This window comes from Salvelinus fontinalis, chromosome 6 (assembly GCF_029448725.1).
Source record: "Salvelinus fontinalis isolate EN_2023a chromosome 6, ASM2944872v1, whole genome shotgun sequence".
Taxonomy (NCBI): Eukaryota; Metazoa; Chordata; class Actinopteri; order Salmoniformes; family Salmonidae; genus Salvelinus; species Salvelinus fontinalis.
In genome coordinates, this window is record NC_074670.1 from 27,312,506 (window position 1) to 27,456,684 (window position 144,179).

General features: G+C 42.3%; 4 protein-coding genes and 1 pseudogene across 11 annotated transcripts; 2 read left to right on the forward strand and 3 right to left on the reverse strand.

Moving 5' to 3' along the window:
- Nucleotides 1-1,842: 1,842 nt before the first annotated feature.
- On the forward strand, nt 1,843-5,674 carry LOC129857527 (G patch domain-containing protein 4-like; annotated as a pseudogene).
- Nucleotides 5,675-6,411: 737 nt separating this feature from the next.
- On the reverse strand, nt 6,412-9,224 carry LOC129858586 (CD209 antigen-like protein B). Its single transcript, XM_055927914.1, has 4 exons — nt 9,169-9,224; nt 8,118-8,677; nt 7,666-7,838; nt 6,412-6,543 (listed from the first exon to the last, which is right to left on the reverse strand). Exons 1-4 carry the CDS (start codon nt 9,222-9,224, stop codon nt 6,412-6,414), a joined length of 921 nt encoding a protein of 306 aa, XP_055783889.1.
- A 2,406-nt stretch (nt 9,225-11,630) lies between these two features.
- Nucleotides 11,631-14,542, reverse strand: LOC129858587 (CD209 antigen-like protein C). Its single transcript, XM_055927915.1, has 7 exons — nt 14,539-14,542; nt 14,161-14,241; nt 13,705-13,821; nt 13,316-13,618; nt 12,796-12,956; nt 12,353-12,474; nt 11,631-12,248 (listed from the first exon to the last, which is right to left on the reverse strand). Exons 1-7 carry the CDS (start codon nt 14,540-14,542, stop codon nt 12,110-12,112), a joined length of 927 nt encoding a protein of 308 aa, XP_055783890.1. The 3' UTR covers nt 11,631-12,109.
- A 6,474-nt stretch (nt 14,543-21,016) lies between these two features.
- On the forward strand, nt 21,017-33,198 carry LOC129857524 (nestin-like). Its single transcript, XM_055925851.1, has 4 exons — nt 21,017-22,071; nt 22,966-23,090; nt 26,364-26,437; nt 27,093-33,198. Exons 1-4 carry the CDS (start codon nt 21,256-21,258, stop codon nt 31,784-31,786), a joined length of 5,709 nt encoding a protein of 1,902 aa, XP_055781826.1. The 5' UTR covers nt 21,017-21,255; the 3' UTR covers nt 31,787-33,198.
- A 2,627-nt stretch (nt 33,199-35,825) lies between these two features.
- Nucleotides 35,826-106,623, reverse strand: LOC129857525 (myocyte-specific enhancer factor 2D homolog). Of its 8 annotated transcripts, none has more exons than XM_055925854.1 (13): nt 106,324-106,623; nt 74,892-75,266; nt 72,814-73,017; nt 60,810-60,947; nt 56,716-56,920; nt 53,084-53,140; nt 50,110-50,288; nt 49,438-49,458; nt 47,593-47,704; nt 46,535-46,733; nt 45,277-45,345; nt 42,936-42,986; nt 35,826-40,025 (listed from the first exon to the last, which is right to left on the reverse strand). In XM_055925854.1, exons 2-13 carry the CDS (start codon nt 74,943-74,945, stop codon nt 39,602-39,604), a joined length of 1,713 nt encoding a protein of 570 aa, XP_055781829.1. In that variant the 5' UTR covers nt 74,946-75,266; nt 106,324-106,623; the 3' UTR covers nt 35,826-39,601. The 8 variants fall into 8 exon arrangements, with proteins under 8 accessions (XP_055781829.1, XP_055781827.1, XP_055781828.1 ...); XM_055925852.1 differs by having other exon boundaries at nt 36,343-40,025; nt 49,429-49,458; nt 106,324-106,622; XM_055925853.1 differs by lacking the exon at nt 60,810-60,947 and adding an exon at nt 61,034-61,168 and having other exon boundaries at nt 36,343-40,025; nt 49,429-49,458; nt 106,324-106,617.
- Nucleotides 106,624-144,179: the final 37,556 nt, after the last annotated feature.

Genomic DNA, 144,179 nt, shown 5'->3' on the forward strand with positions numbered 1-144,179 from the left:
AATTAACAGGTGTGCCTTGTTAAAAGCGAATTTGTGGAATTTCTTTCCTCCTTTAATAATGCGTTTGAGCCAATCAGTTGTGTTGTGACAAGAAAGGAGTGGTATACAGTAGATAGCCCCATTTGGTAAAAGACCAAGTCCATATTATGGCAAGAACAGCTCAAACAAGCAAAGAGAAACAACAGCCCATCATTACTTTAAGACATGAGGGTCAGTCAATACAGAAAATGTCAAGAACTTTGAACGTTTCTTCAAGTGCAGTCGCAAAAACTATGTAGAAACTGTGAAGAAACTGGCTCACATGAGGACCGCCAGAGGGAAGGAAGACCCAGAGTTACCTCTGCTGCAGAGGACAAGTTCATTAGCATTCCCAGCCTCAGAAATCGGTAATTAACTGCACCTCAGATTGCAGCCAAAATAAATGTTTCACAGAGTTCAAGTAACAGGCACATCTCAACATCAACTGTTCAGATGAGAATGCGTGAATCAGGCCTTCATGGTCAAATTTCTGCAAAGAAACCACTTCTAAAGGACACCAATCAGAAGAAGAGACTTACTTGGGCCAAGAAACACAAGCAATGGACATTAGACCGGTGGAAATCTGTCCTTTGGTCTGATGAGTCCAAATTTGTGATTTTTGGTTCCAACCGCCATGTCTTTGTGAGATGCAGAGTAGGTGAACGGATGATCTCTGCATGTGTGGTTCCCACCGTGAAGCATGGACGAGGAGGTGTGATGGTGTGGGAGTGCTTTTCTGGTGACACTGTCTGTGATTTATTCAGAATTCAAGCCACACTTAAACAGCTTGGCTACCACAGTATTCTGCAGCAATACACCATCCCATCTGGTTTGCGCTTAGTCCCACTATCATTTGTTTTTCAACAGGAAAACACCTCCAGGCTGTGTAAGAGCTATTCGACCACAAAGAAGGAGAGTGATTGAGTGCTGCATCAGATGACCTGGCCTCCACAATCTCCCGACCTCAACCCAATTGAGATGGTTTGGGATGGACCTCAGAGTGAAGGAAAAGCAGTCAACAAGTGCTCAATATATGTGGGAACTCCTTCAAGACTGTTGGAAAAGCATTCCAGGTGAAGCTGGTTAAGATAAAATATATTTAGATTTGTTTCACACTTTTTTGGTTACTACATGATTCCACTTGTGTTCATAGCTTTGATGTTTTTATTTTACTTTTATTTAACTAGGCAAGTCAGTTTTAAGAACATATTCTTATTTTCAATGACAGCCTAGGAACAGTGGGTTAACTGCCTTTGTGCAGGGGCAGAATGACATATTTTTACCTTGTCAGCTCAGCGATTTGATCTTGCAACCTTTCGGTTACTAGTCCAACACTCTAACCACTAGGTTACCTGACGCCATTATTCTATAATGTAGAAAATAGTCAAAATAAAAGCCCTTGCATGAGTAGGTGTGTTCAAACTTTCTGGTACTCTATGCTTCATTAAGATTGGATTTTTTTGCATTTATAGCAATGGTTTTCAACTGTACTGCAGGGATGGAATGTAAGTTGCAGAAAATTAAAATTGTGGTGGATGCTACAGAGAGGTATTTGGGTGTACGAGACTTAACGTCAGAAGAGTTACAGGGTGTATTAAGTGGTGGTGACCTGTCCTTTCAGGCTGTTGGCCTGAGGTAGGCCTAGATAGATTTAAATAGTGGAGTAGGGTGGTGAGTGTAGGGTTAGATGGTAGGGTATTTGGTGATTTGTTTTTATTTTGTATTTACAAGCAAAGTATAAGGGAGTCATACTCCAGTCTAGTAGGTGGCGGTAATGCAACATTTATTAGATGCCAACTGCCGTTAAACCTCGTCGAAGAAGAACAAGAAGTTTAGCCTTTTCCGGGGTCGTGCGGAATTTACCTCATGGTTCAATAGAACTGTGAAAACGTTTTTATTTATCCCGTTTGAACAACGATGTGAGTATAGATAACCAGACGAGGAAAAATAATTAGTTCCATTACTCCGGTCGTTGTTTATGATTTCATTTACAGGCCTTATTAGCACAGTAACGTTAATAACTTGCATTCAAGTGTAAATGTTCTCTTAAAACTACCTAACTTAGCTGCGATATCTTGTTAGATTTCGTTAGCTTAACCCAAGCTGAAACTTTGACAGAGCAGTATTTTTTGCAGACTTCCAAACGGAATGTGTATATTATATTTGAGAAAATAGTGTATTATTTTGTGCATTACTGTTCAACTATCTAATACTTAAATGTTGACACCTGAGACTGAAGACCTGCCAAATGCAGTGTAATATAGCTAGCTGGCTAGCTAACATGTTCATTTCTTTGGAAGTAAATGGCAGAAACTGCTCAGGAAAAGAGCCGTGGACTGAAGTTTGCAGGGCAATAGCTACTGCGTCATGGCTGGGAACAAGGTAAAGTTAATGTTAGATTTTCAGAAATGTATTTAGTAATAGTATAGTCAATTAATGATGGACATTCTGTTAGCTAATGAACATCGATTACAGCCAGCAGTTTCTCAAATCAAAGTTTATTTGTGACGTGCACCGAATACAACAGTAGACCTTACAGTGAAATGCTTACTTACAGGCTCTAACCAACAGTGCAATTTCTAAGTTAAAAAAAGGTATTGGGTGAACAATAGGTAAGTAAAGAAATAAAAACAACAGTGAAAAATAACAGTAACAAGGCTACTATATCAAGTGTAACGTTATACATATGACAGCTTGAACTTGCTTGTAAAGTACATTAGTAGGCAGGGCAAACCCGTTTTCCAGATTTCTGGAATATCATCAAAATAAATCCATCACAGCACGTTTTTTGGACTCATTCAGCAGTTGTTACCAGATTTTAAGTACAATACCATTGGAATTGAATGTTGAAAGTTCAATTTATATTCCTAAAACTTGTGTTAAATGGTGCTGGCTAAATTGGATAAATAGCCCAATGTCAAAACAGTTTTAAAGTGTCATAATAAATACCCAATATGCAGAAACAGTTTGATATCTTGAAAACCTAAACATAAAATGTACTATCATATATGTGCAACAATTTACTTGTATTTCATATTACTTGATATTTTTACATCACTGGTTAGAGAACATCCTGTAGAAGACAGTGGGCTACATTGGGGTGATGCATTTTGATATGGGGGTTGCCAAAACAGAAAAAGAAACCCAACACTTATTTGTCAATCACTCCTATCGAAAACCACATGGAATAATGTGTACATCACTGGTTAGAGGACAATTTGTAGAAGACTGCTAGCTACATTAGAGGACGTTTCTTTTTTTGCTGAGTTTATTATGGGTTGAAAATGCAAGCTTGTAAGGTAGTAACAAAATGGCAACATTAGGGAAATTAGTGCAATATTCAATATGGCAAAATAATTAAACATGTCAATTTAAGATGATTGTGTATGTTGCCCACTCAAACTATTGCAACAATGACATCTATTTTTCACTAATTTAATGATTTAGTGTAAAAAAAAAAAATGCTCTCAAACACAATTTAACCGTGCGTTCTAGACTAGAGCCTCTTTGTCTGTGCAGTAGCCTGAATGTTTGATGTCACTACTAGTAGTAGTTGCCAGTTGTATCTAATTCTGTGTTATGAATGGTAACTAGATCTAATGTTCTTAGTCTACCACTAATAGAAGACCCCTCACTGTTCACAGGTAAAGGTCTTGGTCGGCAGGAGAATGGTATATGTGAGGCTGTCATAGTGAATGTGGCAAGGGAGGGATGGGACATTGTCAAGGGGAGCAGTTCACCTTCCATTGGTGGGACCATGTCTTCAACAAAGCATCTTCTAGCCTGGAAGTGGAATCTGGTGAGTTACGTCCTCAGAAGGGGTGTGTGAAATGAGAGTATTTAACCACGCATACACACATTCACCCACTTGCATTGGGCATAGGCTACATCTCCACCTTTCTGTTCCAGAATGGTGTGCAGGTGAAGAAGTTGGTTGAGGAGGAAGGAATGATCTCCAACAAGCAGCCAACAAAAGCTGGGAAGAGAAACTTTATGGATGCTTTGTGAAGGTACAGATAAACAAATCCAACTGGAACACACTTCCATATCTGTGCCAATGTGCTCTCTTGATAGTACAGAAAGATACTGCACTTAGGTTAATGATATGGACTGGAACGGTTGTATTTCTCTTCCTCCTAGTCTGCCACCCTCCTGGCAGGACTGGCGCAGCCAGAGTAGAAGTCGTCCAGTACAGATGACAGCAGCAGCTCTGACGATGAGGACCAGAGACTGGAACTCTCCAGCACCACCAAGTAAGAACCTCACTGCCCAATACCATCCACCACCATACAGGGATTGATATCAGTTTGTGAAGGTTATTTGTTTATGTCAATGTGAAGATTAACAACAGTGGTTTTATGTACTCACAGGTTTAAATAATACATGCTATTTCCCTCTCCCTTTGACGCTGACCTGGTGAAGGCTTGTGGAGGAGGCACCGCTCACAAGTAAGTATTTTGCTTGTCACCAATAAGTTTGTAATAAACATAAACAAATCCCATGAATGTGTGTTCTATCTTGGTGCATGCTGTTGGTGGAGGGCTTGAACCTGGTCTTGCATGTCTTAATAAGGAAGCTGAACATTGTTTGTCCCTATTCCTGTTCGCCACAGAGGAGCCAGACACGGCCTTACCATGAGTGCCAAGCTAGCCAGACTGGAGCAGCAGGAGCAAGAGTTCATGGCAAAGTATGGCAAGAAAAACCAACTAGCGGCTGCAACACCAGATAGCGTCACCACCATTACCCGGCCAGCTGCCCAGATCCCTGAGGGTGAACTGACGGATGAGACCCAGGGGGGAAAAAAGAGGAAGAATCACTGAGGATACCCGTGAGAATGTGGCTGAAGAGAATGCCGATTCTGCTGTCGTCTCCAGAAGTACCAACATGGAAATAAAGGTGAAAAAGAAGGATAGTTCAAAGGAGTGGGGAGGTGGCGGCGGTTCCTGTAGAGGAAGAACTAACGTCTGTGGAAGATAATACAGCAGACAATGCTCAGCCAACCCAGAGGAAGGTGTTGGAAGAGGGCGAGAACTGTCATCTAAATGGAGGTGTGTGAAACTGCTGTCATTTCTATAGAGAGTGAAGCCGGAGGAGGCGGTGAAGAGGCTTCAGAGGGAGAAGGTGCCACTCAGCAACAGACTGACTCACACTACTACCAAGAAGAAGTCCTCCAAGAACAGAGGTGGCTGAGGAGATGAAACACTGATAGAGAAACCAACCACTCGGAAACTGTGGCAGATTCCCCTCCAAAAGAAAAAGAAACGGGATGGAGCAATAGAGGAAGTGAGAACGGTGGAGGAGGAACCTAAAATAAAAGGTAAAAAGAAAAAAATGCAGAGGACAAGCAGACAGTAGAGGACAGGTTGCATGATGTATCGTCCTCCATACCTCTAAAAAATAGAAGACCGCTAAACAACAGGAACCAGATTGATGAGGACTAGTTGGAGAGGAAACAGGTCAGGGATTTGGGTCGGCGCTCTAATACGTCTCATAGACACATGAAACCATCTAATGAAATGAAGTCTATTTTTAATTAACGCTCAATGGCCATTATTGCAACACCATGCAAAAAGGATGTTTTGTTTCTTGTCAACATTTTTATTTGTATGGAAAGATTCAGCTACAGACTCTAAGAAAATATATATTTCAGCGTCAACTGGTGTTTTTGTACTTGTCTGGTGGTCTTGTATTGATAATATTCTTAACATGGCTGTTTTAAACAATGTGATATCAACATCAGATATGAGGTTGCTACATATGAGCACAGTAATGCATTTTATTTGCTCAATTAACTTTCCTTACTACTCTCTGATGAGGTACATTTACATGAAGTGACAAAGCTGCTAATTTAGAAGTATTGCATCGTTTATAAAACAATTATTAAAATGAAAAACGGAACCTATGAAAGCCCTACACAAGTGTTCTATTTAAATGTTTTATACACTGCTATACAATAGATATTTTGACTGTGAACATGGCTCAATTTACCCTGACCATATTAATGCTTTACTCTCACAGATCCATCGGTTTCTCTGGCCACACGATGCAGCATTCCAATTAGCCAAAGGTGCATTGTTTGGGTTAGTTAAAGCACAATCGCGACCCCATACAGGTTGAATCTTCCAAAACCTGTGAAAAGTAATCCTACAATGAATGAAAAAACATAACCCCCAAAAATAATGACTTAAGGCTGGATTCAATGTATCGCGGAAGAGCCACGTTAAGATTTAAAGGTAATGATTTCCAATTGGGCCGGCATGCAGCGTTTACCGTGAATGCAGTCTGCGAACGTGGGAACATTGATTTAAAATTTTGCGAATCTTTTTTGCGAACCGATTGAATCCAACCCTTAGTGAAGAATTGTTTTAGGCAACATGCTTCTTTGGAATGTTCTTACCCATCAGTCAGATTCTGATTACGTCCATCAACCCAAAGCCATTGACCGTCTTCTGCAATGTCAGTCAGGCCGATCCAGTACCCATGATCTTCATCATAGTAGGCTTGAGTGTTGTTGAGAATGAATTCCTGAATGAGAAATTAAGGAAACCAAAAGTAGATCAAAATAAATATAGGATACATTTAACAGTAATCCACAGTTTTGTGACGCAGTGTGACAGTGTCTAAACGTTATGGATAAATGCATCTTATCGGGTCCAAATGAAAGAGAATACTGTATGAAAGTACTTCCTGTTGTCAGTCCCCTATTTCTTTTGAATGGGCTTCAAGCTTATAGAATCAAATTCGTGAAAAGGCGGTCATACACTGAGTGTACACAACATTAGAAACACGTGCTCTTTCCATGACAGACTGACCAGGTGAAAGCTATGATCCCTTATTGATGTCACTTGTTAAATACACTTTAATCATTGTAGATCAAGATGAGGAGAGACAGGTTAAAGAAGGATTTTAAGCCTAGAGACATTTGAGACATGGACTGTGTGCCATTCAGAGGGTGAATGGGCAAGATCTTTTGAAGTGCCTTTGAATGGGGTATGGTAGTAGGTGCCAGGTGTACCAGTTTGTGTTTCAAGAACTCTGCTGTTTTTTTTAATACTCAACAGTTTCCTGTGTTTATCAAGAATATTCCACCACCCAAAGGACATCTAGCCAAACTGACAACTGTGGGAAGCATTGTCCACATGGGGCCAGCATCCCTGTTGAACGCTTTCACCTTGTAGAGTCCACTTTCTGACAAATTGAGGCTGTTCTGAGGGCAAAATGGGGTGCCAATTAATATTTGGAAGGTGTTCCTAATGTTTTGTACACTTAGTGTATTAGATATATATTAAATATATATACACAATTCTATTCATGTATTGATTAGCTCAAACCCGATTCCTTTTATCAAAATATTTGATGCTCAAGAAGTACGACACATTGCCAAAAGTGAGAAAAGTCTTATTTGAAGCACATTCTTAGCCTACAAAATGAGACAACAGGAAGTACCACTTTCATACCATATAACAAGGAGCACAGTTGTAGCAGTGTTAATGAACTTCATGTTATGAGGGTGTTTCCATGAACATACAGGAGCTATATATCACATTTTAATATGGTTCCTACTTTTTGTACATTTGTATTGCTTGAGTAACCCTTTAAAGGCTGTGTGAATCTCCCTTAAAGCATTTACCTATAGCAGTGTCCTACCTGTTCCTCTTGACTGCCTATGTCAACCAAATCGGCATTGTTGTTTTTGCAGTGCTGTCTGCTTCCTTGCCAGGTCCTCCAAAGGTGACCAAAGGGGACTTTAATGTGCAGAAACAGGTAACAACTGGATTGGAACAGCACCCAGCCAACTTGACAAGGTTTGCACTCTCTATCTGTGCAACATGAAACATGCAAAGTAATATAACAATATTAATATATACCATTTAGCAGATGCTTTTGTCCAAAGCGACTTAGTCATGCGTGCATACATTTGTTCTACGAGTGGTCCTGGGAATCAAACCCACTATCCTGGCATTGCAAGTCCCATGCTCTATCAACTGGGCAACAGAGGACCACTACGACCAGCTACATAGTGTTTTTGACATTTAAAGTAACAAAGTATCACTGTGACATACATTCTAGACCATCAGCATATGAAACAATTCAAATGAATGAGGAGATATTAACAAGGATGGAAACTTTACCTTTGGTGTTGGCATCTTCATGTGGGCAGTAGTTATCAACTGGGAAATTCTTCAACTGAAATATGACCCCAAGAGTCCAGTTGAGCCCATCCCTGTCTCTTGACAAGTTCATCCTCTCTGCCTTCAATTGCTGGTTTTCAGTAGAAACATTGATGTAATCGCTCTGCAAAATGTGATTGGCTACACTCAGCTTGCAGTAGAGATTCATTAGGTCCTGATTGGCTGCCAGTAGGGATATATGCTCATCTGTTAGCTGCTCCAGTTCCCTCACCAAATTTGTGTTGTGCTCTGAGAGGGCAGTGCTGACTGTGGAGAGAAGGACATGCTTACTCAACCTGCACCTCTCCAAATTCCATATTATTGTGTCTTTATGATCCACATACTCACAGTAGACACAGAAAGGTAAAATGGCTGACACCAACAGGACACAAAGAACCCCCAAACACACTGCCACTCCTCCAAAGCTTTGAGAGTGGGGAGCAGGGCCCTCCTCCACTAGGAATAGCAAAAATAGGAGTGCATTATAGCTACATTTTAATATGCTTCATTAGTGAATTTGACAGTATGCTATTATTCGAAGGAGTCAAATAATTGAACAATAAATGGTGGATATTGAGCTCTTATGCTGTGGCAGGACCAGGTTGACTGGGTGCACTCCACCTAGCCTTTACTTCAACATATGTCATATGTTCTTCCTTTTCCTCTTTTTTTTCGTGGGAGAGGGAGATTATTCATTCGTTTTTACACAGAGGTACTTGATTAAACCTTAATTTACAATTCATTTGGTATCAATGTTCTCCAACACAGAATTGGTAAAACATTCAAATAATCTGGAATAAATAGCTGCCATAACTGGCTTGCTTGCTTTAAGCATCCATCAACTTGAACATTTAAAAACATGGCGATTTAAATAAAACCGTTTTAGGACTAGGTCTGGCAGTGAGAATGAGCTGAATTGGTAGAAATGCACTATAAGAGAGTAAGATAGATGAAGAGAGAAAGAAATGCTCTGACTCACCTTTTGGTGAAGACATGTTTTAAAACCACTGTAGAGTAATGCAGCTCTTCTGGCATCCTTCGGATACAAATAAACCCATAATCAACGGTGTCTGAAATACATGTGCGACTACTGTTAAAAAGCATTCCTTACTCCAGGACTTTTCAACAGGAAAATAAAGAAAAATAGTTCTCTATCTGCATTGATCTGTTTCGTTTAAAGCAAACAGGCTTATGTTTCGTCATTGGATGCCTTCATAAGCGCCTTTTCTTTATTTTTCAGTTTATTTAAAGGTAGTTATTTACCTGTTGAAGTGTCCTGGGGTGAGGAAGGCTTTTTGGGACTTTCAAGTCCCTCAGTCGAGCACCTGATTCCCTTTTTTGTTCAAGCTGGTCTGAAGCGTGTTTGGGTACGCTTTATTTTTACAAGTGTGACTACTGTTGTTATTATCTTCAATAGGATCTGTATAAGTACTTCTGGTTGACTCTGGTCTGCATGAATTACTCACAGATAATCTCCACCCAGCCGGCTCTCTCTCACTGTAGCAATTGAGCCTGGGGATGAGGTTACTTCACAAACAGACATTTCACTGTACAGATTCACACATCTGACTCAAATGTATGTTTACGTGTCATGATGGTAACGTTGCTGTGTGGTACTCAATATGGAAAGCTCTATAGCTGTGGGAAACAGAAATACGATTGTCTTTCATTCCTCTCTTGTTTTAGGGTGAGCATATCTCTGAAGACTTGCCATACCCTCCTTATACCCTCCAGTCACTGATTGATTCTTAAAAAAATAAGTAGACCGAGCCACATTGACTGGTTACAAGTTCAAGGAAATTCCCTGACTTGCTAAGATGTCAGAAAACAGTTTTCCAATTTGTCTGTAATAGATATTAAGTTATTTCCCATATGAATGCAGTAGATCTTCAGTACACTATTGAGCCAACCCTAGGAGGTTGAATGGAAGCGGGGTTGCCACTGTACAATATGGACGTGGGGCTGTTGCAATGTTGAATACTGTCACCAGAGGGTAGTATTGAGGTCAAAATGGATCTGAGAAAATAGCTATGCCATTTGTTTTTTAAAAATAAACATGGACACTACTATGCTCATATCTAGCAACCTTTTATCTGATGTAACATTGTTTAAAACATCCATGTTGAGAATATTAACAATACAGGACCCCCGTACAAGAAGCAGTATATAATCACCAGTTGATGCACACAAAATTATTTCTAATATCCATTCCACTAAAAAGTATATTGTTGAAAGTCTGTTGACAGGAAACAAAACATGGTTTTGCAATGTCAGATTCAAATATACTGTGTTTCATATGTCTATGAGATGAAGTGAACATTGGAGCTCTGACCACAAGCTCCTAAATGCCTGATCTCTTTGCCTCTCCAAGAATCTTAGGCAAGTCCTCATCAATCTTGCTCCATATTATTTATTTTTTAGAGGTATGGACTCATTGTGTTACCTGTCCTCTGTCTGCTTGTCCTCTTTGCATGTTTAGTTTTTACCTTTTATTTTAGGTTCTCCCTTCATCTCGCTCTCCTCTATTGCTGCATCCAATTTCTTTTTCTTTTTTGGAGGGGAGTCCACCGCAGTTTCTGATTGGTTGCTTTCTCTACGTTAGTGTGTTCTATTTCCGCTGAATCCTCTTTGTTCTTGGACGACTTCTTATTTTTGATATTAGTGTCTGAGTCAGTCACTTAGAGAAATTCATGATTTAATTGACATTACTGTTTTGTAGAAGACTGTCTCTGCATATACATTTGCAATTATTTAATTAAATATGTACACAATGGTTTTAGTTTATCTGATAAAGATTTTGAGACTTTTGTGTAAAACATTAACTAATCTTATCAAATTCATCTTATTGGATAATTGATGGCCTGAATAAAGGATTGGACCCCATCTTTTGCTCAATGAGCTTTCCTTACTACTCTCTGTGATGTGACACATTTGCATGATGCTTAAAGAGGAATCAATTTTGGACTTAAATGAATATGTACCCATTGATTCTTAAAGAATATAACTTATAAATGCCTCATGAGCTTCGTTCAACTGTGATTCTTCATCAGAACCAAAATTATAAGCTTGTTTTCCTCCAATGTTTGTAATCAAAATACATGTAAACAAACACTATATAGCCCCATAACATGGTTAAAACTATAATTTTGATATCATGGATGGTCAGTCATTGCATCCATGGCTCTTTCTATGAATTTGACAGTGGTTACATTTCTCCAGAACAGGGGCGGGGATGTACTTTGTTATTGTTTCAACTCCTGATTGCTGCTTTAAATAAAGATTTAATCAAGTGCCTAAAGCTGCTGATTTAGAAGTATTGTATGGTTTATAAAACAGTGATTTCATTAACTTCCATTCCATGTATTAAACTTGTACTTCATATGCTAAGTAAGATCTTTCAAAATCGAAAGAAGACAATCTTGGAAGACAAGTCCTGCTTTGCTTTGTAAACTGAATATGATATGATTTCTGATCTATGAAAGGCCAAAACAAATGTTATTCTAAAACACTACAAACATAATACAATAAGACAATAGAAGAACATACATTTATTGTCAAAGTGAAATTATTGACATTAAAGAAAATATGCCTGATTTATATGAAAGGTCAAAACGGAACATTATTTTTTAAACTTCTCTATAGCTGCATTACAACAGATCCTTGATTGTTGACATATCAAAAACATACAAACAGAACCGGATTGGGGTCAATTCAAATTGAAGTCAGCTAATGAAGGTTTTCCATTGTAAACGTTTAATTAAAATCACTTCCTGAATTGAGTGAATTCGAATTGACCCCAACAGACAGATGCAGGGGTCCTTAAGTTAGAAGAATAAAACTCAATGTAATTCTCAAGTGGAGATGCAATAATATATGAGTTCAGTATGTGAGAATACCTCTTGAAACAGTGTCCCTGCATTTTAATTTGACCATATTAAGGCTCTACTCTCACAGATCCAACGGTTCTCCATGCTACACGATTCAGCATTCCAATTAGCCAAAGATGCCTTATTTGGGACAGTTAACACACAATTACCCCCAGTTTGTTTATTCCAAAACCTGTGAAAAGAGAACACCACCATGAATGAAAAGAAATGACTTGAGTCAAATAATGATTTAACAATGCTTCTTTGTTGTGTTTACATTGAGTGAAACGTCCTTACCCATCAGTCTGTTGACTTCCATTAACCCAGAGCCATTGGCTGACATGAGCTATGTCAGTCAAACCGATCCAGTATCCATGATGCATATCAAAGTAGAATTGAGTGTGGTTATGAATGAATTCCTGAATGTGAAATGAATGAAACCACAAGTAGTTAAAAAAATGTTTTTATATGGTAATCCACAGTTTCAGGAGAGAGTGTCTAAATGTTTTGAATAAATGTATCTAATCAGGTCCAAGTGAGCGAGAATAACAAACGGCACAACAGGTAGCAGCAGTATAATGACCTTTGTGCTTTTGTCTTTCAGCAACAACTGGTTTACCTTGAGCTCATATCTATATAATCACACATTATAATATAGATCCCATTTCACTTTTTGGAGATCCACTTTAAATGTGAAATTAATCTGTCCCTCAAAACTCTAGTCTGTAGCATTGTCCCACCTGTTCCTTTTGACTTCCTATGACAAGCAAATCCGAATTATTTTGTTTGCAATTCTCTCTGCTTTGTTGCCAGGTCTTCCAGGGACTGGAAGGGTATAAAATCTGGTAACAACTAGATTGGAACAACAGCCACCCACTTCGACAAGGGTTACACTTTCTCTCTGCAACAATGAAGAATTACAGGTAATAATTATTAGTTGGTAATTATTAGGTAATTATACTACATACGTATTATCAATATTACAGAGTAAGATAGAAAGTGTAAAGTTTGTATTTAGTGTACACTAAGGGTGTCAAACTCATTCCGTGGAGGGCCGAGTGTCTGCAGGTTTTTAGTTTTGTCCTTCAATTAAGACCTAGACAACCAGGTGAGGGGAGTTCCTTACTAATTAGTGACCTTAAATCATCAATCAAGTTCAAGGGTGGAGCGAAAACCCACAAACACTTGGCCCTCCGTGGGATGAGTTTGACACGTGGTGTACACTATAATGAAAACAAGGCCAACAGGAAGGGGTCTTACCTCCTACGGCATCTTTTGGTGAACAATATTGATTGACTGGAAAATCTTCAAACTGATATATGAAACTAAGATTCCATTTCAGTCTATCCCTCTCTCTTGACAATGCTTCTTTCTCAGCCGCTAAATGTTGGTTTGCAGTGCTTACATTGCTATAATCACTTCGCAAAATGTGAATGGCTGTACTCAGATTGCTGTTGAGGTTCGTAAGGTCCTGATTGGCCGCCAGTAGGAATGCATGCGCATCTGTTAGTTGCTCCAGTTCCCTCACTAATTTTGTGTTGTGCTCTGACAGAGCAGTGCTGACTATGGAGAGAGAAGAACATGTTTACTCTATGATGTCATCCTGCACCCCTCCACAATCCATATTATGTTATGATCCACATACTCACAGTACACATAGAGGCCTATAATGGCTGAAACCAAGAGGACACAAAGAACACCCAAACACACTGCCACTCCTCGAAGGGGCTGAGAGTGGAGAGCAGGCCTCTCATCCACTAGGAATAGCAAAAATAAGATTCATGTTATTATAGCCATATTGTTAGCATAAGTGTATACATTTAATGGTAAGCGTTATTCCATAATTTAATGAAATCTAATAATTGAACAATAAATGGTGGATAATTTGAGGAAATGTATCTACATTTTGCTATTTACTATTTCTTATTTTATTCAAGCGGATAAGGTACTCGCATAGGCAGTGACGTAATTCCTCTATGCCAAATTGCCGTTCAGACGGTGTTAAAGCGATAAAACATGTAATTGTTGGAGGCAACCCGGATATCTAGAGAGACTAATTGCACAATAACGCAGATCTTCCGCAAATCTGTATCTCTGAAATGTACCTGCTGTGGCAGGATTCCGTTGAGTGACTGCACTTCCCTTAACCTTTACTTCAGCATATACTGTTTCTTCCTCTTTTTTCTCTGTGGGGAAGAGAAAGGGGACACGTACATATTCAATATTATTTACCCATTTGTTCCTACATTTTTCCCAGACATGCCAATATGCAAATCTTATGCCATTAGTAAACCTAACATGTAATCCGTATTGCTTTTTTACATTTTTATAAAGATTTAAAAGTATGTAAAAAACGTATGTTATATTCTCTGGCAATTGTGACCAATGTGAACATACAGTGCTCTGCCTATAATACAATTAACAAACATTTACCCCCATCCCCCATCCCTCAGCCCAATATCTTTATACCTCAGTCTACTTACCCATACACTTAAACCCGAATAACCCAAACAACCCAGCCCTGTTACCCCATACCCTAATCCTAACACCCACATGCCAATACCCTAATATTGAAACAATCAAGTACTGATACATCCATATCCTACCCTTAAATGTCTTATTTGTTACTCATAGACCCCCGTTTCTTTGTCAAAACTCCTCGTCCCTGTTGCTTTCCTATTCTTCAAAGTAGCCACCCTATGCCTTGATGACAGTTTTGCACACTCTTGGCATTCTCTCAACCAGCTTCATGAGGTAGTCACCTGGGTCCGGATTCACAAAATCTTAAGAAAAAATGTATTATTAACTTAAAGAAAGTTAAGCAAAGTTGCTATTCCTCAAAAAGATTATTGGAAAGGTTATTGCACTATTTCTTATGTTTGTCCTTAAGCAAAAAGTTTACAAGAAATTAGATTCTTTAAAATATTGGATTTGTTCTTAATTCCAATATAGCTAAACCCTTGTCTTAAACTCTGGGCAGTGAGAGAATAAGCAATTGAACATGTTTAATCTACTCAAACGTCAAATGAACGTTTCAGTATAGATTATTTTAAACCAAAGTACATATTTTAGAACAGTAATCTCAGTAGGAAATATGCTAACATGATTGTCATTGCTAGCTAGATAGCTAGCTCAATTGGTTGCCTAGCAACAGACAACAGAACAAACATAAGAAGATTCGTAAGAAGATATATGAGGAGTTCGTAAGAAAATCATTAAAGGGGAATGGAAACACTATGATTAAGAATGCCATCGAACTGTAATTGTAAATCGCCATATTGGCATTGTTGCATCACTGGCAGGAGAGAGCATTTTGGAATTCCCCAAAATGTCTGAATTTACAGAGTAGCTCCAAGTCTGAGAATGAGTTTATTACAGAGAATGACATAATTGTTAGTTAGGGAGCCAATAAACCTACTGAAGCCGTTCATGTTTGAGCCGATCGTTGCCCCAGATCAAAGAGTTTGTTCTCGTAGCAGTAACAACACAGATATGCCGCCTGAAACACCTCAGCTAGAGGGCAAACACAAACTGGTGTGAGTGGGGATGCTGCCAGGTAATGGCTAGAGTAGGAGTGTGTGGTAGCGATACAGCACAATAACCCAGCGGATGGTGGCTGTATTATGCAGTCAGAAGTTCCTGTCAGTCTGTCTGGATGGCAATGTATTTATTGAACGTGTTACTAATCCATATGAAGGACTTCCTGGCAGAAGAGGTTACTCGACCAGTCAGCAGCTGATATGCCAGTTAAATAATTGGTAAAATGTTGCTTGATTATAAATTGCTTAAGGCAATATCAGTAGTGGGTAGGTGTTCAGTATTTTATAATGATGTTTATCATCAGCTCTGTTTGCCAAGTTGGTAACACATTTACCTTTAGATTAGACGACAGGAGTTCGAATCGCAGACAGCATCATGATTCATGAAATGTCATTCTAACCAATAATGGGGCGTGCTCATTGTAAATACATTGTGATTTAGTTTCAGTATCAGACTAACATTTCTTATAATTTTGTTTACAGAGCATACAGGCTGGCTTATCTCCAGTTCACCCTATCGGCACAAGGGAGAATTGGACGAGGTGTATGGCGTCTCATCCCTGCGTGTGCCGTTTCCTCCAAAACACCATGCCCAAACCGGACACGCACATGCACAAATTGATTTGGTCCCGCACACCAAACGCGATCACAACACACAGGTTGAAATATCAAAACAAACTCTGAACCAATTATGTTAATTTGGGGGCAGGTTGAAAAGCATTAAACATTTATGGCAATTTAGCTAGCTAGCTTGTAGTTCCTAGCTAATTTGTCCTATTAAGCTAGCTTGCTGTTGCTAGTTGTGTTGTGACAAGGTAGGGGGGGTATACAGAAGATAGCCCAATTTGGTAAAAGACCAAGTCCATATTATGGCAAGAATAGCTCAAATAGGCAAAGAGAAACGACAGTCCATCAAGAGCCAGAGTTCATTAGAGTTACCAGCCTCAGAAATCGGCATTTAACTGCACCTCAGATTGCATCCCAAATAAATGCTTCACAGAGTTCAAGTAACAGACACATCTCAACATCAACTGTTCAGAGGAGAATGCGTGAATCAGGCCTTCATGGTCGAATTGCTGCAAAGAAACCACTTCTAAAGGACACCAATATTAAGAAGAGACTTGCTTGAGCCAAAAAACACGAGCAACGGACATTAGACAGGTGGAAATCTGTCCTTTGGACTGATTGGTCAAAATTTGAGATTTTTGGTTCCAACCGCCATAGCTTTGTGAGAGACAGAGTAGGTGAACAGATGATCTCCGCATGTGTGGTTCCCATCGTGAAGCATGGAAGAGGAGATGTGATGGTGTGGGGGTGCTTTGCTGGTGACACTGTCTGTGACTTATTTAGAATTCAAGGCACAATTAACCAGCATGGCTATCACAGCATTCTGCAGCGTACGCCATCCCATCTGGTTTGCGCTTAGTGGGACAATAATACATTTTTCAAAAGGACAATGACCCAAAACACACCTCCAGGCTGTGTAAGGACTATTTCACCAAGGAGAGTGAAGGAGTGCTGCATCAGATGACCTGGCCTCCACAATCCCCCGATCTCAACCCAATTGAGATGGTTTGGGGACCTCAGAGTGAAGGAAAAGCAGCCAACAAGTGCTCAGCATATGTGGGAACTCCTTCAAGACTGTTGGAAAAGCATTCCTCATGAATCTGGTTAAGATAATGCCAAGAGTGTGCAAAGCTGTCATCAAGGTGAAGGGTGGCTACTTTGAAGAATATTAAATATAAAATATATTTGGATTTGTTTAACACTTTTTTGGTTACTTTACTACATGATTCCATATGTGTTATTTCATAGTTTCACTACTTCACTATTACGCTGCAATGTAGAAAATAGTAAAAAAAAAAAATTATGAGTATGTGTGTCCAAACTTTTGACCGGGACTGTACTGTACTGTTTATAAATTAGAGACACTGTATTAATTAATTAACCTCAAGTATCATGGATTCAATGTATTGAAAATTAAGGCACATGTGCTACATGACAAAAAGTGTATGGACACAACTCATTCCAAAGTCATGGGCATTAATATGGAGTTGCTCCCCCTTTTGCTGTAATAACAGCCTCCACTCTTCTGGGAAGGCTTTAATCTAGATGTTGGAACATTGCTGCGGGGACTTACTTCCATTCAGCCACAAGAGCATTAGTGAGGCTGGGCACTGATGTTGGGCGATTAGGCCTGGCTCTCAGTCGGCGTCCCAATTCATTCCAAAGGTGTTCGATGAGTTGAGTTGAGGTCAGGGCTCTGTGCAGGCCAGTCAAGTTCTTCCACACCGATCTCGACAAACCATTTCTGTATGGACTTGCTTTGTGCATGGGGGCATTGTCATGCAAAAACAGGAAAGGACCTTCCCTAAAAGGTTGCCACAAAGTTGGAAGCACAGAATCGTCTAAAATGTCATTGTATGCCCTAGTGTTAAGATTTCCCTTCACTGGAACTAAGGGGCCTAATCCGAACCATGAAAAACGTCCCCAGACCATTATTCCTCCTCCACCAAACTTTACAGTTGGCATTGGTGCAGGTAGCGTTCTCCTGGCATCCGCCAAACCCAGAATCGTCCATCGGACCGCCAGATGGTGAAGCGTGATTCATCACTCCAGAGAACGAGTTTCCACTGCTCAAGAGTCCAATAGCACCAAGCTTTACTCCACTGCAGCCTACGCTTGGCATTGCACATGGTGATCTTAGGCTTGTGTGCGCTGCTCGGCCATGGAAACCCATTTCATGAAGCTCCCGACGAACAGTTCTTGTGCTGACGTTGCTTCCAGAGGTAATTTGGAACTCGGTAGTGAGTGTTGCAACCGAGAACAGGCGATATTTACGTGTTATGCACTTCATCACTAGGTGGTTCCGTTCTGTGAGCTTGTGTGGCCTACCACTTCGCGGCTGAGCTGTTGTTGCTCCTCATTGTTTCCACTTCACAAAAACAGGACTTAATTGACCGGGGCAGCTCTAGCAGGACAGAAATTTGACAAACTGACTTGTTGGTAAGGTGGCATCCTATGACGGTGCCATGTTGAAAGTCACTGAGCTCTTCAGTAACTACATTCTACTGCCAATGTTTGTTTGTGGAGATTGCATAACTGTGTGCTCAATTTTATACACCTGTCAGCAACGGGTGTGGCTGAAATAGCCGAATTGTCACGCCCTGACCTTGGAGATCCTTTTTATGTCTATTTTGGTTTGGTCAGGGCGTGAGTTGGGGTGGACATTCTATGTCTTGCATTCTATGTAAATTTTTCTATGCTTTCTATTTCTTTGTGTTTGGCCGTGTGTTGTTCTCAATCAGAGGCAGCTGTCTATCGTTGTCTCTGATTGAGAACCATACTTAGGTAGCCTTTTTCCACCTGTGTGTTGTGGGTAGTTGTTTTCTGTTTTGTGTTGTTTCACCTGACAGGACTGTTTCGTTTCTTACATTCTCTTTTTTATTTTTGTTTCGTGTTCTGTTATAATAAATTAACATTGACACTTACCACGCTGCGTTTTTGTCCGATTTTTCCTGTTCATCAGACGAAGAAGATCGTTACACAAATCCACTAATTTGAAAGAGTGTCCACATACTTTGGTATATATAGTGTTTGTAAACTAGACCGTTTAAACAATATATTTACAGAGAAATGTTTTATTTATTTCAACAACGTATTTGTTTTTAAAGGTGTTGAATACAGACTTCTGGTGCCAAGTTTGTCTGTAAAAGTACATCTTGGAGAAATATGCTTGTGGCCTTGTGACCATTTCTGAGAAATCAAATGAAACTTCTCTAAATAATATGAAAATGTATAATATTGAAACACTGATTATAAATCCAAACTTTAACTTCTCCAGAGCCTGTAAAGTACAAAAAATATATTCTTGCTATTGTGACCCATGAGATGAAATGGGTTAAGAATGTAATTTGTACTTGATTAAAACATAATGACAGAGTAGATTTGCCATCACAAAGACAAAAGAAACATGAACATGATTCAGCGTACTGTAGCAGCCATATCTGGCTCACTTGATTTAAGGACCCTTTAATTGTAATATTCACAAACAACTGTGATTGTTATAGTCTTCAGTCTGGAATTGACATTTTTGAAACTGATAGAAATGAAATAAAAGTGAGTGACATTGATGAAGAGATGAGAAAGAAAGGCCAAGACTCACCTTTCAGCAAAGAAATGATGGGATTCTTGAAAACCACTGTAGAATATTGCAGCTCTTCTGCCATCCTTTAGTTATCAACAGTGTGTTTCTTAGAGAGATACAAGTACAGAGAAACCTTACCCAGTATTGATCTATATGAGTGGTGATGGCTCCAATTAGGACCTGTATTAGGACTTCTGCTTAGACTCGGGTTTTCATTACTCATGTCAGACAACAATTTCACTGAGAAGAGGAAGTCATGTTGACGTGCCATTGTCATACACCTGTTCTCAATATGAAAAACTGTATGGAAACAATAGGCATACAACTGTGAATGGAAAACAGAAATAGTTTTGTACATAGTGTATCTCATTCTATGCTCACTTGTTTTAGTATGATGACACCTCTGAAGACATGCCATACCCTCCTGTCAGTGGTTGCTTGAGAAGTTTTTTGAGAAGTTGGCCAATTCACATTGTGGTTGACTGGTTTACAAGTTAAAGGGAATACCCTGACTTGCTAAGACTTCAGAACATGTAGTAATGTGTTTCTCATTTGTCTGTAATTAATTTCCCATATGTCTGCAATAGATCTTCAGGACACTATTGAGCCAGAGGGGTTGGGTTAAATGCGGAAGACACATTTCAGTTGAAGGCATTCAGATGTACAACTGATTAAGTACCTCCCTTTCCCAACCATAGGATCAAGGTTGAATGGAAGTGGACTTGATACTGGATGGACGTGGGGCTGCTGCAATGTTGAAATACTATCACCAGAGGGTAGTAGTGAGGTCAAAATGGATCTGAGAAGTAGATACACCACTATTTTTTAATCAAAAAACTATCCAATTAGATTGATTTAGCCTATCATTTCTAAACATGTGTGACAATCAGAGTTGTCTTAGTCCAAATACAAATGTTTCCTCTAGGCTTCCTGTCAAGTCTCTTCATTTACAGTGCCGTATTAGAGTATTGTATTCGTGCTATGGCATTTAGCCTTACATATTACTACATTCAGTAGTCTAACAATTACACACAATTTGTTTTTTTATCAACAAAAAAACTGGTGTAAAGAAATACATTATTTCATAAATAATATCTGAATATGTACTTGTAGAGAGATAACAGAAATCATTCAATCAAAATGTGAATTTCTCCCAGTGAATAAGAAAAAGACACCCAGCAGTGCTAGAGTTAACCCCCAAATGACATCACCGCTCACTCCCACCTCCCTCTCTTCCCTCCTCTCCATCCCTCCTCCCCTTTCTTCCCCTCTGCCCTCCCCCTGCATTAATTCCAGTATGAAAGGAGAGTATCTCACCAGCGGTCACACTCCAGGATGCAAGCAGCCTCACAGCACATTCTGACCATCACACACAGGCTTGGAGAGAGAGAGAGAGAGACCAAATCAGCACCTCACACACATTGCCAGAACCTGCTCGCTCCAGGGTAGGGAATACTTACTTTAAAAAATTTGAATTACTCAACCAGCATTACTATCTGTCCTCTCTCTCTGACATGGAGCTCCACCGCCTCCAACACCACCACAGCCACCGGACCGACGACAAGCTCCAGATGCTGAACCTCAACCAACGCCTGGAGACCTACCTAGGCCGAGTGAGGCTGCTGGAGGAGGAGAACAAGCTACTATGCCAGGAGATCCAGGCCCTGAGGGGCAGCGGCCAGGGGGGGCGGATGGGCCTGGAGGACAAGCTGAGCCTGGCCAGGCAAGAGGTAGAGGAAGCCTGGAGGGAGAAGGATCAGGTGGAGCTGGAGCTAGGGAGCCTGGGTGAAGAGCTCCAAGTCCTGGGGCTGCAGAGACAGTGGGAGGCGGACGCCCATGGGGAGGTGAAGAAGAAGCTGGCAGACAGCAGGAAGCAGATGGAGGAGGAGAGGAGGGCTCAGATCTGGTTAAGAGAGAAGGTGAGCCAGCTAGAGAAACAAATCCAGTTCCAGATACAAACCCACCAGGAAGATGTTGCCGGCTTCCAGGCTACACTAATCCATGTCAGACCTGCACTGCCACCCCCTCCACACCAAACGGGAACCCAGCTGCCCAGCCTCCAGGAGCTGGGTGAGGAGTACTCCCAGATGGCTGTCAGGGCGTGGCATGAGGCAGCCATGGTGTTTCAGGGCCAGGTGGACAGCCTGGACGAGTCTCTAAACCAGGCCAGAACCCGGTTGGCTCAGGTGGGCCAGGAGAAGATTGAGAGCCAGCTGAAACTTCAGGCCCTGGAGAATGAGCTGCAATCAGCCCAGGATAGAAGGCAGTGTCTGGAGAGGAGTGTGGGCAAACAAAGAGACAGGCAGAGGCAAGAGATACAAAACCTGCAGGTAAGAACAGTTAAAGTAGCCGACCCTGGTCTTTGGTGTGGGCGTATTTATGGGTGTGGGTTTATTCATGTCAATATCTCATAGGTAACTTTGTTAACAGTGTCATTTGACAATTCAATCATAAAACAGTATCAATTATATTATTTAGAACTTCTGTTCACCTGAACTGAGACTGAAGCCATTAAAAGTGAGATTCCTAACCATACTATTAAATTCCATATCGAGTGAGGCTTTAATAATCATGCATTGTTTAAAACGTCTTGAGGGTGTTGTCTGAATGTGACTGCTGTCTGGGATTTAGGACCTTCTAATGATTTCAGTCCAAAGACAAATTACAATGTGCTTGTTGTGTATCTTGCCAGTTAATCAAGACAGCTAAAGCTGCTTACAGTTGAGCAAACCAGAGCAAAACAAAACGTTTCAAATGTCAGTCATAGCAGAATGTTTTTCAAATAAACATGGCCGAAAATAAAAACAGGAACAATATGGTAATTTTATTATAACAAGGTGTTTTTGTCCAAATGAGTCTGATATCTATGACGTAGAAACATACCAGCACAGTATCTCTGAGAAGACTTATATTGTGCTCCCTTTCATTTGAAATGCTAATGAAATGTTTGGACAGAAACAGCATGTTGGACTCAGCATAGGCTGGGGCTCTGGGAATTAGTTCCAGGTCATCATTTATCCAGAAAGGTCAAAAATCCACACTGGGGCCCAACCATAAGATGCAGGGAACACAACATTGAACATTCTATGTTCTATGCTGGGCATAAGCTCTTGCCATGTGACCAGGAACCATAATTCAGTGCCTTCAATACCTGTTCATGTGCTATGGTTGGATAACATCAATGCCATTTCCAATCAATTCTCTTCCCTTTTCCTGTTCCACAGGCCCATCTGGACGTGTTGGAGATGGAGAAGGGGGCGCTGGGAAATCAGATTGACACTCTCCTGACAGAAAGTAGGGGTCTGCTGCAGCTGAAGATGTCTCTAGGCATGGAGGTGGCCACATACAGGTACGGTACATGTCACAGTACATACAGACGTATGGAAAAGTTTGGGCACCTCTCTGAGGCTGCAAAATAATTTCCTCTGTCGTCACAGAAAATGATCACAGTGGCATGCCATTCATTTTCTAATAAAAGCTGAGTACTGGGGTATTGTCCAGACAAAGATTTTTAGTGTAGCAATATTAAGTTGTATGAAATTAAATCAGATGTGAAAAATAGGCTATGCAAAAATGTGGGCACCCTTGTCATTCTGTTGATTTGAATACCTGTAACTACTTAGCACTGATTAATTGGAACACACAATTGGTTTGGTGAGCTCATTAAACCTTGAACTTCATAGACAAGTGCATCCAATCATGAGAAAAGGTATTTAAGGTGGCCAATTGCAAGTTGTTGTTCTCTTTGACACTCCTCTGAAGAGTGGCAACATCGGGGCCTCAAAACAACTCTCAAATGACCTGAAAACAAAGATTGTTCAACATTATGGTTTAGAGGAAGGCTACAAAAAGTTATCGCAGAGATTTAAGCTGTCAGTGTCCACTGTGAGGAACATAGTGAGGAAATGGAAGACCACAGGCACAGTTCTTGTTTTGGCCAGAAGTGGCAGGCCAAGTAAAATATCGGCGAGGCAAAGGCGAAGGATGGTGAGAACGGTCAAAAACAGCCCACAGACCACCTCCAAAGACCTACAACATCATCTTGCTGCAGATGGTGTCACTGTGCATCGTTCAACAATTCAGCGCACTTTGCACATGGAGAAGCTGTATGGGAGAGTGATGCGGAAGAAGCCTTTTCTGCACACAAGCCACAAACAGAGTCGCTTGAGGTATGCAAACGCACATTTGGACAAGCCAGCTTCATTTTGGAATAAGGTGCTGTGGACTGATGAAACAAAGATTGAGTTATTTGGTCATAACAAGGGACGTTATGCATGGCGGCAAAAGAACACAGCGTTCCAAGAAAAACACTTGTTACCCACAGTAAAATTTGGTGGGGGTTCCATCATGCTGTGGGTCTGTGTGGCCAGTGCCGGTACTGGGAATCTTGTTAAAGTTGAGGGTCGCATGGATTCCACTCAATATCAGCAGATTCTTGGGAAGAATGTTGAAGAATCAGTCACAAAGTTGAAGTTACGCCGGCGCTGGATATTTCAACAAGACAACGACCCCCAACACTGCTCAAAATCTACCCGGGCATTTATGCAGAGGAACAAGTACAATGTTCTGGACTGGCCATCCCAGTCCCCAGACCTGAATATCATTGAGAATCTGTGGGATGATTTGAAGCGGGCTGTCCATGCTCGGCAACCATCAAACCTAACTGAACTGGAGATGTTTTGTAAGGAGGAATGGTCCAAAATACCTTAATCCAGAATCCAGACACTCATTAGAGGCTATGGGAAGCGTCTAGAGGCTGTTATTTTAGCAAAAGTAGGCTCTACTAAATATTGATGTGATTTTTCTATTGGGGTGCCCAAATTTATGCACCTGTCTAATTTTGTTTTGATGCATATTGCACATTTTCTGTTAATCCAATAAACCTAATTTCACTACTGAAATATTACTGTGTCCATCAGTTATTTGATAGATCAAAATGAAATTGCTGATCCAAACACCCAATTATTTATAAATGGAAATCATGGAAATTGTCAGGGGTGCCCAAACTTTTTCATACGACTGTATATCAGAAGCTACAGTACCTCTCTCATCATATCTTTAGCACGAAACTATAGACATTTTGGGCCAAATGCTAAAGGGTAACTAGTAAATCATGCATTGATGTCAATTGGAGCTTTGCTTGAAAACATTACTTGTATACAAGGATCTCAAGTTGGACGTCAGTCTTAACTAACTTGTTTTCCTTGTATGTTTATCTTCACAACCACTGATCGGATAGACCATGACAGATGAAAGTATGTTGATGGCCATCCATCCAGTTATTTTACTTATCAACTGTAGAGGGAAAGGAGACAAGGCGAGGAAGCCATGAAAGACTATTGGCACACAGCCAAAGGTGATGAGGTAGTGTCATTTTTTTATGTAAGCGAGGCGTGGGAAGGTTCAAATAAAGGTGTCACCTCAAGTTGGTTTGAACATGCTCTGATGAAGGCGGCAACAGCTGAAAAAGCGACACCAAGCCCACGTATGTTTGATGTCTGCAAAAAAGCCTGTCGATCAGAATATGCAAATTAAGGCAAATGTCGCAATCATCCCATCTTCACTACTATCTTCCTCTTTTCAATAGTTCTTTTCCAAACATGTTCTTTTTAAAAAAAACTTTTCTACCGATTTGTGAGAAAGCCATCATTATTAGCCCCATGTTATTAGCCCCATTTATCACATTCAAAGATGGCTTTTCAACTGGAAGTTCAGACTGAGCCCCATCACCCCTCCCCCTGTGAGAATGTGGAACAATATGTAGATGTCCAAGGCCTGTTGTCCAATAGGGTTCAGCCATCTGGCCCAAAAGTCATCCCCTTGAAAAGGCCCGTCTCAGCTGTCTTGAGCAGGGTAACTTTATATGGGTTTTTCTCTTTCCCTTGATCTCTTCCCCCTCCATAGTGACCCCAAGGGATCAGCAGGGAATGACCAACGTATGAGCTATGGGAGTCTAGAGGAACAGGAACAAGAAGCAGGGGGAGAAGCAGAGAGCAAGTCTCAGAGATTTGTTAAATGCATCAAATTCATATTATCGGCACCTATACAGTACATCCCCAACGTGCAATAGAACACATTGAGAAAAACTTGGAATGTAATTCTGGGATCATATTGGGATATTCATGTGCACCAGTTTATTTTTGCATTTCTAAGTATTGTTTCATTAGAGATGCTGGTTTGAATGTGTGTTGGAATGGGCATGGTCCACATCTGTGAATACAAATGGTATTAGTTCTGCTTGGGCTAATCAGAATGTCAGGGCGTGCATGCCTGTATTTTAGGCTGTGAGTATGTGAGAGGGGGAATTGATGGCAGTGGTATACACAGCAGATGGTTTGTCAATGACAATGTCGTCCCCACATTTCCATAACAACAGATCTCATGTTGGCAACAAAAGCCCTCCCACTTCGCTCCTCTCACCCCAGCCTATGACACATCATTTCAGAATACCCCCTAGTGTGGCCAAAGTAAAAATTATTTTGGTTATTCGTCACATTAGTATTCAAGCTGCTTCTAACCAGGACATAAGATTTTCTAGATAGTGTTGCAAAAAAATATATTACATCACTTTCCCTTTTATGAATCCTTCTCTCGTTTGTCTGTGTCTGCTCTTTTCCTTCAGAGCTTTACTGGACAATGAAAGTCTGAAGGGGGATTTCTCTTCAACAAATCAGCTAAGGAGTACCTACATCTCTGGTAAAGGATCACTTCATACAGGAATCAACCAGCTAGATCAGTGACTGTGTTGTAGTACAACATGATATTGATAGGTGTCAAAGCCAACACGACATGTACTCCTGTTACTGTATAATTTTACTGTAAACCAAAAGGCATCTTCCTCATACTTAAGGCGGGCAAGTCCTGACTCTGTATTCTACTGTGTATATATTCACATTAGACCAAAACAAGTGGGGGATGGTGTGGGTTAGTTAGGGGGCTGAGCTAGGCGCTTTGTGCTCTGTAACGCAAGCTACCTAGAGTCCCCAAAGGTCATTGAGCCATATGGCTTAGCTTTCCGGTAATTCAGACTGGAGGGGAAGGAAGTCATGATCAATATCTCTCCATTACTGTCTAACCTCTGTTCAGGAGAACATGTATCCTAATATTGCCTTTGAGATAGGTTGACAGAGATCTCAAAACCCTAAGATAAAACTGAAGACATTTTGGAATAGACAGAGATTGTAAGACAAAAAGCAATCAAAGCATTGGTGAATGTTTCCTGGTATTGTTAAGATTGTCAGTGTCATTTCAACCTTAATGATGTCTATCTACGATAGTCCCTGGCCTGTGGCCTACCCAGTACCATTATGTATGGTGTACCTATTCAATAATCTTCCTATGTCATTCACAGATGGAGTGCCCAGCTCTCGAGGGGTTAAACAAAGCTTCCAGACACAGCTGGCTACCAGTCACATGATCAGGCCCATCTCTACCATCCATAGAGCAAGCCCACAATCCAATGTAACAGTGATGTCCGCATCACCAATCTGGACTCAGAATCGGGTAACCCTGAACAAAACACCTGAGAGTTGTCGAAAGACAGAAGAAGAGCATATTGACTTTGGCGTAGGGTCCAACCACCAGGTAAGTTGTTCAACGCCTTACCCCAAAGTACCACAGGACGGAATTTCAGTCGACCACTTCAGACCCCAAGATATCCATAAAGAAGTCAACTATGCTGAGCCTCTCTCACCTCCCACTGAAGAGGCAGGAGCTGATGTTATATCTTTGCTTGGATCTGACCATAAGGAACAATCCATGTGGGACATGGAAAAGGAGGAAGAGGACCAGAACATAGTCAGAACCTGGGTTGCTGAAGACAAACCCGTTCTGGAATCTGCCATGAGTCACCAGGTTGAGACCTGCTTCAGTATGCCAACTGTGTTCAGCACTGATGCTCAAGAGCTCTACAGCCCTTCAGTGAGCTATGAGAGAGCAGGTTCGGTGACAGGGGCACATTCTGCTTTCTCAGCGAATGATGATAATGATGTACCTTTAGAAACGTCTTTTGAAAAAGAGGAACCTCTACTAGATATGCCTTACGGTCCCATGAATGCATCGGAGGAAAGAGACCTTAAAACAGAAAAGAAAGATGCTGAATGGGCAGGAAATGAAGGCTTGGAATCTGAAACTAAATCAGTGCTAGAACAAGCATTTGAGTATGGGGCGGGGAAAAGTTACAACAAGCCAATAGAGTTCAACCAAGAGGACAATATGTCATATGAATCTACTCAAGCCTCCCACGGTTTAGAAGAGGCATTTTGCCATGTTAAAAGACTGGAGGAAGATGTTATTAATCTCCCAAACGAGGATGAAAATGATATGTCTAACAAACATGAGGAGCAATTGGAAGATGAATGGCTGCCCTATGGGTATGGTAAGGATGATTGTGAAAGATCGGGAGGATTCAATAAGGAAAATGATATGACAGAAAGAATCGGCGAGTTCAACCAAGAGAGTATTATTAATCTCACAAAAGAGGATGAGGAAAATGATACGTCTAACAAAGATGAAGATCAATTGGAAGATGAATTGCACCCCTATGGGTATGGTAAGGATGATTGTGAAAGATCGGGAGGATTCAATAAGGAAAATGACATGACAGAAAGAATCGATAAGTTCAACCAAGAGGAGATTATCTCACATGAATCTGCTCAAGCTTCTCACTGGTCAGAAGAGGTATTTCACCATGTTGAAAGAGTGGAGGAAGGTGACATAAATTTCACAAAAGGGGATGATGAAAATGATATGTCTAACAGACGTGAGGAACAACATGCACTGAACCCCAATGGGGATGTAAAGGATGAATGGGATAGAGTGGGAGGTTACGATGAAGAGAATAGAATTGGAGAAAGAATGGATGATTGGAAAGAAGGAAAGGATCATGTGAAAGAGGAAGAGACGTGGAATAACAGAGAAACCCAACCCAATCGGTCTGATCAAGAGTATATACCTTCAAATGTAGAGAAACTGCATCAATTTGAGCAAGAGCAAATACCTTCAGGCAGAGAGAAACTGAATATATCCGACAATGACAAAGAGGATCACGATGAGGCAAACTACTGTCAAAATAATTCTGTTTCATGGAGGGCTGAGCTAGAAGGCGACAGCTATGCTCAGGAGAACACACTAGCCGACACACACCCCCTGATCCGTTACAAGAGTGACGAGACGGATGTCAACACTCAGGCTTCACACATGGGCGAAAGTGACTCCAGTGATGGTGAGGAGGACAGGGAGGTTTGCCAGACAGGAACAGACACCTGTGGCGAAGGCAAGTCCAAACAGTTTGACACCATGGAGTATCTGTATGAAGAGTCAGAAGGAGACGTCATAGATCAGGAAAGTAACATGGGCTCCACTCACCAAGAGGACACGGATGCTAGCCAAACAAAGGAGCATGCTACACAGGAGAACGATGAGGAGAATGCTGTAGATCAGTTGATTCAGGAGGCAGAAGAGGAGCAATCTTATGAGGAACTTACAGAACCTGGAGAGTACTCCATGGTGTGTTCTGATGAGGACTATAATGAAGAAAGAATTGATAGATTGGTGGAGCAAGAGCTAGAGAATTTATCTATATCCAGTTACAGTGAACACTTTACTGGGCAGATGATTGAGAGCGAGTCAGTACTGAGTCTTCAAATTGAGTCTCACACTGAACTTGCCCAAACACAAGACATATTATACAGTGAGGAGGTAGAGCAGATACACTCAGAGAGACTGAATCAATCTGAGCAAGAGCATATACCCTCAGGCGGAGAGAAACTGAATCTATATGTGCAAGAACACATACCTTCAGATGGAGAGAAAATGAATCAAACCGATTCAGAGCATATGCCTTCAAACAGAGAGAAACTGAATGTATATGTGCAAGAACACATTCCATCAGACGGAGAGAAACTGAATCAATCTGAACAAGAGAATATACCTTCAGAAGGAGAGAAACTGAATCAGTCCGAGGCAGAGGATATAACTTCAGCCGGAGAGACACTGGATATATGTGAGCAAGAACATATACCCTCAGACAGAGAAAAAATGTATCAATTCGAGCCAGAGCATATACTTTCAAACGGAGAGAAACTGAATCAATCTGAGCAAGAAAATATACCTTCAGGCGAAGAGAATCTGAATCAATCCAAGCAAGAGAATATACCTTCAGGCGGAGAGAAACTGAATCAATCCGAGCAAGAGAATATACCTTTAGGCGGAGAGACGCTGAATCTATATGCGCAAGAACACATACCCTCAGACGGAGAGAAAATGAATCAATCTGAGCAAGAGAATATACCCTCAGGCGGAGAGAAACTGAATCAATCCGAGACAGAGGATATAACTTCAGGCGGAGAGACACTGGATATATGTGAGCAAGAACATATACCCTCAGACAGAGAAAAAATGTATCAATTCGAGCCAGAGCATATACTTTCAAACGGAGAGAAACTGAATCAATCTGAGCAAGAGAATATACCTTTAGGCGGAGAGAATCTGAATCAATCCAAGCAAGAGAATATACCTTTAGGCGGAGAGAAACTGAATCAATCCGAGCAAGAGAATATACCTTTAGGCGGAGAGAATCTGAATCAATCCGAGCAAGAGAATATACCTTTAGGCAGGGAGAATCTGAATCAATCCGAGCAAGAGAATATACCTTTAGGCAGGGAGAATCTGAATCAATCCGAGCAAGAGAATATACCTTTAGGCGGAGAGAATCTGAATCAATCCGAGCCAGAGTACATAACTTCAGGCGGAGAGAAACTGAATCTCAATGCGCAAGAACACATACCCTCAGACGGAGAGAAAATGAATCCATCCGAGCCCGAGTATACACCTTTAGGCAGCGAGAAACTGAATCAATACGAGCAACAGTATATACCTTCCGGCAGAGAGAAACTGAATCAATCTGAGCCAGAGTATATAACTTCAGGCGAATACAAACTGAATCTATATGAGCAAGAACATATACCCTCAGACAGAGAGAAAATGAATCAATCCGATCCCAAGTATATACCTTCAGGCGGAGAGAAACTGAATCAGTCTGAGCAAGAGAATATACATTCAGGCGGAGAGAAACTGAATCAGTCTGAGCAAGAGTGTATTTCCTCAGAGGTTATGTATTCGGTGCACTCTAGGATTCTATTGACATCTGAACACACATCTCTTAGAGAAGGTTCAGGAGAAATATCCAAAGAAGAATATTTGGCTCAAGGTAAGGTATTCAGTGGGGGACTGGGAACTGAAGCTGTATCAGACAAAATAGAAGGACAGGATGACCAGAACCTTTCTATGCTGACTCATGTAGACTTCACTGAAAGCCATTCTATCTACAGCAGTTTAAACAGCAGGCCTGAGAGTCAAACCAACATGAACAACTTGGATATAGAAGAGTCCAACAGCACAGAGGATGAGTCGCCAAATGCAAGCCAGTATTTGCAACCTGTCACCAAAGCAAATCTAACTGCAGATCAGGAAGACTTGTTAGATGCGGCGGTCTCTCACTATAAGGATTGCAATCCTCTTATTGAACATTCTGCAGAGGAGGTCACTAGCTATCAGGCAAGTAATGAATGTCTTCAGACAGATGAATGGGAAGTCTTAGGAAGTCCAAACAAACACCTAGAATCTGGAGATCCTTTTGCAGGTCACAAGAGAGACTCCGAGAGATCATCCAAAACTGACAGCGAAGGCCGGGACCTCCACAGCTTCCTCAGCTCTGGTGTACACAACAACTTCTGGGGTTCCAATCTGGAGACAGGAGCCCCCTATCAAATGGATAAACCATATGACCATGTGACCGAGCTACCCAATCAGAACCTAGCCTTGGCTAACAACCTAACCTGGGTGGATTTGGAGAATCCACAGGCAACTAATTGGAACACAAAGATGGACAGTGACACACCTAAAGCTTCCACCCTTGAAGAAGAGGACAAACAGATGCCCTCACAGGTGAAGCAGCTGGTTTGTAGAGATGTGGTAGAGGGTGTGAATGTTACTTCTGAAGGTTCTGAAGATGAGGGAGACTCCTGGTCATCTGGGGAAGAATAGGAACATTTCAGCATGGTTTCTATAAGGAGTAAAGTAGAAGTAACAAGTGTTACTGAGAGTGTAAAACTATTTACATTTTACAGGCTTTGAATTTGAGCATTGATTCACATTAATCCTCACAGTGGAAAGTAAATGAAACGCTAATTTCATCCAAACATGAATGTACTATGTCACAGAATGTCATGACAATTCAGTGCTCTCCGGGATCCTTGGGATGTCCCTAACCTAAACCCTAACTATAACCATAATCCTTACCTACACCATTTAAAATGTCAACTTCAATGGGGTAGGGACGTCCCAAGGATGCGAGATAGCACAGACCGTCAAATATTTATGCTGTTTTCAAAAACCAAAGTTGTGCTTTGGTGCCTTGGTGCCACCCTGCTGACACTAACCACCAGTGTACCTACTCCATTTCAAGACATTGAGGGCCATTTCTTGTAAGTTTTACAAATTGATGTTTGAATAGCATTTATTTTATTTTTTTGCCACCCCCCTTTGAAGAACAAAAGTAACTTAATTAAAAACCAAAAAAAGGACATTTGAAAGTCAAAGCATTCTGAACTGCCATTAATTGATAGTTGATTTGATTGCACTGATTGAAGGAAATCAATTCGAGCAGAAGTGAGAACCAAGGTATTTCATTGCACAAGACCTTTTTTTTTCTAGTAGCAACTTTTATCTTAACATCTTAAGTCCATTTGATAAGGACTCCAGTTGATATATACAGTGCCTTCAGAAAGTATTCATACCCCTTGACTTACTCCATTGAATAGTGTTATTTATGATTATAATTTGATATTTCAACTCACACACTACAAGCAGCAAATCAAAATGTATTAGTCACCTGCGCCGAATACAACAGGTGGTAGACCTTACAGTGAAATGCTTACTTAGGAGTCCCTAACCGACAGTGCAGTTAAAAAAAATATGGATAAGAATAAGAGATAAAAGTAACAAGTAATTAAAGAGGAGCAGTAAAAAATATCAATATATACAGGGGGGTGCCGGTACAGAGTCAATGTGCAAGGGCACCGGTTAGTTGAGGTAGTATGTACATGTAGGTAGAGTTAATTAAAGTGACTATGCATAGATGACAACAGAGAGTGGCAGTAGTGTGGAGGGGGGGGGGGCAATGTGAATAGCCATTTTGTTAGTAGCCATTTGTCTGGATGTTCAGCAGTGCATGGTTTGATATCCTAGAAGAACAGTTTGCCTTAATTTTATTAAAGCGTTTCACAATACAGTGTCACAACGTATAACTAACATACAATGAAACAACATGGTACCATATTAGTTATGCTTTGTTCACGATTACAGAAAAATAAACTTGTGTTGTTTTTTGGCTAGTGTTCTCTGTAGAAATGCACAAAAAAAAACATACATGGAAAAATAAAACAAATTGACAAATATGTTTATAATTTTATTTTTGCTTAAGAACTGTGTATGACTTATTTCATGATACATGTTTGATATTACTCTACATTGAAATATTTACAAAAAGCTTTTGAAAATTGAAGGGAGAAAAACAGAAATATAAACAAATAAACACACTACGGTCCACTTTATTGTTTTATTTAACTAGACAAGTCAGTTAAGAAACGATCAGTTATTCTACAATGACGGTCTATTATCCAGCAGTCTCTTCTGATAGAGGAAAGACTAGCGCACAACGGGTTCTGAGAATAATTATCCGGTGTCTGTTGAAATCTGGATGAACCTCAGAGGAAAGTATACCCTTAGACCAGGCCAAGAAAACAGCTGGCTTCTCCCTCAGCATCTATCCGTTTCCTCTGTGTATTACATTAAAGTGAGTGAGACCCAGGGGCGGTGTGGGAGGTGAGATTTGGCACCATCCCAGCTTTACTGACCTCAAAAGCAGGCTAGCTAACAAAGCCGCACTGGGCCCTCCATAACAAACAACCATCCCATGGGAAGACCGAGGGATAAAATAGGCAACAAGGAACAATGGATGACCTCACCTCCTCCTCTTCCCGCCTCCTTTCCCCCTTTTTTGTCATTCATGAGTCAGTTTTCAGAACAATGTTGGCTATTTTAGCTGCCGGTTGCCTGCTCACTGCCCAAATCTGTGCAATGATTGATTGAATAAAGGGGGGAACCACAGCCATTCACAGAGAGAAAAGCAGGGTGCTGGAATGGCATTACGGCAGCTGTCTGGCATGCTCTTATTCTCTAACGTCTATGGCTCCTACTCAGCCTTGTAACTAGCTATGACAATACAACTTTGTATATTCAGTTCGGGGAATAAGAATAAACTAACTAGGTTATATAGGCACAAGATGATCTACAGTATATGAAATAACAATAATTATATAAATAGATGTTGTGGATGGACAAGCTATGTCTATCCCAGGAACACATGCCCAGTGCTATTAATAGAATAATAGTTTCCTGACAAACAGCCAGGATGACCATATCTGATGCAAGAGGCTGAAAGTGCTTGGTCACTATGTCCGGCTGCGACCAGAGGCTCCATTTCAGCTGGGCCATTCTGGCTAACGTGAGGGGAGGGGCTCAGCTGCAGGGCTGGTGTGTGTGTGAATTTGACACAGGAGGGATGTAAAACTATACCAGCTCTCTATAGGGAGTGTGTTTGCACTCCTTCAACAACCATCTGTCATCCATTATTCCCTTTCTGTTGATTTACTCCATGTGATGGAAGACCTGTAAAATCAGACGGAGGAAGGGGTGGCTCCTTAGCTGGTCTTCCTTTTCTCTGTTCTAAATGTTCAACTGGCCCACCCCTTGCAAACAATGGGCTATAAGGAAGAGGAATGTTAGACGTGCCATGTTGTAAACAGAGTAGAAAAATATATTCAATCAGTGCAACCTGATGCATATACAGTATGTACTTGTTCTATTAGACTCAAATAATTGTATGAATACATCACTAAGGACAAGTGCCACTTACCAAGGACAAACAAATGACAACGCACTTTAGACAGAGCCGCTTCTGACAGGGTTTGGCTCCAGCTGCTATCTCACAACCACATCAGCTGCTCCATAGAATGTGTGAATCATTCTCACATAAAAAGGTCCCCTTATGATGAGATAAGGTCATGTATGGCAATCAGCAACAGTGTAACAGAAATAATCACACACGTCCAGCCAATGACCTTGATTGCAATAGTGGAGCCACACCCTGGCTCATCCCTGGCCACGTGAGACACACACACACACACACACACACACACACACACACACACACACACACACAAACACACAACGTAGCTTGCTCTCCGTAAATAGTGATAAAAGGATGATATATACGCAGGTTGGCGTTTATTGTCATGAGTCTTGTCCTGGAGGCAGAACTGAGTGATTTCCCCTTAGGCCAGCTGCAAAGTCAAAATTGGCTAAATTGTAATAATTGATGACAACAACAATGATATTTTTGGTCTTCATTTAAGGTTAGGCATTAGGGTTAGCAGTGTGGTTAAGGTTAGGTTTCAAATCAGATTGTATTACTTTGTGGCTGCGCCAGCTAAACTACAGAGCTGCCTCCAGAATAAGATTCATGACAAAAAACGCTAACCTGCGAGGTATACTGCCACAGACTGAGTGGTCTGGATTATACATGATTATTAGTTGGCCATTGCCACTGGAGACAGAAGTGTGTGTCTGAGACATGTGCTCATGGGCCACACAGGACAGAACAGCTGCCACTTCCAGCTGTCACTATGGTCAACTGTCTGGAGGAGGGGAAAATACACCCCCACCACATCGCTCCAATCCTCTTGTCTCATTACTTCATCTCTCTCATTCAGAAAATTGGGACTCAACAGGGTCTTATTAAGTATTTGTTTACTGTGCAATTTAAATGTCCAATGATGCATTTAGAAACTGAAATCTTGCACTTCTTTAAATAAGTAGAGATTATGTCAGTGGGAAAGTTAGCATGCAATGAATAGACGCCTCAATACAATATTTCTCCATTAGAACTCTTCCAAGTCTCTCCTTCCAAGTTCATTTGGCTTTCTCTTTTCCTCCCATGACAGTTATGATTTAGAAACAGAGGAATTTTTTATCAACATTAGTTTTATTTGTATTAATCTTAGTTAATGTCATTGAAATACCGTGGCGTAGTGTCTCAAATAACATGCAGTTTAAGTCAGTTTATCACTTCGCTTGCGAAAAATGGAATGCTTTAGATGTGATTCGATATAATAAATGATTTCTAGAAACATTTCCATTTCGTAAAACTAAGAAAAAACAGAACAAATTTGGTTTAGGTTTCGGCTTAAAATAATTCAGTAGATCTGAACACGTGATAATGATGCCCAAAGCATTACCAGCACATGTGATGACATCCTATGGTGAAAATACATCATTCCACTTCACAGATCTCTGGCAATTTATAAACTACTCTCTCAACAGTCCCATATTTTTTGTCACTTACCAAACATAGCTGATAAATCACGTTTCAGAAAACTTTTTTCAGAAAACAAGTTTGTATTGATAAATGATCAAATGTTTTGATGGTGAACAACACAAATGCACATTCTAATGTAAATCATAATAACAAACCAAACCTCTTTGTAGGTCAACTTGTCTATTTAATATATAAATACGATAAAACATAAGCAAAAAGGGGAGGGTAAGAAGGGACAAATGGATACTTTGGTACAATAACAAACACTTTTTATGTAAAAGCAGTATAGAATTTGTAATAACATCAGTGCATACTTTATTTATGAAAATATACACAAATTGTATATCATTCTCCAAAAACAACAAAAAAACATAATTTTGTTTACAACAAAAAGAAGACTAGCCGAACACAATATATTAGCTATAATAGTACTTTTTTCTTCAATTTCTATTTTATTTCTGTGTGATGTATATTCTTATTGATATTACATTTCATATGTATTTCCTATAATATGATTCATTCTTTTTTTGTGTTACGCCCATGCATTGACATCTTTGTGTCTGGTCAGAAATAAATTAAATGTGTCTTGTCCTCACTTTACTATCTGTAGACTAAGTTTTGTACATTGCAGCATTGAACTGGTTATTATATTAAACTTGTTTACCACCTTTCATGATCGCACATGTACTAATATTACTACAGCGGTTTTGTTTTACGTCATAAATCGTGCAATTTTAGTACACCCTTTGAAGAAAAAACAAAATGAAAACAAAACAAAAATATATTTATATATAATAAAATAAAATTCAAATAAAACAAGATTCCTAACCTACACAAAACCGCAAAAAATAAAATTGCCTTTTCTATATCATCATTACAATTACCATCGATGGTCACAATAATGATAATATTAACAGTAATAATAGCAATTATCATAAAACAATTATAATAAAAACAGACAATAGAACTGTCACCAGCACAAATTAACACTGGAAAGTGAGATTCTCTAAACATCATTCATTATACATGGGGAATATGGGGGCGCAGGTTAACTATTGTCATGACGATTGTCTTTTCATTTGTGATTACAGTGACCCTTAGTGTTGTTCTGAGATAATGTCAGGGCTTTATACAACACCTCAATTGGCCAGCGTCCAGAGTACTAACCAACCCCATCGTCTGCTTCCGCTAGTCACAATTTAGTCTAGGTATGAAACATCTCTTCATGGCATGTGGCCCTATTCAAGACATAGCTACCATTGTTATAAAAAACATCAGGGTAAACGTTTTGTTCAAAGCTCAGGACACAACAGTCTTACAGTCTAAGGGTGTGTGAATATGCCGGCAGGCGTGATCTCTCTCTCTCTCTCTCTGCCATCCGCCTCTAGACGATCGTCTAGACTCCAGACGAGTCAGGCTGCACAATCCCTACGGCAACAACTACAACGATATAAAACGATAAAGAGCCAATGGGAGGTCATTTGAACCTGTTCTGGACAGAGTGCAGAGTATATACGAATATGGTGTTTGAGTGTGTGGAGCAATGAGGCATTTTGGCAGAAAATTGATAGTGGCAGGGGTCAAATGAGCGTGAGATGGACTTGTCTTAAGTCACTGGTAGGGAGCGGTCGAGTTCACACCACGGTTCAATGAGTGAAATGCTGTAATTAATTAATGTGGCCAGGCAACTCTCCTCTAACAGAAAGCACAGGGGATACTTGTCTGGCTAATGTGTGTAAATGTGTTTGTGTGTGTGTTGAATGAGTTTGACGTGCCTGAGGACATGCAGACGTGACTGTCCCTTTCTGGAGGACACCTGGCTTTTAAAGAGAGGGGGAATTTTGGGGGCTTGGGGGGAGGAAGAGGTTAAAGTGCGCTCCGTCAGAGTACTAACCACTGCTCACTCAAACAGTCCAATCCACTGCTACTTCCTTTTCTGTCCCTCTAGCACCCTCACTTGGCTTTGCAACCTAGTACACTTATGCACACACACATAAATAGAAAGACAGATCCACTGAGAATCAACACATTAGCTTTTAGGGATATCCTGCTGAACATATGTGAACATATATATCTATATACAATCCCTGTCGTCTATCGTTTTCTCTGCATCGTATGCAGTTCATCACTTACTCTCAAGATCTGCTATCGCTGCTGTTTAAATATATATTTATATGCTCTATATGTTACCCTCAAAAAACGATGTCCCTGCTATACAAAAGCCATACAGAAGGAAACAGAACAAATTGCTTATATACCCAGTTTACATCTCCTATTCAGAGCCTTCTGAAACACTGGCATTGTTTAACAACAACATTTTTTGTGTGAGTGTGGATGGATTTGAGCGTGGGGAAAATTGAAAAGTCAAGAAGGTAGTAAAAAAAAAACACAAAAAGAGCATTTGAAATAAATATCACAGAACAGGAAACACACGCAGCATCTGAAGTTGATCGGTAGGTATCTGTAGCATGTGTCATAGAGCTAGGGCAGCCCTTCCCTGATAAAACAGTATTTGACCTAGATAAGGTATCGATGTTTCAGATTAAACAGCTATTTGCATGGTTCTGATTAAATACCTGGCTAAAACTAAACAAAACAAGGACCATCCACTTTAGAAGAGTAAATCCTGTCTTCTAACATGGATAGCTAATCAGTTTGACTCAGTGAATTTTGGGTTCTCAAATCTAAAATGTTAATAGAAATTTAAAGATGGTTGATGGACAACAGTCAGACAGAGAGAGGACGTAATATATATTTAAAAAAAACAGTTAAAATCTCATTCACCAATCTCATACTCTTTACAAAAACACCAAAAGCTGGATATAACAGTGCCACTGGGCAGATACAAAGAAGTGGATTCATTTTGGTTGTTCTACTGTTTCTCAACAGAGCAGTGCAGCTGGACTAGAGACCTACTGTGGATAAAAGACAGGAGGATACCAGGTGTGTATTATGTGATGTAGAGGGTGAAGAGAAAACCCAGCAAAGCCATTAGTCAGTCAATAATCAGTCAGTTTTCTAGCTGCTCTCTCTCCCTTCAAAACGAAAAGGAGACCGAGCCAGCTTGAACAAAAGAGAACTCATTCATTCCAATCCTAATCTTGTCCAACACACTATGTTGACATGTAATCCCTGGTTCGGTGACTCTGCCCCTATAGAGGGTGTTTGTGTGAAAGTGTGTGTGTGTGTGTTTAGTACAATATAGTGTAAAACAGTATGTAGCTTGTGTGTCAACGCATACATTTGTGAGAGAAAGAGTGTGTGCAAGAGTGTAAGAGCATGCGCAAATGGGTGTGTCCGGTGCATGTGTGTGTGTGTTTGTGTGTGGTGGAGGCATGTGTGTGAGGTCAGCATTTACTGTACATACGGTAAAAGGGTGGGGGATGGGGCATCTCTTCCCTTCACTCTCTTGTTCTACACATCTATGTGACCCAAGTGTCCAGTCTCATTCTTTTCACGTTGGCCCCCTCCTGCTCCTGCTGCTCCTGAGTGGACGAGGGCCTCAGGAGCCCCATGGCCGAGGAGGCCCCTCCCTGGTGGTGGAAGTCCTGGGCCCGCCCTTGGGCCCCATCGTCCCGGTCACCCTCGTAGGAGCTGCCGTTGCTGCTCAGGCTGCCGACGGGCGAGCGGCCCTGCAGGGTGGACGGCTCCAGGCGCAGGGCCCCTGGGTACTGGCCTGACATAGGGGCCCCTGTGATGGTCACTAGGCCCCCTCCTCCGCCACCCCCAGCTGTGGAGCACGGGGTGCTGCGGTCGCGGTTGGGTGACACGGGCTCCGACTTGATGCTGATGTTGGGGTTGGTGTTAATCGTCAGCATGGTGCCCTGAGGTAAGTGGCCCACCGGCCTGGAGGGACCGAGAAAAGAGAGAAATGGTGAGACGTGTGCTGACATCTGCTGGTCAGCCAGGGTAACTGCAACACTACTTACAAACACATATCAACATCACCATGAACATCACTTTAAATACAGGAGCCCAGAGAGGGACCTGCTAACCAGCACACAGTGTAGTAAGCGCTGATGGAACATAGAGTCAACATCTCCACAAACTAGGTTGGGGGGGGGGGATCCTAGATGACAAATGTGTCAGCAAATTGAGTAGCGGAAAAACAAACAGAACCTTGCAGAGAGAAAGAATGTAAGTGTCCCTTCTATGAACTGCGTAGGTCTTCAATTCTATGTGCCGTGCTCTGTGTTCCACCCTGGGCTGACAGCTCATGTTTTCGCTAATTGCTAAGGACAGGTAATGTTTCACTGCTAAATGTGTTAGGGAACACTGTCATGACGTAGCTAAATGTTTTAGGGAACACTGTGTCATGACGTAGCTTTTAAAAGCGACTATAGGTTGAGGTTAGACACACGAACAGAGACGCAAACAGACTGGATGAAAAGGCCACACGGAAGTGCACGGTCCACAAGCCATGCAGACGGACTCTGGATTCCGAAAGACCACTCCCATGCCTTGTGCCATGTGTCCACAGTCACTTATCTTTAGCATTTAGTAACTCATGCAATTGTACCCAGACATCTCCAACTTCACACCCCGCCAACAAGTCCCATCTGTAAATTCACACAGCCCTCAGCACCCTCCCCCTCTCTCCCACACCACTCCCCTCGATTGGAAAAGCCAACTCACTTGAATCACTTCACCCTTAAATCAGATCACCCTTCAAAAAAGGTCCAACGCAGCCGTTTTCATCTCAATATCAAATACTTTCTGGCTAACAATTAAATACCTTACTGGGATTGTTTTCAATTAAAATAGTCAAAAAGAAACAAACATTGCTTCTTAGCAAAGAGCAATTTCTCATGAGTGTGGAGTGGAAAACTGAAAACTAGCTGTTATTGGCAGAGAGGTTTGGACCAGGCGGTAAATTAGTGAATAGACCAATAAAAAAGATATTCACCAGGCAGGCAAAAACTCCATCCCACAAAAACAGGCAGCCATTTTTTCCCCAAAAGTATTTTCAAACAGCTCTTACACTAAAAGGGCCTTTTCACAGTATTATTCCATCCTCAGTGTGGAAATATACGGTGAGCTCCGAAAGTATTGGGACAGTGACTCATTTTGTGTTATTTTGGCTCTGTAGTCCAGCACTTTGGACTTGAAATTATACTATGAGTTTAAACTGTCAAGCTTTAGAAACCGTTTAGAAACCGTTTAGAAATTACAGAACTTTTTGTCCCCCCATTTTAGGGGACCAAAAGTATTGGCACAAATAAGAATAGAATATATTTCTAAACACTCCTACATTCATGTGAATGCTATCATGATTGCGGATAGTCCTGAATGAATCGTGAATAATTATGAGTGAGAAAGTTACAAATATTAGATCCCCAAGATATGCTAACCTCTCACCATTAGAATAACAGGGGAGGTTAGCATTCTTCGCGGGGTATGATATTTGTGTGTCTAACTTTCTCAGTGATCATTATTCACAATTCATTCAGAATTAACCCTAATCATGGTAGCATCCCCATTAATGTTGAAGTGTTTAGGAACGTATTCTATTCTTATTTAGAATAAAAGTGACTCCAAAATGATTGGTTACAAAATAAGGTGAAACAATAAAAACAATGATGTAATCATTGCGTGCTAGGAATATGGGACCAAATACCAAACTTTGACCTTCTTTAATACACATAAGTGACAGAGTGACAGAGTGACAGACAGAGAGCGATATTGAAAGGAAGAGACACAGACAGAGTGAGTTAATAGTAAACGGTTCACCAGATATGGATGAAATATATGAAATATAATTCTAAACGGTTCACCAGATATGGATGAAAATGCCCTCAGATTAAAGCTGACAGTCTGCATTTTGTCATTGTATCATTTCAAATCCAAAGTGCTGAAGTAAAGAGCCAAAACAACAAACAAAATAAATCACTGTCCAAATACTTTTTTTTGCTCAGTGTACATAACACACAGGTAAATCATGTTTTTGACTGCACTGGGCCTTTAAGCTAGTGTACTTATTATTATTTTATATATTCACAATTGCAAAATAAAAGATGCAAGAACGTGATTCTTTACCATACAACACACACACATACTCTCGCTCATGTGCACACTCACTCCCTAAACCCTCGACTGTGCTACTCTCTCTCTCTAGTGTAAGCCCGGCATTATGGACTTGTACAGGTTGATGGATTATAGTGCCACAAGTGTCCTGTTGCTATGGAGAATAATACGGTCAGAGTCAGCAGGCTGGTGACAGTGATGAAGGCCCGCTCTTCAGGCTAGCTCAGAGCGCTAACACAGCTAGCGCAGTCAGAAGCACACGGTTACAGTACAGTACAGTATAGCGCCATTTCCCAAAACCTGGTCCAGAAGGACCATTGTGTGCACAGTTTTCACATTAAACCAATCTCTCAATAAATGAGCTAAAAACTGAGTTGATAGTGAGTTTCATGGATGATTATTACCAGTAGCTTCTGTTGAATAATTATTGGATCTGGTTTTAAATGAAAACCAACATGCATGGGGGTCCTCAAAGACCAGGTTTGGGAAACAGTGCCATGCTGTGTGGCTAGTTATACACTGAAGATAGAAGAGGCTGGTGGGAGGAGCTATGGGAAGATGGGCTCATTGTAATGGCTGGAATGGAATGAATGGAACGGTATCAAACACGTCAAACATTTGGAAACCACATGTTAGACTCAGTTCCACTTATTCCATTACACCCATTACAATGAGCCCATCCTTCTATAGCTCACCCCACCAGCCTCCTCTGACTGAGGAGATATACAGTACCAGCAGAGACCCTCTTCCCTGCCAAATAGCAAGTTTGATTGAGAGGCCATGCTGTAAAGGGAGGGTAAAAAAGAAAGTTTGAGAAACTAACACACGGAGGGTGATTCAGAAACCTGCTCTCCATTAATGTACATAACAGACAGCCCAAAAACTTGGCAGAGATAGAAAATACTTATTATAAACATGACTAAATCACTCTACATTCAAACTTAGTCAAACATTGGGTATTCATTTACTAAATAAGATGTAATTATAGACTCATCATTTTGAATTTATTGACCAAGACATCAATGTAGTCCCTAAATAAATGTTATTTTATTGATTCTATTATTTTTCCCTTTCCTGCAATGTAGAGTAATCAAGCTGGAGTGGATGTGTTGACACAATTATTCCCTATCCTGTCGCCTGTGCAAACAAACAACTATTCCTTGAGGAGAAAGGAGCTTTCTCTGAACTAAACAGGATATTATGTGCACAGCACACAAATCAGCAGTGTGTACACAAACAACTATTCATTACTGTGTACATTGTAAAACATGCGTAAGGTAGACACATAAAGGTAAACCTTTCCCTGAACAAAACAGCTGGAGACAGAGAGATAGAGATATAGGGAGAGAGACAGAAACACAGAGTGAGAGAGTGACAGACAGACAGAGAGCGATATTGAAAGGAAGAGACACAGACAGAGTGAATTAATAGTGATAGACAGATAGCAACATACTGAGGTAGCGAGTTGTGTGTGTGCACCATTTCTCCAATGCAAAAGGACATGTCCTTGAGACAGACAGACAGACAGACAGACAGACAGACAGACAGACAGACAGACAGACAGACAGACAGACAGACAGAGACAGACAGAGACAGACAGAGACAGACAGAGACAGACAGAGACAGACAGAGACAGACAGAGACAGACAGACAGACAGATTTCCTAAACAGGAACCATTTCTCCAAAACCCCTTAAACCTCCTCAACTCAGACCCTTTCTCTCCTGAATGCATCAGCTGGGTTCCTCAAACACAGAGACCAACACATCCTGCAAGGCTGAAGGCAGCAATTGACGTGTGGAAAACGATTCAATAAACAAGTCACCGTGGGAAGGCTAGTGGGATGCCCTTGACACAGCATTAACATTTAGATTGGTGTGCTAGTCAACAGGTGCACGCTAGTTGCAGTGAGTCTTTACAGGAGGCTCTGGAATGATTGGCCACTCAGTGCAAGAGAAGGAAGTGGAGAGAAAAAAAACCAGGCAGAAATCATTTCCCCCTCACTTCCCACGGCGAGTAACCAGGGCTGACAGGGAACGCGAGGCTTGCAGTGAAAACCCGTCAATCACCTTTGATTGGAAGTGTCTGCTCACTGCGGCTACCGTGCAAGGGAATAAATAACAAAAACAGTGGGACTGTACGTATAGCCTATGTAATCAAACGCTTGTGTGAGAGAACAAATCGTGGGTGGAACATGCTCTTCAGGGCAAAATGAGAACGGTTTGATCAAGTGCCTTACTTTGAAGCAGCAGTTTCACTGATCTATATGAAGTATGGATGAGTGAAATCTGACTATTGATCTTACTGTCAGGCCATCCAGGTGAGAGAGATTAATAGACCTGTGCTTCAAGACAAAAAAGGAGGACTACACTACTCATTCTTGGTGTGTGTCAATGCTGTCCTGTGAGACTGACGCACACAGCTTTGGGCGGCTGCCATATTTCTCTCTTTGGTTCCGACAATCAAAGCCTCAGAAACAAGATATAAAAGAAAGAGGAAAGACGCAGATCCGGGTTCGATACATGGCTGTGTCGCAGCCGGCCGCGACCGGGAGACCCATGAGGCGGTGTACAATTGGCCCAGCGTCGTCGAGGTTAGGGGTGGGTTTGGCCGGCTGGAATGTCCTTGTCCCATCGCGCTCTAGCGACTCCTGTGGCGGGCCGGGCGCATGCACGCTGACACGGTCGCCAGGTGTATGGTGTTTTCTGCAACACATTGGTGCGGCTGGCTTCCGGGTTTATCGAGCAGTGTGTTAAGAAGCAGTGTGGCTTGGCGTGTTGTGTTTCAGAGGACGCATGGTTCTCGACTTTCGCCTCTCCCGAGTCCGTAAGGGAGTTGCAGCGATAGGACAAGACTAACTACCAATTGGATATCATGAAATTGGGGAGAAAAGGGGGGGAAATAAATAAATAATGTTTTACAGTGTAAGTTACATGAAATCTAAACTGTTATACCTTCATTATGTTCTTATGAGTTGTACCCAACCTGAGAGCCGCACAAACTTAATTTGATACGACAGACAGTAAATGCATGGCGATAACCACACATGTAGCGCTAGATCCTAATTCGTTCACCTCAGGTTAGCAGCGAAATTGGAGATGCAGTTAGCCATCTCCCCGTTCTGTTTCTCTGCGCCCCACATGCTGTGGACAAGAGGGGGAGAACAAACAGGCGGTTACATACAGCTACCCCGCGGCTAGCCTAGCCGCCACAATCACAGAAACCTGCATTTAGCTCTAACAATGCTAGTAATGAGACAAAGCTGATGGCTAATGAGGATCACTAGCTAGCATTAGCCTACAGCAGGTGGTCAATGCACACCTAAACCTAAAGCGCTCTTGGATCCACGTGGGGAGATGTTAATTAAGGGAGAGGGAGTTTAAGTCAGCCTCTCAGACATCCTCAAACTGAAAGTGGATGTACATGCATACCAGAGGTGGTTGGTGGGAAGAGTTATAGGAGGACGGCTCATTGTAATGGCTAGAATGGAATCAATGGAACGGAGACAAACATGTGGTTTCCATATGTTTGATATATTCCATTCCAGCCATTACAATGAGTCTGTCCTCCTATAGCTCCTGTCACCAGCCTCCTCTGATGCATACTATACTATAGCAAGTGGATACCAGTGACGGTCTGAGGTGTTCACAGTTTGGGTCTTTATTGTAGCTAGCAACCATGCTATGCTGCTTTCGAGGAAAAATGCTTAATTTCATGTCAAACGCCAATGATGCACGGCTTTAGTAAGTCAGACTTGCTGATGAAATTGTGTGCAGACAGTAAGTGCATGTGTGTTTAAGGGTCTATGGGCTATAGAACAGGTAAGTACAGAGGGATAGTCTGTATGGCATGGGTGAGAAGTTACTATTCAATGATTGGTCACATAGTATGGGGAAAGTTTTGGGTTAATTCCCTTTAACTGAAACTCATGAATGGAGAGCAACGCAGATATCGGTTTAGGGCAGGGGTATTCAAACTTTTTCAGCGGGGACCCAATTTTTTCAGCATTAATTTCTGGTGACCCCATTTTTCCCCCAATGAATCTCCCCATAACAACCCATATCTAACGACACAATGTTAAAATCGAATGACACAACCTTCAATGAATTGCATTTTCTGCTCTTATTAAAATGAAAAGAAACCAATAAATACATTTACTTAATAATTGTTTTTGTATAATGTTCCATACATAATCTGTACTCTTAATTGTATTATTATTTTTTTCAAATATGGGGGGGCCCACTAGGGGTCGCGACCCCAACTTTGAATACCACTGGTTTAGAGTGCAGCAGCTACACTTATACAATAGGGTGACCGGGGAAGTGTACTTACACCAAATTACTGAGTGACGCCAAGCTGATCTGTTGTTGTTGTTGCTGCTGCTGTTGTTGTTGTTGTTGCTGCTGCTGCTGTTGTTGCTGCTGCTGGGATACTGCTGGTTGCTGTTGCCAGGTGGACATGTTGCTAGGCAGCAGCCCTGATGGCGTGAATGTCTGGAGCGCTGTGAGATCTGCACTTGTCAGCTGGTACTCTGAGATGGAGGAAGGGGGAGGGAGGGGATGAGAGGGAGGAAGGGGGAGGGAGGGGAAGAGAGGGAGAGAGGGAGAGAGAGAGAGAAATACTCACACATTGATCAAAGTGAATATGCATAGGATTCACTTACAGTGGTAAATTGTGTTCTTTTCTGCCTTTGCCAATTTGGGTAATTACAGAGCAGACTGACAAAAAGAGAATAACTAAATAAACTAATCAAAAGTATTCACCCTAGGGCCTCCCGGGTGGCGCAGTGGTCTAGGGCACTGCATCGCAGTGCTAACTGCGCCACCAGAGTCTCTGGGTTCGCGCCCAGGCTCTGTCGCAGCCGGCCGCGACCGGGAGGTCCGTGGGGCGACGCACAATTGGCATAGCGTCGTCCGGGGTAGGGAGGGTTTGGCCGGTAGGGATATCCTTGTCTCATCGCGCTCCAGCGACTCCTGTGGCGGGCCGGGCGCAGTGCACGCCAGCCAAGGGGGCCAGGTACACGGTGTTTCCTCCGACACATTGGTGCGGCTGGCTTCCGGGTTGGAGGCGCGCTGTGTTAAGAAGCAGTACGGCTGGTTGGGTTGTGCTTCGGAGGACGCATGGCTTTCGACCTTCGTCTCTCCTGAGCCCGTACGGGAGTTGTAGCAATGAGACAAGGTAGTAATTACTAGCGATTGGATACCACGAAAATTGGGGAGAAAATGGGATAAAATAAAAAAATAAAAAATAAAAAAAAGTATTCACCCTTGTGTTTGTCATCCACTGGTCCTAATACACTTGCTTTAAGACATACTACAGACATACAGTGTCTGTCCAATTCCCATATTCTGCAAGCTTTGCCCGTGAGCAGCGAGTACCCTTTTCCTCACCGGTGTTGTAGGCCGTCTGCATGGCGGAGAAGGGGGCTAGGAGACTGGGCGTCGCCACGGAAACGACTGGCGTGGACAGGTTCCCTTGAGAACCGCCTAACCGCTGAGCATTCTGGGGAAGACAGAGGACACAGGAAAGATGCTTGAACATCAGGACGCAGGAAGTAAAGACTTATTTTAAACCAAAAGGTTTGTGCCCACGCAGTACCATGACATTCGCTAACAGTATCAAATAGAAACGAAGGTGGGAACATCCTGGCCTGTACGGTTCATGACTTCTCTATGACACGGAAACACCAACATTCACGGCCACGTGAACGAACAGTTGGTGGAGGTGTCAGGAAGTGTTCCACTCAAATGGAGAATCATGCGGATTGATTGAGAGGCATGCATCGGGCAGAACAACCAGAGTGAGCGACAAAGTGATTGTGTGTGTTGGTGCGTGGTAATAAGTGTGTGAGTCGGGGCTCAGACGCTCCAGGGGTGGAGGTCATTGTGCCATTGGTGTGACCTCGTAAACAGTTTGTCCTAGTCAATGGATACACACACTCCAGAGAGTACTGTAGCCTATATACAATGACCTCCTGTCCAACCCGACATGGATTACACACACATGGAGTTGACCCATGCACATGCCAAGATACATACAATGCATTCACAGAGAGCTTTACCTCCATTTTGGATTTACCACACATAGTATGCATACACACTATTCTATAACATACAGTACCCGTCAAAAGTTTGGACATACCTACTCATTCAAGTTTTTTTTTTTTTTTACTATAGAATAATTATTGTAGAATAATAGTGAATACATCAGAACTATTAAATAACACACAAGGAAGTATGTAGTAAGCAAAAATGTTTTAAACAAATCAAAATATATTTGATATTTGAGATTATTCAAAGTAGCCACCCTTTGCCTTGATGAGAGCTTTGCACACTCTTGGCATTCTCTCAACCAGCTTCATGATGTAGTTACCTGGAATACATTTCAATTAACAGGTGTGCCTTGTTAAAAGTTAATTTGTGGAATTTCTTGCCTTCTTAATGCGTTTAAGCCAATCAGTTGTGTTGTGACAGAAGTGGTATACAGTGGTATACAGAAGATAGCACTATTTGTTAATAGAACAATACCATATTATGGTGTTGACACGGTCTGTGATTTATTTAGAATTTGCGTTTAGTGGGACTATCATTTGTTTTTGAACAGTACAATGACCCAAAACACACCTCCAGGCTGTGTAAGGGCTATTTGACCAAGAAGGTGAATGATTGAGTGCTGCATCAGATGACCTGGCCTCCACAATCAACCGACCTCAACCCAATTGAGATGGTTTGGGATGAGTTGGACCGTAGAGTGAAGGAAAAGCAGCCAACAAGTGCTCAGCATATGTGGGAACTCCTTCAAGACTGTTGGAAAAGCATTCCTCATGAAGCTGGTTGAGAGAATGCCAAGAGTGTGCAAAGCTCTCATCAAGGCAAAGGGTGGCTACTTTGAAGAACCTAAAATATATTCTGACTTGTTTAAAACTTTTTTGGTTACTACATGATTCCATGTGCTATTTTATAGTTTTGATGCCTTCGTTATTATTCTACAATGTAGAAAATAGTTTAAAAAATAATGAAAAACCCTGGAATGAGTAGGTGTCCAAACTTTTGACTGGTACTGTACATTGTACTGTGCTCTTATTCGACTGATACTACACTGTAAATACTGTATACTAATTATCTACTAATATACCAGTACGACAGTATACCAGTATGACACTCATGCCTGTGAGACCAGTGTTGACACAGCAACCACAGTCAAGTCTAGGAGGAGTTTTTATTCACCTCACTCACCAACTCCAGCTCCTCATCGGTCTGCAGGGGGCAGTAGGACAGAGAACACGGGTTACAGCTCTGTACTAACCTGCTGATCTAGGATCAGGCCCCAATCCTAACCTTAACCATTGGGCTCATTAAGGGAAAATGCAAAACTGAACTCAGATCAGCGTCTGGGGGGGGGGGGGGGGGGGGGGGGGGTATTTCATCACACACTCAAGAAAATATCAAATTCAGAATGGCAATGACGAGATGCATTTTGACGTCAACCCTTCTTTAGCATAGTCTAAAACCAACCTTTGAATTTAATCGTATTATAATTGCTGTCCTATTAATTGTTCAATTGCTTTATAAACTAATAATGAATCAGCATCTGTTTTGTAGAAAAATGTGAGCTTCCGAGTGACACCACTCTGAGAAACAAAACTTTATTACTGTAGACATCCCAACCTCCTAAAATCTGTTGAGTCACATAAATACCTCTCATATTTCAACCGTTTACAAATCAAACAGCATACGCTTCGTTTTGGTATTAAATGTTTATCTCAGAAGGAATAGAGATTCATAAACATTCAGCACCCCATTGTTTTGTGACTGGCGGGCGACCAATGAAGCATTTATCAATGTGAGAAAACAACAGACTCAGTTTGAGCCAGTAGGGCTCCCGTAGTGAATCTCTCTGTGGCTCACCAGCTGCATCAGGCTCTTGCCGCTCTGGGAGGTGATGACCCGGAGATCAGGCTTGCGGCTGTTCACCATCTGAGGGCTGGGCGGAGGTGGAGACTTGGCCAGGACTACTTTCCCCAGGCTGTTGCCGTTGGAGACGGAGAGGAGGCCGGGGGAGGCCCTGGCACTGATGTAGCCGTTCGCTGGTTGAGAGGGAGACGGAGAGGAGATATTAATATGGTGTTAAAGAATGGATGGAGTGTTTGTGTGGTGTGTGTATGCCTATCACTTACTGTAGGACAACTGTAACGCTGTGAATATTAGTATGAATCCGTAAACATTACTCGTTGGACCCTTTCACGCATTACACTAACACTACTGACAAAACCTCATAGCTTTTCACTATAGGAGCAATGTCACTCCTATGTCAACCCTACGGCATCCCTATGTCAACATTCAGACAGTCCCCTTCAGGTTACGTCATGTGACACATCCCTAAGAGATACAACCTTTCGTTATTACTCAAGACATTCCAACCTCCCAATGTGTTGTCTCATAAGACACAATTTAAAAAAAGTAATAAATACCTCCAATATTTTAATTAGTGTACAAATCAAACAGTGTACGCTTCATTTTGGTTTCACTCATTATGAAGGTCTATCCATCGAACGGCTCAATGGTGAGCAGTGTTAATCTGGGACAGCATCAAGCTACTCAGACAACAGCATTCCTTCTTGCCATGGGACAGACCCTCAGCCTGATTTCCCCTTACTTGGTTAAAAGGAGCCGTTGACTCAAAGAAAGACAGGCTCACTGTGTGGATAGGGGAGCGTGGGACTTTCCAAGCACTGTCAGGAACACAACCAGGCAAACACAGACAGTAGACACACACAGACAGAGAGAGAGAGAGACAGATATACAAAGAGACATGCACACATACTGTGGGCAGGCACACAGTCAGACGCACAACTACGCACGCACACACAATCCCTAGAGCTGGGCAGGGTTCTGCGATAGCAGATAAAAGTTGCTCCATGACGTGTCCCAGATGCTACCAGCATGTGACACCGTTTCATCTCAGTCACACATACTTCAGTTCAGACACACACACACACAACAAACACACACACACACCACACAAACACTGACGGGTGGCAAGGACAGAATGATGTTTGCTCCAGACTCATTTGTGTCAGCAGTATCAATAACACACTACTTCCATCAAACATACAAATGCGTAACAGTTACCATCATTTTGCTCGCGCCATTCACAACTGGATAGAGAACTCTGGGCAGCCAGTGAAGGTTACTTTGTACTGAGGTGTTTTGGGATGGGAATATGGGAATTCACGTGAGTGTGAGCCACAGCCGAGGCAAAAGTGGAACAGGGTGATGGTGGCTTTTTGGTTTGTACCCGACCTAGCAGACAGACACTCACTCAGTCCTTCCTCTAAGAAACTGGACGCTCACTCATCTACCCCAGCAACAGAGGGAGATGAAGGAGGAGAAAGAACATGTGTTAGTCGGATGTTGGCCCCAGGCCCTGGGCTCTTTGAACAACAGGGCTCTAGTGTGTATGAATTCACATTCATTATGTGTCTGTGTGAATGTTTATCCATGCATGTGTTTGTAAGTACATGTTCATGTATGTTTCTAAGTGTTTATGTGTTGTATGTATGCATCAACATATGCATTTTAGTGTATACCTGTGAGTGTGTGTGTGCTCTCTCTCCCAGGCTCTACTCCTATTACCCAGTGCCGGGCGTGGGAATCTCAGGAATGCCGGGTGACGTCAATGGTGACATTCCCTGAGCCCAGAGCCTGGGTCTGTGTTCAACAGCTGAGAACGACAGAGCGAGGGGGAGGAGGATGTGGAGGGAGGAGGGGGAAGAGAGAGAGAGACAGCGGGCTAGCAGGGTGAGTCACTTGAGCTGCGTCTTGGGACCACCGCACTGTTTACTGCACTGGAGGGTTACTGAGACAACTCCGGTTTAGAGAGAGAAAGACATCGTGACTGCTGTGGTCCCTGTTCCATGACTTTGTGACTTGGGTCTGATTCTGAAACTTGAGATAGGATTGTGTAACTCATTTTCTTTCATTGATATCAATGTGAAAGCCTAACCTATGCTCACAAAATCTAGGTTAAGATTTGTTTCTTAGTGCCTTAGTCACAAATAGAAAAACATATTCTCCTCTATACAATAATACAGCCATTCACTTTTGGGGAAGATGTTGTAGCACAATATCTGATAATATTGTCATCTACCGATGACCGTATGCCTTCAGGAATTAGATTAGAAGTGAGGCTCTGGCCGATGTCAAAGTCACCTCTGAGGAGACGGCTCTGCCAAGACAAGGTCCAGTTTTGAACCACGGGGGATTGGAGTGTGTGTGGAAGGGGGGGACGGGGACGGGGGGACATGGGGCAACAGCTGCGATAGAGGGAGAGAAGGACAGAAAGAGGGGGGAGAAAGCGGGGTCAGGGGAGACAGAAGAAGGTGAAGATGCTAGGCCAGAGTGTTCATGTCATTCAGGTCTCTCTCTACACCTCTCTTTCTCCCTTTTTTCCTCAGTCTTTCATTCTCTCTCGTTCTCTTTCCCATCAACCCCCTGGGCTATTTACAAGCGGCTTTCCTGTGACCCTCAGCTGTCGCTGGCCAACAGGTGTGTGTGTGTGTGTTTGAGTACATGAGTGCCAGTGTTTGTGGCGGTTGCCATCGACCAGCTATCCTGACATCTTTTTCTCTTCCATCAAACAGTGGAGTCTGTCCCAAAGTGTAATCCATACACCTTTTATGCTTTACTATAACCCACAACTCCCATCACGTCAAGGAAAGCCATGAAGGGTCAAAACTAACAAGCTAATAATCTATTGTCACAGCTACAACAGCGAGACGCAGTTCACTGTGTATACGGTATCATCTTATTTGCTATGTAAAAACGATTCAAACACAACTAGGTATTTTAGCAGAAGTAGACTTTAGCAGAAGTCACTTACGAACAGGGCTTGGGCATCCTCCGTTGGAGTTGCTCAGTTCACCTCCCAATAGAGCACCTGTGGAGAGAAGAACAAAAGACAGCGGCCATGTTGAAAAGAAAAAGTTGCACATACGAGTTGATGTGAATGGTAAGAATTGCGAAGAAAACATGAACATGAATAATTCTGAATCCATAACATTGATGCTGTTCATTGACTACAGCTCAGCGTTCAACACCATAGTGCCCGCCAAGCTCATCACCAAGCTCAGGAACCTGGGACTGAACACCTCCCTAGATCCTGGACTTCCTGACAGGTAAACTCCAGGTGGTAAGAGTAGACAACAATACCAAAGCCACGCTGATCCTTAACAGGGGGACCCCCAGGGGTGTATGCTTAGCCCCCTCTTGTACTCCCTGTTCACCCATGACTGTGTGGCCACGCACATCTAACTCCATCATCAAGTTTGCTGATGACACGAGGATGGTAGGCCTGATCACTAACGGCGATGAGACAGCCTACATGGAGGAGGTCAGAGACCTGGCAGTGTGGTGCCAAGACAACAACCTCTCCCTCAACGTCAGCAAGACCAAGGAGCTGATTGTGGACTACTCGAAACCGGAGCAGGTGCACACCCCAATACACATCGATGGGTCCGAAGTGGAGAGGATCAAGAGCTTCAAGTTCATCGGGGTCCACATCACTGAGGACTTAACATGATCCTCTTGTAACGGGTGAGGCTCTCCTCATCCTCGGATGAGGTGAGGAGAGAGGGATCTGAAGACCAAAACGCAGGCTTTGGGAAATAAGCCATCTTTTATTTAATAACGATGATGGCAAACACGAAACGAAACAAACACTTTCAAAACTACAAAATAACAAAACGACGTTGACGAGACCTGAACATAAACTTACATAACTAAACATAAACTTACGTACAGGAAACAGACGACATCGAAACGAAAACGAAACAAACAAACGCTACAGTCCCATGTGGTACGAACATAACATACGGACACAGGAGACAATCACCCACAAACAAACAGTGAGAATGCCCTACCTAAATATGACTCTTAATTAGAGGCAAACGCAAACCACCTGCCTCTAATCAAGAGCCATACCAGGCAAACCGAAACCAACATAGAAACAGATAACATAGAATGCCCACCCAACCTCACGTCCTGACCAACTAACACAAAAACTAACATAAATAGGTCAGGAACGTGACACCTCTCACACCAGCACAGTTGTGAAGACGGCACAGCAGTGTTGCTTCTCCCTCAGGAGGCTGAAACGAGTTGGCAGATCCTTAGGAACTTTTACTGCTGCACCATCGAGAGCATCCTGACTAGTTGTATCACTGTCTGGTATGGCAACTGCACCACCCTCGTCAGGAAGGCCCTACAGAGGGTGGTGCAGACAGTCAAGTGCATCATTGGGGGTGAGCTCCCAGCCATCCAGGACGTACATGCTAGGGGCTGTTTGAGAAAGGCCTGAAAAATTACCAAAGCTTATATCCCCTGGCCATAAGACTGTTCAATGGCTAACAACTACTGCCCCCCTCACATCTACGCTGCTGTTAAAATGATTATATCAATTACTACCACTACGCTGCTGTTCACTGATTATTGATTGCCATTACCATTCGTATTTATATATATATATATATAACCATTAGCATATTACCATAAGTATTTATATATTCCTGCTACCAGACACTTTTCAGCCCTGTTTACATGTACACTGAGTATATCAAACATTAGGAACACCTTCTCAATATTGAGTTGCACCACACTATTTCCCTCAGAACAGCTACAACTCATCTGGGCATGGACTCTACAAGGTGTCGAAAGCATTCCACAGAGATGTTGGCCCATGTTGACTCCAATACTTCCCACAGTTGTGTCAAGTTGGCTGGATGTCCTTTGGATGGTGGACCTTTCTTGATACACAAGGGAAACTGTTGAGCGTGAACAACCCAGCAGTGTTGCAGTTCTTGACACAAACCAGTGCGCCTGCCACCTACCATACTTAAATATCGCCCTTTCACCCTCTGAATGGCACACATACACACACCTTGTCTCAAGGCTTAAAAATCCTTCTTTAACTTGTCTCCTCCCCTTCATCTACACTGATTGAAGTGGAGTTAACAAGTGACATCGATAAGGGATCATAGCTTTCACCTGGATTCACCTGGTCAGTCTGTCATAGAAAGGGCAGGTGTTCTTAAAACTTCGTTGGGCTAGGGGGCAGTATGTTCACGTCCGGATGAAAAGCGTGCCCAAAGTAAACTGCCTGTTACTCAGGCCCAGAAGCTAGGATATGCATATGCATGGTGGTATTGGATAGAAAACACTAAAGCTTCTAGAACTGTTACAATAATGTCTGTGAGTATAACAGAACTGATTTGGCAGCGAAACCCCGAGCACAATCCATTTTTTGAGGTCATTGTGTTTTCTAATGCTTTTCTATGGGAAACAGATTGCAGTTCCTATGGCTTGCCCAGATTGCAGTTCCTATGGCTTCCACTAGATGTCAACAGTCTTTGGAAATTGTTTGATGTTTTCTTTTGAGAAATGAAGAAGTAGTCCTATTCTTTCCATGTGTCACTCAGATGGACTCAAGTCTTTTGGTGCATGTGAACAGGAGCGCGCTCCTCGTTATTTTTCTCCGGTATTGGAAACACGTTATCCGGTCTTAAATTTTATCGATTATTTACATTTTAGGGTACCTGAGGTTGGATTAGAAACGTTGTTTGAAATGTTTGGACCAAGTTTACAGGTAACTTGTTAGATATTTTGTAGTCATGTTGGGCGAGTTGGAACCGGTGTATTTCTGAATCAAACGTGCCAAATAAATGGACATTTTGGGGATATAAAGAAGGAATTTATCGAACAAAACGACCATTCATTGTGTCACTGAGACATTTGGGATTGCAAAAAGATGATCTTCAAAAGGTAAGGCATTTATTATATCGCTATTTCTGACTTTCGTGTCGCACCTGCCTGGTTGAAAAATGGTTTTCATGTTTTTGTATGCGGGGCACTGTCCTCAGATAATCGCATGGTGTGCTTTCGCCGTAAAGCCTTTTTGAAATCTGACACAGCGGCTGGATTAACAACAAGTTAAGCTTTATTTTGATGTATTACACTTGTATTTATATGAATGTTAAATATTTATATTTCTGTAGTTGGAATTTGGCGCTCTGCAATTTCACCGGATGTTGTCAAATCTATCCCGGTAACGGGATTCGAGTTTAAGGGATCCCTAAGAGGTTTTAATGTTTTGTATAAACCTCCTATCACGCCTTCATTTACACTCTTGCGCACACACACACACAACTTATGCCATACTGTGTACTATTATTATTTATCCTGCTACCAGACACTTTCTCCTAATCCCTGCCTACATGTACAGTACATCTCAAATACTCCAGTATCTCTGCACATGTTGTACTGGCACTGCACCTGTATATAGCTTCCTCTTTTATTTTTTATTTCTCCTGTTTTTTATTTTTTATTATTAGTTCAATATTACTGCACTGTTGTGTAGGGCTTGCAAGTTAAGTATGTCACTGTACTTGTGCATGTGACAAATAAAACTTGAACTTGTGATGAAGTCAACCATTAACCACTGTCCACTCTGTTCCTTACCTGCGCTGGCCGGTCGCTGTGGTAACCCTGGAGACCCAGTGTTCCTCTGGAGAGGTTGCTGTGGCGACAGCAGGCGTGGGTCTGTGAGGGTGGAGGTGACGAAGGAGGTGGTTACCAGGCCGCCAGAGTTACTGAACTGGAGAGCATTCTGATTGGACACTGGCACTGTGACGGGCATGGAGAAAGTGGGCTGGGGGACGGCTGACTGAAGGAGAGACAGGAAGAGGAGGGGCTTAGAAATGTAAACACACGATGGGCACATGTATAATGTTAAACACACACTCTCAGAAGCATGTGCATGCACAAGAACACACACATACTATCGCACAGGATTTGTTAGCATGCAACTGACTTGTGGAAATAAGAAGCTGAAAAAGTGTTTGCTTTCAGATCACATGCAAGGTTATGTGTACATCATAAAAGCTACATGGGATTGTTATTGCATTGGTTATTGGTGACATGTCATATTGTACATCACATCATACATCTCATGACCCCATATAGTATCTTTAATTGCAGGGAAAATTGAAGAGAAACGATTGGGGGGAAAAAGTTTTTTGCACAGAGCTTGGAACTTTGAGTATCTGATATGTAGCCTCTACTTGAGAAGTTGACTGCTAATTTGCTTACTTTTACCTGGAAGTAAACGTTTACCCTTAAAAATGTATATAACTAGTCAATAAAACATTCTCTAACGTATCAAGGAGTGCTTTCTTAAAGTATAAGAAGTGTAGTTAGCAAATAGCTTTGACAGGTCCTGAGTCAGCTAAATAATACTACCGTGTGACCCAGCCCAACACCAGGTCCTAGTCAGAGACAGGACCCAGGCCAGGGTTGTCCACTCTTCTGCCTGTAACCCATTTCACCCTGTTCCTCATCATGGCAGAAAGCAGGCAGGGCCTCTATATATAGGATATGGGCCAAGCGTGGCCTGGTACTGTATGTGCTGAGTGGGACCCAGTTTAAAAGAGAGAAAGAAGATGCTCTACTCTGTCCATCATATCGACCTTCCTTCCCGTTAGCCTACAGTGTATTCCACAAGTTTACATCTGGGATGTGTGTGTGTGATGTTATACAAGGGGAGCAGGGAGGACTAAGTTGTTTTGGTATTGTGTGTTTTGTATTGTATCTGACATAATCTGATAAGAGTCCTGTCATTCTTGTGACAAACCATTTGTCAATGTGGGGAGACGGAGTGTGTCCTTTTCCTTTCTTTATAGCATTTTAGTAGACTGAGTATTAGTCTGTGTCTGCATTATCCTGTTCTAGTGACGAACAACAACAGTGCTAGGTAACGTAAAGACAGAAAGGCATCCGGGCTGTCACTAGTGCTGTAGCTCCTCTGACCCATAAGACCCGTGAGGGTGTCATGTCACGTACACAACTTCACTCAATATGCTGCATACGGCAACAATGTTCAGGGGACTATGGTGACAAAACCAATCTGCCTTGGACTCCACAATAATAGAGATGTCTCAAATCCCAGAGCACCAGAAACTGAGAGAGAGGCAGAGAAAGAAAGAAAGAAAGCGCGAGAGGGTAGGGGAGAGAAAAAGAAGAGCGAAGGAGAAATAAAGAGAAAGACAGAAAGACCAAATGGGTAAACCTACTGGGCATGCTGGTGGCTAGGTCTGGAATCTGGGGAGGTAGTCTACAATATAAGGCAGAAGGTTACAGCACTGCACACTGGCCAGGCAGAGAGGAGGGAGAGATGGATGGGTGGAGGGATGGAAGGATGGCAGTGAGGGTTAGTGTGAGGGGGCAGAGGTGTGGAAACGTGGAGCATACAGCACTGGGACAGCACTTCCTACATACACTTATCGTACACTCATTAAAATACTGTTGAATACTCCACTGATGTACACTAAACTGTGCTATGCCATTTGGTCAGATGTCTCTTGGATAACAAGTTATTCAATGGTATTGCTACGTTAGGTCAGATAACTGCCAGTGGGCATAATCTCAATACTAGAGTAGAGTGGCTCATTCATTGTGTCAAGTACATGGCATTATAAAGGCCCTAAAATGAATCATATTGGATAAATAATAGTCTTTCAGCTTTTCCTCGGGCTAAGTGGGTTCGTTGAAGGCAGCTCAAGGCCTTCTCCAACAGCATAACAAAAAATGAACCTATTTTTCTCAGTGGAGCGCTACATTGGTGTATTTCCTAGATGCGAGGGTATCAGAATGAATTAAACTCATGCCCTACTTTCCTTCCCTCCCTCTTGTCCTAGAAGCCTTTGAAAGTTCCCTTTCAACTTTAGGAAATGTCTCATCCTATTTGTTAGCAGTGATGGATTAAAACCCCAAAAACAACTTTCAAACAACGTTTCGTTGACCTTTCAAGGTCCTTGACATTTGACTACAATGCTGATCTCACCAGTGAATACTCTGTAAAATGTAATTAGATTGAATCGTTTTACAAAAATAATGCTCAGCTTTAATCTTAGTATTGTTGGAATACAGGAGGGAAAACGAGTGCTTTAAAGATTTCTAAAATAACTTCAATAGACGGAGAAATAAACAAAATGTGTCTTTCTTTTTAGTACAAATTTGACAGTGACGTCCTATTTCAAACAAACAACAGGAAACACATAACATTGCAAACAATATCAAGTAACATCACTTAAATCTGAAAAGCTAAATCAGCTGTGTCACCAATTGGCAAGTTCCAGTCTTGCTTTATAATGCTGTACATGCCTGTAGACTGTATAGCTAGCCTCCCTATGCTCCCTAGCGCCTTCTACTCGACTCCGGGGATTGCAGAATGAGTGGGATTAAGCGTGTATATCCCAGCCCCCTAGCTGTCATGTTGGTGGATTATGATGCTGTTGAGGGAGATTGGTGCTGTATGCTTCCGTTTGCTACAGTGCGCCCTGTGAAAGGTGTGCCGGGCAAGGCGGGGGATGGGGGCTTGCTTGCTTCCAATCGACTGGGGCGGGAGCTACACTCTCCAGGGGGTGGCAGATTCAATTCTATTCTTCTTCTTTCTACTCAGAAATGCTTTTAGGAGCTATTTCAGCTCACCACAAACATCAAAGTGTTGGCGATACGGTTTAGGTTAAATGAGCGGTATTCACTGAACTGATTCGATAGAGAGACATTCAACTTTTTTGCTGAACCGCTGCTTTAATGTAACTGAGTGGTTGGGTGTGTGATAATATTATCAGTTTTGGAGAACAAAACCTTTCCATCAACATTGGTTTTTTTGTTTTAGTGACAATATCCTACATAATACAGATTATGCAATACATTGTAGTACATGTTGTAGAATACATTCTAAGAAAAATCAGGGATAGGTGTGTATATCTCCAGTTCAGCTCATCCTGTGAGCAGTAAAGTCCTTCAAATTGGACCGACGGGAACGCGATAGACAAAGTCCCATCCCTCGTGACCAATAGGGAGGCCAGATCAGACAGGAAGCCTGGTTGTAAATTGAGTGCTTCTCATTAAACTGACGTTAATGACATTACTGAGCCCTGGTGGAAAATAATGAATCATAAAAAAATTGGCACCGGAGAGAGGAATAAAAGAGGCGAAAAACCGTGGCAGTGTGCCAATTATAAGGCAGCCCTGGAGAGTGTCTGACTGACACCCTGGAAAATTAGGAACAGCCTATCCGAACCGAGATGGTCACACTTTATCTGTAAAACTAACACCCTTGAAAAGCATTAATTTGTACGATTCTTCTCACTCTAACAAAGGGGTGACAACGCATAATGAGATGTAGTGCTTTGAATGTGTTATGCCCCGTTTGCTATGGCATCATCATATGTCACTTCTATGTAGTCTTTATGAAATCTGTCAATAGCTTATGAATGACCCCTGAGACCGGTTATGTCATGTTTATGAAGCCTTTACGATTACTTCCTAAATGGTTGGCTGTGACCACTCTCCAATCAGACTGTTGAGCTCCGCGCCCAAACCTCCTTGCCCTTGCCCGGGCACACACGATCAGAGGGGGAGGGGGAGAAATGGAGGGGAGTGGGGGGGGGGTGGTGCTCTGTGAGTATTTGGGTTGCTGTCTGCAACCGGATCTGGGTAAAATCCAGTCCGGGTAACACAGCAGTTGCAGTACAGCTCACGGTACTCACTGACAGCCTATAGCTCTGCATCATTTTATCAAACTCCTCGTCAATTTTTTTGTATTTCTCCTCAGTGTGGGGGGTGAGGGAGAAGGGCTCCTCAGGGTCTGGGCTCTCTGAGTCCCGGTGCTCTTTCTTGTTCAGAGCCTTGGTCCGTTTGTTCCCACAACAGAGAGAGAGAGAGGGAGAGAGAGGGAGGTTAGAGAACGTGACGAGAGGACGATGGTACTCACGCCATAGCGCTTGAACAGGATATCCAGGTCCTCGTTCTTGCGGTACTTGTCGTCGTTTAACGGGCTTTGGTCGATGGAGTCGTCGCCGTCCGGCTCAGGGCTGTTGCAACCATTAAAGCCTTTCTTTCGCAACGTCTGAAGCGGTTAGAGGAAGAAGAAGCAGAGGAAGGAGGAAAACAATTCATTTTCACACACAATTATGTCAACAACACGCATTATCCAGACTGTACCACCATTTAAATTCTAATAATGATAAAGAAAAGAACAGCGATGGCATTCGAACAAGACCAGTAACATGATTCTGAGCCTCAGATAATATATAACATCGATCCATTCCAGGAAGGTCAACATCTATGACCATTGTTTCGAAGCTAACCACCTTCAAAAAGGTCTACTCTACACAAATCAATAAAGATGTCTGAAATAAGGAATTATTACTGGACAATGACTAAGAATTTAAACCAAACTTTTCATATATATATATGAAAAGTTTGGTTTAAATTCTTAGTCATTGTCCAGTAATATATAAATATATATATATATATATATATATATATATAAATATATATATATAAATAAATATATAAATATATATATATATATATATATATATATATATATATATATATATATATATATATATAATATATATATATATATATATATATACATATATACATATATACATACACACACAGTTGAAGTCGGACGTTTACATACACTCAGGTTGGAGTCATTAAAACTCGTTTTTCAAACCACTCCACAAATTTCTTGTTAATTAACTATAGTTTTGGCAAGTCGGTTAGGACATCTACTTTGTGCATGACACAAAATAATTTTTAAACAATTGTTTACAGACAGATTATTTCACTTATAATTTACTGTATCACAATTCCAGTGGGTCAGAAGTTTACATACACTAAGTTGACTGTGCCTTTAAACAGCTTGGAAAATTCCAGAAAATGATGTCATGGCTTTAGAAGCTTCTGATAGGATCATTTACATCATTTGAGGTGTACCTGTGGATGTATTTCAAGGCCTACCTTCTAACTCAGTGCCTCTTTGCTTGACATCATGGGAAATCAAAAGAAATTAGCCAAGACCTCAAAAAAAATTGTAGACCTCCACATATCTGGTTCATCCTTGGGAGGAATTTCCAAACGCCTGAAGGTATCACGTTCATCTGTACAAACAATAGCACGCAAGTATAAACACCATGGGACCACGCAGCCGTCATACCACTCAGGAAGGAGACGCGTTCTGTCTCCTAGAGATGAACGTACTTTGGTGCGAAAAGTGCAAATCAATCCCAGAACAACAGCAAAGGACTGTGTTAAGATGCTGGAGGAAACAGGTACAAAAGTATCTATATCCACAAAACGAGTCCTATATCGACATAACCTGAAAGGCTGCTCAGCAAGGAAGAAGCCACTGCTCCAAAACCGCCATAAAAAAGCCAGACTACGGTTTGCAACTGCACATGGGGACAAAGATCGTACTTTTTGGAGAAATGTCCTCTGATCTGATAAAATAGAACTGTTTGGCCATAATGACCATCGTTATGTTTGGAGGAAAAAGGGTGAGGCTTGCAAGCCGAAGAACACCATCCCAACCGTGAAGCACGGGGGTGGCAGCATCATGTTGTGGGGGTGCTTTGCTGCAGGAGGGACTGGTGCACTTCACAAAATAGATGGCATCATGAGGGAGGAAAATTATGTGGATATATTGAATCAATCTCAAGACATCAGTCAAGAAGTTAAAGCTTGGTCGCAAATGGGTCTTCCAAATGAACAATGACTCCAAGCATACTTCCAAAGTTGTGGCAAAATGGCTTAAGGAGAACAAAGTCAAGGTATTGGAGTGGCATCACAAAGCCCTGACCTCAATCCTATAGAAAATATGTGGGCAGAACTGAAAAAGCGCGTGCGAGCGAGGCCTACAAATCTGATTCAGTTACACCAGCTCTGTCAGTAGGAATGGGCCAAAATTCACCCAACTTATTGTGGGAAGCTTGTGGAAGGCTACCTGAAACGTTTGACCCAAGTTAAACAATTTAAAGGCAATTCTACCAAATACTAATTGAGGGTATGTAAACTTCTGACCCTCTGGGAATGTGATGAAAGAATTAAAAGCTGAAATAAATCATTCTCTACTATTATTATGACATTTCACATTCTTAAAATAAAGTGGTGATCCTAACTGAACGAAGACAGGGATTTTTTTACTATGATTAAATGTCAGGAATTGTGAAAAACTGAGTTTAAATGTATTTGGCTAAGGTGTATGTAAACTTCCAACTTCAACTGCACACACACACACACACACACACACACACACACACACACACACACACACACACACACACACACACACACACACACACACACACACACACACACACACACACACACACACACACACACACACACACACACACACACACACACACACACACACACACACACACACACACACACACACACACACACACGTTCAAAAGTTTGGGGTCACTTAGAAATGTCCTTCTTTTAAAAAGAAATCACATTTATTGTCTATTAAAATATGAGATGGATCAGAAATACAGTGTAGACATTGTTAATGTTGTAAATGACTATTGTAGCTGGAAACGACAGATTTTTTTATGGAATAGCTACATAGGCATACAGAGGCCCATTATCAGAAACCACCACTCCTTTGTTCCAATGGCACATTGTGTTAGCTAATCCAAGTTTATAATTTTAAAAAGGCTAATTGATCATTAGAAAACCCTTTTACAATTATGTTAGCACAGCTGAAAACTGTTCTGATTAAAGAAGCAATAAAACTGTCCTTCTTTAGACTTGTTGAGTATCTGGAGCATCAGCCTTTGTGGGTTCGATTACAGGCTCAAAATGGCCAGAAACAAAGAACTTTCTTCTGAAACTCGTTAGTCAACTCTTGTTCTGAGAAATGAAGGCTATTCCAAGCGAGAAATTGCCAAGAAACTGAAGATCTCGTACAATGCTGTGTACTACTCCTTTCACAGAACAGCCCAAACTGTCTCTAACCAGAATAGAAAGAGGAGTGGGAGGCCCCGGTGCACAACTGAGCAAGAGGACAAGTACATTAGACAGTCTAATTTGAGAAACAGATGCCTCACAAGTCCTCAACTGGCAGTTTCATTAAAAACACCAGTCTCAATGTCAACAGTGAAGAGGCGACTCCGGGATGCTGGCCTTCTAGGCAGAGTTGCAAAGAAAAAGCTATATCTCAGACTGGCCAATAAAAAGAAAAGATTAAGATGGGAAAAAGAACACAGGAACTCTGCCTAGAAGGCCAGCATCCCGGAATCGCCTCTTCACTGTTGACATTGAGACTGGTGTTTTGTGTGTGTTTTGTGGGAAGACAGGGCTATTTGTCGCAAAAAACATCAAACGCTACGATGAAACTGGCTCTCATGAGGACCGCCACAGGAAAGGAAGACCCAGAGTTACCTCTGCTGCAGAGGACAAGTTCATTAGAGTTACCAGCCTCAGAAATCGGCAATTAATTGCACGTCAGATTGCAGGCCAAATAAATGCTTCCCAGAGTTCAAGTAACAGACACATCAGCATCAACTGTTCAGAGTTGTCCGTTCATGGAAGAATTTCTGCAAAGAAACCACTACTAAAGGACACCAATAATAAGAAGAGACTTACTTGGGACAAGAAACACGAGCAATGGACATTAGACCAGTGGAAGTCTGTCCTTTGGTCTGATGAGACCAAATTTGAGATTTTTGGTGTCTTTGTGAGACACAGAGTAGGTGAACGGATGATCTCTGCATGTGTGGTTCCCAACGTTAAGCATGGAGGTGGTGGTGTGGGGGTGCTTTGCTGGTGACTCTGTCAGTGATTTATTTAGAATTCAAGGCACACTTAACCAGCATGGCTACCACAGCATTCTGCAGTGTTACGCCATCCCATCTGGTTTGCGCTTAGCGGGACTATCATTTGTTTTTCAACAGGACAATGACTCAAAACACACATCCAAGCTGTATAAGGGCTACTTGACCAAGAAGGAGAGTGATGGAGATCTGCATCAGATGACCTGGCCTCCACAATCACCCAACCTCAAAACAATTGAGATGGTTTGGGGACCTCAGAGTGAAGGAAAACAAATGCTCAGCATGTTTGGGAACTCCTTCAAGACTGTGGGAAAAGCATTCCAGGTGACTACCTCATGAAGCTGGTTGAGAGAATGCCAAGAGTGTGCAAAGCTGTCATCAAGGCAAAGGGTGGCTACTTTGAAGAATCTAAAATATATTTTGATTTGTTTAACACTTTTTTGGTATGTTATTTCATAGTTTTGATGTCTTCACTATTATTCTACAAATGTATAAAATAGTAAAAATAGAGAAAAACCCTGGAATGAGTAGGTGTGTGCAAACTTTTGACTGGTACTGTATATATTTTATTGTCACATACACCGGATAGATGCAGGGTCAGCCGTAGTAGTACGGCGCTCCTGGCGCAAATTAAAGTTAAGTGCCTTGTTTAAGGGCACATCAACATGTTTTCTTCATCTGTCGGCTCGGATATTCGAGCACCTCTAAATTGATGTGAAGCGTGACGCCAACAAAAGCCATTGAGCAAAGGTAAAGGGTAGGGGGTGAAACGGAAGCACACCGTGGTGACGGAAGCACACCACCAGCCACAGAGCTAGAGCAGTCTGGCCATTTCAGCTCTAATGCACAGTGGAAAGGGTCTTGCTTTGACATTATTCTGGAAACAAGCTTTACTGTAAGTAGCTTTGCCAGTGGGATCTGGACCAAACAGCAAACCAGGTCCCAACACTAGCAAAAAGGATTCTAACCTAGAGTGTGGCAAGTTCTTCTACACGACAGATGTACTATTCAGTTCTATTGTATATGGAAAAAGGGAATGTGTTTTTAAGTAAAGCAACATAAATAAATGGGTATCTACAGTACTGTGTGGCAGAGAGATGACTGTATTATCCGCCATACAGTGAGTGCTGCCTGATGGGAGATTTGATTAGTAGATAAGTGGATGTTCTCTAGGACACCCACTAGGGACGATCACTGTTCTCTGTGTAGTGAGGATGACTCAATACCATGAAATTCAATGCCAAGCTGAGAGGCAGAGAGAATAAAAGACGTAAAAAGACTAATGCAGTCATTAGCTACCCAACTGTGAAGTTAAATCCAGGTTTACTGAGCTAAACCCCCCAATACATATCAAATTCACTTTAAATGTGAAGCCAATACTATTATCCATCATGTAAAGTAGGATATACAAAAAATATAGTATATATTATTACACATATTATTACACACATTATGAAATACATTCCACATTCCACCCACATGGAGATGATTCTTCCATCAGTACCCGATTTCTCTGTTCAGGCATATCAATTCAAATCAGTGCACTGATCAAATTAGACACTAGAACTTCCTGACACTGTTCAGCCACCATACTGTTTATTCTGCACTGTTCATGGAAAACATGATCCGTGTGTGTCTGTGCTGACCTAAAAAGCTAAAAACTGACAATGACAACATGTGACAAAAGTCTGTGCGGGGGACGTGGTAGTCATGGACATATGCAGCCGACTGTCAACAAAAACAAAAATCGCTACATACAAAACTGCCCTGACAATAGGACCTGGCAGTCCTATATAATGGCACACACACACACACACACACACACACAAATCGGTCAGCTGATCAGCTTGTCTCAGTCAGCTCCATCTGTTCATCGGTCCTTCCGCACCTCTCCCCCACTGGCACAATCTTTCAAGTGCTGCCCTCTATTGTGTTGCCAGGGTAAGATTCCCCTGTAGAGCAGCACACAGTGACTGGCTGGGCTGTGAGCTTCCCTGCCCCTCCCCCTCTGGCACTCTCGTCCTCTCTCTTTCATTCTCTCGCAGTCGCTTGGTCCTTGTCTCCCTCTCCAGCTGTATATCTCGCTTTCCTTCACCTTTCACCCTCTTCTCTTCCACTCTATCCATTTCTCTCTCTCAGGATCTCATAATCAATCCATACAGTCCTCTCACGTCAGCCTCCTATTCTCCCACGTTTTCCTTTGCTGCTCTCCTTAGTCCTCTTATCCGGCCTTCACTTTCCTCCATCTCTCTCCTCACCCGTCTTCTTTTTACCTGCTCTCCCTCTTCCTCTGTTGACCTATTCCCACAGCTTCCCATCCTACTTTTTGCTCTCAAAATGCCATCCATCTCTCCTTTTCTACCTCCTCTCTCTCTTTAGAATGGAAGTATGTGGTGAGCAGTACGGGCTGAATGTAATGTCACGTCCCATTTGCAGTTGTCCGCATTCAGGTACATGGAGCCCCCCAGGGCATCCTGATAGAGCACAACTAAAGCCTCTGCTTACTACACTACTGGGCTGCCAAAGAACACATCACTAACGTGGCTGCATCGGGGAAACTGAGTGGCCATAGCGGTTGTCCGGCTTTATCCTCCCTATTCATTCGACAGTAGCACATCCCTGAAGAATGTCTCCCACCATTACCACAATGGCCAGCAGTGGGTGTTATTACTTATACATGTGGTTAATGGATCCCCTCTATCACACCATCTCAGGAGGGGCCGATGGCTTGCTTCCTCACAGAGGTAGCGGACCATGCCCTCATTGGATATGGATGGTCTGGAATCTGCCGGGTGTCAGATGTCAGATAGCAGCTCATAGGATGACAGTGTACTTATGCCTATGAGGAGGACCACATGATCCGTCTGCAATAGCATCCTGTTGCATTTAACAGTCTAAAATGGGCATAATGCTCCATAAGCTCTTTAAAATATTGAGATTCATTTTAACTCAGGCATCAAATCACACTATTTATTTAGCTTGCCATGATGAATAAATAAATGTGGTTTTTATTTGCTCTTAAATAATCAACCCGGCTACATTAATGTTCCTGGCAGTAACAACAACAAACATGATGCAGACTAAGTGCCTGTTTAACAAACACAAAAAACTGAATCTGATTTGATGCCATTTACCATCACACCCTGGTGCATCATCATTAAACCTATTACCGTCTCCATGGCGATCATGGTGCGTCATGTGACCTTTGGAGGCCACGTGATAAGGAGAAGCCCCCATTGACCCTGTCCTGCCCTGATTAGGATATTGGGATACGACAGGTCTTAGGGGACGTCCCAGGAATTTGGTTGACATGGCAAAATGGGATTAGTCCCGAGGTAGGGAGCATCACCAGGGCAACAGAGGGAGGCCCTATAGGGAACCATCAGCGTTGTGATAGGACAGTTCCCGAAGGGCCCTGGCCTCTACCCAGAACCCCTTTTGGTGGTGAGCCTCCATATTGGAAAGTGATGGGCAATTATATGTTCTAATTGGAATCAATTACTTAGGGGGAATCTTGTCAAGTGCTGTTTTGTGGCGCGTGTCGTGAGGAGCTCCTCTCACCGTGACCTTGAATCGGAGAAGTGACAAAGTCTTTAAGCCATGCTGTGGTAAGATCTTCCTCTTTGAGGTGTTTAAGAAAAAAGGCATTCCCTCTTCTTCCTCTTTCCTCTCCATGGCTATTCATCTCCCTCCTCCTTCAGAGCTCATTCTCCCTCGTTTTGCCTTCCCTCGTCCCTGATTGGGATCTGCAGTCAAGCGGATTAACACGTTCTGGCAGAAGAGGCAGGCTGCCCACACACACACACACTACACACACACACACAACACGTGCAGCACAGAGAGAAGTCGTGTGTGTACATATGCATCACCTCCCAGCTGTGTACTAGAGTGAAGGAATGCCCAACTGTGTGAAGAATATTGAGTGTGAGTGTGTGTGTGTACGTACAGTACCATTCGTTTGGACACACCTACTCGTTAGTTTTTTTCTTTATTTTTACTATTTTCTACATTGTAGAATAATAGTGAAGACATCAAAAATATGAAATAACACATATGGAATCATGTAGTAACCCAATTTTTTAAAACAAATCTAAATATATTTGAGATTATTCAAAGCAGCCACCCTTTGCCTTGATGATAGCTTTGCACACGCTTTGCATTCTCTCAACCAGCTTCACCTGGAATGCTTGTCCAACAGTCTTGAAGGAGTTCCCACATATGCTGAGCACTTGTTGGCTGCTTTTCCTTCACTCGGAGGTCCCCAAACCATCTCAATTGGGTTGAGGTCGGGTGATTGTGGAGGCCAGGTCATCTGATGCAGCACTCAATCACTCTCCTTCTTGGTCAAATAGCCCTTACACAGCCTGGAGTTGTGTTTTGGGTCATTGTCCTGTTGAAAAACCAATGATAGTCCCACTAAGCGCAAACCAGATGGGATGGCGTATCGCTGAAGAATGCTGTGGTAGCCATGCTGTTTAAGTGTGGCTTGAATTCTGAATAAATCACCAACAGTGTCACCAGCAAAGCACCCCCACACCATCACACCTCCTCATCCATGCTTCACGGTGGGAACCACACATGCGGCGATCATCCGTTCATCTACTCTGCGTCTCTCAGCGGTTGGAACCAAAAATCTCCAATTTGGACTCATCAGACCAAAGGACAGATTTCCACCGGTCTAATGTCCATTGCTCGTGTTTCTTGTCCCAAGCAAGTCTCTTCTTCTTATTGGTGTCCTTTAGTAGTGGTTTCTTTGCAGAAATTTGACCATGAAGGCCTGATTTACACAGTCTCCTCTGAACAGCTGATGTTGAGATGTGTCTGTTACTTGAACTCTGTGAAGCATTTATTTGGGCTGCAATCTAAGGTGCAGTTAATTGCCGATTTCTGAGGCTGGTAATGCTAATGAACGTCCTCTGCTGCAGAGGTAACTCTGGGTCTTCCTTCCCTCTGGCGGTCCTCATGTGAGCCAGTTTCTTCACAGTTTCTTCATAGTTTTTGCGACTGCACTTGAAGAAACATTCAAAGTTCTTGAAATTTTCTGGATTGACTGACCCTCATGTCTTAAAGTAATGATGGACTGTCATTTCTCTTTGCTTATGTGAGCTGTTCTTGCCATAATATGGACTTGGTCTTTTACCAAATAGGGCTATCTTCTGTATACCACCCCTACCTTGTCACAACAACTGATTGGCTCAAACACATTAAAAAGGAAAGAAATTCCACAAATTACCTTTTAACATGGCACACCTGTTAACTGAAATGCATTCCAGGTGACTACCTCATGAAGCTGATTGAGAGAATGCAAAGAGTGTGCAAAGCCGTCATCAAGGCAAAGGGTGGCTACTTTGAAGAATCTAAAATCTAAAATATATTTTGATTTGTTAAACACTTTTTTGGTTACTACATGATTCCATATGTATTTTTCATAGTTTTGATGTCTTCACTATTTCTCTACAATGTATAAAATAGTAAAAATAAAGAAAAACCCTGGAATGAGTAGGTGTGTCCAAACCTTTGACTGGTACTGTATGTATACACATGTCAGTGTTATTAGTATAAGTGCCTTTGAGCATTGGGTCTGTATATTTATGTGTATGTATATTCATGTACTCTGTGTGTATGTGTGTGTGCGCGCGTAGGGTACATAGTAAGCATAACGTATGACTAAGTGTGTGTGCGTGACTGCATCAAACTCCATAATTCATACACCAAAGCACTTGCTTGGAGGTACCCGGGGAGGCAGAGCGGCAAATGGACACATTTTGTGCCTATCCGCTCAACCCCTCTCCTCTTTCTCCCTCTGTCTTTCTCCTCCTCTTTTCCCGCTCACCCGTGCCAAACGATTCATCTAAACTCTGCCCATCTCCCTCGCTACACAGTACAGATCAAACTAAACAAGCTAGGAGCAGCCTCTCGGTCTGAGGAATGGCAGTAGAACAGTGGTTTGCCTCTGGGCCTGAGGCTTTCTGAAGGAGATGGAGATGCATGGGGGAACCCTCATATGGATTCAGGCAGTGACACACTCCCGCGCTGAGGCTCTCATCTGGCCTGAATATTGTATGAGGCATTCTCACGGGCCACTGCAGAGTGGGCGCATGCACACAAACATGAAGGCTTACAACACAAATACAGGCAGACATACACACATTAGGAGGCGCACACACACACACAGTCAGTGGAGCTTAAGCTAATGTGGCCCGGAGCGGCCCAAAGCCCTGCCACAGCACACAGGCACACACACTTAAGAGCCATCTGCAACTGGAGCTCCATGTAGCTCTCCCACTGAAAGCCCTGACCTCTGCGATCCATAGAGACAGACAGAGAGACAGAGAGAGAGACAGACAGACAGACAGACAGACAGACAGACAGACAGACAGAGAGACAGACAGACAGACAGACACAGACAGACAGACAGACAGAGACACAGACAGAGAGCGAGAGAGACAGAGAGCGAGAGAGACAGAGAGCGAGAGAGACTAACACTCTGAATGCCATCTCAGTTATTCCACGTGGTAATGGACAGCTGCAATGGCTGTACCAAGTACTTCATGATCCAGTGACATGGTCTTCATAGAGCGAAAAGGCTTCACTGCATATGAATTATAAGTGGTAAGTTAATATTTAAATAGCCAGTTAAAATGTATCTGCCCATTTGTTTTGAATCCATGAGGAAACCTTTGTGTATGAAAGGGTCAAGGCAGATAGATTATACCGCACATGTTGGTGAAAAAAAGATATCACTTGAGCGAATGAGCGCTCAATGTAACCTCATTCACATTCCCCATCTAGAAACTAATCTCTACGCTCCTCCTCCTTCATGCAGCCCTCCATTTTGTGACAGTGTGGTTCCAGGGAGACCGGAGGCTTTTTGTTGGAGTGGCCTTGGAGCCCCGGCCAAGGCAAGGGGGTGGTGACAGCAGGTCCAGCTGTCCCTACCTCTGCCCTCCCTCCATGATCCCAGGCACCAGGCAGCCGGCCAGGCCTGGATGGATGGATGGATACTGGAACAGGCCCCACACAAGCCTGTAATCTGGCCACAGCACACTGGTGTACATGCATGGCCTTCTAGAGCCAGCCCATGCTAGCTAGGGGCGGCCATGCAAGGCTAACTGCCCTCACCGTCTCTCTATCTCTCTTGATCCGTCTCCTTCGCTCTCTGAAGGTAATGTCATGGAAGTTACTGTAGCTGCCCTCTCACTAGACATTTGCTTTAAGAGGAATTAATGATGAAGGCTTATAGCTTGTGTTTGTATTCATCTACTCTGGCTATGACAAACACAACATCCAAACAACTCTGGATTCAACCAACGGTTCAACAGAGAAAAGCACAAGAAACAAAAAAAAAGGGATCTTGAATACTCGAACACTAAAAAAGAAAAGAGAAAGAGAAAAACCATCCCTTTCTCCTGCTACATAAATAAAGACCTGAGGGAGCTGATGGCTTTGGATGGAAAGTGCTCATCCAGACCAGAGTGGTGGTAGTCAAAAATAAAACGGCTCTTGATATCAAGAAAACATAACACCAGGTCACATGGGCCTGTTATCAAACATAAAATCATGAACACCCTAGACATATTGCCTACTTAATTTACCAACAAAATAAAATAATCATCAGTTTATAGGCAAACCCTGAAATAAAGTGTTATCAAATCTAAACGACCTTCAATACTAGCATATTAATGACCATACGGCGACCAAATTACAACCACGGTTGTAAAAACAAAATTAAAAACACAGCGAGCCGTTTCATTACCGTCTCTCCTCCATGGCACTGTACTGAAACGTCGTATTGTAACACCTCTCCCCCACTACTTCAGAACACACAACCACTCGGTTCAATCTCTCCTGCGGGGAACTACACAGTAACACCTCTCCTCCTCCTCCTCCTCCTCCTCTCTCCCTCCTCCATTACCTCCATGATGTCGACGTTGGTACGGCTCTCGTGGGGCTCGTTGTACTCGGTGTATTTGAGCAGGACCTTGTCCATGTCGGTGCTGGCGTACTGGAACAGCTTGTTGGAGTGGTTGAAGATGATGAGGGCGATCTCACAGTCGCACAGCACGCTCAGCTCATACGCCTTCTTCATCAGGCCAAACTTCCTCTTGGTGAACGTCACCTGTCAAGGGAGGGATGGTGTGGGTATATTGGGGGGTATATTAGAAGGTGGTAGAGAAGGGATGTTGTGGAGAAGGGGGAGGGGGATATTTGGCATAGAAGGAAAGAGGAAGAACAATAACATTAGCGATACTGCAAAAGTAAAAGGAATTTGTGGTACTGTATAACAATTGGTTAAACGTAATAAAAATGGGAGGGAATATTTGAATAACAGTAAATAAATAACAGTCTCTTAGAGAACAGACAATGTGTGAACAAACAACACATTACAGACAGCTAATTAAAGGTGACAACAGGGATGAGGCCCTGCAGTGTGTTGTGGTTCTGTTTAATACCACTCCCTTGGTTTTGAGGCATTCATGCAATGGGGGATTTGAGTTTGTTTGTTTTGCTGTAGACAGGATCAGAGAGGAGCACGAGGAAGCAGACGCATGGAAAGGAACCACACAGGCAGATTCTACAGCTGCCATGTGAGACCTTCAATTGCTCGCTCTCTCCATCTCCCCTCTATAATTGCTTGAGCGCTCCCATGTTACACTGATGCCTCTCTGTGGGGCAGGAGCCAGCTTGTGCTCTCTCCTTGTCCTCCCCACGGTCGCAGTCTCCCTCTCTCACTGTCTCCGTCTCTCTCATTTCCTCGCCCTCATTTTCTTTTCTCTCCCTCCTTTTCCTCTCTGCGTCGTTCTTGCTCACTCATTGCCTCCCGCTGCCACAAATCAAATTATATCGGGGTCGTATCCATGGGCAACCGCCTACCACCCCCTCTCTCAAACCCCATCACACACACACACACTCCCACAATCATCTCTGCGCGTGCACACACACACACACACACACACACACACACACACACACACACACACACACACACACACACACACACACACACACAGAGCAGAACATAGAAACAAGGGGAAGAAAGTTCAGCGAGGACAATGGCAAGCCAGGCTCACAGAGCTGATAAACAATACTATTACAATGACTCTCATAACCAATTATAAGACGGTTTATCACGAAGAGAAATACTCTGATTTGTCGGAGGCGTGAGGTACACCGAGTCTTCGACAATAATTAGTCTTGATCCTTCCTTCGACATGAATGCCAGGATAAACAAGCTGAACATAATTGACATTAAGAATAGAATTGGAAGTAACCAATGGCAACGAACGACAGAACAAGACATCCGCCATGAGACATGGCCGTGTCCTAACGAGCGTGGTTGTGTGGTGAGCAGAGGAGGAAGCCACAGTGACAACCACAACCTCCCCAGCTGCTCTACTTTCTGCACCTGCAATGTTTCAGAAGTGTTCGTGGTCTCTGTAGCATTCGGCGTTCAGTTAATAATCCATTACTATGTAAAGTATTTGTGGTTCTCACGCTCTCTTTTCACATCATGTATTTCACTGCTGTTGAATTTCAGTCAGAGTCTATAGCCTTGGGGACGGGGCCAATCCATTAGTGCTATTGACAGTATCTTGTAATCAACATCTAGCAGGATGATGGTTCACCATTATTTCTCTCAACTTTTGATGAATGAACATAATGCTTGAATGCCTGAAGCATTTTGAGTCTCTGTGTGTGCTGCTCTATGAAAAAGGGCACCTTTAAAGATTTAAACTTAAGATGATTGTAGGACCTCAGGCCACCTAGTGTCTAAAACACTCAGATTTTACTCAGCCAGGGACATTTTGGGGATGGCAGCCGCATCACATCCATTACTCAATAAGCTCAAATGAACCAAAGCCCATTAACCAGTTGACTCATCATAGATGGATCATTTAACCTTTCATAGTCTTGGAAACATACCGGTGTAGTCATATGCATGATAGAGTTTCTACATACAAAGAAACATTATCCACAGACACACACACACACCTGTCTGTTCCGTTCGTCTGTAATCCTCTGTATTTGGATCTTTTTCCTTCCCATGGTTCCGGTCTGGCGGTGGGAGGGGCAGGGGGCGTGGCGGGGTCAGAGGGCACGGCTGTCCTGTGGAGGTGGTTGGTGGGCACTGTTGCAGACTAGGCGCTTGGCTGTCACACTCTCTTGTACACACACTCGCTATCTCCCTCCGCTCCACCTGTCTGAGGCGGCTAGTCTAGGAGCTCTTACCCCTGCAGGAAATAATGAAGAAGAAAGAATGGGGCCACGTGGCGGGGCCTTCAGATCATGGTCTGTACAATAGGCAGGTCATCCACTGGTCCTCTGAATTAGGATCCTCTTCCCCTCTTTACTGCAGGTGTGTTACTCCTGGAAAATAGAGAGCATCGGATCAGTATGAGATTCAGGAGAGGTATCATTCATGTACCATTCCTGCCAATGTCCTTCAGAATCAACAATTGTCTTAGCCTTTTAACCTCCACAGTACTCGACAGAGAAACCAAAGCGATGCATTTAAGTCAGGATTCCTTTCGGACAAATTAGAAGCACGCTTCGAAAGAGCAGCCGCAGCAGTGGGGGGAACTGAAGGATGGGGGAACCCTTCTCTTGGGGTTAGTGTTTCCATGGGGGCAAGTGAGCCTGGTGCGCTGCAGAGCGGGAGCCCCTCAGGGGGGCCACGGGGAGACTGTGCTGTGTCAGCTTTATTAGAGGCATCACTGACACATAACTGATATGTTGGTTGCCTGCAGCAACTCGCTGCCTGCTCGACCTGACACGCTGCATGCGATTCCCAATCGAAGGCAGAGCCCGGCCCTATGTCCCAGTGAGGCTGCTCGCCACGAGTGGGCGGGACGCTAGTGCTCAGAGTTCTGTTGCGTTTTGAAGTAGGCTCTTGGATTCAGTCACTGAACCAGTAATGTTATCATTACCACTAGGTTTTGTTATCTAACTGTGGTAATTTGGCACAGTTCCATGTTAGATAACACTCTGTGTCCCTTTAATATAAGGAAAAGGAGTGTATTTAAAAATATTTAATTGAAGACAGAAAAGTCAAGGTCCAATCCGCAGTTGAAAAAATAACAAAGCCGCCACCCCATCTCTGTTTTAGTAAAAAGCTGAGGGATGGGATTGGATAAATGTAACCACTCAAATTCATAGAAAGAGCTATGGCCCGACCATCTATAATAATCAAAATGATCGTTTTAACCATGTTGAGGCTATACAGTGTTAGTTTACATGTATAATGTTTACAAACATTGGAGTAAAAACAAGCTTATATATTTGGGGTTCTGATGGGGTGTAACAGTTGAACTAAGCTCATGAGGCATTTCTAAAGTTATATTATTGTATTAATCAATATATCTATATCATTCAGTAAATATCATTAATTTAATTAGTTCAAAAGTGGGTGTAGCAACTGCAGATTGCCCCTTTAACTAAACAGGGATTTATTATTATACTTTTTTTGCAATGTATAGCAATTTGTAATAACAAAAAGAGAGAGGGCAAATGAGAGACAACAGAGTACATGTGAGCATATAAATTCATGAATGAATGAACGAGCAGACCGCAACCCGGGAACGGCAACAGAGGCATGGACCATTTTAATTAAGCCCCACTACTACTACTATTTGTGGTTCGGCCTTAAAAATAGCTCTCTATATATACATCCAGACTGTGTACTGTTCCAACACACCCGCATGACAGTGGGAGCCGAGACATTGCATTAGAGTGAGTGCATCTGGAAAGCCTTGAGTGCAGTTTCAACACTACATCACCCACATTGTTTACCTGAGAGAATAGTAAAACCACCCCCTGATTAATGCCTGCTCTGCTTCCATTACCATAAAAAACAAAACAATGACATGATAGAACGGGTTCTGTGTGTCTGTGTGTGCACGGACACATACCACACACACTTACTTTCAGTTGATGCAATTGCCTTCACTATAGCAATGACTTCTCCATGAATTATGCACTACGTATTTGGCTTGGAGGAAGGACAATGGGAGGTCTGAGAAAAGAGTGTTACGCATGTCATAGTTGTTCTCTTAAAAATAAAGCCCTAACAAAAAAACTAGAGGCAGCTTCAGCTCTCGTTTCACATGGAAAATATGGAGGGGGTTGTGTTAGGGCATTTGGAATTACGCTTTTTCACTTTAAAATGTATGCCAAACTAAAACAATTGATTTCAAAGTTTAACAAAGCATACAACTCAATGCACAAGGACTACTTTGAACAATTTACACAGAACATTTCACAAAAACACATTTACTGGAAGAACTGTGCAGATGCAACCTTTGGTAACATGATTACTGTAAAATCTCCCTCTGTTTTTTTAGGCGGCCACATTTGAGAAAAACTCTTAAATATCTGCTCCAATTAAGATTAAAAGATGTCTGCAGAAAGAATGGGGTGTCAGCTTTGACATGATACCTTTAGTTTGATTGAAAAAAAATATTTTGGTTATTGAACTACAGAAGTGGATTTACATCTGGTAACAGAATTAAGGTAACGGAATTACATCATGATTCCCTGAACTGTACTTTATAGAAATGCATAATTATGGATATGAATATAATTCTCTTCATGGTAATGTATCCTGAATAGGTACACAAAAAAAGGTAGAAATATGCAACATCCTTCTTTTGCATATTTTGGTATTATTCTACACACTGGGTATTATTGTAATGAGCACCACCCCCAAACAAGACCACATTTGGTTGGTCCGGACCAGACCAAATCTAAAACAATCATAGGCGTCTATGTTTCACAAGTTTGGACAGCACAGTACAGCACAGTAGCCGAGTACAGTACAGCAGAGCACAGTAAAGTAGATATGTTCAGTACAGTACATTAAATTATACTATACTACACTACACTACTGTACTGTCCAAACTTGTGAAACAGACTTCTATGATTGGTTCAAATTTGGTCCGGTCAGGGCGGACTGACCAAATTTCAACATCCATGGACGTGCGATGTTGGTCGGTGCCCAGTGGGTGAGGATGCTTGTTACAGTAAATGGAAAGAGGGTAGGTGTCAGTAACAGCCGGGAGAGGTGACATTAACGAGAGAGAGAGGAGAGAGGGGCAAGAAGGGCCTTCTATGCCATCAAAAGGAACATAAAATTAGACATACCAATTAGGATCTTGGCTAAAAATACTTGAATCAGTTCTAGAACCCATTGCCCTTTATGTTTGTGAGGTCTGGGATCCACTCACTCCAAATTGAGAGACTGCATGCAGAATTCTGCAAAAATATCCTCCGTGTAGAACAACAAATATCACCTTAGCAATGAAAGGTCATTCCATCCTGTCCACTTGTTGGACATGTGTTAAGAACATGAGGTGTTGTCACATGATGATTTGCACCCGGAACAGAGTTCTTAGATAAAGAGTTAGAACAACAAATAATGTAGAACAACAAATAATGTATGCATAGCAGAATTAGGTCGATTACCGCAGAATCAGAGCAAACTAGAATGCTATTTGGTCCTAAACAGAGTAGACAGTGGCAGAAAACCTGACCACTGTGACTGACACAAAATTAAGGAAATCTTTGACTATGTACAGACTCAGTGAGCATAGTCTTGCTATTGAGAAAGGCCGCTGAAGGTGGAAACTGAGCTGCACTTCCTAACCTCCTGCCAAATGTATGACCATATTAGAGACACATATTTTCCTCAGATTACACAGACCCACAAAGAAAATCAAAAACACATAAAATGTTCATAAACTCCCATATCTATTGAGTGAAATACCACAGTGTGCAATCACAGTAGCAAGATTTGGGACCTGTTGCCACAGGAAAAGGGCAACCAGTGAAAAACAAACACCATTGTAAATACAACCAATATTTATGTTTATTTATTTTCCCTTTTGTACTTTAACTATTTGCACATCATTACAACACTGTATATAACACATAATATGACATTTGAAATGTCTTTATTTTTTGGAAACTTTTGTGAGTGTAATATTTACTGTACATCTTTATTTGGTTTATTTCACTTTTGTTAATTATCTATTTCACTTGCTTTGGCAATGTAAACATATGTTTCCCATACCAATAAACCCTCTTAAATTGAAATTGAATTGAAAGAGAGGGAGAGAGAGGTTGTACAGACTGTTTTTACAGCATTGCTTTGACCACCAGATGACAGAAACATAAAAAAACAGTTATGATCTGAACATAACAGTATGCCAGTGGAAGGGAGTACAGTAGCAGGTGACCTAACTGTGGTTTGTGACTACTACAATTTCCCATTGTAGCCAATTCAATTGCAGCAATTCCCTTACAGATTTTTCAGTAATTCGGTTAATGATTTGGTAACAGAATTACGAGTTTGAATCACTTAATAATTATTAACAAACTTGATATCAGTAAAAACACTACAACTATTTGGGTTGGTCTTCCTTTACTTGTTACTTCTGTAAACTTTCATAATCCTCCCTCCTCATGAGGGAGATAAATAAGAAAATATCTTCAAGATACGAGGGTTTTTGGTAATGGAATTTCAAGGAACAAGTAGGGCTGTTGCGGTGACCATGTTACCGCCACACCGGCGGTCACGAGTCATGAAGGCAGCCAAATTCCATGTGACCGTTTAGTCATGGTAATTAGGTTTCTCCAAGCTCTGATGCTGCTGATGGTCATTAGTAGCCTACCAAACTTACTAACTGCCTGTTACTCAGCACTCTATTGGTCCACTAATCACACTGTCATCAATGATGGCCTCTACTAAAAAGACGAGGATCAGCTTTCTATAGGCTAGGCCTACTATTTTTATTTCTCAACTTCCTTAATATTAAGCACATTGCTTATATCTACAACAGGATTATAGTCTGGCATGAAAATAAACCATGGGGAAAAGCACCCCCCCATTCGCTATTTAAGAGCATAGATGACATGTATTTTTTCCCACTGCCTCTGTTTCAATACAGGTGCATGATAATAGTCCATTCTAAATCAAAACAAATTTCACACATATATTATTTAGTATATGTAAAGATGAGATTAAACCAAGAATAGTCTGATGGTTCACAATATTAGCTTATCACTTGTGAATTATATATTAACACTTGTGAATGATGCCGAGAAAAAGTAACGATACCTTTTTTTTTGCAACATTTTCAAATCCTATTCGCACACCTCATGTAGCCTAGCCAATAGGCCTATATGTTTTAATAAGGTTTGTTTCACAAAGGGTGTAGAGCTTAACTGGCATACAATAAGCAGCATGTGAGTTTCAAATTTGGGGAGGATAATTTTCACCATAAAAAAACTCACCTTTATAATAAAAGCATTACATGCATAAATTGCATTTGTGGTCACTTTTGATAATGGTGTTTTCCTCTAATGGAACATATGCGCTTTTAGCCTACTACCATGTGCGCATTGCTGTACTTATAATGTGAAGAAATAGCCTAATAGTTTATCAACATTTTAAGCTAAACGTTCTGATCTGTTGCGTCAGCCACATTGCGTAAAAAAAGTTTGGGGATGCTAGTGGTTGTATTAATTTGGGATCTATCGCATCCCACAACTGTCTGGAATATTTATTTCTCGCACAGAATAGGTCAACCTTTGCACAATGAAGAATAGTAGATTGACATAGGTTAGTGCTTTTGCTGTTCGTTCAGCCTACTCATCTTGTTTGCTGACGAAAAGTAAATGTGGACAGATCTTCCAATATCTTCAATATTCACCTCGGAATTGGATAAGGACGTGCACAGTTGTGTCCCCGATGTGTCGGTCTTCACTTGTAGCCTGTGAGAAAGACCCGATCACGCCATGGAGCACGCAGCACTCAGGGAGAAGGGCACAAAGACCACTGACCGCAAAAGGCATGGATTATTTTTTAGGCTGCATTATGGCCACATAAAGGGAGAGTCACATCATTAAAGTCGCATCATGCAGCAGTACAATGTATTAAAAATCTAAACATATAGCCCAATGTTTGCAGAACAACTAAAGTTAAATTAATACTCTAAATTAAGCATATAGGAATATATATATTTCTTTCTTTCTTTGTTAACCACTCAACACAGAATAGCTGCATGTGCACACTCCCTCAAATTGTTTGGAGAAAATATCCTTTCTATTTAATTCAGCTTTGTTCAATTGTAATCTTCATACTATAGAATAATGCCATGAAATTCTAAGGAAATCTTGTCTGCTAAATAAACTAGTGTAGGCCACAGCCATTTGGCATAGCCAGATCAGGACCTAACATAAGGACAACTCATAGTATGCTATTCTGTCTTCTGAAATATACTACATTTTTTTCATATCATGCTTCTTTAGACCTGTCTAAAATAAGGAAAACCCAGTCGCGAGCTGCCTAGTGACACGAGCCTACCAGACAAGCTAAATGTATTTTATGCTCACTTTTAGGTAAGCAACACTGAAGCATGCATGAGAGCACCAGCTGTTCTAGATGACTGTGTGATCACTCTCTCCGTAGCCGACGTGAGCAAGACGTTTAAACAGGTCAACATTCACAAAGCCACGGGGCCAGACAGATTACCAGGACGTGTACTCAAAGCATGCACGGACCAACTGGCAAGTGTCTTCACTGACATTTTTAACCTTTCCCTGACCAAGTCTAATACCTACATGTTTCAAACAGACCACCATAGTCCCTGTGCCCAAGAAAGCGAAGGTTACCTGCCCAAATGATTACCGCCCCGTAGCACTCATGTTGGTAACCATGAAGTGATTTGAAAGGCTGGTCATCGCTCACGTCAACACCATCATGACGGAAACCCCAGACCCACTCCAATTCGTATACCGCCCCAACAGATCCACAGATGACTCAATCGCACGCCACACTGCCCTTTCCACACTGGACAAAAGGAACACCTATGTGAGAATGCTGTTCATTGACTACAGCTCAGCGTTCAAAACCATAGTGCCTTAAGCTCATCACGGGGCGGCAGCGTAGCCTAGTGGTTAGAGCGTTGGACTAGTAACCGGAAGGTTGCAAGTTCAAATCCCCGAGCTGACAAGGTACAAATCTGTCGTTCTGCCCCTGAACAGGCAGTTAACCCACTGTTCCTAGGCCGTCATTGAAAATAAGAATTTGTTCTTAACTTACTTGCCTAGTTAAATAAAGGTAAAAAAAAATTAAAAAAAAAAGCTCATCACCAAGCTAAGGACCCTGGAACTAAACACCTCCCTCTGCAACTGGATCCTGGACTTCCTGACGGGCTGCCCCCAGCTGGTAAGGGTAGGCAACAACACATCTGCCACGCTGATCCTCAACACCGGGCCCCTCAGAGGTGCGTGCTTAGTGCCATCCTGTACTCCCTGTTCACCCACGGCTGCATGGCTAAGCACGACTCCGTCATTAAGTTCTGACAATGGTAGGCCTGATCACCGACAATGATGAGACAGCCTATAGGGAGGAGGTCAGAGACCTGGCAGTGTGGTGCCAGGACAACAACCTCTCCCTCAATGTGAGCAACACAAAGGAGCTGATTGTGGACTATAGGACTACAGGCCCCCATTCACATCGACAGGGCTGAAGTGGAGCGGGTCGAGAAATTTCAAGTTCCTTGGTGTCCATATCACCGACAAACTATCATGGTCCAAACACACCAAGACAGTTGTGAAGAGGGCATGACAACCCCTTTTCCCCCTCAGGAGACTGAAAAGATTTGGCATGGGTCCCCAGATCCTTAAAAGGTTCTACAGCTGCACCATCGAGAGCACCCTGACCGGTTGCATCACCGCCTGGTATGGCAACTGCTCGGCATCTTACCGTAAGGCACTAGAGGGTAGTGCGTACAGCCCAGTACATCACTGGGGCCAAGCTTCCTGACATCCAGGACCTATATACTAGGAGGTGTCAGAGAGAGGCCCAAAGAAATTGTCAAAGACTCCAGTCACCCAAGTCATAGACTGTTCTCTCTGCTACTTCACGGCAAGCGGTACCATGCAGGCAAAAAATGTGGCCGACAGGATGCATGTTATGGAATATTTTTTATTCTGTACTGGCTTCCTTTTTTTCACTCTGTCAATTAGGTTAGTATTGTGGAGTACCTACAATGTTTTTGATCCATCCTCAGTTCTCCTACCCCAGCCATTAAACTCTGTAACTGTTTTAAAGTCACCATTTGCCTCATGGTGAAATCCCTGAGTGGTTTCCTTCCTCTCCGGCAACCGAGTTAGGAGGACACCTGTATCTTTGATACACCATCCAAGGTGTAATGAATAACTTCACCATGCACAAAGGGATATTCAATGTCTGCTTTACTTTTTTTTCTTCCATCTACCAATAGGTGCCCTTCTTTGCGGGGCATTGGAAAACCTCCCTGGTCTTTGTGGTTGAATCTGTGTTTGAAAGCCACTGCTCAACTGAGGGACCTTACAGATAATTGGATGTGTGGGGAAATCATGATTAAAAATCATCTTAAAACACTATTATTGCACGCAGTGCGAGTCCATGCAACTTATTATGAGACTTGTTCAGCAAATTTTGACTTCTGAACTTGTTTAGGCTTGCTATAACAAAGGGGTTAAACATTTCTAAAAACATAATTCTACTTTGACATTATGGGGTATTGTGTGAAGGCCAGTGACACACAATCTGAATAATCAATTTAAAATGCAGGCTGTAACACAACAAAATTTGGAAAAAGTCAAGGGGTGTGAATACTTTGAAGGCACTGAAATTGTTGATATTAGTTGGCAAAGGTCTTTACTTCAATATTATTAAGTTTTGATGTACGTCTAATACATTTCAATCATTTTTCTGGTCAATGTTGTCCAAGATCCCTTTTTTCCATCTGTTGGACCAGAAATGAAAGCCTTTGCTTATTCCAATTTTTGGGGATGGAAAATGGTAAAAAAATATATGCATTAATTTCTAAAACTTATAGACTCTTGCCGTTCATTTGACACTCGATTTGACATGCTCCTATAAACTTCACGTGTGTGCTCATGGGTCCTTTTTGATAGAAATGCCCATTATATACTAGCAAACAGGAGCAACTCTGGAGGGGGGTGTTATATTTGCCAAAGACTGTAGAAGAGACAGGTTTATACTGAAAATACTCAAACTAAAACAGAAAACACTTGAGTTTTATGTTATACACTCAAATAGTAGTGGACTAGTGAGGGAGCAGAGCACTACTCCTGCCATAGGAACACTGGTCTACAGTTCAAAGGCAGCGTTCAGTGGGATTTGTTTTGGGCTGCGGGCCGGTCACACATGAAAAGGCTGCTTTATCTGCCCGGGTGTTCAAGCCTCGACCTTTTACCTTTCATGCAGCGGGAATCAGCCTCCCATGTCTGATGTCAGGTAGAATCTCCCCTCTCACATTGAAGGCAGAGGGCCTGGAGAGTGTCTACTGACTGACTGAACTAGGGAGAGTGTGTGAGATACTTAAGACAAGGAACAGATTAACACCGATAAAAGCTATTCTGCAGTGGTCCTTGCATTGAGCCCTGAGTAACCCCCTAAAATATAAGCAATTTGTATCTGTATTGTTGAAGATAGTATACTGCACACTAAAATATCAACAGCTACACTACATGGGCAAGATCTTTGATCTTTGCATGTAAGGTCAGAACCGTAAGGCACTCACGACAGAATAATCCATCAAATAAGATAAAAAATGGGGCATCATCTTTTCTCCCCAATTTTCGTGGTATCCAATCGCTAGTAATTAATATCTTGTCTCATCGCTACAACTCCCGTACGGGCTCGGGAGAGACGATGGTCGAAAGCCATGCGTCCTCCGAAGCACAACCCAACCAAGCCGCACTGCTTCTTAACACAGCGGTCCTCCAACCCGGAAGCCAGCCGCACCAATGTGTCGGAGGAAACACAGTGTACCTGGCCCCCTTGGTTAGCGCGCACTGCGCCCGGCCCACCACAGGAGTCGCTGGAGCGCGATGAGACAAGGATATCCCTACCGGTCAAACCCTCCCTAACCCGGACGACGCTATGCCAATTGTGCGTCGCCCCACGGACCTCACGGTCGCGGCCGGCTGCGACAGAGCCTGGGCGCGAACCCAGAGACTCTGGTGGCGCAGCTAGCACTGCGATGCAGTGCCCTAGACCACTGCGCCACCCGGGAGGCCCAAAATGGTGCATCATTTGTGTGTAAGTTCAGAAAATCTGTTGCTGTTCTTTCAACCATTTCAGAGGACCACCTCCTGTTCATGCCTGAGGGAGCAGAGCTATTGGCTAAAAGGTGGTGCAACACAGTAGGAGCCACAGTGTCGCACAGAGTTGCCACCACCTTATTCATTCTGCTGCATGTGTCATAGCCTACACAGGTGCCATAGGCACAGGGGTCACGACTGAGTTATGACGTATAGCACAAACTACAATTGCATGCCACAGCAGCAGGGCATATGGGCAGAGAGATTTGTGTTGGAGAGGTTTTGTGCATGTGTGTATGTCCTTCTGTTAATGCATATATACATGTATGTGTGACTGTGTGTCAGCCTGTCAGTGTAGTCGGCTATACATGTGTCAAGCTATCAATTGTGTATGCATATATACACACACACACACACACGTCCATCTCTTTGTAAGTTGGATCAGAGCACCCTGGGGCACAGAGATAACAGTCAGTGGTGTGGGCTGCTGGAGTCAGGCCAACAGCACTGCTGAGAAATCCATCACCTTACCCACTCAGCACCAGAGCCTGCCAGGACTGACCACAGTCTGCTCATAACAAACACAGCTACACTATAGTTAGGAAACTGTTACTTACACCCAAAACAGGAGAAAACTAACCTTTAAAATTAAGTTACCTCTCATTGGCAGCGGGTTTTGTATTGTTTTATGTAAACAGATCTGTTTATTGAGAGCAGTTACAAGCTTTGCTGTGTATATGCTTACGTTGCCTTGTTGGCAGACATCGCCAATATCAGGAGAGTCACCTACAGCTCAGGTTTCTTTCAGAGCAGGCAAAATCTCCCTCTCTGGCTGCATGGGGCAACGGGCTCTGTGGAGGCTATCAACAAGACAGATCTCTCTCAATTTGTGGTCCAGGCAAATCAATACTTATATTCAGTATCACCATGGTCACCCGAGCGAGGGTAAAGGTAGAATCCCTTCTGACTGTATGAACGATAAAATATTAGATGATGGATGACAGTCTGGCTGCTCCATGCAAATTAAATTGCTACTCGGAATTTAATAGAATTCAATCAAACCAGAGTGCCACCACGGTTTTGCGTATAATCATTGCAATCCACACCTGAGGCACGGAGGCCACCTGAACAGAGGGACAGGAGTCTGATTAGTTAGCCATTCATTGGGGCAGACATATCCACAAACACAGGCAGTAACTGGGCTACTGATCTCTCTCTCATCCTACCCAGTGGGACTCTGTGCTTTCACCCCAACCTTGGGCTGTAGTCCCAGCACCAGCTGTGGGATATTTACAGCCTGTTGCCTCATGTTCCGGCACAGCCATTCCGCACGGCTGGTCCACTTCCACTCTGCCTGTTGACTGACCTCTTGTTTGGTTAGACGGGTGTGCATTGTGGCTTATTACTGAAGCATTCAGTGTGAAGGTGAATCTGTGTGAGTGATATGGTGGAGAAATGTATGGTGGTGGGCTTGGATTCTTTGGAGGAGAGGAAGGAAGGATGGGGGCTGGACCTTGGTCTGCGGTTTGGCTTGTGACTGGGCTTGTGCCTGTGTTCACGCTGCCAAAACTGGCAGGGGAATATGATCCCACCTCCCTCCTTCTGTTCACCAATCGTAGGGTGGGTTTTTGGTGAGGGGTTAGCTGCAGTGCAAGAGCAGCACTTCTAGAAGGGGGTGGGAAATTGGAGGAGGTTGGACAGGTTTTGGATGGGCGGTAAAGAGATCTGCTCTCCTCGGCTCGTGAATCACGCCCCCGCTGCCAGTCATGTCAATACTGCAGTCTACCCCAACAACAAACACACACGATACACAAAGACACAACCTCAAAGCACCTTACTGTCACGGAACTACTGCCACCACACATACAACGAATCACAAACTCCTACACAAACAAGTCTGCCTTCTGCGACACTCTCACTTAACTGTGCATAAAAACACACATTCATATGCACAGAGGGCCACAAGACTGGTGTAGTCAGGTTTGTTGTTGACAGAAGCTTGTCTCTGTCACCACGTTATTAGTGTGGCGATGTGGTTTGACCTGTCAGGTGACATCACAGACTCATCCACAAACAGGACCACACCCACTCACCCAGCCCTGGGAGTTGGAAACTACTCCCATTCACCTGGAACACTCCTGGGGCCATGCCAGAACAAAATAAACACAGGTGCTTGGGTAGAGTAAAGTATCCCTTGCTGCTTTCCACACGTTCTTCCACCAGTATGTCTCTAATGGGAATACTCAACCCATCATCTTTCTCTTTATTCTCAGCCTTTCGGTTGGTGAAACCTAATGGCTGCCCCTCCCCCACAAAACTTCCCTTTCACCTCACATCAGATGAGGGCCAACCAGCGCTGAAGGTCTGAGAGAGAAAAACACCCTCCAGACAAAACATTGACGACATCAATGTGACATTAGGGAAGAGGGTGTGTGTGCGCAGGTCTGTGTGTGCAAACGTTGGTTGTGGTCACCAGTCGAACATGTTCTGTCAATGATGCCTCACAAAAGAGCTAGACAGAAAAGATCAAGATAGTTGACTGGCACTTAAGTACAGTCATCGATCACTAAATAGTATCACGTTTGTTTATTTTTAAGACTACCGGTGAGTGGGTGTTGGAATGTCTTGGTTCAGCCTTATGTCGAATTTGAAACCATTTTCCTGCTCTTTTAAGTCATTAGTGAATAAAAGCTAATGTACATATAAACATGACAATGAGTCTGTAAATACTCAACAGCGCACCAAACCTTGTGATGTTGTTTTCAGGAGATTACCAGTATTTAGCACAACTCTACGTATAGAAGGAGCTTGCCATGTGTTTACCAAACATGTGGTCATTTTTTGGTTAGACAACCAAGGTTCTTTGACTAACCTCATTTGAAGAGATCAACCTACTTACACTGTATCCTGCACATCTCCTATGCACCTGCAGTGACTCTCACAAGATTTCTCATCGTTCTGTTATTCTTCGTGGGAACTTTTATTGAGGCTGCATGATCATTAGCAGGGCTTTTTGCTCAGAAGTATCTGATCAGTGACTTTATTAAGCGTGCTACATGAATATAATTAAAGGAAGTAAAATTGACATCTCGGAAAAACTCAACTCATTTTCGGTTAGCGTCTCAAACCCCTATTGAAAACAGACTCGCAGTGAGCAGCCAATTGCAATGGAAAAGTGGAAAATTGGAGTTAACTAACCACACTTCACAGATCAGTAGCTTGAAAGAGTTATTCTTCTCACAGTTATGTGAGTCACGAAAGAACAGACAAAAATAAAACGATAATGTAAGGCCATATTTCATAGCATATTAGCACAATGCTAACATTTAAAAAACAAAAAATAGCATACCCTTAGGCTATTACTGTATGTAGATGGAACTTGGATGAAAACTGTCTACCTAAAACCTATCAAATAAACCAAAATGTCACTTAGGCCTACTGAGTCACATGAGCTGCTGTAGAAGAAGTGGGGAATTCACAAAGTAGGCTTTACCAAACCACCAGGATGGAAACTGTTAATAGTGTTGGCCCCACTGTGTGGTTGACAGTGAAGCACAGGCCACACAGTAAGTCACTTCACAGTCTGACATCTGCCTCGTAAAGTCCTCAGGATGTGCCTGAGCCACACTAGCCTCCTATACTGATTACTAAACCACAAAAGCAAAACATAAAACACAGTAACTACCCTGAACATGTGGCTGTTCTGTGAAAGAATATGCTGAAAGCACAGTCTTACAGTAATATTATTCCACCAAGACAACTTTTTTTTCATTAGAAAATAAACCAGAGGAGAGGCCTCAGACTGTGTTCAGGAGGGACATTTTTCTGTTTAAATTCATTAGGTATTTAGCTCGAGCAACATTTGCGTTAATGCACAAGTAACGTTGTAAGGAAGCAACAAATCTTATATGAAAACGCAATGCCGGTATTGGTTGCCCTTACCCTTAGCTGATCAGTAGACTGCAGTCAAAAATCAGAGGCAAAAGTTTAAAAAGACTCTTTAAAAAAAAGGCAGAAAGCACCAGCAAGCACTCTGAATTGAATCCAAAAGACTCTGTTACAGTGGCACCCAGAGCATTCTAAGTCAAAGTTCAGGCATATTCCCAGTGAGAGGGGTCCAAACAAAGTGTGGTGAGTCCCGTCCTGCGCATGACTGGTAGAAATGACAACTGCAGCAGAGCCCCTCACACTGGAGACCCCTTCCCCATACTCACCTTCCCTCAGGACAACAACCCCCCCTCCATCCCCAGGACAACAACCCCCCCTCCATCCCCTGGACAACAACCCCCCCCCCCCCAACCAACCCCCTCCCTAACTCTTCCCAAGTCACCCTTTGCCCTAATATGCAGTCAGGCTCTGTAGTTTGTCAGATCCTCTATACACCCCCCACCCCCCCCCCCACCCCCCTCTATTCCCTGGCCTGTACACATGTGTACATTCTCCCTTCGGATTCACAAGCTGCTGTAAGTGCAGTGGCAGCTGCCCCTACACACCTTTTGTTCCAACAGCCCCTCTCCCCCTACCATCTCCTCACACATGCTCAGCTGTTGAAAGGTTTGGCACACCGGACTAGTGCTGGTCTATGCAGACCCAAATCTGTAGATGTTCTGAAATGGTCTTTTGACCTACTCATCTTTTCTTTTACACATGTTGTGTGTAGTCACATAGTTTGCCTCAAATTGCTAGTGTGTCATACAAGAAGGCAAAACGTTCAAGGGTACGACTGAAGGCTCTGACTTGACTAGCTATAATCTCACAATCAGGCCCAATTAAAAACTGGAAAACTGGAGAAATCCACATGAGAGTTGAGAAGTGATGCCATATGTACAAGTTGTCATTTGTGTCTGTTTCCAAGAATGACTCTGCTTCCCAAGGAGTAAATCTCAGGCTGTGCCCTTTCCTGACCTTTGAATCTCTGAGGGGGTCGAGAGGGTGTGGGAAATGTGAGGCCAGGAGTCTGTTGAACAGTTGTGTCATTGAGTTTCCACAAAACACAGCAAATATCTTAATGGGTAAAGGCACGTCTATGTCCAGAAACCAACTGGGTAACAAAGGGTTGAAATTCCGAGGAGCAATCTCGCCTTGAAGCAATAACTTATATGGATACATCTGAGGGAGGGAAAAGAAATGGCTCCCTTTGAGTATCGGAGAAGAAATCTGCACATGGATGGGAAAAATGCACAACAGCCCTAAACACAACAAGACACTTTGAGGACACAATTACTTCAACAACAAAACACCAGTGATTGGTAATGGCCTTATCTCGCTGCCCCTCTCCAGGTTTTTCCCTTCCTCCCCCTTATCGTCTATGTGCTAGCAAGGCAGCCTGGGGCTCTCCATATTGAACACATTGTGTTGGCCCACAGCCTAATAAGGGGATCCATGTGACTGCCTCCGCTCTTCCGGTGACTAATGTGAACGCTGCCCAGGACTGTGTGGTGCTGCTGGCCCACGTGTGGTGGTAGAGTACGGGCATCAAGAAGGGAGAGGGATGGTGGTGGTAGAGCTGCAGTATGGAGAGTATTAAGGAATGAAGGCATTTATGTTTTTCCCTGAAAAAAGTCACAATACCAAATGGATCATTGAATTATTATGCTGGAATGTAGTGATGGGGGGGAAATAGACAGTTACATATCGGGATATTCTTTTTGCCGATATATTGTATTGTTTTGACAATATCGCAATATTATTTTTGCGCTAGTTGGCTGTACCTGTACCAAAACTCCAGTATTTTTCCTTTTTTCAAAACTCTCGCTTGTCCCGCTGCAGAAGACATGTGGTGAGCAATATGTTTGGAACGTCGAATCTCAGTAAAGTCACAGTATCAAATTGCAATACATATAGAATCACCATACATATCGTATCGGCACCTAAGTATCATGATGGTATCGTATCGCAACCATACTGGAAGGGATATTTGGTTTAGAAAAGGACATGCAAATAAACTTCCATAGAGCTCTTATACCTCCCTGTGCTGGACAGCTGCTTACCCTAGGAGTCCAGATTCACTTCGTTCAGGGTCTACCCAGGCAGAGAATGTGGATACTACTTACACTAGTGTTGACAGTATACCAAAAATTCAGTACTTTTGAGATGCAAAAAATATATAATTGTTTGGTTCAAGAAATTTTGTTTTGTGCGGTACTTCTGTCAAATGTGTTTCAGGTGATAGACAGACTTGATCCTTTCAATCAGCACACTGAGCGCAGCCCCTTTAATAAAGCAGGTTCTTTGCACTATGGCTTTAGAGCACACAGTAAAGCACCTGCTCCACATACTCATTCATTGCTAGAGCTGTCTGGGCTGCGTTAGCTTCCCACTCTTGCTGCACAGAAGTTAACACACCTGAATAATGCTACACAGCATGTAGAAAATGTTGAAACTGTTCATTACTGTTCACAAAACAATGTCCATACAGGCTAGAACCCTTTTACAGTGCAAGACGATACCGGTATAGCTTCCAGCTTTAATTGTAGGTTCACTTTCATTGCTAGCTTAGGCTACAGCTGAATTCACTACCCTAGTACTTTGTGATAACCATAATGCAAAATATGCTGATTTCAAAGCTGTGCAGCAGCAAAAAAATAAATATATTAATTCACTTTGTCTCCCTCGCCACCAAAAAGCTCATTCACTTCTTCGTCTCCCTTGCCTTCCGTCTGGTTTACACTAGATTCCATAGCCAAAGTCAGATTCCACAGCCACATTCTGTCTCAGCAAATGACCTCATTCAATTTCTTAAAGAAGCAGCACACACTTTTATAAAAAAAGAGATCTTCATCTTCTTTATTGTACTGATCAGTACAATAAAGTAATGTTCTCCTAGCAGTTGCCAATAAAATAAGTGTGTAGCCCCATGAAATCAACTAAAACAAGCTCAATAACTCAATGCATGCACACACTTGTTGAATAATATGCATTCCCCTGTACTGTGAAGACCTACACTACATCTTGATTCACCCTGTTTTACCATGTTGTTTTGTAGTTAGATTGTTCTTACCAAAGTCAAATTGATTGTATCATTGATTGTATTAATGCATACATTGACAAACATTTGCAAATATAATGCTGAACTCAAAAGATGCCCAACGATTGAACAGAGCAGGAGCCGGGTTTTTGTCTGAATCAATTGCCATTCTGTGACTTAGCTAATATGCATACTTTTTTTTGCTATGGTACCGTTTTGGAATTTAGTATCGTGATGGTACCGAGTATTGTGATACTAACCCTGGTATCGGTATCAAAGTCAAAATTCTGGTATCTTGACAACACTAACTTACAAAGTACACTTTTAAAATAAAATAACGGAATAGAGATTGAACCATGAAAGGTGCGTCTTTAGAAGGAACTCTCTGCTCGAACAGCATAACAGGAAATTCACAGATGCTTTATTCAATACAAGCCCATTTGGTACTCTCTTTGTAAATGACTAATAGATTTGTGAACAAACATGATACGCGTTCAAGTGTTTGACAATGAATACCCTAATTATGCAAATCTGATTCCTTCTCAGGGACTACATAAAAAAGCAAAATGACAAAGAAACTGCAGTACAGCATTTTAATTTCGTGACAATTGATATTACAATTGTGTCAACCATAACAACAATAACTTTTCAGTATCGTGAAAACAATGTTCTCTAATGCATTATTATAGTAGAATAATCTTCAGGGTAAAAGTAGTAAACCCTGAAATTCTGACCTGAGGTCTGATGTGAGACTTGACAGACATTCCTTCAGGGTTTGACCATTCAGCACAATTTTCAGTCTTAGGTGGCAACAGCTGCCACTAAGATATTTGGGGATTCTCAAAAAGAAGATGCCAACACATCCGACCCACTTTACCCTAATCAGCCTCACAACATCATTAACATTTAGCAACTAATATGATCTCATTCATGAACATCAACAGTGCTTGGAGAGACAACCAAAGGACTTGACCCAAATTCTCTGAACAAGACTACTGTCCAACAACAACAACATGGATTTCTGTTAGTGTCTCTCCCTGAGAGTCTTGAAGGCATTCTCCTAATCAGGGGAAATTTGGTATCTCCCAGCCCTGGGAGCTGTCACAGCTAAAGGGTAGAGGTCAAGAGGAGCGAGACGAGTCCTAACAGACGCGGCAACCTGTTCCCTTCAGCCGCGCCTCGCTCAGCTGCCACCACAAAGGTCCCCTGCCTTCACACAGAGGCAGTCGCCAGAAACGACACTCGGAGACTACCACACAGCAGAATGACCAATCTGGGAGGTGCCAGACATTTAGTCTAGGCTGAGACAGAATGAGACATAACGTTTATACTCAAAGGTTTATCAACAGGATGTTGTTTTGATTGTGAACAGATTAGGACATTTCAATAAAACCAATGCCTGTGGTCTCATTATTTTGTAAAGACAAATAATGGAATCAATGGAAGTTGTAGAATCATGATATCAGCTTAAATTGAGCATATGTTAAAATCCAATTTGAGTATACTTGATGTTGAATATCTGTATGAAATCTACTACAGGCTGCAGATTATACATGATCACTGGATAAAAAAAAAGAAGGGACGAAAACAAGAAAGGCTCCCGAGTCCACATTCTAATCTATGGTGATGGGTATTAGGCTTGTGCGGTAAACCTTATACTGGGTTATAGCCACAGGGTGGTTCTTCAATATCGTTGAAAAATGATTTCTTTGAAGTTTTTCAATAGATTTTAATATTTGTAGCAATTTGTTTTGTAAATACCTGCAGTCAACTTGTGCAATGCACTTTACCTTTCACATTATTTTATGAAGCTTACCTTAGGTCCCCAGAACAGTTGAGCCAGTCATGCGTTTGTAAATAGCACAACTGGAGAAAGCGGGAGCAAGTGAGTCCAGCTGTGTATTGACAGGGGTTGCGTTTTATTTTGAAAGTCAGTGTTTTTTTAAACTTTAATAGAGTGATCAGGGACGTACAACTATAGTTTCCTTCACAGAAAATATATTAGTGCAACACATTCAGCAGAAAATAGCTTAATTTTCATCAGATGACAACAGAAGTGCAAAGCTATTTGGCTGGCAGCCACACAAGTAAATGAGCTTACAATGAAAAAGCAATGTCTTTTTTTACAAAACAATGCATGGCCATCATATTTCTAATGTTTAGGCCTATCATAGAAAGAATGTAGTCAGCTACATTTCCTAATGTTTTGCTTAAAGATAATCTTGCATTTTACTAGAGAAAAATTGGTTGACAACACCGAGAAAAGTATGGCGAAAAGTAGCTACACATCAGTCAGGGCACTGTCTGCTGATAAAATGCCCATCTGTGAATTGTCATCCAAGTTAAGAAGTGCAACTGAAGCACAAAATCTGTCTGATGGCGAGCAGAAATTATTTGCACAATGACATTTGCACAATGTCTCTTGTTCATTCGCTTGTAAAATGTCCAAACTCACCAAAAACGGCATTCGGTAGCTCCTACACACATACATATATATATATATATGCATAACTTTATGAGCTGGTTTGCCTGTCTTTGCAATTAGTTTATTTTCATTTTCACTCGTTAGCAAATTTAGCTAGCAACCTTCATGGAAAAAAACGCTATTACTTGTGCTTATTTTGTTAGCATTCTGGTAATAGACACCCAATGGGATTTTTCGCGTTTTTTGGTGCCCTCTTGTGCACTAAGCCTGTAACACCGTAAATCTCAGGGTGAGAGAAGGATGATATGAAGATATGAACATCTGGATACCGCCCAACCCGAATGGCTATTTCTAGCCATTACAGTCAAAGGGAATGTATTGTCCTATAAGATTCAAGATAGGATTTAACAGAAGAGGCAACCTGTGCTTTTTCAGTAAACCTTTTTCATATTGGGTCCAGAAGTCTGTCCTTCAGATCACAATGGACTGGTATGGACCACAAGACCTGTGCTAGATGACTACTTCGGTATTTAAGATGGAGGCAGCTGACCCCAAGGGAAAATAAGACTGGGGGGGTATATGCTCGGCATGGCACGGCCCAACTGTCATTGCACACAATGCAGACGAGGCGCTGTGTTGTGCACAGACACCCAGGCGACGAGACATTTGATGTACACAGTGGGGCGGAGAGGCCTCCACAAAAACTCCTCCCTTCCTTATCCCCCATCTAACACACACACATCTCAGAAACAGCTGACGTTTTAACAGGCTTACAACAGCTGACAGGCTACAGGTGGGTCAGAGGGGACCCTTTATAACCCCCTTCCTCTCCGTCCCCAGCTCCATAATTCCTCTGAGCCGCACACACAGACAGACAGACATGCCAGTAACCACCCGTCCAACTCAGTTGACCTCTCCATCTCTAACCCACCTATTCTTTGGCCCTTTAAAAAAAGAGCTTTATGACCTGACAGCATGTGTTGGAGAGGCTTGGTTTGACCACGCGGCTCAGTGTGTGGGCACTGTGTACAGTATGTGAGAGCGTCAACACATGCTACTCTGGTGTTGACTAGAACTATGGCACAAGCAAACCCGCTAAGCTCCTTTGCTGATTCCCTTACGGATGTCCTCAGTGGTATTACCAAACAGCAAGACCACAATGGAAATAGAATAATTGACTACAGTTTTAATCCGGAATAATTTCTCAATGTTTTTATGTAATCTGTAGACATTATGTTACATGATGCCCTATTTTGTATTACATTTTTGCTTTCAATTATTAAATAATACAATCATTAAAAAGGTATACAAGTCAGATGTTCTTAAACCTTTTCAGGAGCATACTAGACTGACACACACAATGAAAATGAATTGCAGCAAGATATCAGTTTTACAGGTAGTGGTAGAAGGTCAACGCAGCTGAAGGGGCCTTGGGCTGCAGTTAAACTACCAGTGGTTGCAGCGCTCTTCATACAGGGAGCTGTGATCACAGTCTCAAGGGTGACAGACTGACTGAAAGACTCGTGAAAGTTGAATTGTGAGGGAATGCTGTCTTCATATTTAGGACAAGTAGACAGTTTGTAAAAGGCTAAAGCTCTAGAAGAGAGGGGATTTGAAAGCACAGCACTTCTTTGGATTGGATGGGAAAACCAACCATGGGGTGAAAAAAAAGAATTTAGGATGTGGGTATTCGTGCTGTGTGTGCAAAATAGAGCAGAACACTTTTCCTCACTCTTGTCATTTACCTTCTCACCCTCCAATCTCTCCATCCATCTATCCTTGCTGAATTTCTTACATTTTCTCTCACTTATTTTCTTCCTCTCCATGCTTCTCTCTATTTCTCTTTCTTTCTGAAGAAAATTAGTCTGTTGGCTTTTAGCTGTAATATGATAACCATTTCAATTATATAAACAATAGCCAGACTCCTCCAGAGGAAGGAGTGGTTAAGATGCACTTGGAGTGTCGAGGCCAAAGCGCACATGGAAGCTGACTTGTAAACACATAGCGTGAGTGTTAGAGAGTGAGTGTGTGTGTGTGTCTCAGTGGATAGATGTCTCTGTGTGTGCACATAAGACTGTGTGGGATGAAGAGCATAAGAGGCCTGGGAGAGAGAGAGAGAGAGAGAGAGAGGTGAGGACGAGTCAGTCAGCAAACACTCTGAAATGAAATGTTATCTAATACATGGAGAGGAATGGTGAGGCTGTCGGTTAAAAATTGTGAGAAAAATACACTATCTAGAATGTCACTGCATTTTCCCCATGGCAAACTAACTGACCACCTGCATTGCTATATAGTCCACTCTGGTATTGGCATGTGCGCGTAAGCCAACAGCTCACAGTCACAGTGTGGGTATAGCCCACATGATGAGATTATTATGGACAAAAGAGCAAGATTATTTTATTTGTCAAATGGCAGCCAAACATTGATCACCATGTCATCAGAATAAGAACCTGGATATTTATTGGAAAGGAGCATCAAGCTCATCACTGTGCACTTTCACCATCCTGTGAAGTTCATCATCATTTATTTAATCTGTAGACTAATAAACTGCAAGCTTTCGAGTCGTGGTCAGAGGACCACACAAACTTGCCACCGCCATTTCAAGCATATTTAATTTTACAGATACAAACTGATCCCACCTTGTCTAGCATATTTTGTTTGGTCTACATTTGGAAATTTGACCAACAAATTAGCTGTTTCCATCAGGAATATCATGATAGGACATGTACTTTACTCGCATAAAAAGGTTGGATGTAAACCTGATTATAGACTGTATTTCTGTGGTCCAAAGGCTGTATGACATGCAGTAGTCTGCCATTTCAACACTTGTTCCATGGTAACATCAGATTGCCCTTCCCAGTTGTTGTCCACACTACTCAGATTGCTGCTGGGGATCAGTACCAGACCAGCACCAATGCACGCACACACACGCACACAATGGAAAGTGTGTCACTTTGGAAGGGTGGAGAGGGGATTTTTTTACTCTCTCCCTCTCCCTGACTCACTGTAACCATTCCCAGCTCTTCTCTGCTTCACAAGAGAAGAGGAATAAGCCAGCCATCTTCCCTCCCAACGTAACTTAACACACCCTGCATGGAGCGCACGGCTAACTCAATGAGCCCTGTGCAGATGGCCCCACTACTGTACCACATATGTACAACCATAAAACTATACCACGCCGCAGTGAGGAAAGGGTGATATACATTCAATTGAGGGCACAACTTACAGCATTTGCCGTAAGTCAGTGACATAACAAGTGTAAGACACAGGTTTGGGGGGAATAAGATGGGAGGGGAGTTTGGAAAGGATGAAGAGCAAGTAATGGCAGGACTTGAGATCAAAGGGAAAGAGGGAGTGAAGAAGGAGAGAGGAGTGTGAGAGGCGGAGGTGTAGTGTTTCAGCTCGGGCGCTTGCCGTTTCAGCTGTGCCGAAGTGATGGCCAGCCCCTGCTCCCGCACCACGGTAACCCCGTCAGCACAGCGGCATAGCTGGCGCTTGGTCTCACTCGCTCTTTTTCTCTTTCAGTCTCAAAGTTGGGATTATTATATTTCTCTACAGCTGTGGAAGTCTCTTCATTTCTACTTGTGTCTCTCTCCTGAATGGTTTTGAACTCTCGTAATGATGACAGACCTTCCCACTGTACTTGAAGTTTTCACATTGTCCAATGGATTCAGCTGCATTTTCCAAAGAACACGGGTTGGTTGTCCCAAAGGCCTCATCCAATACTCTGTTTAAATACAGTTCACTGGTGGTTGCTGATCCTGATCCAACGTCCTCTCCCCTTACATTAAATCTAATATTACCTGAACACACTGGTTCAGGTTAGTTATGAACGATTTGTGCTCGACTCAGTAGATTTTCTAAATACTGTTCTTATTACCTTGTTTCTTTGAGATCTTTTATGTAGAAAATGACAGAAAAAAGGCTTGCCTGATTTGAACTGAATGAACACAAATGTAATTAAATTGACACCACAGTCAAGGTCACGCTGGCCCCGGTGTGGTGTAGTGTAACACTTTGTGTACCGAATCCCTGCTCATCCCTGCTCATCCCAGACTCATTTGTTAATGATAATCTTGCATATGTGTTGCATTTAGCCTACATGTGTTGTGATGTCTTGATCCCACCAAAGACCCCCAAAAAGCCCATTCGGTTGGCATTATGCAAGATTACCCTTTCTATTCGCAAAGAGTATATTAAGGAGGGAAATTTGACTTCATCTGGATAAAGCCTCTGGCAAAACTACTGAGTGGTAGAGAAGAAGAATGAAAACAAAAGGATATGGACACCGTCATGGAACGGAATGAGGGAGTTTTAATATACTCCTACAGATTCCATAATCCCAGATAAAAATACATGTTACGTGCATTCACCATTTTGATTTATTCATCTGTTTCTACCTACTAGCCAAAAGGAGGTCAACCCAGATTTCAATATTTTTCTCCAAAGCTGTATATTTCAAGCAGTCTTTAGAGGCAGATTGAATAAATGTAGTGCTCTGAGCAGAGTATTTTTAGAGAAAAGCAACAACTGGATGTAAGGATTTACCATAGATTTTTTTCTCTTCAGCTATATTTTTACGAAACATTGATCACTGTAAGCTATAACCTGATGCATGATTGACATACATATAGAAACATGGTGAGCAAACCAATCACAAGACAATGGTATCTGATGATAAACCAACTTTTGAAGAACTGTTAAGATGGGTCATTTCAGTGAATTTAGCTGCCCTTACAAGAACCATGGAAGATCTATTCATTTTTCGGAGTCCATCTAATCAATGCGAGATGTTAACATGCTTACTAATGCTGTTACAACAACAAAGATCAAGAGTGACCATTTAGAGCTGTGAAAGGAAAGGAAAGGAATGCTACAGTATATTACATTAATAGGGAATCATTGGTATGCTTTTATGACCGGCAGTACAATGGAACGCTAATCGCTATACCATTCACGGCTTTAAGTCTGTGGTTGAATTCTAACAAGCAGAGATATGGAACATAACTTCCCCTTCAAGAAGCGAGCAGCTGCTATTTTTGCTGTAAGCCGACACCGGTGGTCACACAAAATCAACCACCTCGTTTCAGGGAACTCGGTTTTCCAGAGTGACACCAGTCAGTTCTCATAGTTTTTTAGTTCAGAGAATGGATGTAACAGATTCAAATGCTCATGAGATTACTCTTTGGTGTGTTGGAGCCGTTTGAAACATTGCGTCCTTGTACCCAATTAACTGGTGCGAAGTTCTACATGCTCAGGTTGAAGGTGTTTGAACCTCCGCTAGAGAGCAAGTAGCCGTTTCAAGTCAAATAAAGTATTTCTAAATAATATGAGAGGATTTCAGCTGTTTCTCACTGCTATTCAGGTTATTTCATAACATTCAATCACCTCTGCTTATTCAAAATGACCAAGAAAAGGTGGGTGGGAATCAAATCTGAAGGGCAGTAAAAGATGCAAAATGGGAGCCTCAAATAGACTACCTACAATCTTGTTGAGAATATGTCAATCTTCTCTACTTTGCCTTTAGATTGGGGGTATGAACAGTTGAACTGTTACGAACACAACCTTCTGTCCGTCTCCAACCGTTCTGGACAGCATGCTAGCCCCTCCACTTTGTTCAGAAGTTGAAATCAAGCAACCTAACATAAACTCACCCCATTCCGTACAAATGTGCGCAACCGCAACATTCAAAACGAGGCTACAAAGAAAACTAATGGGACTGTAGCGACTGTGTTGACTTCAAAATCGGGGGTGTGAACTAGGTTTCTATTCAAGCGTTGATCGACATGGTAATGGCTTTATAGTATTGGAGAAAAGTTGAAAAAAACGGACCCTCCGTTACATCTAGACGTGTCATGTCGTAACGTACAGCACGCATAAAGCAACTATTTCTGTCTTACAATCTCTCTCCACCAGGTGTAGCACTTCTCTCATCCTTTAAAAACAAGAAATGGACAGTGACGCGGGTAAGGGGGGATACCTAGTCATTTTTTGCGTCTTCATTGCATGCGATCATCATTCTCAAAGCCACTGTTTACTTCTAAGATCACTTTAGCACCGCCCTAAAAACCTGATTCAAATTCGACACAAACCTTCAAATAGGTATGTAATGACACATTATATAAACTCTTTATAGTGTTTTATTTACATTTTAGAGGCAATAAGGTGATAAGTTGAACAGATCGAGTGACAAAAAGTAATTTTCCCACACGATATATCTCTCCTCACTCTCACGCATTAGTTTCGCTTCCCCACCCGCCATTTTTAAAAAGACCCAACGGGGCTCATTGCCTGCTTGAATTATGCAGAAACGGGCAGCGTTTAGGTCATGTAATTTATTCTGTTGGAAAGGGAAGAAATTGTGCTTTACAATGGTATTGACATTACAGTTGATCTGGAAGTATTACGTTTTGGGGCGCTAAAATAAGGGCAATTGTACGGACCAAGGCGATGTACGAGTTTACGTGAGTTTCCGTTACATTATTTCTCAGAATGAGAACGAGTTGCCAACTCCTTATATAAATTGTGCTTTTTATGGTTATTGCACATTTATAAACGGACTAGACAGCTAGCAACAGCAAGTCTTTAGCTAAAATGCTACTAGCGGTACGTGTTATCGCAATGCCGCATGCGAAAAACTGAGAATACATTTTCCAGAATCAATGTTCATTGATAGTCCCATTTGAGTAGTGTCTGCTCTGCATGCATAGAGTTGAGACATAAAAATTGTATGGTTAGAAATTTTCATTTATCCTCGATCACAGTACAATAATCTCTCAATGTGTTTCGGTGTCCATATGACCAATTCTGTTGGACCAAACCTCAAATGCAAATAGGGAGTTGAAACCGCTTGTTCGAAAGTAAGAAGTGATCCCTCAGCTTTGTTGTTGTGAGTGGCAGGGGGAGGGGCTTGGTATGTGTGTAAAAGGTGCAAACAGCACAGAAGGAGCAGAGGAGGCAAGGCCAAAAAGACAACATGAGAACAAGGGGACAAACACTCATGAAAATAAAAACTTGATTCTTGCGATACAGGCATTTGAAATATCGTGCTAAAACATACATTCGAATGAATCTAAGCCCCGAATCCCAGCCCTAACTGATCAACAACATTTGAATAGAAAAAGCAATCTCTTCTCCTATAAAAGTGTGAGTTGTCTCTGTAGTTAAGACCCACGACGTCATTCACACACACACACACACACACACACACACACACACACACACACACACACACACACACACACACACACACACACACACACACACAGTCAGTTCAAGGCACCAGCAAAGATGTTATTGACTGGAAGAGACATGAGGCGAGGGACACGAAATGAAAGAATCAAGTTTTCGGTGAAAATCTGCTTGTTGCGTTATGGTTTGCATATTTTCACAAACAAGGTACTAGGTAAGTGAATCGATGTTTGCTTCAACTGTAAGCTAGCAAGGAAAGTTAGCCTTACAAAACTGTAAGATGCCGGTATCACCTTCTTGCATTTAAATTGCTCTAGCCTGTAATGGACATTGTTTTGCAACCAGTAATGAACAGTTTCAACATTTCTACATGACGTGTTGCATTATTCAAGTGTGTTAACTTCTGTGCAGCACGAGTGGTGATGCAGCCCAGACTACCAGTTAGAACAGTGGTTCCTCAGGACAGGCTAAAGCTAGCAATGAGTAAGTGGAGCATGCATGGTGCTCTCGTGCTATAAGGGGACATTGGCTGCGCTGATAGACTTAATCCTCTCTCAATCAGTAGACGACGTGAAACACGTTTGACAGAAGAAACGAAAGTAACAAAAATTCTAGTACCGAACCGTTTTCATGTTCTATTACCACTGATCGGTAGAGAATCTCATTATCACCATCAACCTGTTCCACTCCATGGTCCAAACCACTCATCCCTAAGCGGGCACTTCACATCTCCACTTCTCCCACAGTATCCCCTCCACTGGCCCCCTCTTTCCTTCAGGGACCCTAGGGCCTAGTTGACCTCCCTGCCCTCTGGACTGGAGCCCTCTCTCCTCTGTGCCTCTCTGCACATGACCTTAATTGATGTTTAACCCCTAATCAGCTGCTGATGGTTGAATTATTATTTATTTTTTTATTTAAAAACTTTATTTAACTAGGCAAGCCAGTGAAGAACAAATTCTTATTTACGATGACGGCCTACTGTGGAACAGTGGGCTAACTGCCTTGTTCAGGGTCAGAACGACAGATTTTTACCTTGTCAGCTTGGTGATTCGATCCAGCAACTTTTCAGTTACTGGGCCATCGCTCTACACGAGGTCAGCAATTAAGAGCTTGCTGGAGGATAGATTAGTACTGGGTTAGTAAAGAGTTTTCTGCCCTATAGCTAAGGAGAAGCAGAGCTCACTGGGCTTTAATCCTTGGAGGGACGGTTGCCAAGACTGCTTCCCATATTACACCTCTATAGATCTTTGCCCTGTGCAGAGGTCCTCTGGCTGCAATTTCAGGATGAAGCATTGAGGGGAGGCCATTTTGAAATGACATGGAAAGAAAGGGGATGGAGAGGCGAATCATGCCAGTATACTTCTCACTATAAGCACCTTTGGCTTGTGGCTCCATCAAGCAAAGAGAGAGGGTGACATTTCTTTCCCTTACAGTGTGCTGGGGTAAAGTGAGGCCCTGTGATGATTGAATCACAGCCATAATGGCAGAAGGCAGGACCCTGCTGTGCAGCGGAGTTCTTCCTGCTCTCAACACTCAGCGTGGGAAAGCAGTGGGCAAAGCTGCCTTGGAATAAAAGAACACAAAAAAAAAGAGGCCATGAAACAAACACGGCGAGAGCACACACTCAGTATTTTATACTTGATATAACTAAAATGCTCTCATTCTTTCCAAAGCTGTTGGTTTGTTACAGGTGGAACAATTGGGTTCTTCGGCATGACAATAAGCAGAGGCTATACTTATCTGACCTATACTTATCTAACCTGACTGAAGTGAAGATAAGACATCTTCCTTCGCAATAGAGCGAGATAACATGAGATCAGCTGTAAGCCAGTGCATGGGAGATCAGACAGACATTTAACTTGAACTGTCCAGGCATAATTTTAGCCTAGGGTTAGGCAGTGATTAAATCACATCAATATTTGTGTCATGCAAGGGGTGGCCAGTACACCATTGATTGTCCCAGAGATTAGTGCTTAATTGAAATTCCTCTGTAATTGGAGGAGAGAAGGCCTTGACCAATAGGATGTTCTGGGCAGCAGGCATCTTAAGGATTTAGGGCTATGCTGATCACTCACTCTTTAGTCTAATCCATAGATTGCTAGACCCCCACTTCTATCCCTTCTCAAGTATCCTTACTCTCTCTGTCATTCCCTCCCTCCATATAGATGCTCACGCCAAAACAAATATTTTACATTCACATACGTACCACACATAAAAATACAGTAATTGTATGGGCACATACTCAAACACTTACATGAAAACATATTCAGTCATTATTCCATACAGATTGCCACATGTGAGATGTCTGAAGAGCACAATAGCTGACCATCTGTGTTTGCAGTTAAGCAGGTCGCTGCAGCATTAAAATGATTGTTATTCCATGGAGAATGATTTAACAAGAGGAATCTTATTTTTTTGACTGGAGCCACCATGTGGCATGGCTATTCTGAGGGCGCCATAAAAACATTATGTTTTCACTTGTGTAATTACAGAGTTATTACATAGGTGTAAGACCAACTTAATGTAAAGTGTTTCCCATTTGCCTTTAATATAACTTAAGTTACATTTTTGTGTTGCCCATTATTAAATAGGAAAGAAGGAGGAGCGGCAGGTAGCCTAGTGGTTAGTGCGTTGCTAGATTGAATGCCTGAGCTGACAAGGTAAAAATCTGTCGTTCGGTCCCTGAACAAGGCAGTTTGCCCTCCGTTCCTAGGCCGTCAATGTAAATAAAGATTTGTTCTTAACTGACTTGCCTAGTTAAATAAAAGGTTAAATAAATAAAAAATTGTAAGAGACTTGTCAGACATAGGCTAGTAGGATGCGGTCACGCTTCTCAGGCACAAAAAAGGCTTTTACTTTGCTGAGCCTAAAAGTTATTTGTCGTTTTTAGGCTCAGCAAAGTAAAAGTCTACTTACACTCAATCTGCCAATTTAGGCTGTGTGTATGTGTATGTGTGTGTGTGTGGAGAAATAAAGAGGGTGCAACTCATCCAATCCAATTGCAATGCCTAAATACTTTAAACTATTTCATGACATCCTACCGTGTCCTGTGGCACATGCGGAATGATGGCGGGAGCCTCTAATGATGTCAAAATTGAGGCCAGCACAGGAGACTCATGAGGGCCAGTGTCTTCCAGAGAGACGAGAATAGATAAGGTAGGGGGAGCTGTGAGGGGGAGGGGTGTAAAGCTCCCATTAGCTCTGACATCTTGACAATGTCAGAGACAGCAGTTATTTTGTATTGGTTGGAATACCCAGTCCATGGCACTGGTCCTGACCCATACTGTCTCAACGATGAAAACAGATTAGCCTTTATCTTTATATCAGGGTGAAAAGTGTAATTTGTTCCCTGTCTTACCTGTAAGTACTCCTCAGCGGGAAACACAGGGGTATGTCCTTAGGGGGACAGCTCATTTTCCTGTAATCTCCTACTCGGTCTCTGACTGCTCTGAGGCTTACCAGGGCTGGTGAGAACCTCTATCTGGACTGTGTTCCTGAGGACCCTGTCTCTGCCATGTGACACCCTGACTGGAATCACAACGTGCACTATACCTGCATGCATAGCTGAAACACTCATCAGTTTATGCCCCTCATTTATGGGGGGAGGGGAAAGACATTAATACATTTAATCCCACAAGAGAGACACTAAACTGTCACATATTAAGGTTTAAGCAGAGCATTAATTAAAATAACTAGACTTCCTATTTTACTGTAAAAACAACATGCAAGGGTAATGGAAAAACTGACAGAATATAATTTCTCCCTCTATTGAATATTGGGAAAGAATTCCTATTACAACACACTAATTACACTGAAGATTTATCTACACATGCTATCTCCAACACTTTCACGGGCAAAATGAATTCCGGATTTTAGGAGTAATCAATAGTTTGTTGACACTTTTCCCGTGGGGAAACAGCAATTACACCACAGGCAACCATTTTTGGGCCGTCAAATTCTTATACAGTCAGGTCAAAAGTGGTTTGGCAATGTTTAACATTTGATGGACGCAAAACATTAACGTTGGCTTACATGCGCATTACGTTGATACCAAAGGTTCCTTAAATTAAAAAAATTCTGACACCTTGATGCTCTCTTTGCGCTATTCTATGCTGTGCTGTAATTCTCTTGCCGATGGAGAAGGAGACCATCGAATTGCGTGTCTGCCAATTAGGAATAACCAACAAAAGCCTCTCAATAGGAATAAAGTATGCAGTAAACTATTCATTCTACTCACTCAAGTGAAAGCAATTCATAGAATTGAAGAGTAATCGTGTCAAAACATCGGTGACACTTTTAATAAATCGTTCTGACAGCTCCTAGTGAACAGTCACCACGGCTGTTGCGCTCATGAAGGAAGAGAATCCCTACATCCATCAATTATTAGCGTTTATTAACTGTGCTAGTATCATACCATTGAGGCGACAAAGTAATCCCTAGTTTGCAAGAAATACAAACCAGTAAGCAAACTCTTCATCATGTAGTCTACCCCTGACACTCAAAATAAAGCACGAGACAGCGCGCGACCACCACACCGAATTATGGTTGCTTGGAGTTGCCCTCAGTTCAATGACATCAGAAAGTGGCCATTCGAAAGCAACATGTTGTTAAATGTAAGTTACTCAAAGTAAACAGATGCCTAATGTTACTGACCAAACATATTCACTAGCAGGTAACGTTAGCTAACCTGGGTAACGTTAGCGAGCTTGTGAAGAGTGACTTACCCTGTAGAACTGTATCCACATCTGTCTGGTAAAACCGGAGATTCAAAGATATATGACTATGTATTTAAAATGTTGATTGAGGAATAAAGATTATGTTAACAGTCTGTCTGTCGACGTCAGTATAAATTTAAAAAATCGTTCCTCTTGATGTACAATGTAACTATTTAGTTCTGTCAAACGATACAATGTAGCTGCTGCTGCCCAATCTATCTTGATTGGCACTGCTTCATGATTGACACTAGCCGGACCAATAGGCAAGAGATATTCGTGTTGTTTAACCAATCACTGGAGAAGTCAGAGGATTTGACTCGTCAACGTGAAGTTAGTAGAAGGTGATCCGTGAAGTAGGAAGGACTAATGGTGAGATCATGTGTGAGTGTATCACTCCGCCTCTTCTGTTTTACTGTAAGTGGGAACGTCTCTATTTATTAAATCATGATATCCATTGTCTCACTTCTCGAATTTACGCACAGCGTTTGAAGTAATGCAGTGTGTCATTTCAATTGTGATGCCAGTGATTTCTTATGTGCCTTATAGCGTAATAGCAAAATAAATATTATCTTTCCTCTTGTACGGCTATTGAATGTGGCCAATCATCTGACCTTATACGTGTGCGTTTTCCCTCAATACATTTCTCTTGCATTTAGTCTTATTATTTATTTGGCTATATGCTGTTGGACAAAAGTGCACCCATAAGCTCTATAAAGTAGCATATAGGTACAGCATAACCTACGGAAAGTAGCATACAAATCCTGTACAATGGGTATCACCTAATGAGGTAAAATTGGAAACTTCGATTTCTGCACACTTGAAGGGTAGGGTACGCACTGAGCGAAACGCAGAGCAGCGTTTCAAAGATGAACTACCTTATCTCATGGCTGCGGAAGAAAATGGTGTTTACAGTGAGGAAAGGGGTGATGCTGGTCTGCATAGAAATGAAAATGTACGGATGTAGTGTGAAGCGCATGACACGCTTGAGTGTTAATTTGCTCATAATCATCTGTAAAGTTTTAAGGCTACTTCACCAGTATAAACACGTAATGTTATTTATTCCAGACTAATGAAAATATGCATACAGTATTCATATCTTATTTAGTTTCATTTTACAGTCTGTCGCACATAGCCTACGTCACCACTTCGTCAGTATGAAGCAAATGGTCAGGGCTGTCAAATGTAAAGTTACAGGACATGGTATCACAGAAATATTTAATTATATTGTATCTGAAAGTAGCCTACGGTTTATTAATGATGTCAGTATCTCCATTTTTGAAAGAAATGTGTTAATTTATTATTAGACAGGCTGATGACAGATTTAAAAGCATTTCGCTACAACCTCAATAACATCTGCTTAACACGTGTATGTGACCAATACAATTTGATTTGATTTGATGACACAAAAATTGAATAAAACGTTTAATGGGCCAACTTTAATCTTTTCCCACATTTTGCATTTTATCGAACTGCAGATGAGGTTCCTCTTATTTAGATCAAATGTGTCTTTGTTTGCCTGTTGTAATATTTCCAGTCACTTTTGGGGGCTCTCCTTAACTTCCCATTTCTCTCTTTCTCGATCTCTCTCTTACGCACGCACGCACACACACCAAAAATGTGTCGTATTTAATTCTATGCTGCCACAGTCGATGCAGAGCATCATATGGAAACGCCCAACCAGGGAGGCTCGGCAAATGGACCATTTACTTGCCTGACACTTTAATCAGTGTATCCATAAATGTACATTGGACTTTTTGTGATCCATCGACAAACAGCCAGATAATCAGAAAGAGAGATCATTGGGGGGTAATCAAGCAATAGAAGTAGTAGAGGGGAGGAGTAGGCTGTAGGTAGAGAGATTACACTGTATTTTATGCTTCATGTAAGGAAGTAACGTAGTGGGGTTTTGCAGAGGAGAATTAATGCAAACAGATGGGCACCCTGTTGGCCTCTCACACCGGCCTGTTCCTAGACTTGGACAGCATAGCATTCAACCAGTTGGCCTTGAAGCTATGGAAATGCCATGGGAAATAAAAACAAACTATTCACACTGGTGGGAATAAGTCCCCAGAGACATCTCCTTCAAAGTTGATCGGGCTGTAGATTGTGCCTGTGGATTGTTGTCCTACTCCTCTTCAATGGCTGTGCGATGTCGATGGATATTGGCGGGAACTGGAACGCGCTGTCGTACACGTCGATCCAGAGCATCCCAAACATACTCAATGGATGACATGTCTGGTGAGTATATATTTTACATTTTAGTCATTTAGCAGACGCTCTTATCCAGAGCGACTTACAGTAGAGTGCATACATTTTACATACTGAGACAAAGATATCCCTACCGGCCAAACCCTCCCTAACCCGGACGACGCTATGCCAATTGTGCGTGGCCCCACGGACCTCCCGGTTGCGGCCGGCTGCGACAGAGCCTGGGCGCGAACCCAGCCCAGCCTGGGCGCAAACCCAGAGACTCTGGTGGCGCAGCTAGCACTGCGATGCAGTGCCCTAGACCAGTGCGCCACCCGGGAGGTATACAGGCCATAGACTCAGGCCATAGAGGCCATAGTATACAGGCCATAGAAGAACTGGAACATGTTCAGCTTCCAGGAATTGTGTACAGATCCTTGTGACATTATCATGCTGAAATATGAGGTGATGGCGGTGGATGAATGGCACGACAATGGGCCTCAGGACCTGGTCACAGTATCTCTGTGCATTCAAAATGCCATCGATAAAATGCAATTGTGTTCGTTGTCCGTAGCTTATACCTGCCCATACCATAACCCCACCGCCACCATAGGGCACTCTGTTCACAACGTTGATATCAGCAAACCGCTTGCCCACATGACGCCATACACGCTGTCTGCCATCTGCCCAGTACAGTTGAAACCGGGATTCATCCATGAAGAGCACACTTCTCCAGCGTGCCAGTGGCCACTGAAGTCGGTTACGAAGCCAAACTGCAGTCAGGTCAATACCCTAGTGAGGACGACGAGCACGCAGATGAGCTTCCCTGAGATGGTTTCTGATGGTTTGTGCAGAAATCTTTTTAGTTGTGCAAATCCACAGTTTCAGCAGCTGTCCAGGTGGCTGGTCTCTGACGATCCCACAGGTGAAGAAGCCGGGTGTGGAGGTCCTGGGCTGGCGAGGTTACATGTGGTCTCCGGTTGTGAGGCCGGTTGGATGTACTACCAAATTCTCTAAAATGATGTTGGAGGCAGTTTAAGGTAGATCAATGAACATTAAATTCTCTGGCAACAGCTCTGATGGACATTCCTGCATTCGGCATGCCTATTGCACGCTCCCTCAAAACTTGAGACATCTGTGGCATTGTGTTGTGTGACAGAACTGCACATTTTAGAGTGGCCTTTTATTGTCTCCAGCATAAGGTGCACCTGTGTAATGATCATGCTGTATAATCAGGTTCTTGATATGCCACACCTGTCAGGTGGATGGATTATCTTGGCAAAGGAGAAATTGCTCATCACTAACAGGGATGTACACTTATTTGTGCAAACAATTTGAGATAAATAAGCTTTTTGTGCATATGGAACATGAAACATGCCACCAACACTTTACATATTGCATTTATATTTTTGTTCAGTATAAATTATTATTTTGGTAAGGGGTTCACTTGCAGTTATAAAACTTTGTTTATTCTGAAACAGTCATCAAGAGCAATGTAATCTTATGGAAGATCAGGTAAGTGTCCAAGCACATTCCACACAATAGTTACTTCTCAAATCAAATCAAATAACATTTTATTTGTCACATACACATGGTTAGCAGATGTTAATGCGAGTGTAGCGAAATGCTTGTGCTTCTAGTTCCGACAATTCAGTAATAACCAACGAGTAATCTAACCTAACAATTCCACAACTACTACCTTATACACACAAGTGTAAAGGGATAAAGAATATGTACATAAAGATATATGAATGAGTGATGGTACAAAACTGCATAGGCAAGATGCAGTAGTTGGTATAGAGTACAGTATATACATATGATATGAGTAATGTAGGGTATATAAACATAAAGTGGCATAGTTTAAAGTGGCTAGTGATACATGTATTACATAAAGATGGCAAGATGCAGTAGATGATATAGAGTACAGTATATACATATACATATGAGATGAATAATGTAGGGTATGTAAACGTTAAATTAAGTGGCATTGTTTAAAGTGGCTAGTGATACATTTTTACATACATTTCCATCAATTCCCATTATTAAAGTGGCTGGAGTTGAGTCAGTATGTTGGCAGCGGCCACTAAATGTTAGTGGTGACTGTTTAACAGTCTGATGGCCTTGAGATAGAAGCTGTTTTTCAGTCTCTCGGTCCCTGCTTTGATGCACCTGTACTGACCTGGCCTTCTGGATGATAGCGGGGTGAACAGCCAGTGGCTCGTGTGGTTGTTGTCCTTGATGATCTTTAGGGCCTTCCTGTGACATCGGGTGGTGTAGGTGTCCTGGAGGGCAGGTAGTTTGCCCCTGGTGATGCGTTGTGCAGACCTCACTACCCTCTGGAGAGCCTTACGGTTGTGGGCGGAGCAGTTGCCGTACCAGGCGGTGATACAGCCCGACAGGATGCTCTCGATTGTGCATCTGTAGAAGTTTGTGAGTGCTTTTGGTGACAAGCCAAATTTCTTCAGCCTCCTGAGGTTGAAGAGGCGCTGCTGCGCCTTCTCCACAACGCTGTCTGTGTGGGTGGACCAATTCAGTTTGTCCGTGATGTGTATGTAATGGATTGGAAATGGCTAGCTAGTTAGCGGCTACGCGCTAGTAGCATTTCAATCAGTTACGTCACTTGCTCTGAGACATTAAGTAGGGTTGCCCCTTGCTCTGCAAGGGCCGTGGCTTTTGTGGAGCGATGGGTAACGACGCTTCATGGGTGACTGTTTATGTGTGCAGAGGGTCCCTGGTTCGCGCCCGTGTCGGGGCGAGGGGACGACGTAAAGTTACTACTGTTACATGTACACCGAGGAACTTAAAACTTACTACCCTCTCCACTACTGTCCCGTCGATGTGGATAGGGGGGTGCTCCCTCTGCTGTTTCTTGAAGTCCACAATCATCTCCTTTGTTTTGTTGACGTTGAGTGTGAGGTTATTTTCCTGACACCACACTCCGAGGGCCCTCACCTCCTCCCTGTAGGCCGTCTCGTTGTTGTTGGTAATCAAGCCTACCACTGTAGTGTCGTCCGAAAACTTGATGATTGAGTTGGAGGCGTGCATGGCCACGCAGTCGTGGATGAACAGGGAGTACAGGAGAGGGCTCAGAACGCACCCTTGTGGGGCCCCAGTGTTGAGGATCAGCGGGGTGGAGATGTTGTTACCTACCCTCACCACCTTGTTTTCAAATGTCATCATAATATTAGTTGTGTAGACAATATGCAGGCAGCACTATGTGGAGGATCCTGATTGTGGGGACACATATAAGATCATATTGTTGCATGAGGTTAATGTTTTTAGTTGAAAGAAAAAGGGTGCCACAATGACAATATGCGTGTCTCTGTCTCAGTTGATTTGGTGTTCAAGCTAAATGCAGTGTCCCTGGTGACCTAGCTGCCTCTCTCACCCCAGACTTCCGCAGGCTAGAGACCCTTCATCCCATCCAAACAAACACATTAGCAACAAGAGGCTTTGAGGGAGGGAAGCAGGCTGTTATAGTGATGTAACTTGATTGCTCTTTATCAGGGCTCTTGTGTCCAGCCGACCAGAATCAGTACCAATCAGAGTGTGTGTGTGATGCCCATATATTTTTTTTGTTGACATAGGCTACAGCTAAATCCTCTCAATAGGAGTTGTGGGAAATTGATTTATCTTGATATTGGACCTCTTTTGAGGTCAGACAATATCTGACATACTTGTAAATATTGTTTTTCACTGCCTCACCCTTACTCTCTCCTCTTGCTCCCTCTCCATAAGCCAATCTTTCCTTTATTTTTTCCCTTCTATTCCTCTCTCCCTCTCTTTCTCTCTGTGTGGAGAGTGTGTTAGTCCACGTGAAAGGTGTGTGGGTGCAGCTCCCTCTCTCTGCAGTGACCTGCTGCTCCGCAGCACTTTGCTTCCAAAGCATCCTGTCGGCTGCCTAGCAACACTCAGTGTCCATGGCAACGGAGCCAACAAACCCTCCCACCTCCATCAGCTGTACCCCCACAATCAGAGCTTAAATGTGGCAATCAGGAGGAGGACTGGAATCCAGTATCTGGGCTATAGTGAACATGTGGAGTCAAATGTTACAGTGAAGTAATCACCATGTGTTAATACTAGTTGTTTTTTGGGGGTGAGAGCCCACCAATTTTCAGCGAAGACGACCAAACTGCTGAGGGTTCAAAAAGGGTGACGGGTTCCCGAGAACCAGGATGCCCAAATGAGAGACTAGAGGGAGGCCAAGTAATTGCACCAGCGTAGAGTTTCCAAAGTGCAGAGGCTGTATCTGTTATTTTGTAAAGGGAATACAACATAAAAAGTAACCAAGCCAGGGTGAAATTAGTTTTCAACTTTTACCTTTTTGTCTTTCATTACGATATGAAAAAACTGTAAAAAGTTATGATTGAGATTGTCTTAACAGAAGCCCACCTGAGTTTTCGTTCTGATTAGAGACAGACATGGATGCATATAGGCATACTGTATACATTCATGTGAACAATAAATGTATGGCTTTGGTTAGAACAGGCTCTTCTACCCTGTTCCTGGAGAGCTACCCTCCTGTAGGTTTTCGCTCCAATCCAAACCTGATTCAGTTTATCAACCAGATAATTATTAGAATCAGGATAGATTAGGGTTGGAGTGAAAACCTACAGGACGGCAGCTCTCCAGAAACAGGATTGGAAAGCCCTGGGTTAGAGGTAGTGTGTCCCCTCTAGCGGATATAAGTAAGCATTACACCCAAGTGAAACTTGACAGCAAGGTCGTAGTTCACCTGTTCCAAAGATATCATGAGTTCACTGTTGACGACTTACACCATTTATGCCATTTTTACATTGCTTTGTAACTGGTTTGATATATGCTCACATTGAGATGAGGACATGACTGTGTGTGCGCTTAATTCAATTGAATCCACATGTAGTATTTACACACTTGTAAACATGCCATTTCACCCCTGTTGTTTAGGGTTTGATTGATTCTGGTTCTACACAGTCAGTACATTATGCCTACTCTCTCAGTTGCTGATGTTATTTAAAAGTAACCAATTTTAAGGCAGTTGATGGATATAGAATGGCCATGTAGTGTTACAGTGAATGGAGGCTTAGAGGCCTATACCATTTAAACAAAGTCTATGAGCCCATGCATTTTTTTATTACAATGCTAGGATACTGCATGCAAATTAATAGAATGGAAATCTGTATAATTAGACCTATTTAATTTGACACCAATGTTTTTTGGAAGAAACATCATGTAATGGACAAATAAAATCACTTGGTGGCGACCTCTATCAAGGAATTGGCCTATCCTGCACAAGCAATCTTGTATCAAGGATGGGGGCTACATTTCTCCACATTCAACACCCCTAGGCTAAAACCATGTGTACAATAACCATGGCAATTAGGCTATGAAGAGGTTGTAATTCATTAGAAGCCTATTTTTTTTTAAAGTTGCAAAAATGACAGATATAATTGTGCTTTTTTATGATAACATTCCATGTTGATATTAGGCCTATCAATAAGATTTGCCTACAGGTAGATCCATAACAGAACTAAACCTCAATATGAGGTTTCATTATCTGCAGCATTAAGAATACTTACAAATCTTTAGGCAGATGATGCCCAATAACTGAAACTTATAAGACATATCCATATAGGGTTGAGTCTATAAGACCAACTTTTATATTTTCCTTGCATTGTCATTTGTGAATAAAATACTAAACGCAGGTCAACGAGTAAGCACTTCATATACAGTCACTACATCTGTAGAGAAAAGGTGCTATCTAGAACCCAAAAGGGTTCTTTGTTGGTCCCCATAGTAGAACCCTTTGAAGAACCCTTTTGAGTTCCATGTAGGACCCTTTCCAGAGTGGGTTCTACACGGAACCCAAAGGGGTTCTCCCTGGAACTAAAAAGGGTTCTCCTATGGGGAACACAACCTATTCCACATTTTGAAAGTGAAGAATTATGGTAAATGTTCCAAATTATTACAGAAATTAAAGATTAACCCAGAGTTAATACTTGGCAACTGTGAATAATTTTGAATAGGATTCTACCAACCTTGCACAACTCTCAGGGCAACATACACTGAGTGTACAAAACATTATGAACACCTTCCTAATATTGAGTTGCACCCCCTTTTGCCCTCGGAACAGCCTCAACTCGTCGGGTTATGGTCTCTACCAGGAGTCAAAAGTGTCCCACAGGGATGTTGATTTCAATGCTTCACACAGTTGGGTCAAGTTGTCTCGATGTCCTTGGGTGGTGGACCATTCTTGATACACACGGGAAACTGTTGAGCGTGAAAAACCCAGCAGCGTTGCAGTTCTTGACACATTCAAACCGGTGTACCTGGCACCTGCTACCATACCCCATTTTAAGGCACTTAAATATTTTGTCTTGCCCATTCACCCTCTGAAGGGCACACATACACAATCCATGTCTCAATTATCTCAAAGCTTTAAAATCCTTCTTTAACCTGTCTCCTCCCCTTCATCTACACTGATTGAAGTGGATTTAACAGGTGTCATCAATAAGGGAGCATAGCTGGTCAGTCTATGTCATGGAAAGAGCATGTTTTGTACACACAGTGTATATCCATTGTTTCTGTAAAAAATCCTCAAGCTCAGTAAAATTGGTTGGGAATCATTGATGGACATCAATATGCAAACCTTGTTTCTGATTGTCAAGCTTATTTAAGTCAGGACTGAGACTGGAATATTCAGGAGCACTCACATCTTGAAAAGTGATTCTGGTGTGTCTTTGCCATTAAAATGTGTGTAATTGTCCTGCTGAAAAATAAAACTGTACCTCAGTATTAGGTTTTCAGAAGTGGATGGTTTCCTCTAACTTTTTAGCTCTGCTTTATTCCTTTCATATTTCTTTTGATCCTGGTGCTGGTGACAAGCATACCATGATGCTGCCACAACAATACTTGAAAATACAGAGGATCAACAACATTGCATTCACTCCACATTACTGGCCTGTATGACAAAGAAGGAAGCCTGTATTTTTTTTAAATCCACTCCATAATCATCCATTCTGTTTGCAACAAGGCTGTTAAGGAATATTGCAAAATAACCGGAAATTAACTTTTTGACTTAACCCTCCTGTTGTGTTCGTTTCATGTTAATTAATTCTGTGTTCCTGGTCCAAAATGACCGTCCCATTATAGCTGATTATAAATCCATAATAATACATATATTATCACCTAATGTTGTGTTAGATCTTTTTATCAACTTAAGTTCTTGTGAACATTAAAAGATTTGAACTTATATTTGCTATTAATGGCCTGCAGGCCTTATTGACCTGAGCTCATACAACTAGATGTTGAGTAAAAGAAAAGCATAATGTATGGATTATTTTGACTATAACAAATACTCAGATGAAACATATTGTGCTATCTATCAAAGACTACTTTGTGTCAAAGTTTAACAAGGACTATCTCCTCCTCACCAGTGTCATGATCAAAGATATGATCAAGAGGATATATACAGTATATTGTTTGGTCATTGTGCTGCCACAGAATGAATTGTGAGCAAGGCCTCAAAAAAAACATTATATACCAGAGCTTCGAGAAAAGTTATTTATATTAGTGAAACAATGTTGCGGTTATTTGTGAAAATGCCAACGGGTGTGGTTCCCGTGGGGGAAGATTCTATTGGGGAAAGGTTCCCGTGGGGGTTGCCATAGAAGCCAAGAAGGGGAGTGAGGTGTGTGTGTGTGTGCGCTCAAACACACATGCATGTGGGGGTCTGGGAGAGGAAGTGTGTCCATCTGATGAATGGCCATATGCCTGAACTCAATTGTATACACTAATTGTAGTTTCACCCATTCATTTCTAATGACGGTCATTTTTGACCAGGAACACCACAGGTGTACAAAAGTTAAATAAAACACCCAAAATTGAATGAAAATCATCCAAATGTATTTTGTGTATTCAGATGCACTGTGTGGACAAAGTCATGGAACCTTATGACAATCAGATTAAATTAACTACATTTTTCAGAGAGAAAACTTGTAAATTGGTCAAATTATACCAGAACACAGCAGGAGGGTTACATTTAAAACTACAGGTTTGGATCACATTCAATACAGCACAGCACAGAGTAAAACCTTCTGTATTTTAAAGCCCTGAGCCCTGGGACCATACGTCGGGACTGCCGGGCGTGGTGGCTCCTTGCTGTCCCCAGTCCGCCTGGCCTTGCTGCTGTTCCGGTTTCAGCTGTTCTGCCTGCGGTTATGGAACCGCCACCTGTCCCAGACCTGTTGTTTTTCAACTCTTAATGATCGGCTATGAAAAGCCAACTGAATATTATTCATGATTATTATTTGACCATGCTTGTCACTTATGAACATTTTTGAACATCTTGGCATAGTTCTGTTATAATCTCCACCCGGCACAGCCAGAAGAGGACTGGCCACCCCTCATAGCCTGGTTCCTCTCTAGGTTTCTTCCTAGGTTTTGGCCTTTCTACGGAGTTTTTCCTAGCCACCGTGCTTCTACACCTGCATTCTAGCTGTTTGGGGTTTTAGGCTGGGTCTCTGTACAGCACTTCGAGATATTAGCTGATGTACGAAGGGCTATATAAAATAAACTTGATTGATTGATTGTAAGTATTGTGGTGGCAGAATCATGCTATGGGTATGCTTATAGGTATGGATCGAAATAAATATGGTAGGAGCAAAGCCAAGCTAAAACGTTAGAGGAAAACACTCTTAAGTTTTCTGAAAACCTAACGCTGGGATGGTTCTATTTTTCAGCTGGACAATAACGCAATGCCAAAGATAAACCAGGATGGCTTTCCAAGAGATATTGAGTGTACCTGAGTGGTCCAGTCTCAGTCCTGATTGGAATAGGCTTGAAAATCATAGATTGACAAGGTTTGAATATTGCTGTATTTTCTATTCACGGCTGTAATTAATGGCCGCAAAAGGTGCTTTCACCAACTGTAGGAAAAAAATCTAATGTAATCCCTTTTTAAGTTCAATTTTAAGGCAGCAAAATGTGAAGACTGGAAAGGGTGTGTAGACTTTCACTAGGCACTGTATGGGGTAATCAAAATAGTTGTTTTTGTAAACCTTTATCCATACAATTATATACGACATAAGGGGTGGGGCAATATGTCAACCTTAAATGGACCATCTGATCATTACCATTTATAGTGCAATAACATAACTGAAAACAATTTCCATAATTATATGTTTTTTAATATAATATTGTATGATGTTTATGGGATGGTTAAGTGGAAACGCCCACCTTTATGTGGAGCTAGGTATTCTGCATACCGTCATTTCATCAATAGGCCTACTTTTGTCCTTGGGAAGAGTGGTGGGGGGTGGTATAGGGCTGATGTAGCCTACTTGCAGAAAGACTTTCCTCCCTCCTTCCCTAATTTAGCGTGTGAACACTCTGCTTGTTACTCCGCCAACGGAGGCCTTTCTCTTCCTCTAGGAAGACCGCCTGTGCCTGGAATTTAGAACCCTCTCACTTTTAATTTATGTGCATATTAATTGCACGCCATTGTAATTTCCACCGTGGGATACAACATGCAAATGAACAGTGTGTGTTTGTCAGATTTTTTTCCCTCCTCTGTTAATCCTGCACTACCGTAAAAGAGGAATATTTCTAAAACCAACCCACATGCCCATAATTATAAAACATCGTGAGTAGCCCGCAAACCCTGCCAATGGACATGAAACAAATTCTGAATTATGACAGCAGTTGGTTCAATTAGCACGTTTCTGCCATGCTTAGTGGTGTATTCTTCTCGGTCTTTGGTTGCATGGAAACGTCATGAAATTAATATTCCCATAAATGAAAATTGTGCTAATTAAGTGTTTTTTTAATACAAATAATACGAATAATTATAGGCATAGGTAAGCAACCAGAAGGCAATGTTTATTCAATAGGATCCGAGGTAATAGAAAACACCTACCTGCTGATTTTTTTACCTGATGAGAGGTGGTTTGTATAATGGTAAAATAGTAGGCCTAAGTGTAAAGAGTGCTATAGGCTACATCAGCATGGGATGTTTCCATATTTTGATATTTGAAATATGCAATTTAAATTCCATTATTTCTGCTAAATGTAGCGTTGGCGACACAACTGAGTATAGCCAATATGGAACATGATAGGCCCACCGAAAGTGTCTTCGTTGAAAACAACTAACAAAATATTTAATATTGAGGGAAAACCTGTAATTGACTTCTTCCAAGTAAAACATAATGGACATTTAATGTTTTATTCAGCTATCATTTCGCACAAAATAAAGTTCTTACACTTCGAAGTGACTAGTTGATATTTATTTATTCTCAGCATGAACATACAAATAGCCTTAAAGGTCTAACGCAGCTGTTTTTATTTCGATATCAAATTATTTTTGTGTAACAACCTTATTGTGATTGTTTCCAATGAAAATGGTCAAAAAGAAACCAAAATAGTTTCTTAGCAAAGGACAATTTCTCAAGCAAGAATTTAGCTAGGAGTGGTCTGAGTGGGGAGGGAAATCTGAAAACGAGCTTTTATTGGCAGAGAGGTTTGGAATTGTCTTTATTTTACCTTTATTTAACTAGGCAAGTCAGTTAAGAACAAATTCTTATTTTTAATGACGGCCAAGGAACGATCAACTGCGTTGTTCAGGTGCAGATGACAGATTTTTACCTTATGATCTTCCAACCTTTCGGTTACTAGTCCAACGCTCTAACCACTAGGCTACCTTCCACCCCAATTACTATTGGTCTATTAGCTAATTTCCTGCCTGGCCATGTCACCAGGCAGGCCAAAACTCCATCCCCCCAAAACAGGCTGACATTTCAGGCAATATTTACAAACAGCTATTACACTAAAAGGACATCATCATAATTTTCACAATTTCACAATATTATTCCAACCTCACAGTATGGATATATATAGAAAATATAGAAAAATCACGATTTTGACTGCACTAGGCCTTTATAGAAAACATGCAGGTAAATTCCAATCCCAGAATAATGTATAGCCATATATAGGCCTATAGTTTACATTCATGTTTCCTTTAAATGATCATTGAGGTTTCCGTTTTACAATGTTGGGGGTTATCTTTCATTATTTGTCTATCTACATGGAAGAGTTCTGAAGGACATAAACGTGTATGGCCAACATGCGATTTTTTTCTTCTCATACTCATAAAGTAAGTAACCTATGATCAACTACCATTACTGGAGATCGCCTACTTTTAGTTGACTATCTATCTGATCCTGATAAGTAAGTATGTAAGTAAGTAAGAAGTAAAATACCAATATGCAGAATGAAGAGACGAATACACGCTATCAATGTTGCTTTATGCAATATTAATTATACATGGTGCATGCAATTTGTGTAGGTTTTCCCTGTTGAAATTTCTCTATTCCATTTGGACATTATTGTTTACCACCAGAGCCTTCTAATTTGAATAAAACAATAAAGTTCACTGGTTACCATATGATACTTGATTCAAAAAGAGCATGTGGGATACACATAAACTCATGAAAAATATATATATAATAGGCTTTACATATGTATAACCTAATAAGAACTTTGGGTTGCCTTTAAGTAATGCCAAAAATATTAGACCCATTCTAGTTACAAAACAACAATTGAGAACATGTGGCCTGTTTTTTGTATTTAAAATGGGTGCAGACCATCATGTGTGATGTGGATCCAGTAAAAAAACGTTATGGCCTCAGTATCCATTTACTTAAATGTGATACTAATAATTGCCACTACTCTATATATTCCACCAATTATATTTAGATCCAGGACAAGAATAAGTTTACATAAGAAATACCAACACTAGGGCTGAAGTTTGAGTGACGCGTAACTTCAGGACCATGCATGGAGTGGACAGTGCCTCCTGACTGAAGGCTATACAGGTGCGGTGGCGCACTCAGTCAGGTAAATCGTACTATACAATCTTACCTCTTCTCCAAGAATATGCCTATTTGTTGAATGCAGGGGGATGTTTTATTCCTGCAAAGAAGGGACAAACCGTCCATATAATTCCATTTACTTTTATCCAGGAAGATAATGCAGCCGGACGTTGATGTATTGTCAATAGTAAACGTGCTGATCTCAAATATGCATTTTTTTGCACCGATTCATTTGACATATGCTTCTGTGTAAGGTTTTAGACCTAAGGTTTAGGCCCTGCAAACGTGATGAATTAATAAAATAACACGGTTTGTTTTCTCAATAGATGAGACATTAAATTTATTTAAAAATATAGCATCGACAAATAAAGCATGTTTGGATGCTCTCCGCAGAATTAAATGATGAAAATACAGCCTTTTTGCTCTGATCTCACATGTCACAAGGCACCGTATGGGTTTAATACAAGTTAGGAAGTTGATATCCTATCCATTTGAACAAGTCAGGTGATAAAGGCTAGTCTACTTGTTTGGTTAAAACCTATTGTTCATTGAGATCTAATCGATCCAATTCGTCCAAAAACAGGCCTAGTTAAGACTATAATTAACCCATAATCCCATTGAATTCCATCAGTAGTTCAGTTAAATCTGAACGGTTTAACTCCCATTGATTCTCACACATGATTCCCAGATTAATACCATAATCAAAGTGCATCTCCACCCCCTTCACTTATTGCTACCGGCACTTAAACTAAACCAGAGCAACTGGTGCAGGCACATAGGCCTAACCTCTTTTAAATGAGGCCAAATCCAAAGGATAGGAAGGTGTTGGTACTAGGAAAATATCTCTAATGTTGTCTAAACGCCCCCAGGCAGACATTCAATAAACATGCAAAAGCCCCACGAGATCAGAGGTCCAATAATGAAAATGGTCCCATCTTCACACTCGCGCGTCACCTTTAACACAAATAAGCTCGGTTTCGTGCAGCCGGGTGCATTTTTATGAACACACCGACCTCTTTAATACTGTAGGCATACAACCACACTGACAACTCAATCGCATAGGTGAACCGTGCTCAAAAGACTGACTTTCACCATTGTGCCCCTGCACTTTGCTCTCTTTAAAACATCTCGTTTCATGATGGGCGTGGTCGTATTATTACAAATCCTTTTTTTTTTTCATTAGATTCTTTCTTTGGGTTATAAATGGGGAAGGGAGGCAGAAATAAATAATTGCTACAAAGCCTTCCTGTCAGGTATGGTGTAGGAGTGCTCGGGGGCTCAGAAAGTTTAACTCGAGCTGTCTTTTACCACTGACACCGTCAGAACGCAAAGGGTAACCTGAACCCTAATCCCCAAACCCAATTAGTGCTTCGCGCATTGGATTTACTCCAAGTAAATTCTCGGCCAAGCAAATTATGTAAGAAGATGGCAATGTGTATTCAATGTGCAGCCCATCATTCATTCATACTCTACAATAAAGCATTTGGTATCAAGTCCTAATGAGGACAGAGTAGGACAAACCCGACAGAATGTGCATAGAGAAATGCATTAAATGGGCCTCGAAGACTGACATGAGAGACCATCTACGAGTTTTGACATTTTCATATAGCCTCCATAACCTCAACTTCTCCAGTAAAATAAATGGCAACGAGTATGACACGCTAGAGATATATTTAAATATTCGTAGTTCTTTCTCATTTTAAGTGTGGGCACCTGTTGATATTCCTCCTCAGAAACATGGCCTGTGATTTCTTCTTTTCACAAGTTTTGTCGTTCAAAGTGATTGGAACGCATTCAATTGCATGTGTGTTAGCCTACGATTAAGAGGTTATAATTGGGCCAAATGCCTGTATAACAAATTCATCTGATCAATCAAAATATTGTGCACAAATCTGCACATATCCAGAAAAGTGCAGGAATTCAACAATTGAAATGCATACAGTTTACAGTACACTGGCTTGTAGGCCTATAAAAAATGAATCAAGTTACATTGGTATTAAAGTCGCCTCAATTGCCTGTGTTCATTTTCTTAAACTGTGGGTACATAATATGCATACCAATTATGTTGTGTTTCTGTATTAGATATTTTTTTTTACCTCCATTTAAGAACAAAATCTTATTTTCAATGACGGTGGGTTAACTGCCTTGTTTCGGGGCAGAACGATAGATTTTTACCTTGTTAGCTCCGGGATTCGATCTTGCAACCTTTCGGGTTACAAGTCCAACGCTCTAACCACTAGGCTACCTTTGGTATTCGTTATTGTCAGAATAAATTTCGTTTATTAATACTTCAACTGAACGAGGGATATTTTGACTTAGCAAAGCTCATGCAATTCAAGATTGGAACGTTAGAAAGCTTGGATCGCCCCTTTCACAAGACCTTAAAAATAGTATTACTTTGTAAAATATAATAGAAGTATAATTACTCACAGCAATACATTTTTGTTAGGCTTATTGTTCCGAAAATTGGAGAGCAGCTTCAAAATATGTTTTCCATTGATTTGCCATGGCCACAAACGTCTCCATTAAATACTTAAAAAAAAGACTATTCTATAATAATTCAGGCTACAGGCAAGCAAGTGGCAAATTCTTTTTTTAGAATACAACTAATATTAAGTATGAACCTACAGCCAAATATAAGATCTGTATTGTATTATATTATATTCGAAATTATGAGCATTACCTATTATGAAGGATCTTAGCAACTATGGACCAGGCCTACACCCTTATATTTGTGGTGAGGAAGTTAATTCAGATTTTTCAGCCACATTATTATACCATTATGAGAGTGGCATCTATAGGTTACCAGCCTTTGTAACGTTGTCATTCTGAAGCACTTTGTGTTCCTCATGATGACATCATGTAGCTACGCAAAGCTCCTACACGCATGTCAGCAAATTGGGGCCTCTTGCATTCATATTTATGAACGCATTAATTAAGCAATTAATTTGGCATTAGGGCCTACACATCACTCTTCATCATTCCGAGAGTCCTGCTACGGGGAGGAGAAACCAGACCACCGACCAGCGAGCTAACATGATCCACCAGAAATACTATGTTTGGTCAGTGAGAGATTATATCTCAAAGCAGAGCATTCTTTTGAAATATGTCTAATGCATTGGGGAAACCGATTTTTGACTCAGGAACAGATTTACTGAGCGTTTGCAACAGTGCAAAGCACACATATACTATCACATAACCTTGATGCAGTATTTACTTACTTATCAATTATTTCTTTAATCATGGTGTAACCTGCGTTTTGTGTTGTCCCACCAATTTGGCTCTTTACTAAATAAACGGGACCATTGGACTTACATGAATAGCGAACAGGGTTTGTGTATTGCCTATGTACGCATTCTGCACCTCAAGTTTTGCAACGTCAGATGTGCATCTGGGAGAGGTTGTTTCCTGCACACTTGGAGTGAAATAAAACGCTCTCACTCCTGTAAAACCACAATACATGCATTGTGATTGTTAATAGCCTATAACGTATATGGCCCATAAACATTGTTTAAGATATTAATCATGAACTAAACTTATGCACCATTGCAATGTGACCATATACATGCATTAGATTGTTCTATCTAACATAAGGAAAGCATTTTCGGAATTTGAACACACACAGACACTGAACACATACTGACATCAGAAATAAAGGCCTGGACTGCATTTTTTCTTGTGTGCATATTATGTATTTGTGCCAATGTGCATTGAAGTGCATTGATAAGTAGACCTGCAGTGAAGTGAAAAACTTGCTGTAAAATGTATTGCCATTTTTCATTCTTAATGCTTTCTAAACCTCATCTTTACCGATTGCACCAAAAATACATTATGATTTTGCTTTTGATCCACACGAAGGGCCTCCTTCTCTTCTCCAATTGAGCGTCAAGATTAATTTTAAACTGATTAGCATATGCAAATTAAATTTTAATTGCAGGCGTAATGACTCTTGCGTGTGCGATTTTTCAACCCGCCATTTTTGTTCCTGCATGGTTTACAGGAAACCTTTTTCAATAAACAGACCTAGATTATTTTGTTATTCAAAATACATTCTTACACTTAATACCAAAGAATGTAGGCCTACTAAATGTACTGTAATTGTAAGTAGACCTGCAAGTTTGTATTTTTATCTGCATGAGGCATGTACGCTACTACTGAAACGCTCGGTTGTAATTCTCTCAACGTAATGCTATTCACATAATTCCAGATCAGATTCAATGTTAATTGTTTTTAATATTGTATATCGAGAAGTGCAAGCGGAAAGGTGCAGCCCTATCGTAAATGTAAAGGTAAGAATATATGTAGGTATCATTTGTAGCCTATTTACATTAGGCATATTTGATATCCGTGTTACAGAAATGTGTAGGCGATATATTATCGCCTTGTTTCTAAAATACCTGACGTTAAAACTTCCTCTCGGTTGATGAATGATATAGGGGGAAGGGATTGTCTCATGTGGCGCGAGGAGAGTGTGTGCGCGCAATGGGCTCCCATGGAGTCTTGACAATATGTCCAGATTTAGGGGGACAAAAGATCGTTGAGCTTTGCGTTGCTAAGCACGTCTCAGATTCTAGCTTGCCAAGAAAAGGGTGGCAATTTATTAGCAGTGGTGAGAAAACTAGAAATAGCTAGGTTGGACTTGGGAAATATATTGCAAAGCGCATAATTTCAAGCCATGACACACACAAATATGATTGTTTATCGGGGAAATGTGATATTATTAAAAATAATTGATAAATACGAGTGACAGCATTATGTGCAAAGTTTAAAAACAATTGACGTATTGGGGTTTTTCAATTTCCACACCACATATCTGTACACACACACACACACACACACACACACACACACACACACACACACACACACACACACACACACACACACACACACACACACACACACACACACACACACACACACACACACAAATATTATCAAAATTGCATTGCACTTGTAGTTTATAATTGCCTCATATTTCAATTAAAAAGGGATTGGGAGTGACCTGTGCCTTTGAGCACAAGCTCTTGCACTGGCAAACGTTGCTATTGCCGGAAACACACCTCTGCTGGTTTGGGCTCGTAGCCTACAGGCTATATTTTAATGTGCCTTGAAGTGTGAATAAGAAAAATATGTTATTTGGAGGAATAAGGCCACAAAACCACAAGCCCTTGGTCGGTATTTGTTCAATTTTGTTGCTTCATCTCCTTTTTTATTTCTCACTGTGCAGATAGAATTTACGGTGCTCTTATAAACGTTGTGCCACGTCTTACCTTTGCAATTTGGCTACATGGGGCCTCACTGTATAAGTACGGAGCTATTCGTGAAAAAGAGTGAATAAGGCTTTGGCTCTGTAACTTACGTTCAAACCAATTCAAAATTAAACATTGTCTTAGCATTTAATTTGACGCTCTCACAATGGCTTAAGTCTGAAATATGCATAGAGATGAATGGATCAGGTTTGCATAATGCCCAAAGTGCCTACTATCGCATTGGGAGTCTACATGCTAGAGTTGCCTGACGAGTGATAATGAACTTGGGACGTGCAAATTGCCATCATACATTTCTGTACAATATCTCTTGTCCACCACGGTCCCGGGTTCCCATCATGCGGTCGCTGGGGGGAAACGAAGCCATTGTCCCAACCCATAGCCCATTAGCCGCTACCAAAGGACGGTTTAAGGCTTGCCCTTGGTAACCCGTGCATCGTTGTGAGCTGGAGAGAAGAAAAAAAGCTTACCAAGCTAAGCCCGGGAAAGAAACAGTAGCCGTATTTATAGTTTGATCTCTAGGAAGCGTCCAACATTTGGAGAGAAAGAAATGGGGACCCCTGAACACTGATAGAGAGAAACCAACAACAACTGTGGCTGACAAAGTTGTCTCTTTGGCAGTCGAACCTCCTATTGAATAAGTAATTTATTCAAAGGAGATTTTCATCCCCACGATCTGATTATTATGATAATCAACCGAACTAGACCCCTTTCTTGGCCCTTGTCTGCTGGTCTGGACTCGTTGCTGACGGTAAAAGTTGATTTGCACGGTCTCACCCTGGCGATCCAGTGGTCACATTCCACGAGTCTTCTGTATCAAAGAGACAGACAAAGGGAATGGGGAATGCGCGCACTTGATTCAGGCGCAGGAGTTAGTCCATAGTCGCAGGGGCCTTCACGTCAAACGAATATTGGTAACTAGACAAGATTAAATGGAATTCATATAATCCAACAGGAGCCAGGGTCTAAAACTCTCTCCAACCAGTCATGCCAAACTTTTTAGACTTTCACAAAGCAATATAGTTATTTCACTCAATATTTGAAATGTATCCCAATGGGAGTTTTGAAGCCCATATCACTGATTCATATAAACTCATCCTCATAACGTTGGCATGAAATCACAAGAAAATGGACGCCATGAACAGACATAAAGGATTGTAGTAGCCTAGCCTATATGAGACGAATATCTTGGACACGTGCACTCTTGAGGGCGATGACATTTACGGTAATACAAAACCATGGTTGGGAGAGATGTTGAATATATTCATATCGCAGCCCGTTTTCTTAATTTCAGAGGGAGGGGACACAATAGAGCTGCATCGTGTCAAAGAGGCCCCTACTGTCGTGTCATAAGGGGAGGGTCTTGGCGATGCTATATGCTTTTTGGCAGGCATGTTTAAGTTCATATGCATTGTACAAGAGGAATGGCGAGCGCAAGGCACAGCGCACAGTTCACTTCGCTCTCAGCGGGGGGAGGCGAACACCATCTCTATGGGAAATAATCTCGATTTTAAACAAGGGGGGACCCGGCCGCGAAAAGATGAATGGATGGGGCCAGCGCGACGTCACAGCGAGCTGCAGCCATGAAGCTCAAGACCAGGCGCGAGCCAACCTACAAGCGCTCAGTTGTTCTACATCTCTTGACTCGCTCGGTTGATTGTTGTGGAGAGCGTTTGTAACCGTGGCTGGCAGACACCGGGGTGAGTATGGCATATATGATTAGAAAATGTATGTTCTGTTGCGTGCTATTGACGCGGATGCGGACAACGCAGTCGTAATTTTGCATGCATGTATAGCATAAAACATAACAAATAAAAGAACACGCTAGCGCATCATTTTATCCTGGTGGGGTTGGCACTCACTGTATGAGACTCGTGCAATATCGAGCTATACGTCTTTGGCACCGGTTGTCCTGTATCAATCGAATAGGCTATCAATTGCAATGTTTATGCTCATTTGAAGATTGTGTATGATAATTTATATTGAATGGTATCCGCATATTAGATATCCTACAAGACAAAAAACAACTAGCCTATCCATTACAGCTTGTTTAATTTTGTAGGCTGAAATTATGTTTGTAGCATAGGAAACAACCATTTCGATATATCCTCAATTTTGGATGTGGTCTCACTTGAATTTAATGACTGAAAGGCCAGGCTTACAATGCATTAGATAGGATACAGCTTTCTCCTTCATTACACCCAGCACTTCACCTATTCTAGTTGAATCATTTTGAGCAAACAAAGAAAGATGGGATATGGGCAATCTCAGGCTAGGGGGCTTGATAACGACCTCCATTACGCACTATGGAGTAGACTAACCATGCCCCTCACACGGCAAGGTTCCACATGCATCACCCAGACAGACGCAGACCCACAGAGGTAATAGAAATCATATGTCATTTTACATACCATGCCATTTCTACATAAATTATTGATAGAGCCAGATATACTTCTAAAACATCACAGGGAAATTGTCTATATGTCATCCGGCGTGTAATTTGCCACATAATGTAGGCTACAATAATGTAGCCTATTATTACATTTCTATAGTTTTAAGGAAAAGTCGCCTATTCGAAATGTAGGTTAGGCCTCGATCAGTTGATCAATTGAGGTTCGAGTTCAGAATATAAAAATTATTAATAGCAATATGGTATAAAGTACAACTGCTCACACCTATAGCGGATGGATGGGGAATCACAAGGCCATCCAATCCGCACGTGCACGCCGAATACGCGGCCTTCTGAGCACACGTGTGCACATTACTGGAGCATAGAGCATTGATATGTACCACCATTATGCTTTGTCAAGTAGTACTATATATGTGACAGTGGTATGCCTGTACAGGACACTAATACATACGTTAATAGCGCAATAGCAGATTGCGTACACATTAGTTGTCATAGGCCATGGTATGATGTGTAAGTAAAGAGACTGCAGAATTATATGAAATGTAACGCTTGTATTGTGCGGCCTAAGATCAAAAAGTGAAATGCTTTTGCACAGCCAGGTTGTTGTTTTGTTTGGTGTTATAGTTCGTGCTACATCTGGTGACATTCTATCCATAAACGTGCGTGTTTTATTTATTAAATTGCAAATAATTTAATCTGCACATTTCTCCCAAGCACTTAGCTGGATTGTGGGTTGTGCGTAATGTAGGTCTGACTCGTTTTTTTACGAGTATTGTTGAAGGCCTTGTCTAAAAATCGATCTGCCTATTGCCTATATGTCTTTAGGGTGCTTTTGGAGATGTCATGTGGGGCGTGTCCTACCTCTAGACTCGGGTACCTATCTAGCTCAGGTGCCTTTATACAGGTAGATTACTTAACAACGCTCTCGTGAATTTTAGCCTACTATCTTGGACCATGTAATGTTTTTATGTCGCCTCAACGTCATATCTAGAGGGGCAGATGCAGGCTTGAGGCTTCGTACCTGTCTGTAGGCACAATAAAAAAAGTGATATACTCAGTTCAAACGAGACTGAGTTGTTGTGATTGTTGACCTAAACCGGACAGTTACCATAGGACTGCAGTTGGGTTGGAAAATAAGCGTTTCTTGTTTTTGTTTCTTTCAGAATTCAATGGAGAGACATATAGGCGCAACAGAGCAGGTGGCATAGGTAATATAAATACACCACAATCTCTTACAGTTCTAATAACTGGGCAGGTATGGCTTAGACACTGTTCACCTTAACTCAGTTAAATCACTTGCACAAAATCCAAATGGAAGAGACATTGTAGGACGTGTTTTGCTAAAATCGTAGTTGTTTGTAGTCCATGATATCCGGGATCCTTGGAACGTCCATACCCCGTTGAAGTCGAAATGGTTAAGGTAATGGTTATGGTTAGGGTTATGTAATGGGTTATGGTTATTGATATGGTTAAGGTTAGGGTTTAGGGTAGGGATGTCCCAAGGATCCTTGATAGCACTGACCTTTTGTTATTAAATTAGCATATATGATATAATTTGTGCATAAGTGTGCAGTGAAAGTACCCGTTGAAAACTTAGGAAATTCGAGTCAATAGTTAATAAAGTATTACAAATTGACTAAGCCTATGGATATTAATACCGTATCAATCAATCATAATTTCACAAGAGAATACAGAAATGAAATGTTATTTTACTGCATATCTACACCTTGCGTTCATACTTGTCAAGCTCGTCATTTTTTCGTAGCAGTGAACGCTGTTGGTATTATGACTCCACAAGGTTCCAGTGTGCAGCGGTAGGCTACAGTAGTTTAGGCCCTCTGCCAACAGATTGCATGGACCGCGTCAATTACATATGATGAACATTTAGAAATGACCTCAGTTCGTGCCTCGTGCATAAGCATTGAGACCTGAGCAACAGCAATGTGCCAATAAATTACGGATCAGGTTGGATTGAATTACATCGATTCACGTCATATCTCAATGGCATACATTGATCACTTTATTATAAAGCTATAACTACGTTATTTGTACCTAAAATACATCTACAGAAAATATGTGCATTGTGTATTGCTTCATCAAACATTTTCGATGCAGCCTATCCCTGTGCGCTTCAATTATTCCTAAGGATCAATTTGAAGGACGTCACCAACGTCTTATCCAATGACGAGGAGGGATTAGGTTTGTTTGAATGAATGAATGAATGGTTGAATGAGTTATACCCCTTGACAATTATGAGGTTGGCAAGATGCAGTAATAGACAGTCGAACCGGATCTCTCCCTGGCACGTTACTGCGCCATATAGGCCTATCTGAATTTACCAAGGGGTAGGCCTAGGTTAACTGTTAAAACAAGAAGACAAATGCAGTTATTTTTAACAAACTGATTGTATGATAGTTAATATGCTTATCGGGGATTTTGATACGTTATAGTGGTGTTGAAATCCTGGCACTGAAGGCTACTAAGAGACAAGGCCGCTGTCCACTGCTGTGGTGCTGAATCTGAGGTGAGCTTCGTTACTGTTGCGCAGTGTGAGTTATTTGTAATCTTATCTGGCGCAATGTAGGCCTAATATGAAACATATTATTTCTTACTTTATTTCCTTAAATAATGTTTATTATTATTACTTGAAATAAAGTTGGTCAAATGCATTGACAATATCAGAAGGAAACGTCGCAACTGCGTATTAAACTATTTGGAATTTGCACAGTATAATAATAACAGTAATAACGATAATAATATGAACTGTAATAATATTGATTCATAAAATAGGATAATAAAAACAACAACTTTCCAATTCAAACTCTCCACTGCAAATGATGAAATACATGGTAAATGTAATGTCTTGAAAATAACATAAAATACACGTTTTTGATTGTTTTCAATATAATGTTGAGAATATAATGCTATTTATAGTTTGTGGTAGTATTATAAGTATTTATATTATATAATAACTTTGCAATTTAAAAAATATATATATTCACAGAACTGTCTCACATACTGTGTACAGTGTCACAAAAACAGTAAATTATTATTATTATTTAGTTGGATTTCAAATATTAATCCTGGGACAGTATAATTCAAAATAATTTAATGCATTATATGTACAATCAAGTTATTGGCTGTGCCAATAAATAGCACAAATTAATAACTGAGATAACTGTATTGTTAACCCTTTATGCTTATATAATCAAGTCTCACTATTTAAACAAAGTTTATCCAATATCCATGTCAGATATCATTTCAAATGATGTTGTAGCATGTCAATTCTCTCACTGACAAAAAGACACGTAGAGATCAGGACATTTCTGTAACTGCATCAGTATTTTGTTTTGATGGCATTTTGTCCTTGGCAGGAAGAAATACCTTCCTGGGTGAATAGTCACTTTTTCAGGAAAGATAGTATCATTTCTATTTCCAGCATGTGTGCACGCTTTTGTTTGGTTTGCACGTGTGTGTGTGTGCTTGCGTGCATGGGTGTATGTGCATGCACTGTATGACATATGCATGTTTGCGAGTGTGGATGCTTTGAAAGAGCCTTGTTTTATCCTTGTGTAGCATACTGTAGTAAGAAATGATAAAGGTGATTAGAAATCCTTATGGTGACTGGTAGATTATGAACAAAAATAAGACATTTTGAAGCTTGAATCCTTGTCCTAGCTGACAGTAAGGAGAGGATGTGTTGTCTGCCAACAGTGTGAGACTACAGGTAAAGATGTGTACACTAAAGGGGAGAATGTTCTCTGTCTTTCTCTATATCTCTCTCCCTCCATCTATCTCCTGTCAGTCATTAGAACATGTATAGATGGGAGGAGCCTCGTTGTTGGGCTGGGCATAAAGAAAAGCTTTAAATTGGCCCTTGTGCCATGTACCATAAATGTGTGTACTCCGTGTGTGTGTGTAGGTTTGCACTTGTGTGTGTTTGTGCTTTTGTGCTGTATTCTGACCCCAACCTTGAACATGCCCTCCCCAATTTACTGTGGAATCTCTGATAGATATGCTTACGCAAGAGGCAAACCTTTCTCTCTGTATCTTACAGTAAAACAGCTTTAATTAAAAAAATACATTTTGGACAGGGGGGGGGGGAGGGGGCATTTGAAGCCATCACCCTCCTATGGAGCCAGTCCATGTGAGAGACTGCCTCACTATAGGGGTGGGCGCAGGGACGGAGAGGTGTGGTCTGGGAAGACTGGCGCCGTAACCAGTTTGGACTAGTTCGCCAGCCTGTGTGTTTTGATCAAGCCTCACGCTGATTATTTGACTTTGAGGAGTCAAGGCTTTGGCTGCCATGTTACGGGCTGGCCGTCCAATCAAAGGCTTTGTAACAGCAGAACAGTGAGGGCGGATTGGCAGGGAAATGTTACAGTTAGTAAGTGGCCAATTGCTGATGAGTACTTTAAGCAGAGGGTCAGGAGGTTCTGGTATTTTTGTGAACTGTTAAGTACACATTTGATGAAAGTTGATTACTGCATGAATGTGACCAGACCTCTCTATAGAACTGATACAGTTTACTCACTGTGCACTTAAGTTTGAAAAGGGAAATTAAAGTCTTAATTTTTCTGATTGTTAATACTATTTTTTCCTGATTATAGGTCAGAATCTGGCCCTTGCGTATCACCTGTGGCACAAGAGGATGGGCAGCCTTAGGGGTTGGTTGTTATCTTTGGTTATCTAGCTGTATGAGTGATGTACATTCTTCATAAAGCTAGATAACCGAAAGTAACAAGAATCCCATTACGCTCCTGAAAGGCATCAAGATCCCCAACACATACCCCCCATGCCGCACCACCCCATTCTACCATTCACAGCAAAACAAGCAAAAAAATGGCCGACATCATAGGACATGGGAGCAGAAGAAAAAGTCAAGTAAGTCGTGTGATGTCATCCAATTGCACAGGTTTATGTGTGTATGTGTACGTGTGTGTGTCTTTTTAACTCAGCTTGACAATTACAACTATCTGGTCTCTGTTATTGCCTCAAATATATCACAATTGCCTCTGAGAATTTTAGCAGCAGATTAGAGAGTTTGAGTATTTGTTGAGTTTCTTATAAATTTACATATTTGAGTATTATAATTTTTGATATTTCCCCCTGAGCAATATAGTTGGGAAAGCCTGATCTCTTTGAGATTGATCTCTAAAAATAATGAGCTATACACATAATGCCATACACATATTTCCACGTATTTGTACATGGCCGGTGGCATTGGTCCGTAGCAGCCCGGTTGGTCCAACAGGATCACTTGTAATCTAATAAGCCCCTGATCCCTCTGTGTGGGGCTGCATGCAGCGGCTTATACTTACGATCACATGGCCAGCAGTGGTGGGCGGGTCCCAAAGAACCAACGGCAACCTGAATGGTGCTGACTGCGGACTTTGCCGAAGTGGTTAACAAATTGGTCAGCCAGTAGCTGCAAGTAACCATCCTACGGTTGTAGCAATTCTGTACTCGGCTGATGGGGTTTTAGTTAATGCGGTTTGGGAAACAGGTGAAATGAATAGAAAGTATGGTTGCTGATTATAGCCTCTAATGTCATACGTTATTTGGATTGTGGAAGTTTACAATGGACTTTTTAAGTTAATCCCCTGCCAGCACACAGTCCAATGGACAGATTTGTTTGAGGCCAGTTTTGTTAAACTAGATGGTTGTTTATTTGTTTTCTCCCCCTCTTTCTTTCATGTGGGAAGGTGTTTGATTTTGCTTTTGTTTGGGTGTTTGATTTGAGGTGACAGTTGGCTTGGTTGTGAATGGGCCATGGCGAAGCCTCCATTGCATGAGGTGCTACCATGTGGAAAGGCCTGATGGGTCTTGTTGAATGCCACTGTGTGGGGCTCTGTGGGGGAGTGGTCCGAGGGCAATCAACCAGAAACTGCCCCCAGTGACAGAGCCATGAGAGAGGGAACAATCCGGGCCTCAGCCAATGGTGGGAGTAATTGGTCAATCAGATCTTCACACCTTCAATCAGTCATAAAGGCAATGATGTTGATTTCTTTTCAACTAGAAAAAGAATCATGTCGAGTGAGGCCTCTAGTATGATTTTTCTGTCTTTCGGCCAAATCAGCCTTCCATAGCTTCAAGACATTACAGAGAAATTGGAGAGTAAATTGTATACTATAGCACCAGCATGTTTGAAAAACACGTTATCTGGTGATCAATGGCCTAAACAGGGTTTTAATCACATTTACTCGGCTAAATTTATACATTTGAATTCTGCTTTGATAACAAACACAATACTTACTCCAATATGGCACGTCGGACTAGACTGAAACTCCTGTTGGAGCGTTTGTATAGCAACAACACTCACAATGTCAATTTTAGCGTGTTGTGCAGCGGTCCCTGCCTGCTGCATTGCAGGTGCTGAGTGTGACATTTGAGCTCAGGGCTCAGCGAGGGAACGAGAGAGACGAGGGTCTTGACAGCAAGTGACATGCGGTGATGTCACCTCCTCCGGTGGCACAGTGGTACCTGGCTCTTTGTCTGTTTCCCCTAGCTACTGTCAGTACCAACGGAAGAATCCAGGGGAACTGGAACAAGGCCCCAACGACTGTTCTTGGCTGTTATCTGTGGATGGATAGCTACATACATGCCATTGTGGTTGTTAATGTGACAAATTGGCCTTTTACAAAGTGTTATGCAAGTCAAATTTGATTGATTGACAACATCTATGGGTAGAGACTTTAGCAAAGTTAGATTAGCTTGTAGCTAATCAGTTTGTATTTATTTTTCAGGCAGTAAAATAGTATTTTTTCTCTCCAATTAGCTACAATTTGTACGATAAGCATGAATACTATTTCAAGAGAAGATGATATGAAGTCAGTGACAGATTGCCATAAAGGTGTGTGCACTGGTGCACCTGTTTTGTTGGTGGCGATAAGGGGGATGACTGTGTGTGGCACAGTCATATCAAAAACAGTCCACACTAGGGACTCCAGGAACTTTCTGGTTGGAGGATGCACGGAGTAAGGCGGGAATAAGCAGGATATCCAGAATCTTCCAACCAGGATTTCTGGAACACCAGGGAGTTCATTGAAAGTTCCTGGAATTTTGCAACCCTACCCCAGAGGAAAGACGGCCTTTGCACTGCCTGCCTGAAAATGGCACAAAAGCGGGAGTTCCACAAAACCTCCGGGACTCTACTGTAGCCCTGTCTGGAGTGGAGGGAGGGAAAGAGAGTGGGGGTAAAGAGAAAGGATGGAGGGAGGGAGAGGAGAAAGGAAGGGAGGCAGAGGGAGGGTTTGGTTGATTTGTCTTAGCTTTCAGGCTCTAGGCAAGCAGATTTAGACTCCAAGTGTCAAGTAGAAAAACAGGCATTGTGGCCGGGCCCTGGCGGCCCCCCACCAGTAGACTTTACAGTCAATAGAGCTAGTCCACTTGTCACAGGGAGACAATGGGCTCCTTTACCACCCTTTCAGCACCTCCGGGTCCTAGCAGCCAGACGGGTTTCTGAAAAAGGCCCAGTGATTCTTGCCCCCTTTTCTCTGCCTCTTTTTTCTCTCAACAGAACACACCAACAGGGTTTGGAAAATGGCTTCACTGCTGGGCTGGTACAGTGGGGCAGACTTTGCCATTTCTAAAGCGGCCCCCGCCTCCCTGTCGCTCACGGAGAAATTCATGTATTTCAGGCGTTTACAGAAGTCAATGGACCCACCCAGACAAAGGAGATTAAGTTTGGTAACTTAGCAGTAACAGGTGTACTTTGACTTGGTTCGGACCACACCGGAGGTGGGTGCTATTGTTGGACTCGTTGTTCTGTTTCCTCCCTGACAGTTTCGACTTGTGTGGAGATAAAGATGGAACTGCTTTACGGCCTTTGACAATCTGCTTTATATGTTTCCTCTTGGAAGTTAGTGCTGGGAGTTTGTTTGGCCTAGCTGTTCAAGACCAGTCTCTTATCATTTCTCAGTCTTTAAAAATACTTCTCAGTTTTGCTACAATTCATCATTGATTTGCCAAGAAGTCTCCAAAGGGAGACAGAAGTTATGTTTAGATCTCCCTCCGCTGTTGCCCCGGGAGCTAGTGAAGGGTAAACAAACCAAATAGAGAAATATCAGAATGATTACAGAACACTATACATTCTAGCATTTAGAACAATGTGCTCAACTGGAAATGCTTTAACATAGGATGCATTTTTAGAAGGAAAAACTAATAATTTTCTGAATATTTTAACAGTTAGGAAAAAGAGCCTCTCAACAAAAAGAGAAAGATTACATTTTCAGAAGTTGGGCAAGTATTGCACAAACTGAAACAAACTATTTCAGTCTTGAACAAAGCTTTTGGACAGAGCCTGACAGAGCCTCAGTCCACAGAAGGCCATTCTGGTGAAATTACTTGTCAGAACGTCATGTGAAGGGGCTGTTCAGACCGAAGCGGCTTTGGCAGCCATTGTCTTGTTCTCGCTCACACACCTACGAGTCCAGAGTAAGCACACAAATTCATTGTTCCCTGAGCTGTTAATATCAGAGGCTTCACAATGGAGCCCATTCGCCATATTTGCATATGGCACTTTTCCAACAAGGACTCAGAGCGGGCTTGAAAGCCGGCCCACTTTAGTGCCAATGGCAAAAAAATGTCAAGTGCCAATTAGGAGAGGTTTGCCACCATTCAGTGGTACCCCACCCCCTCTACTACTGCCCCTCCCTTCCTCCTAGCCTACTCTCTCATACTCCCAAGCCCATTCCCTTCAACCCAAGCCCTACTCCCCCATTACAGCCTACAAAATAGTGTCTCCCTACTGGCACGCTGAAACAAAAGCTGCCTTCTTCCTCCAGCCTGAGAGTGAAAACAGACAGCAGCTCTCTCCTCCCCGATCAGTCTGCTTGTTGGTTCACCAAATGTCATGTATAGGCTAGGCTGGTAGTTAGTTGGTAGATTCCAACCCAGATTGGTGGAGTTAGTCTGTAGCTCTTGGGTTACTTGCATGTGTAGCTTGGCCGGAGAATGACATGGAAAGGCACCACCACAATATGTTTGACTAGTTTGAGTTTGTGCTAAAAGAATGCGAAGGCTAACATAATAGCTCCGCCAACCTCTTCATCAACCTAGCATGTTGATACTGTAGCATTGTTGTCTTTGTTATAATGAAGTTTCACAACATTCGATCTCATACAGCCAACCATCTGTGACTCCAGCAGCATTGTTCGGACAACAATCCCCTTCTAGGTCACAGCCTTTCTCCCACTGTATTATATTATATTTTCACATGTGATCACATAACCTTTCATGTGGTTTTGGTACGACTTACAGTACATGTGGGGATATTTCACATGACTACATAGGTGATGCTCTGCAAACAAAAGGTCCCACAGTCGCAGTGTTTTCAATTGACATATTTGACACAAATGATTACATCGTGTATGTTTATTTATACAGTAATTGTTATTTAACATGTCCTCACCTGGGATATGAACTCACAACCTCTTGGTTCACGGCATTACGTACGATCTTCCTTTCTACACCACCATGTCTGTTTCAGTAACTGATTTCACCTCTATTCCTACACTTTGTACTTCAAAGTAAATCTCAGCTTTGTTAATAATACACCATTATATTTATCATAGTGATTCAGGACAAAGTAAATAATAAGCCCCACCAACGTTAGACAACTATACAGAAAACCCCCAAATTTATGAAATAAGTAAAGGAAATCAACGATGATATAATAGTCAGATTAATTTAGAACTAAAATAGCAGCACAGATGGCACTTTTTTGCTAATTGCAGAGATACATTGTAGGTAATTCATCTGTGGAGGACTTCGGAGAATACTACAGACTTTGTGACACAGCAGAAAGATCAGCGTACTCCAAATATAGAGAGTGTGATTTCAAATCCCAATGCGTCATATTGAAAAGTCAGCACTGAGTCGTCAAATGTCATCATATTGATTATGTAACGGGTGACGCTCTCCTCATCCTCAGATGAGGTGAGGAGAGAAGGATCCTCAGACCAAAACGCAGGCTTTGGGAAATAAGCCATCTTTATTAACACAACGATAAAGATGGCAACACGAAACGAAACAAACACTTGCAAAACTACAAAATAACAAAACGACGTTGACGCAACCTGAACATAAACTTACATAACTAAACATAAACTTACGTACAGGAAACAGACGACATCGAAACGAAACAAACAAACGCTACAGTCCTATGTGGTACGAACATACATACAGACACAGGAGACAATCACCCACAAACAAACAGTGAGAATGCCCTACCTAAATATGACTCTTAATTAGAGGCAAACGCAAACCACCTGCCTCTAATCAAGAGCCATACCAGGCAAACCGAAACCAACATAGAAACAGATAACATAGAATGCCCACCCAACCTCACGTCCTGACCAACTAACACACAAAAACTAACATAAATAGGTCAGGAACGTGACAGTACCCCCCCCACAAGGTGCGAACTCCGGACGCACCAGCACAAAGTCTAGGGGAGGGTCTGGGTGGGCATCTAACCACGGTGGTGGCTCAGGCTCCGGGCGCGGTTCCCACCCCACCATAATCCATCCTAGCCCCCTCCCTTCAAGATTGTCCACCCTCTTACTTCCCCCACAAAATCCTCCTAATAACATATCTAATAATGACAATACCGGAACAGAGAGATAAACCAAGACAGAGGGATAGATAAGACTATAGAGGTAGATAAAGATAGAGAGGGAGATCAGGATAGAGGGGCAACTCCGGACTGAAAGGCAGCTCCGGACAGAGAGACAGCTCTGGACTGATGGGCAGTTCTGGGTATCTAGCCTTTTCAGGCTTAAGGGCAGCTCATGGCTGACTGACGACTCTCGATGCTCATGGCTGGCTGACGGCTCTCGACGCTCATGGCAGGCTGACGGCTCTCGACGCTCATGGCAGGCTGACGGCTCTCGACGCTCATGGCAGGCTGACGGCTCTCGACGCTCATGGCAGGCTGACGGCTCTCGACGCTCATGGCAGGCTGACGGCTCTCGACGCTCATGGCAGGCTGACGGCTCTCGACGCTCATGGCAGGCTGACGGCTCTCGACGCTCATGGCAGGCTGACGGCTCTCGACGCTCATGGCAGGCTGACGGCTCTGGCTGCTCATGGCTCTCTGACGGCTCTGGCTGCTCATGGCTCTCTGACGGCTCTGGCTGCTCATGGCTCTCTGACGGCTCTGGCTGCTCATGGCTCTCTGACGGCTCTGGCTGCTCATGGCTCTCTGACGGCTCTGGCTGCTCATGGCTCTCTGACGGCTCTGGCTGCTCATGGCTCTCTGACGGCTCTGGCAGATCCTGTCTGGTTGGCGGCTCTGGCAGATCCTGTCTGGTTGGCGGCTCTGGCAGATCCTGTCTGGTTGGCGGCTCTGGCAGATCCTGTCTGGTTGGCGGCTCTGGCAGATCCTGTCTGGTTGGCGGCTCTGGCAGATCCTGTCTGGTTGGCGGCTCTGGCAGATCCTGTCTGGCTGACGGCTCTAGCGGCTCCTGTCTGGCTGATGGCTCTAGCGGCTCCTGTCTGGCTGACGGCTCTGTAGGCTCATGGCAGACGGGCGGCTTTGCAGGCTCCTGGCAGACGGATGGCTCAGACGGCGCTGGGGAGACGGATGGCTCAGATGGCGCTGGGGAGACGGATGGCTCAGATGGCGCTGGGGAGACGGATGGCTCAGATGGCGCTGGGGAGACGGATGGCTCAGATGGCGCTGGGGAGACGGATGGCTCTGGCCGGATACGGCGCACTGTAGACCTGGTGCGTGGTGCCGGAACTGGAGGCACCGTGCTAATGATAAGCACCTTCCTACTAGTGCGGGGAGCAGGAACAGGGCACACTGTATTCTCAAAGCCTACTCTATCCCTGATGCGTGGTACCGGCACTGGTGACGCCGGGCTGAGGACAAGCACATCAGGATTAGTAGGGGGAGAATATACAGTGTGTACAGGGCTCTGGAGACGCACTGGTAGCTTAGTGCGTGGGGCCGGAACTGGAGGCACCGGGCTAGATACACGCACTACAGGGAGAGTGCGTGGAGGAGGAACAGGGCTCAGGATACGCACTGGTAGCCTAGTGCGTAGTGTATACACTGTAGGTACTAGGCTGGGGCGGGGAGGTGGTGCCGGAAATACCGGACCGTGGAGGCGTACTGGCACTCTTGAGCATTGAGCTTGCCCAACCTTACCTGGTTGAATACTCCCGGTTGCCCGACCAGTGCGGGGAGGTGGAATAACCCGCACCGGGCTATGTAGGCGAACCGGGGAAACCATGCGTAAGGCAGGTGCCATGTATGCCGGCCCGAGGAGACGCACTGGAGACCAGACGCGTTGAGCCGGCCTCATGACACCTGGCTCAATACTCAATCTAGCCCTACCAGTGCGGGGAGGTGGAATAACCCGCACTGGGCTATGCACTCGTACAGGAGACACCGTGCGCTCTACTGCGTAACACGGCGCCTGCCCGTACTCCCGCTCTCCACGGTAAGCCTGGGAAGTGGGCGCAGGTCTCCTACCTGCCCTTGGCCCACCACCTCCTAGCCCCCCCCCAAGAAATTTTTGGGAATTACTTACGGGCTTTTTCGGCTTCCGTGCCAGACGCGTTCCCTCATAGCTCCGGTTCCTCTCTCCGGTAGCCTCCGCTCTCCTCAGTGCCTCCAGCTGTTCCCATGGGAGGCGATCTCTACCAGCTAGGATCTCCTCCCAAGTGTAGCAACCCTTTCCATCCAAAACCTCGTCCCATGTCCATTGCTCCTTTCTCTCCTGTCCCTTACTCCGTTTCGTTTTCCCTTGCCGCTTGGTCTTAGCGTGTTGGTGGGTGATTCTGTAACGGGTGACGCTCTCCTCATCCTCAGATGAGGTGAGGAGAGAAGGATCCTCAGACCAAAACGCAGGCTTTGGGAAATAAGCCATCTTTATTAACACAACGATAAAGATGGCAACACGAAACGAAACAAACACTTGCAAAACTACAAAATAACAAAACGACGTTGACGCAACCTGAACATAAACTTACATAACTAAACATAAACTTACGTACAGGAAACAGACGACATCGAAACGAAACAAACAAACGCTACAGTCCTATGTGGTACGAACATACATACAGACACAGGAGACAATCACCCACAAACAAACAGTGAGAATGCCCTACCTAAATATGACTCTTAATTAGAGGCAAACGCAAACCACCTGCCTCTAATCAAGAGCCATACCAGGCAAACCGAAACCAACATAGAAACAGATAACATAGAATGCCCACCCAACCTCACGTCCTGACCAACTAACACACAAAAACTAACATAAATAGGTCAGGAACGTGACAGATTAAATATACAGTATTACACTATTTTAGCTAAACAGCGTACCGCTTACCTTAAATCTCCAAGTATCGTTACTTCCTTTACAACAAAAAAACATGAAAAGAGACAAGTGAGGTTAGTTGTTCACATGCGAAACCATATGTTCACATGTTTACATTTACACCACCTTTTCACGTGTGGAGAATAACAGGTTTTCACCTCACGTGAATTGTAGTAAAAGCAACATGTGAAATTTGCAGTTTCACATGTGAAAAACGTTGAAAAAATTTGCATCCCCATGTTGTCACATTTCTTTCACAAGACCATGTTTTCACGTGTGCTCAAATGTTTTCACGTGTAGTTTCATGTTATCACATGTTGCTTTTACATGTTGGTTATGTTATCACATTAACTTCACATAAGATCACGTGATCACATGTGAAATTCATGTGTTTTTTCAATAACGGAGCTCAAGTCCTTGTTGCGTCCTTGAATGAAAGTGAAGACATTGTGGAATTGCTGAAAAGACTATGTTAGCTGGAGCAATCTTCTTGCTTACTATTGCAGATGATGTGAGTCTGAACTTAACTTCATGTGAAACTTGTATGATATCAAGTATGATGTTAAAATACAGTGCAGTCAGAAAAAAGATAAGTCATCTTCATAATAGAATAGGTAATCTTGTTTGTCCAATTTGGGTCACCGTTGTTCCTCCACATACCATTTACCTGACTTACCGCCTCCTGTCACTCAAAAGGATTTTCCCCCTGTTCTTTTTCTCTTTCATTCTTTCATTCAATCTCTGTGTCAATTTTTTTTCTTCCCAGGCTTGATTCTCAGATGCTTGGATCTGATTTGCATGCATTTGCATAATGAAAGTCATTTGCATGCTCAGGGGCAGACTGTACCATGAGAAAAGACATGTGTGGGTGCGTGTATATACATACAAATGCATGTATGTGTATCTCGGCTGGTTAAACCACATACTCACATTTTGTCTTTTTGCCTCATCTCTTTCCCTATTCTTATTTTTGTGTGCAGACTACCAAAACCACTGTGACAGAATGCTGGCAAAAAGAGGCTGAAAAACAAGGAGAGGAAGAGAGGTTGCTGTTGACTTTGCCTCCCTCTTCTCGCCCTCCTCCGTATCGCCTCTCCCCTTCTCCCCTCCCTCGCTTCATCCTCAGCTGCCTTCCCCATTCTCCTGTACCGCGAGACGTAGCCCACGCCACCATCTTAGGACGACGCTCGCTGGCATGAAATGGAAGTGAGGACCAGAGAGAGCAGGTAACAATAACAGCCCTGAGCCCGCCATGCGGCATCATGCCTCCATAACACCACCACCACCACCATCACCCCATCCTTTCCTTCTCCTCCGGACCCTCCCTTCTCTCTCGCTCCCTCCCTCTGCCAGGCTGGCCTTGCGTTTAAGCACCTCAGATGTGTTTGCTAATTGCAGAAATCACGGGACGCGTTGATGGGTGGGGGGGCAGGCTGGGATTTTTGTGTGTGTGCTTGCATTAAATCACTCCTTGCTCTCGCGCTCTCTCAGGAGGCATTCAGTGGGCATCTGTGCTCTGAACAGCCTAGTTTTCTTCCCGTTTGGGAATTGTTGTGCCATCCTCTTCACACACATGCCCGACATGGCGACGGCTGCCATTTTGGTTGAAATACGCGGGCCGTATTCCCTGGTCAGAACATCTGAGACATGAATGTTCCACATTTAGCATATTACACAAGATAGTTACACCCAGAGACTATTAACAAATATTAGCTAGGGCTATATAATATCATCATCACTATTCTTATTATCAATAGTAATCAAAGAGACAGTACGCTTTTTGCAATATACCAAGTCTTATCATTCCGTTTTTGTAATTAATGATCCAAATTTGCTGACATGTAAACATTTACGCAAATGACTGTTTAGTTAAAAATGCTAAAAGCAGTTCAAAGCATATCTTTAAAGGAGAAAACTGTGACGCCCATGAGCCAGCGTATGCTACTCAGACAGAGACTGCAGTACAACACCAACACAGAGATAAAGGAACCAGGAGAGAGTGAGTGTGGTTGAGAGAGGGAGCGAGGGAGCGAGAGAGGCAGAGGCCGAATGAGAGTATGATAGCGAGGTCTCAGTAGAGGAAAGCTGTCTTTGTGTTGGTGGGTGAGGTTTTGGGGGAGCTGGTGCTGAGACAAGTCGTGTATTGTTCTCCTAAGCAAGCTTGTTGTAGCGACTCCTTTATTCCGAGCAGGGAGCTGCAAGTTTAAAAAACGCTTAATAACCAAAACACCAATTAGAGTCGGCCGGGCCCGGTTAAATAAGGCAGCCGGTAAACAATGTGTGCCATTGTCCGTGCCTCACGGAGAGAACTCCCTTTGTTTGTGTCTGCATACTGGAGGTCGAGACAGTGCTATCGCTAAGATACTGTACGGTGCCAGAGCATTGCTAATGGATAGGCTACTGAGTTACTACCCATCCATATGGACGGTGAAACACTAGAGTGCTATTAAGTCTGTCTCGTCGCCAATCCCACCAAGGTGTTCCGCTGCGTGAAGTCTACAGAGACATTGCTGTTAGGACTAGACATAATGAATCCATTAAGGATATTCAAATAAACTATAGCAGCTGATTAAGCCAAATGTGGAGATAGAAAAAAATCCTGACAAAACCAACAACATTCAAAGTTTCTATGTTGGAGAGCCAGTCTAACAAAACATCGCATGAGAATCTTAGTAGTAACAGTGTCTAATCTAATGCAAACCCACTAATCACGGGCAGTCTCTGTAAACAGGTGGTAGATTGAGCAGGGGCCAGGGCCATTCTCAATTTACTGTGTAAATTATGCAGAGCCCAAAACAATACAAACAGTAGACAGTAGAGT

What these genes read in the sequence shown, in the direction of transcription:
- LOC129858586 (XM_055927914.1), bottom strand. Translation starts at nt 9,224, where the DNA reads ATGCCAGAAGAGCTGCATTACTCTACAGTGGTTTTAAAACATGTCTTC. An exon ending in AAACATGTCTTCACCAAAAG is followed by an intron (nt 8,678 to 9,168) that starts GTGAGTCAGAGC and finishes ATTAAAATGTAG; the next exon opens with CTATAATGCACTCCTATTTT. An exon ending in CCTTGTTAATATCTCCTCAT is followed by an intron (nt 7,839 to 8,117) that starts TCATTTGAATTG and finishes CATGTTGCACAG; the next exon opens with ATAGAGAGTGCAAACCTTGT.
- LOC129858587 (XM_055927915.1), bottom strand. An exon ending in TATAGGCCTCTATGTGTACT is followed by an intron (nt 13,619 to 13,704) that starts GTGAGTATGTGG and finishes CTCTCTCCATAG; the next exon opens with TCAGCACTGCTCTGTCAGAG. An exon ending in ACCAAAAGATGCCGTAGGAG is followed by an intron (nt 12,957 to 13,315) that starts GTAAGACCCCTT and finishes TCATTGTTGCAG; the next exon opens with AGAGAAAGTGTAACCCTTGT.
- LOC129857524 (XM_055925851.1), top strand. Translation starts at nt 21,256, where the DNA reads ATGGAGCTCCACCGCCTCCAACACCACCACAGCCACCGGACCGACGAC. An exon ending in AAGAGATACAAAACCTGCAG is followed by an intron (nt 22,072 to 22,965) that starts GTAAGAACAGTT and finishes CCTGTTCCACAG; the next exon opens with GCCCATCTGGACGTGTTGGA. An exon ending in AAGGAGTACCTACATCTCTG is followed by an intron (nt 26,438 to 27,092) that starts GTAAAGGATCAC and finishes TGTCATTCACAG; the next exon opens with ATGGAGTGCCCAGCTCTCGA.
- LOC129857525 (XM_055925852.1), bottom strand. Translation starts at nt 74,945, where the DNA reads ATGGGAAGGAAAAAGATCCAAATACAGAGGATTACAGACGAACGGAAC. An exon ending in CCAACGTCGACATCATGGAG is followed by an intron (nt 60,948 to 72,813) that starts GTAATGGAGGAG and finishes AAACGGACCAAG; the next exon opens with GCTCTGAACAAGAAAGAGCA. An exon ending in GCGTCACTCAGTAATTTGGT is followed by an intron (nt 45,346 to 46,534) that starts GTAAGTACACTT and finishes TCTTGTCCACAG; the next exon opens with CATGTGGGGCGCAGAGAAAC.